This window comes from Geotrypetes seraphini, chromosome 18 (assembly GCF_902459505.1).
Source record: "Geotrypetes seraphini chromosome 18, aGeoSer1.1, whole genome shotgun sequence".
Classification (NCBI taxonomy): Eukaryota; Metazoa; Chordata; class Amphibia; order Gymnophiona; family Dermophiidae; genus Geotrypetes; species Geotrypetes seraphini.
The window spans coordinates 23,755,122-23,887,963 of NC_047101.1; the positions used below are offsets into that span (position 1 = coordinate 23,755,122).

At 44.0% G+C, this 132,842-nt stretch overlaps 1 protein-coding gene across 3 annotated transcripts; it reads right to left on the bottom strand.

Moving 5' to 3' along the window:
• Positions 1–12,305: 12,305 nt before the first annotated feature.
• Positions 12,306–92,173, bottom strand: SLC6A7 (solute carrier family 6 member 7). 3 transcript variants are annotated; one of them, XM_033927297.1, is made up of 15 exons: positions 92,007–92,083; positions 91,943–91,975; positions 78,350–78,533; positions 74,569–74,700; positions 72,643–72,877; positions 70,819–70,957; positions 68,133–68,267; positions 65,936–66,039; positions 65,110–65,234; positions 47,600–47,712; positions 44,497–44,628; positions 41,861–41,960; positions 28,932–29,032; positions 26,210–26,377; positions 12,306–14,250 (listed from the first exon to the last, which is right to left on the bottom strand). In XM_033927297.1, exons 3-15 carry the CDS (start codon positions 78,510–78,512, stop codon positions 14,044–14,046), a joined length of 1,854 nt encoding a protein of 617 aa, XP_033783188.1. In that variant the 5' UTR covers positions 78,513–78,533; positions 91,943–91,975; positions 92,007–92,083; the 3' UTR covers positions 12,306–14,043. The 3 variants fall into 3 exon arrangements, with proteins under 3 accessions (XP_033783188.1, XP_033783187.1, XP_033783189.1); XM_033927296.1 differs by having other exon boundaries at positions 91,943–92,173; XM_033927298.1 differs by lacking the exon at positions 92,007–92,083 and having other exon boundaries at positions 91,822–91,958.
• Positions 92,174–132,842: the final 40,669 nt, after the last annotated feature.

The following is a 132,842-nucleotide window of genomic DNA, read 5'->3' on the forward strand; positions in this document are numbered from 1 at the left end:
CCTAGTGTCTCCCCCCCTCACTCTCCTTCCCACCCTATGGTCTAGTGTCCCCATTGTCTATTATCTCCTTTTCCCCCCACCATGGTCCAGTTTCTCTCTCTCCCCATGGTCTATTATCTCACCCCTCTTCCCTTCTCACCCCACCATGGTCCAGCATCCCCCCCCCCCTCCTGTGGCCTAGTATCTCCCCATACCATTCCCATGGTCTAATATTTCTTCCTTTCTCACCTATCCCAGTCCAGAATCCAGTACCTCTCCATCTCTTCCTTTTCCCACCTGTGCTCCAGCCATCTTCCCCTTTTCCACACTTCATTTAAACATCAATTCCTTTTATAGGTTCTTCGGTGTGGCTATGGCAGATCGAGCAGCAAACTAGTTATGGAGACTTGGCATTCAGGTGCTTTCAAGGCCCTGCCAGTCTCCTTCCCTGCTGCTGTAGGAACAGGGTTGGTCCAGAATGCCTTGTAGAATGCCTAAATTCCAGGGCTCCGTGGCCCCTTAATGGGTCTTTTTCTGTTAAAGCTGTTGAAACAGCATTGGAAGAACTGTAATAGGGACCGACGGGTAGAGCCTGAACAATGTGAGCAGAAGAGATGACCTCATTCCCACACCTATTCCCATAGCATCTGGGGGTCCTTGGCCCCCTTCAACCTCCCCCCCCCACTACATCTATTCTCTGCAAGTTAGAGATGGGGCAGTTGGTGGGAAAATCATGGTGGGGCCAGGGCTATGTGCTTCCTCTCCATTTCAGTGCCTGTGCTTTATTCATATGCATGGATGACAAAAGTATATTTTTTAAAATTGCAAATGCCCACAAGTGAGCTGACTTGCACAGTTTTGAAACCATGCATTCTTGGCTCCTATCCTGTAACTTCTGAAAGGAGAAAAAAAATGTATACCATCAATCAACTATAAAAGGAAAATTGCAGGACTAGTAGCTGGTTACCAATACAAGCACGAATTCAATTCAAACTATACTGTCTATTATTCAAAGCAATAAATGGCACAGCCCCCAATTACCTAAACAACCGCCTGTACCAAAACGCCACCACTAGGCAAAGAAGAACTGACCCCTTTTACCTACCCTCCACTCAAAGGCACCCAGTGCAAGAAGATATTTGACAGTCTGCTGGCGACGCATGCAGCGAAACTGGACCACACTATCTCCAACCCGCTGATAACAACAAACGACTACAAATATTTTCGCAAAGAAATCAAAACCCACCTATTCAAAAAATTTATACAGATGGCTTAACCCCAAACAGACCCCCCTCAACACAACTCCCCCCCTCCTCCCCCCTTCACCAGTTCCCTTCTCTTTAGCCTCAAGCATGTCAACGGCTTCCCTAACGGTATATATACTGGATCTGCACTATTTCCTATTTGTATGGCATCTTGTAGCTCTTGAAATATACAGCTCCATTATTCTTGTAACTTCTCCTGGAAATGACCAGAATTCTCTCTGTAATTATCCTGGAAATGTCCAGTTGTCTCTTTTGTAATCCGCCCAGAACTGCAAGGTTGAGGCAGAATAGAAATCAGTAATGTAATGTAATGTAAACATAAAAATTCTGCAAAGCACGGTGCGGTATATAAACCCAAGGTTTAGTTTAGTTTAGTTTAGTTTACACTTGGCAGAATTTTATGAATGCATTGTGTGAGTATTTTCCTTTCCAAGTTTTCCAGGTTTTATATCCCGCTTATCAAAAAATGTCTAAATGACTTACAATAAAATAATTAAACTTAAATTAAAAAAAATTAAAAGTGAAAACAAGACTTGAAAAGCGGGGCAGGAATACACAAAAGGAAGGTCTTAAAGTTTATCCATTGTGCAAAACTGCCATATAAAGTTTTAACCATATGCCTCAGTGAACAAGAAAGATCGAACATCCTTGACAGAATTTTTAGAAGACACTCAAGATGTTATCCAGAATAGGTCCACCATGGTCATAACATGTATGAATGAGACAGATAAAATGTTAATAATGAAACTCTACTTTAAAAATAGACTAACCAAGTTTTGTGGAGATTTGGTTAGCATTTTTCCTGATGTATCAAGAGCTACTCAATTAAGAAGGAAAGAATTTTTGAAATTAAGAACTAGAGTATTAGCTCTTGATGCAACCTTTTATTTGAAATCCCCTTGCAAATGTCTTGTCAAAGTACAAGACATTGAATATATTTTTTGGGATCCCATTCAACTGCAACAATTTCTGTTAGCTCGTGAACAGAAGTGAGACCTTTATTATTTCCTATATAAATGATTCATTGTTTTGAGAAAATTGATAGGAAGCCAGAGTCCTATATAGTAGGGAATGATTAGGATTCATTTGAATTCAACCCATTTCTTTGTTTGCCTTAAAATTATGTTTATAAGATGCAAATGTATCTCCCCAATTTGTGGGCTTTAAAAGGATTGTTATTGTTGTTGTAGAAGTGTTGTAACTATGTATAAGAAACCTTTTTCTTTGATATCATTTGATATTGTAAATTTATTAAACCTATAAAAATAAACTAAAAAAAAAAAAAAAAAAAAAGGTTTAACGAAGTCTGAAATCTAAGATGATTAGGAAGCGCGTTCTAAAGTTCTGGCCCCTGTACAAAGAAAACAGAACCACATGTGGAGGGACATAATCAAAAGAAACGTCTAAGTCTGATTCGGATGGATGGCGTTAGATGCCCAAAGTCGGCAGTGGTACAATGTCCATTCTCGAAAAATATGTCTAGAAAAATTTTTTTTTTCTCAAAAATTGTCTATCTGGACGTCCAGGTCATTGATCGTCCAGACTGCCAGTACATCTCTCTTTATACCACATTTTCGACCCAAAATTTATCTAAGTCCCAAATGCCCAGAACAAGACCATTTGGACGTAGAAGGGGCCAGCATTGTGATAGACTGGCTAACCAGCACGGCAACAGAGTAGTGGGAAAGCTTACAGGGCCCTGCTGTGAACTTCACAAAAAGGGTGCCACCTAAACATCTCACCAGAATTCCCTTATAGGATATGGTGAGCCCCCCAAAACACCCTAAAACCCACTATACCCACCAGTAGCCCTTATGGCTGCAGGTGGCACCTATATGGCAGTAGATTAGGATTTGGGGTTTTTTTTGGGTGGGCTCACATTTTCCACCAGAGTGGCTTATGGGCCTGGGTCCTCCTGTCTATATCAGGTGCAGATGTTCTGGAAACAGGTGTGTATGTTTTTATTCTGATATTTGTGGCAGTGTGAGGGGGTCAGTGATCACTGTGGGAGTGTGCGGGGGTCTTAACCACTGCAGAGACAACGTAATCTGTTCACTTTGGATACCTTTTTGCCACTTATGTCTGCTTTTACATCATCTAACTTGCAACGTATAAGTTTCGCCCAGGAAGATTTGTGAAACATTCGATTATCCCTGCAGGACGACTAAGTCTAGGTCAGCCCACATCCCACCCAAACACCACCCTAACCATTCCTCCAAATACACCCCTTTTAGCTCTGGGTGCACAGCAGCATTCAGAGGTCTAAAAGGTCCCTGGATAAGTCCAGAAAGTTAGTTTGATGATCGGCACTTGAACAACCTGTCTTTTAGGTCATCCAAGTGCCAACTTGGGTGGTTTTTAGATTATGAGCCCCATAGTATCCCAAAAAATTTATCTAAATGTAGGAACTATTAAACAAATTTGATTAATAGATCTTAAAATTCGTGTAGGAGTATAAGACGTCAAGTATTTACTAAGATGTAAAGGAAGATCAACATAACAAATTTTGAAAACCAATAATAATATTTTGTACATTATACGACGTGATATGGGTAACCAATGTGCTGACTTTAAGAGAGGAGTAACATGGTCAAATTTCCTACAACCAGTTATTAATTTCCAAGTAATAGGAAAAGGCCCTTTGAATTTATTTTGATAAGAGTGTTATTGATGCAGATTGGGGAGGTAAGATCTTTTTTTTTAGGCACAGGGGAACAGGACACCTTTAGTTTTGTTGCTATTTAGAGCGAGCATATTTTGGCTGAGCCACAGGCTAATTTTTGATTGAGGACATGGATCTCACCTGGATCATTTGGGTTCAGAGGGTGTAGCAGTTGAATGTCATCAGCTTAAGCGTAAGTAGTGAAGCCAATAGATTGTATAAGAGTCAGCAGAAGGGCTAGAAAGAGAATGAAAAGAGTTGGTAACAGAAGGGAGCCTTGAGGGATTCCGTAGTTTTGAGATTGAGTATCAGATTGTGTATTTATTTCCCATTAGTACTTGGTAGGATCTGTTAGCAACGTAGGAGGAAAACCATTTTAATGCATTTTCCTGTAGGCTAAAGGTTTGTAGTCTCTGAAGTAATAGAGAATGATCAATGGTATCAAAGGCAGCAGTGAGATCAAGCGAAATTAAAAGAACAGATTTACAGTGATCTAGATCAGTGGTCCCCAACCCTGTCCTGGAGGACAACCAGGCCAATCAGGTTTTCAGGATAGCCCTAATGAATATGCATGGAGCATATTTGCATGTCTACACTTCCATTGTATGCAAATCTCTCTCATGCATATTCATTAGGGCTAGCCTGAAAACCCGATTGGCCTGGTGGTCCTCCAGGACAGGGTTGGGGACCACTGATCTAGATGATAGAAAATAGTTGTTGTAAGTCCAATCGGAGACAGCTCAGTTGAGTGATGGGTCGCCGTACATGAAAAAGGACATAGTACTACTCGAAAGGGTCCAGAGAAGAGCGACAAAAATGGTTAAGGGACTGGGGGAGTTACCATGCAACGAGAGGCTAGAGAAACTGGGCCTCTTCTCTCTTGAGATGAGAAGACAGAGAGGGAACATGATCAAAACATTCAAGATATTGAAGGGAATTGACTTAGAAAAAGAGAGACTGTTCACCCTCTCCAAGGTGAACACAAAGAGAGGGCACTCGCTAAAGTTAGAAGGGAAAAGATTACGTACAAACGTAAGGAAGTTCTTCTTCACCCAGAGAGTGGTAGAAATCTGGAACGCTCTTCCGGATGCTGTTATAGGGGAAATCACCCTTCAGGGACTCAAGACATGGTTGGATAAGTTCCTACTGGAACAGAACATACACAAGTAAGGCTAGACTCAAATAGGGCACTGGTCTTTCACCTAAGGGCTGCCGCGTGAGCAGACTGCTGGGCACAATGGACCACTGGTCTGACCCAGCAGCGGCAATTCATATGTTCTTATGAAACCTATTTGAAAAGGGTGTAGAGTGTTGTTTTTTTCTAAGAATGAAGAAAGCGATGAAGGGGAGGTTAGCAATTGGATGGTAATTAGTGCACTCTGTTATTGAAGAGTCAAATTGTTTGATTTTCAGGAATACAATTGCAGAACAGATATTCATTACAGCGCAGGAAGTGCTAAAGATACATCAAGATCTTTGGGATCCTTTGAGAAGGAGATTGTCACTTCTTGCAATTAAAGAGGTGGATTGGTACAACTCAGCGGAGCTGCCGGAGGTACATTGAATGAACACTAAGGGGAGAATATATACAACATGAGGGCTAGAAGGTTCGAAGAAAGATGTCATATGGGCTAGAAGGTTCAAGACGATGAACACCATTTTTGCAATACTGTTATATAATGCAAAGGGTAACATTGCAGCACATGCACAGATGTCTATGCATTGTAAGTCAAAGAGCCGATGCACAGTAGTTGTCAACAGTCCAGCTCCCCCCTCAGCTGCTCCTCTTCACGGTACCGCAAAAAATTGTGGGTCCTGTATGCTCATGGGAAAGAGAAGAAACAGACATAAAAGGGTAAATTCAACAAAGGTCAGCCAAAGTTAGACTTGGGCGTCAATCGTCAATTCTACAACAGCAACTCTGCACAGAACTGCAATTGTAGAATGCTAAACTGGTGCACTTAATTTTAGGTACGAGCACTTATATCAGTTCAAAGGCTGGTTTAATTGCTCACGTCTAACTTAAGTAACTAGGAGCCAGGACCAGCTCACTGCACTCACTTCTGTTTTAGTGCCCCTCCTGTGCTCCAGCTATGGACCCCCTTCTGTTGTGGTTCCCCCCAGCTAATTTCCCCCCCCCCACCTTCTTCTGATGCTATTGCCCTGTTACGGCGTCATAGGCCAGCTAATGTGAGTAAGGAGGGCCAGAGTCAGGAAGGAAGAGAGAAGTACTACACTTCCTTTCTACATCCTGTGATGCTGATGCTGGCCCTCCCCCTTCACAGCAGTTGGCCTATGAAGCTGCATCCTAACAGGACTGGGTAGCAGGGTCAGAGGAGGGAGGAGGAGGAGATTGTTCAAACTTCATCTAATAGCGTAACTTATAGGCCGGTGACGTCACAGCCCATGGCATTTGGCATCCTGGACCAGAGCCTCACTTGGTCCATAGGTTAAGCCGGCTCCGTTAGGAGCAAAACTACATGTTTTTTTAATATAACATGTGCGTGCAAGTCTTGGGCACACTCCTAACCTGCCCTTGGTACACCGTCAATAGCGCACAGGACAATTGTGCCCTGACAATTCCGCTCCGTCAAATGCGCACACCGACAAGTGCGCGCATGAAGGGAGTGGAATTTTTGGGGCACAATTGTAAGTGTAGTGGGGGGGGTTTCCCCCCACACACACCCTCAGAGCGCAAATGGGAAAGCATAGGGGGCGGCGCACAATTGTCCTGCGTGCAAACGTCAGGTCAGAATTGTTGGCACGCCAATGTCCTGTGCGCATTTGATGGGTCACCCCCGCCCATACTACTTTCCCACTCCAATTCCTCATAGCATAATTTTGCAAGCACATGTTATAGAATACTAAAGTCAGTTACATGCGTAATTGCTACATGATGACAATTAGCGTCAATTAACACTAATCATTGCTAGTTAGCACCAATCAGAGACGTCGGATGGTTGGGGGGAGGGGCAGGAGCTCCGCCCTAGCCCCGGTGAAACCCTACATTGCAGACGCAGCCTCTCTCCAACTCCTGACTCCCCACCCACCTCCTCCTGGCGTTGTAATTGTAAGTCTTCAGGCAGCCATGGCGCAGCATTCCTGAAGTAGAATAAAGTGCTCTGAGGGCAGGCTTGCTCATTGGCGCGGCAGTTGCCCGAAAATTTAAAATTAGAACACCAGGAAGTGGGTGGGAGGGCGGGCACCACAGAACATATGAACAGCCTTACTGGGTCAGACCAAGGGTCCATCAAGCCCAGTAGCCCTTCTCATGGTGGCCAATCCAGGTCACTAGTACCTGGCCAAAACCCAAGGTGTAGTAATATTCCATGCTACCACTACAAGGCAAGCAGTGGCTTCCCCCATGTCTTTCTCAATGACAGACTATGCGCTTTTCCTCCAGGAACTTGTCCAAACCTTTCTTAAAACCAGCTACGCTATCCGCTCTTACCACATACTCTGGCAATGCATTCCAGAGCTTAACTATTCTCCGAGTGAAAATTTTTTTTTCTCCAATTGGTTTTAAAAGTATTTCCCTGTAACTTCATCAAGTGTCCCCTAGTCTTTGTAATTTTTGACGGAGTGAAATATCGATCCACTTGTACCCGTTCTACTCCACTCAGGATTTTGTAGACTTCAATCGTATCTCCCCTCAGCCGTCTGTTTTCCAAGCTGAAGAGTCCTAACCATTTTAGTCTTTCCTCATACGAGAGGAGTTTCATCCCTTTTATCATCTTGGTCGCTCTTCTTTGAACCTTTTCTAGCATCACTATATCTCTCCTGAGATAAGGAGACCAGAATTGAACGCAATACTTCAGATGAGGTCACACCATGGAGCGATACAGGGGCAATTTGACATTCTTAGTCTTATTAACCATCCCTTTTTAAATAATTCCTAGCATCCTAGAATCCCCAATCTTTAGGGAGGCTATAGCCCCTGTGGCCTCCATGTTCCAATGCCTATGGCATTAGCTATGACCAAATAATGTAACTTGTGGACACAATTTTGTATGCTAAGCATAAATTTTGGCAAACCAGTTTATGAATTTCCCTGAAAATGCTCACTGGCGCTAACCGGTTAACCTTTTACTCCCCATTGTGTTAAAATCTCAGCATCTGGTGTTCTGCGAACTAATGTGCATCTGCGCTGAATCGTTAATATCATTATCCTGGGATTTAAATGAGGGGTGCGCTGATGTCCCTCAGAAGCTTTGTTCACAATTCGTTTGTGAGCAAAACTCGTTTTTACATCACAATATTGTGCGCTAAAGCTGACCTACCGTAACCCATAAGCAAAACCTAGTGTATTGTATTGTATTGGTTCCAGAATCTGAAATATTTTTTAAAATAAAGCTAAGTGGGCTTATGAGCTTTTCCCCCTTTTGCTTGCCCTTAATGGCCCAAACTGGCCAAGCCATGGGCCCCACATGGGAAGAACAAGGTCTGCTTGTAAATAAACAATTCTCATTCAAAAGGAAGCTTGTTTGCAATATAGCTCAATGGCAGATGCTGAGCAAATGTTTAGAGCAGGGTAGAGCAACGAGTGTCCTAGAGACCCACAATCCAGTGGGGTTTTCAAGGTTTCCACCATGACTATGCATGAGATCTGTTTGCAAACAATGGAAGCTGTAACTGGAAACCAATCTCATGCATAGTCATGGTGGAAATCTTGTAAACCCCACTGGGTTGTGGCCCTTGAGGACTATGGTTGTCCACCCCTAGGCTAGAGGGTCTCTGTTTCATCTCATCTCATCATGACCTTGTCCACCAATGAGAGGTTTGGCGATTTCAGCCATTTTGACGGTTGAGGCTTGACCACTAGCTCACCTTCCCCCATCCATATAATCATCTCAGAATCATTCGATTTTAAGCATACTTTCTAAGACATACTGTCAGGTTTGGATTTATGCATATTCTGGCCCCTAAACTGCAAGAAGGATGTAGATTTTAGCTTTAATAGTTTTCCCAACTATGACAAATAAGAAAAATAGTTAGGATTATTTTACATTGTAATTTCCATTACTTACAATTTATTTCCATTTGTTTTTAGTGAAGCATGAGGCCTCTTTAAAGCTGAGGCCCTAAGCTGTAGTTCATCCAGTTTTTGCATAAACCCAACCTCGGCTATGTTACTCTGTTACGAGCAGGATACAATTTTGCATAAAAGCCTGACCCACAGGGGAGCTAATGAATAAAGCTGTCTCTTGCCAATAAGAATAATGATATTAGGTCTTTATCACTGGAGCACTTCGGCTTCACAGCTGTTCCTAATCCTAATCCAATTCCATTTAATATATATGCTGTAGATGAAGCATATTCCTCTGTGGAGTTTCAAGAGTTCACTCAAATGGATTATACAAATTGCTCAAAGAGTAATATTTTCAGTACATTATGCAGTGTTTATTACTACTCCTTGTCACATAACCTTCTCACGTGCCTTGAGTTTGCTATTAAGCCAAATGGTTACACCAGAATCTTGCGAGCATAACATGCCAGACCTTGGAAGGTCCTGAAGAAGAGACCCCCCTCCCCTTCCTATAACTAGAGCACCATATTATTTTTGCATATGTGTTATTCACTACTTTTTCTCCTACATGGCCTTGCATCAAAATGCTAATAAACTCTTCTGCCCACCCCAAGTAAAAGTGCCAACCGCATCATTACAATGTAGGGTGCCAACATGGAATCCAAACTCATTACAGCCCTGCAAACGGAAATGGCCTGATAGCATGATAAACGTCTGGACAAATACAAACGGGAAGTGTTGGTTTCTCTGTTCAGGATAAAAGATTTAGCCAGAACACAGCGGCTACAATAAGAATGGGAAACACTGACCTTTTTATCATGGTAACTGACACCACACGCACAGAAAGGTACACAGTAGGAAAACACCTGGGTGTTACAAGAAAGTGTAGCTATAGTGAGAGAGATTACAGTAGAATTTAGGGTAACCAAAAGCCAAGATAGGATTAAAAATATGTGCTTGTGTATATGGATGGGCAAAATCATATTTTGAAGCTTGTGCTTAACCTTTGTTCTTCATGATGGTGCTATTAATAATAATAATAATTAATTTTTATATATCACCTAACCAGCGGTTCATAGCGGTTTACACAATAGGTACTCAGCATACAATCCACTCAAATCCCCCTCAAACTTTTGTGCTTCAGTTAAATAGGTTAACACATATTCTCGTTACTCTTGACAATTCCTGTTTCCTGACCTTTCAAAATACTGAAAGGCATCGATAAATTAGAGCAGGAAAATAAATTACTTACATTGTCCAACGGGACAAGGAGAAGAGGACATGGTTTGAAGCTAAGGGGGGACAAGTCTAGGACAAATGTCCGGAAGTTCTGCTTTACGCAGCGAATGGTAGACGCCTGGAATGCTCTCCCAAAGGAGGTTATTAAGGAATCCACTGTGCTAGGATTCAAAGGCAAATTAGATGCACATCTCCTTACGAGAGGCATAGAGGGATATGGGTGACTAAAACTACATCAGGTGTATACCTGACTGGGCCTCCGCGTGTGCGGATCGCCGGACTCGATGGACCATGGGTCTGATCCGGAGAAGGCAGTTCTTATGTTCTTATATGTTCTTATTTCTTATTTATTTATTTTAATTTTAGAGTTCATTCTCCCGGGTCGCACATTTCGAGATGTGTTAGCTTGGGCTACCATTAAGGGCTCCTTTTATTAAGCTGCGATAGCGGTTTTAGCACGCGCAGAATTACCGCACGTAGTGCGGGTTTAGTGCACACGGCAATTCTGCACGCACTAAAAACGCTATCGCAGCTTAGTAAAAGGAGCCCTAAGATGGGCTAATTTACTATAACTTCACTATATATATTTTTTATTTGGTGCTTATTCTCTTCAGTTCCACATTTTGGGGCATAGTTATCATTGTGAACTATCATTAAGACTTTTTTTTTTTTTTTTTTTACCACAAGCTCCTACTATTTATTACAGGTCGCATTTTATGCAATGAGACCTAGTTACTAATAACTGGGGTTAATAGTAAAAATAACAGTTCTTAACAGTAACTCACATTGATAATTCCCCCACCCCCTCATTAATTAATGAAAAAATAAATTTCATCTATTTATTTTTAGTTATTTATATACTGCCTATTAATTGTCTAAGCCAGTGTTCTTCAACCACCGGTTCATGGACCAGTGCCGGTCCACAGAAATTTCCTGCTGGTCCACAGGGCCAGCATTTGCATCAGGCCCAAAACAGTGTTCTTCAACCGCCGGTCCACGGTGCGATCGATGCGGCGTTATCTTCGAGCCAGCTCCCTCTTCCTAACTGATTCAGTGCACAAAGCCACAGGCAGTGGCTCCTACGCGTGTCCTGCGCCTGAACCGGAAGCCTTCTCTTTGACGTTGCAACGTCAGAGGGAAGGCTTCCAGAATGAGGCACGGGACGTGCAAGGTGCAATTAGTACTAGTATGGGGACGGGGTCTGGGGTGGAGATTGGGTAGAGATGGGCGGGGTCTGGACCACGACTTAGCCCAATGTTCTTCAACCGCTGGTCTATGGACCAGTGCCAGTCCACAGAAATTTCCTGCCGGTCCACAGGGCCAGCACGTGCATCAGGCCCAAAACAGTGTTCTTTAACCGCCGGTCCACAGTATGATCGATGCGGCGTTATCTTCAAGCCAGCTCCCTCTTCCTAACTGATTCAGTGCACAAAGCCACGGGCAGTGGCTCCTACGGGCATCCTGCGCCTGAACTGGAAGCCTTCTCTCTGACGTTGCAACGTCAGAGGGAAGGCTTCCAGATGAGGCACGGGACGTGCAAGGTGCAATTAGTACTATTATGGGGACGGGGTCTGGGGTGGAGATTGGGTACAGATGGGCGGGGTCTGGCCCACGACTTAGCCCAGTGTTCTTCAACCGCCGGTCCACGGACCGATGCCAGTCCACAGAATAATTTTTTTATTTCTGCCGGTCCATAGGTGTAAAAAGGTTGAAAAACACTGGTCTAAGCAGTTTACATTCAGGTACTCAGACATTTGTCCCTATCTATCCCTATCTAAAGTACCTGGGGCAACGGTACTTGCCCAGGGTCCAGAAATTGTACCACTCTAGTAGCTGTGGCTGCATGTTGTGTCGACATTTCTCTTATATACGGTTTAGATCAGCTTGTTGTATTCTGTGGAAAATTTATATGATTTCTATTCTTTGGATTATTGGTGTGTACAGCATGCTTGTATCGTGCCTCTTTAACATTTCTCTTTTTTGTACTTCTATATTTTAAATCAATAAAATCTTTGAACTGAAAAAAAAAAAAAAAGAAATTGAAATCAGTACTCTATGTAATAAAAGTGAGCCAAGTAAAAGACAATCAAGCCATTGTGACATCACTGATGAGGCCGACTCAGGCATTGGTGGAATGAGGCATTATGACATCACAATATCAGCTCTGGTTACCAGAGATTGAAACTCTTCATACTAAGGGGGAAAGTTATCAACGTGGGTTACAGTGAAGACATGTTATTTACCTATTAACTCATGCTGTTTCAGCTCAGGTCCCATTTTATGCATCGAGACCCAATTACTAGTAACTGGGGTTATCGGTAAAATAGCATATATTAACAGCAGCCCACGATGACGGCTTCCCTCCTAAGAATCACCCCTTGGAACATGTGGAAAATGAAAGATGGTGAGTTCAGGCAGAGAATGCTACACAAAACAAGTTGGGAATGAGAAGTCGGGATAGTAACACTGGGATCAAAGTGGATTAAAAATAAATAAATAAATCTTTGGGGAAAGGTTGTATAGAAAGCCCCAGAAACGTCTTTAATATGATGTCAAAATCTGTATCTGAAGCCTGAGACTCTAAGACGGGGCTTGAGTCTGATCACTTTGAAGAACCCTTCCTTAGTTCCATCATGCCTCTATTAGAGATGAGTAAGCAAACAGTAGTTCCCACAGCTAGTCTGAAGGATCTCCAGCCAGTCAGGTTTGCAGGCTAGCTGCAATGAATATTCAGGAGACAGATTTTCATACATTGTGTGCACATTTATCACGTATGCATTCTTTATGGGTGTCCAAAAAATTCTGAGTGACTGAAGGACCCCCAGCACAGGTTTGGGCAGTAGTGATCTAGAACTACCTTAAAATCCTATAGTGCACTAAATTTCAACAGCAAGGATAGAAAAATATAACTATGTCATCAACATCATTATCAGGAGCAATGCGGACAGCTCCTGTAGCCAGGTTGTTTGATTACTTCAATACTTTTCACAGTTTACGAAGGAGAACATCAGTACAGTAGAGTATATAGAGTAGAATGACAGGAAGAACAGCTATCCTGTTCTACTAACCCAATCCAAGCAGTAGCGTATTGAGGGTGATTGGCGCCCAGGGAGGGACCAGGGACGATGGCACCCTTCTCCTGCCCTCTTCTCTGACCCCCAGCACCTTCTCGACCTCCCCGCACCCCTGCTGCATGTTCCCATCTTTCCTTCCCCCGTACCTCTTTAATTTTCCAAGCATGAGCAGCATCATGAACTTGCTGCCTGTATCATGCTTCCTAGGTGCAGGACCCAGAAGTGACGTCAGAGGGGGCAGCAAGTTCATGATACTACTCTTGCTGGGAAAATGAAAGAGGTACGAGGGAAGGGGCGCACGCACATGCCAAGGGGAGTCAGGAAGGAACGGGGGCGGAGAGGAGGATGGGTGCTGGTGCCCCCACCAAGACAGCACCCGGGTGGACCACCCCCTCCCTGCCCCCTCTTTACTACACCACTGAATCCAGGAAAGTGCTTTGGAATGCATTTTGTTAAAATGTCTGAACGAGGGATCACTATTAAAAAATCAAAGTATTGCCTAAGAATATTCTATAGTATATGAATACATGGATGTGGTTGGAACAAAGAACAGGGTATTAATTAACACATCAACATTTTGCACAGATCATCCTGCCACACCACACTGCCACACAAAAAACTACCAACATTTTAAATTTTGTTTCACTGAGTTTTCTGTTGAAAGCACTAGAAATCTAGTTCCAGGTTGGAACATCAGCAGATGTACACCCCACCAAGGGGAAGAGTTCTGTCAATGGGTCCAAAAGAACACATGTGGTACTGCGCATCAAGTTCTTCCTGGTAGCCCAGAACGTGACTTCACATCAGGGACTCCTCTGCTTCAATTTCTCTGTCCACCTCAATGGCTGTATTTTCATAGCTGGTGATACCTCCATATTTTCTCATATGGACCATTAAAGGCTTTGGAGACTGGCTGCCTGCCAGCGTATTCACATACATGCCTGTTCTGTTTTCTTCTAGAGAAGGACCCCAGTCCATGGCTGGCCTACTGGCTTGCCTGATTCTCTGATCAAAATGAAACAAACAAACAAAAAATATTATGCAAGTGTCCACGGTACACATTGTCTTACCAAAGCAAAAGTAAACTTGACACCATTGAGCCTGAAGGAAAAAAATAACCAAATATAAGTCTTTCTCTGACTAACCAGAAATGGACTTGAAGCTCAATTTTGTATAGGTTGTCCAGATCCGAAAACAGATATTTGGGGGCCGAAATTCAAAGCAATTTAATCAGCCAGAATTCACTGCTGATACTCAGCGGCACTTAACCAGTTAATGCTACTGATAATGCTACTGAATATGGTCCTAAACACTGAATGACCTTCTCTTATCAATTAGAAACTTGACCTCTTTACCCGAATTAAAAAAATTCCTTAAGACACACTTGTTTACCCAGACATTTGGAAAGTCATGTTTTTTGTGTGTTTACTGTTTTATTTTTGCAATATATTTTAAGCTTTGTTAAGACTATGCACTTGATTTAACTGTAATTTACTGCTGTATTTATATTGTATTTTTTTTTTTTAAGTTCCAATAATTTTATTCGTTTTATAAACAATATCAAGTTGCAATACATTTTTTTAAATCACAGGCTGCAGCAGTATAAGCTCCGACGCTCATAGTAGCTGGCAATAAAAAAAAACCCTAACGCACCCTGATAAAAGAAGGGGTTTAAGAGGGCCGTTCACAAAATATCAGACCTTAATTTTTCTTTCGTAAACAAATAAAGATAGGGAGGCGTGGCTTGGTGCATGTATGTAGGTGACCCTAATGCGCATGCTTGAATTTTTTCCCACCTACAGAAGCCGTCAGTCACCGGCAGACCGCCAATGAGTGAGGAAGTGTAAGTGAGCGCTGTCCGATTTTTGTTTTTGACAAAATGACAAAAAAGTTGAACAACGCTACTGCATTAAATTTTGTGTAAAACTTGGCGATTCCCAAGTGGAAACGATCTGCAAGATTCAACAGGCCTTCAGGGACGAAGCCATGTGCACCACACAGGTAAAGGAGTGGTACAACCGCTTCAGAGATGGCCACACATCAGTGGAGAGTGAAGCACGTTCTGGTAGGCCCTCAACATCCAGAAATTACATTACATTACATTACATTACTGGCTTATATTCCGCCTGTACCTTTCAGTTCTAAGCGGATTACATCAGAACTATAACTGGACATTTCCAGGAAGAGAAATACAAATTACAATTAAGGCGTAAGGTCTAAAGCAATTTTGATGAGTAGAAATGAGATCGTCATTGACCCTGTGAGGACCCTGGTGATGCAGGATCGTCGAATCACCAAGGGGTACTACCAAGAGGTTCTGCATCGCCTTCATAACACGGAGACGCAAACGGCCGGACCTGTGGGCAGTGGGCAATTGGCAGCTCCATCACGATAACGCACTTGCCCATTCTTCACATTTGATACAGAGTTTCCTGGCCAAACACACCTGTGATTCCTCAGGCTCCCTACTCTCCAGACATGGCTCCATGTGACTTCTGGCTTTTGCCCAAGCTGAAAATGCCCTTGAAAGGGACCAGATTTCAGTCATGAGAAGACATCATGCATAATGCGATGGACCAGTTGTGAGCAATCCCATAAGAGGCATTCCAATGCTGCTTCCGACAGTGGCAGAACCGATGGAAGAAGTGTCTGGCAGCCCAAGGTGACTACTTTGAAGGAGATTAGTATAAGATTGTTGTATCTGAATACGAGTATATTTTTATGAATAAAGGTCTGATACTTTTTGAATGGCACGTATTTGTAATTTGTCTAAACCACTTTGACACCTTTTTAGGCCATTTTTCTTTTTATTGGAGTCTTTTGTAAAATATGTGGAGGGGCATGATAAAAAAACATCTAAGTCTCCTTTTGGCCTAAGGCCCTAAACGTTGAAAGTAGAAGCAGGGAAAATGTCCATTCTCAAAAAAAACGTCCAAAAGGAGGTTTTTTAAAAATAATGACCTGCCTCTACGTTCAGCTGTTTAAACCACCACTACATCTACACTTACCACATATAATGAACCCCAAAAAAGCCTAAGTCCCAAACGCCCAACACCAGAGCTTTTAGGTGAAGGAGGAGTTAGTCCTTTGCCTAACAGCTGGATTCTGTAACCGGTGTCTGTCAAAAAGAACACCGGTTACAGAATCCACCCCAGCCCCACTCCAGCAATGATGGTGACAGGAGAGATGGCTCATCTCCCCTGTTGCGCTAACGATCCCAAAGTGCTGTCAACCGCGGCATTTTGGATCACTATCATGGCAGGAGAGATATCCAATCTCTCCTGCCGTGATCCACCCCCCCCAAGATCGTGCAGGAGGGAGCTCAACCCCTCCTGCCCTGACGCAGCCCCACGATCGGCTGGGGCAGGAGGGAGGTCAAGCCCTCCTGCCCAGAGACCCCACCCCCACCCCGCACCCCCACTAAGATATGGGCAGGAGGGATCCCAAGCCCTCCTGCCCTGACGCAGCCCCCCAACTGCCCTCCCGAATCCCCGATTGGCCTGCCGAACACCCCCCACCCGCTGACCCAGTGAGACCCTCCCACCTCCCTTACCTTAAAAAAAAGTTGGCCAGATGGGTCCCAAGCCTGTCCATCCGTCCATCCATCCTCAGAATGGTGGGCCTTAGGGCCTGATTGGCCCAGGTGCCTCAAGGCCCGCCCACAGGAGAGGCCTTAGGTGCCTGGGCCAACCGGAATTGGCCCAGTGGCCTTAGGCCCCTCCTGCAGGTGGGGCCTTAGGCACATGGGCCCAACCCATGTTTTGATGGATTTTTGCAATGTGGATTCATGGATGTATGAGCTGAATAGGAGTTGTTTGTTTGCTTTTTTAAGGACGATGCCTGTGGCTATCTCCAAGAAAGTAAGAAGTTGTGAATTTTTCTGAGGTCTTTTTTCTCCTTAAATCTGAATGTGTTACTTGTCATCTCTAAATAATACTGTACATCTAAACCATATGATCCTCCAATACCTTCCCTAACACAGAGGTATATTTACCTAACCTCCCACACACACACAATTGCTCGCGCTTACTTGATCATTCTACTTGCAATAGACTCAATCCTTCCTACGTTGTTCTGTGCCTGGTTTCTCTCCTGCCCCCAAATTTTCTCTAACCCGTTCCTTCCCCTATTTCCAAAATCCCTAATGCAATGCCACAGACACTTGCAGTGCATCCCATCTCTTTAGCCAGCCTGGAATTATTTCAAGGCGCTCCAGTCAGCTCTCTCAGTATTTACCACCGTTACTAAGTCCACAGGTATGAAATATTCAGATGCAGGCTCTTAAAATGACATCCTACCCATATGAAAAGTTTGCTAGAAAAAAGGGGGTAATAAGATGATCAAGGAAAATATTATGCTTTGATCATTCAACGAATGATAATGATCGCTCAAAACTGCTGATCCAATATGCGCATATCATCATCTAAAAGGCTTAATATTCTTTTACTTTGGTTTTCTAAAAAAAGATCTCACTACAATACAATAAATCCATTTCTAGATCGCATAACCAGGTAGTTCAATGCAGTTTACAAAAGATTAGTAATACTTACAGGATGAAATAGTTAAAGAATTAATTGCCTATGAATTTTTCGAAAAGATGACTTTTTCACTGCTTTCTAAATTGAAGATAAGAGTAAGATGCTAGGAACAGATTCTTAAAGTCACCATCATGCAATGCAACTTGAAAAGAAAGTTTGTCGCTCATGAAATTTTTGGTACTTGCATCCACTAACCGAAGGGAAAACAAATAAAGCGTGAGTTTTGCTTGGATTTTTTCCGAGTTGAAAAGACAAATGAATCGGTCAAATATTGTGAGCTTGACCAGTAGCAACTTTATAATAGAAACAGCCCAGCTTAAATGCAATTCGCGCCTCCACTCCACTAAACATTATAAGAACATAAGAAATGCCTCTGCTGGGTCAGACCCGAGGTCCATCGTGCCCAGCAGTCCGCTCACGCGGCGGCCCAACAGGTCCAGGACCTGTGCAGTAATCTTCTATCTATACCCCTCTATCCCCATTTCCAGTAGGAATTTGTCCAATCCTTTCTTGAACCCCAGTACCGTACTCTGCCTTATAACGTCCTCTGGAAGCGCATTCCAGGTGTCCACCACACGTTGGGTAAAGAAGAACTTCCTAGCATTTGTTTTGAATCTGTCCCCTTTCAACTTTTCCGAATGCCCTCTTGTTCTCTTATTTTTTGAAAGTTCGAAGAATCTGTCCCTCTCTACTCTCTCTATGCCCTTCATGATCTTGTAAGTCTCTATCATATCCCCTCTAAGTCTCCTTTTCTCCAGTGAAAAGAGACCCAGCTTCTCCAATCTCTCAGAATATGACAGGTTTTCCATACCTATTATCAGACATGTTGCTCTCCTTTGAACCCTCTCGACTAATACCATATCCTTCTTAAGATACGGCGACCAATATTGGACGCAGTACTCCAAATGCGGGCGCACCATCGCCCGATACAACGGCAGGATAACTTCTTTCGTTCTGGCTGTAATACCCTTTTTGATTATACCAAGCATTCTATTCGCTCTCTTAGCGGCCGCTGCACACTGTGCCGACGGCTTCATTGTCATGTCCACCATTACCCCCAAGTCCCTTTCCTGGGTACTCTTATTCAATAACATCCCTCCCATTAGATGTATTCTGGGAGATGAGCGTATCATAAAATTCAAGAACGCAGATCATTGGACCTCCTATGATTTAGGAATCATTCCAAATCCGCAACCTGTGCTCCATTCTTTAATCATATATGCTCACGCCTCCCTCCCACCCTTTTAAATGAACTATAAGTGCTATCTAAACACCCATCCATCCCTTTTCTAAAGCATTCCTAGTGTATTCCTAGGATATGTTGGGGCATAGCAAATTATTTAATATGGTTTGGGGCCCGTTGACATCCTTTGTTACTTCAACATAGTTGTCTTGGTTTAAATTTTTTGTTTATTTTTATACATATCCAGGACAGGGTGGGTGGGGATATATTTCTGGTTTATTTCTTGATTAAATTGGTGGAGGGGAGGGATATTTATCTTCTGCATTGTTATTAATGAAATTTAAGTGCTTATTTTGTTATTAATGTCTGTATAATTTATGGCACTTTGTATTAGCTTTGAAAATTAATAAAGATTTAATTTAAAAAAATAAAATATTCCTAGTGTGAAAACCCTTGACAGAAACTTTAGGTATTATCTAAACATTGGTTTCTTTCATAAAATTTTACCGTTACAAAAACAAAGAAGGCAACACTTATCTTCTAGTGCAACTAGCCACAACCAGCGCTGACTTGAAATACAAACTCCCGACGCCCTCTCCAAAGACTATGGGCGTTTCAATCTAAAACAGATCTTCTTTGGGGGATATTTTGCGCTGCCTCTCTCTGCCCCCAGCACCTCTCAGGTGGTCCAATGATCTGCGTTCTTGAATTTTATGATACGCTCATCTCCCAGAATATATCTAATGTTTAGCGAGATCTTTCTTTAGAAAACCAAAGTAAAAGAATATAAAGCCTTTTAGCTGATGATATATGCATATTGGATCAGCAATTTTGAGCGATCATTATCATTCATTGAACGATTAAAGCATAATATTTTCCTTGATCATCTTATTACCCCCCTTTTTTTCTAGCAAACTAAGTCCACAGGTGGCAGTTCTTGTCAACCTGTTAAAATCCCTCCAAAAATAAGCATCTTTCTAAAGGCAAAACAGCACTGGTGTTTCGGTCCCTGCGGTCACCGTTTCCACAGCAACTTGTTAAAGATCGTGGCATGATGCTAAAAGCAATTAGATATACATTAGTAGAGCTCTTTAAATGTTTTGAACATGCTATTAAAGCAATCTACAGTTTGCTTACCCTTTCATTATCCTATAGAAATTAATGAAGCTTCCCAGATCTCATGCCACATGGCGGTTAGTGCTGGCAGCAGCTTAATTGATCAGGTGATGGGAGATTGTGTTTTGAGGAAACTTCTTAAATGCCAAACACTGCCCACCTGAGGCATACGGTGACAGGTCAAAAGCGCGTACCGACAAAGGTGCGCCGAGACAACTGAGCGCAAGGCGGAAGCCCGCGCCGAAGAAAAACAGTGTTTTAAGGGGCTCCGTCGAGGTGTGGGGGGGTAACCCCCCCCCCACTTTCATGAATACAGATCGCGCCGGCATTGTGGGGGGGTTTGGGGGGTTGTAACCCCCCACATTATACTGAAAACTTCCCTTTTTCCCTGCGCTCAGTTGTCTGGGCGCGCCTTTGTCGCCACGCGTTTTTGACTATGAACCGAGGCATACATTTGCAGAACATGACAAGGTATTCATCTGAGAGAAAAGTTTCACTTTTGGAAGTATAGCGAGATGCAGAGCCAGTGGCTTCCTTCTATTGCTTTGGGCTCTCAGCTCAGTCAGAACCAGGATTGGGATTTTGAATAACTGGGGATGTTTCCTGTGGTTTTTTTTATCCATCAGTCTGGGGACCAGGCCTCTGAAGTCCCACCCCCTCAACCTATTCAGGCGTATACAAAACAGGCCAACAATGTCCCATCCACAGAGGTGCCTACGGAAGTGACTGTAGACGCCAGTAGGATGCAATTCTCGTGCGAAGTAGGCGCCAGAAATGTAGGCCAGTAAAACCCTGGCCCACATTTCCGGCGCCTACTTTTACCCGTGGCCATGATTCCGCAACCGGCGCCGGTACATGATTGAAAACGTGACTGGTGCCCGTTTTGAAGATGCCAGCGCCGGCTGCGGAATTTGGCCCCCGATGGAATAATTACAAATATTTTTTAGCGTGAAGTTTGCGTGCTAGATTAGGAACTTATCGCAGGCTCCAAGCTCCTACTGCAGCCCATGAGGAAACTGACAAAATACATTTATCTAGGGCAACTTTCCTTTGATATGTGAGCTACCTCCACTGTATTGGCTTTGGTTTCTGATTGTGGAGCACAGTTTATAAAATATTCCTGGTCTACTAGTATTGATTATTTCTAGAGTGCTCCCGGACATATTCAGTGCTGTACAGTCACAAAGAAGACAGCCCCTGCTCAAATGATGGTCTGCGTCTCTTACTGTGCTTCCACTTCTCAATATCCCATTCTGCAGATTTTGTTTTTATTTTCTCAGGGTTACCATATTTGTTAAGTCCTACTAGTCTTACTCCTACCCCAACCCACCCACCCCCAACACAACCTCTCTCTCTCTCTCCAACTTCAACCTTCGGGCAGCTGGCGTATTAGCAACATGATCCTACTGTTGTCAGCTTGTCCCCAGAAGCCTTTGCTCTTCAGTGTCTGATCTACGCAGGAACAGGAAGTTGCTGCAGAGTGAAGGCTTCCGGGGCAGGCCGACAGCAGCAAGATTGTGTTGCTAACACGGCTGGCAGTTCGAAGTTTGAAATTGCAGTGCCAAAGGCGCTACATGGGGACAGGCTGACAGGGAAGAACCATACTCAACTCTGGGGTGGGGGCTGGACTGGAGAGACTGAGTCCAAAACCCGGACAAATTCCCTCCAGTCCAGAAAACCGTCCAGTCACCCAGCTAGGCCTCTAAAAAGAGAACATGTCCGGGTAAATCCGGATGTCTGGCAACCCTATGTTTTCTTAATGTTTTCTTAAAATTTGGCATTCCCTTTCCCCCATAACTCACTGCCACCTTTCTGCGCTTCACAGGCCTTTACCAAACCAGTGGTATGGCACTGAATCTCATTGCTACTAACTAACTAAGGGGAGAGTGTGGCACAGTGGTTAAAGCTACAGCCTCAGCACCCTGAGGTTGTGGGTTCAAACCCACGCTGCTCCTTGTCACCCTGGGCAAGTCACTTAATCCCCCCATTGCCCCGGGTACAATAGATTGTGAGCCCACCGGGACAGAGAGGGAAAACTGCTCAAGTACCTGAATGAATGCATGTAAACCATTCTGAGCTCCCCTGGGAGAACGGTATAGAAAATTGAATAAATAAATAAATGAAGTTGTCTACTTCCTGTCTGGGAGCAATTCACGCTACCTTCTCCAGCATGCAGGGCTGGCGTTAGGCCGTAGGCGTCAGAACAGGGGAGGCCACCGGGACCATGGCCTCCCCAAAACTGGTGCCCGCCTGCCCGGTTCATAGACTAAATCACGCGAAATAACGGCGCGCAGACAACTGCTGGGGTTGTGGGGGATTTTGGGGGTTGTAACCCCCCTCATTATACTTGAAGCCAAACTTTTTGCCTGTTTTTTAGGGAAAAAGTTCAGTTTTAAGTATAATGTGGGGGTTACAACCCCCCAAAACCCCAACGCCAGCACGATGTCTGTTAAGTAAAGTAGGGGGGTTCCCCACCAACACCCCCCATCGGAGCCCTTTAAAATAGTGCTTTTCTTCGGTGCGCCGTCAACCTTGCGCTCAGTTGTCTGCGCGCCGTTGTCTCGCGCGATTTAGTCCCGTCACCGCCTGCCCTCCCGACTCCCAGGATTTAAGTTAAAATGATCGGGCAGCTGCTGCCATACAGCTTCAAGGAGCAGACCTGCCCCCAGAAGTAGAATGAAGATTTCCAGGGCGGACATTCTTCTTGATGCTGCGCGGCGGCAGCCCGATCGTTTAAAATTGAAGCTGGTGCACAATTTCACTGTGGTTAGGGCAGAGTGCCTTGACCCGCCCCTTCCCCCCCAAAAAAACAAGACAGCATTTCGTTGCCCCTATGTTAGACAATGCTGATTTTCAGGGAGGAAATTTGGAGTGAGACTTTACAGCATCCCTTCCCCCCCTCCCCCCCACTCCGAGCTGTGCCTTCTTCGGCTTCAGGCAAGCTTGAGGCTGGGGTTGCCAGATTTTCTTTTCGGAAAGTCTGGACCCTTAGCCCCGCCTCCAGGCCCACCTAGGTATGCCCATCCCTGCCCTAATCCCGCCCCCACTGCCTGCTTTTGTCAGGCAGGGAGGAAGTCCGCGCGTGACATCATCATGTAGCGTCCGCACATGCGCGGGCTTCCTCCCTGCCCGACACAACTTTTCAGAACCCGGAAAAAGCGCCGGGTTTTGAAAAGCCATCCGCACCCCCCCCCCCCCCCTGAAAAGGAGGACCTATCCGGGGAAATCCGGACGCCTGATAACCCTACTTGAGGCCTCCTGTGGCATGGGAATTGTCCTGGTTGAATTTTCTAAAATCTGGCCATGGACTTCCTGCTGCAGTGCACCGTTTGGCAGTCTGGTTTTTAAGCCTCATCTAGTAGGTTATCTACAATAAATATGCATGAGGCACATTTGCATAAATTAATCTGAAAAATATGCAGCTCTGCCTTTATTTAGGCGAGTCCAAGGCCCAGGATAGAAAGCATTTTCTAATGCTAATGCATTTTCTGCATTCTGCACCTCCTCCTGTCTTATCTCCCCACCCACACTGAAAGTCACACGTCTTCATGATTCATAAAACACCTACACCAGAATTTTGCTAAAATGTGTGGCTGCTATGGAAACGGAGGCCATCCAAGAAAAGAAAAAATAAAAGCGGATTTCATAGGGAAAATAAAACGAAGGAATTTTTCTGCTCTGCATAGAGATAAAGGCCCAGATTCTCTAAACGGTGTCGTTTGGCGGCGGCTGCTGATTGTGTGTCAATCACGTGACACGCCTCTAGCAAAGGTAGGCGTTGAAAATGTAGGCTGAGGTTTACAAGGCCTATATTTCCAGCGTCTACCTTTGACGTGAATCACATCTAAGGAGGCACCTACCGGTGGCTTAACACCAATCCTGGGGTTAACCACGCCTACAGTAGCGTTAGGCGCCAGTAGGCGCCTCCAGAGGCATGATTCCGGCACCATTTTTTTAGGCGCCAATAGACGCCTGGAAATATATTTTAAAAGAAGTCTTAAATAGTGTTTCCCTCTTAACTTAAGAAAGAAGAAACCAAGCCTAGGACTACAATGAAGAGAGCAACAAAAAGAGGCACTGGAGATGTCAAAACCAACTAATGGTCACGAGTCTTTTATTCAAAGTAAAACATCTAGAAAATGTAAAAACAATCAAAGTCCCACCTAGGATCCAAGTTTCGGCGACTAAGTCGCCTTCCTCAGTAGTGACTGTCCCCTGAGGAAGGCGACTTAGTCGCCGAAACTTGGATCCTAGTTGGGATTGATTGTTTTTACATTTTCTAGATGTTTTACTTTGAATAAAAGACTCGTGACTATTAGTTGGTTTTGACATCTCCAGTGCCTCTTTTTGTTGCTCTTTTCATTGTAGTCCTAGGCTTGGTTTCTTCTTTCTTAAGTTAAGAGGGAAACACTATTTAAGAGTTCTTTTAAAATATATTTATGACGTACTGCGAACAGTGTGTATGAATGTGTCGCCGTCTCTACTTCACAAATGAAGAGCGCTTCATTTACTTTGAATAAAAGACTCGTGACCAGTAGTTGGTTTTGACATCTCCAGTGCCTCTTTTTGTTGCTCCCTCTTAACTTAAGCACAGTTTATAGAATATGGGCCAGAGTGCATACAGGTTTCAGTTTCAGGATTTAACAGTACATGGAATATTCTTTTTAGCATTGGTCATAGAGTTTCCTTCTGCTCCTTCCAAATCAAATGGAACTGACCTTCAATGAGACTATGACATAGTAAGCCTTCATTCACTACTGCCTACGGTTGCTAGATTTATTCATGCAAAAAAAAGGACATGTACCCCGCCCCAGTCTTCCCAGTCCACCCAAGCACTTCCCTGTTCCATCCCAGCCCAGCCCCATTCCACCTCCAGTCCCGCTCCCAGACAGACATTGTCTCTTCTTCACTGAGTTTGGGCCACATCTGGAGGGCCTCGATGTAGCCTCAAGCTCAGGGCCTTCCAAAACTTAGACACACTGATGGGTTTTGGAAATCTGTCCGGGCACCCAGACAGTCCTTTAAAAAGAGGACATGTCCAGGCTTTCCCAGACATCTGGTAACCCTTCTACTCCATAGTAAGTAGCCCAGTCTTCATATCCTATACCTAGCCACTAGCTGTGGCAATGGATCCCTTCTCTATTTAGGCTGCAAACGTAGTTTTGGCAGTATTCTAAATGTCAGCCAGGTTTGGGAATCAAGCTTAGGCCTCCCACATGGCAGTGTGTAGCAAAAGCACTGTCATATGGTACCAATTCTTTGGCCATGCATGCAAAGTTATTAAATATGATGGTCTAGTGATGGGTCATGGAAGAAGTGATCCTCAATCACTCCTGCCCATGTCGCCTATTTTGTCTGAAACTGAAAGAGGATCGTACATGTAATTTAGACTGAAGCCAAAACTGAAACTGAAATTTGATCAGCCTCTAGTGGGGTTTATACTGTTAAGTAAATTTGTATGTGTATACATACGAGGCCAAAGTCAGGAATAGAGAAGTGTAACTAGGGTTACCAGATTTTCCAAATGGAAAATCCGGACCCCTAGACCCGCCCCGTTTCACCCATCCCCGCCCCAGTATGCGCCAGTCCTGCCCCCAGTCACACCCTAGCCCCACCCCCACTGCCTGCTCTCATCAGGCAGCAGGGCATCCGTGCATACATGGATGTGATGCAATGATGTCACATGCACGTATGTATACCCGTGACATCATCGGGTGGCATCTGCGCATGTACGAAAGCCCTCCTGCCTGAAGGCAATTTGTTGGAAGCTTTTCAAAACCCGGACAAAGTGACGGGTTTTGAAAAGCCATCCGGACCCCTGGACATGTCCTCAAAAGTAGGACATATCCAGGGAAATCCAGTCGTTTGGTAACTCCAAATGTAACCAGCATGGAGTGGCAGCTACAGCTGTGACCACCTTGTTGGGAAGATTGGATGGCCTATATAGAACTTAACAGCCATCATTTGCTATAATAACTCATCAGAGTCTCTTGCCGTCTGGCTCTCAGATGCATATCAGAAAAGGTGTGGCGAGTGCTTGAAACAGGAAGTCCTAGAGTTTGCAATTGGCTGTCTAATCTTCAAGGCAAGGTCATTGCAATTTTCAGCAGATGATCTGGTCTCTTACCTCCCAAACTGTTCCTTCTTCCTTGAGTATAGCAAACACCATCCCCAATGGAACCATCAAGCAAGAGGCAAGGCCCATCAGGATTCCAAGAACCTCAGCCCAAAAGGGAAAGCGATAACTGCCATATTCCGAGGGCTGATACTTCACAATGCTGTATACTAACAGGGCCTACAAGAGCACAAGAAAACAGGCTCACACAGTACTCTTAATAGTGCTGTGCTGCGATGATATTTTGAGGCTTTCCGGCAACCACGACTGAACAACTCAGGTTTTGCTATGAAGACCCTCTTTTACAAAGGCGCGTTAGCCATTTTAGCGCACGCTAAATGCTAACGCGTCCATAGACTTATAATGGGTGTTAGCGTTTAGCATATGCATATATTTAGCATGTTCTAAAACGCATAGCGCACCTTAGTAAAGGAGCCCTTAGTTTGCATCTGTTACAGTACCAAATACCGTATTTTCACGCATATAACGCGCGCGTTATACACGATTTTACAAACCGTGCACAACCTTGCGCGTTATACACGTGAGCGCGCTATATAAATTTTTTTTTACATAGTTCCCACCCCGCCCGACGCCAGAGAAAGGGCGGGACCGCCGGAAGAGGAAGCAGCGTAGCGCAGGGCTCAGAGAAGGGGCGGGACCGCCGGCAGAGGAAGCAGCTGGGATCACTGGCATCCGGAAACAAAGGTAGACAGCTTCTCCATGGGGGAGGGGGGGAGGCTGTGGGGGTGCGAGCGGTTCTTCGGGTGGGAGTGCAAGCGGTCCATCGGGGTGGGAGTGCGAGCGATGGGGGTGCGAGCGGTCCTTCCGGATGATGAATCGGGCGTCGGGGGAGGGCATCAGGCTTTCAGGATGGAGACAGGACTTCAAGGGGAGACAGGCAGACCTTCAAGGGGGGACAGGACTTCAAGGGGGGACAGGCAGACCTTCAAGGGGGGACAGGCAGAGGAGAGTCGGGGCAGTGAACGGAAAGTCGGGGCGGGTGAAAGGAGAGTCGGGGCAGCCAGAGGAGAGTCGGGGCGGCATGCGCGGTATACCCGTGAGCACGGTATATATAAATTTGTGTTTCCCGCATGCTATACCCGTGTGCGCGTTTTACACGGGTGCCCGTTATCTACGTGAAAATACGGTACTTCCTCTCACTCACTACGGCTCCTCAATTCTAATAGACTTGTTCTCCCGTCCCCAGAACTGGCTCATTATAAATCCACATGATCATCGGCATATTTTTTTTATTTCTCCTTTCTTTTGGAATAATCTTCCACCTTTTATTCAGATTGAACATTCTAAAGTTTAAACCATTCCTGAAAATGTATTTTTTTTCAGGAAAGCTTTTGCCCCCCCCCCCCCACACACACACTTTTACAAAACAGCACAAGAGGTTTTTAGCACTGGCAGTCACGCTGAATGCTCTGCGCTGCTCTATATTTTGGCCAGCTCCATATCTCCAGAAACTCAATGTCGGGGCTTGGATAATGGACATGGCCTAGGAAAAACAAAAGAAAAAAACTGCAGAAGCAACGTCCAAAGCGCAGGATTCTTTATTGGAGTCAATGCAATGCAATATTCACAATCCCGGTTCTCATATCTGAAGACACGGGACCAGACACGGTCCGTGTTTCGGAGATACCCTCCTTCCTCAGGGGTCCAGTGTGTGTAGAACACGCACAGGTTGAGAACCTAGGCGTCAACAATGTGCAACAAATCAAAAACAACAATTGCAGAAGAGTCCAGTGCGGCTGTGATGCAGTGTCAGACTGTGGCGGTTCTTCGGTTCTCTCCACACCCCCTGGACCCCTGAGTAAAGAGTGTTTCTCCGAAACACAGACCTTGTCGGGTCCCGTGTCTTCAGATATGAGAACCAGGATTGTGAATATTGGATTTCATTCACTCCAATATAAGGTGACGTGCCAAAACTGCAGCGGACAATGGCACGCCGATAATCCTGCGCCTGATATCTGCGCTTAGGACAAATGCATGCCACCGCTTCTGCCGCTTTGACACCTTTACTTTTGCATTCTAAGGATGTAAGTGGGGGGAACCCTCCACTACACTTAGAAGTCCTTGTGCTCCCGTTGGGAGAGGGGACCCCCAACTACCCTGAAAACTCCTAAAGACTGAAAATGGGAAGGAGAACGAAAGTTTCAAGCACCCCCCCAATGGGAATGCAAGCTAATTGTAGTCGGGGGATTCCCCCCATACTCCTCTCAGAGCATAAAACGGAAGGCCTCAAAGCAGCGTAAGCGGCGGAATGCATTTGCGCTCAAATGTCGGCGTGGGATTGTTGGCATGCCATTGTCCTCCGCGCTTTTGACGGTGTACCCTCCAATAAAGGATCCTGCGCTTTGTACATTGCTTCTGCAGTTTTTCTTTTGTTCTTCTTTGGTTGGCTTTCCAACTGCAGACCCGTTGGAACGCTTTTGTTGTTTTGGTAATGGACATGGCCTGCCATTGAACTTCTAAGTATAATATTGATGGCAGTCAGCAAGATATTGATTGCCACCGACTGCATTTTGGATCTGGCGTGTTGTGGCTGCCTTAAATGCCCGGCTATAAATTTAACCTCTCTATGTGCACTGTGTGTAATGCTTTATGCCATGGATGAACATACATGACAAGTTGAATTTGGATGTGATCTTTACCAAAATGGAAGCCCAGAGTTTTAACTACTATGCCATCTGCACTAGTCACCGAAGAGTATCACTGGTTTACTTACCGTCATGGTAACAGGTGAAAGGAATATCCAACATGCTCTGAAGTAGATACCAGGTTTGAATCCCAGCATCATCTGAATATCTCGACAAAACCTTTTAATCCCTGGAGGAAGGGGAAAGAAAACAATACCAGAAAGAAGCCACGACAGACCTATCAATTACATTAAGAATCAGTAGGTATCATAAGGATGGCACCACAAGTGACATGGAATCTGGCCACTACAAATCACCAAAAATCCAAATACTGTAAATATAGCACCAGAAGATGCCAGAAATTACCAGAAGTGCAAGAAATCAAGCCTGCAGGCCGCAGATCAACATGGAACATGACATTTAAAAATAGCTACAACTCCTCCCTATATTGATTTCCAAAACAAGAGCTGCTTATGCATGAATGCATTTGATTATTTATTTAAACTTATTAACCACGTTAATAAAGAGACTCATCCAAGGCGATGTACAATAGCAAAATGACCAAATATAGGAATAACAAAAATAAACAAAATTTTGTGGGGATATGGTACAAATATTTCCTGATGTTTCAAGACCTACCCAGCTGAGGAGGAAAGCTTTCCTTTCATTAAAACCCAGATTAATAGTTCTTGGAGCTACTTTTTATTTGAAGTTTCCATGCAAATGCCGTTTTGCTAAAGGCACTCTTCCTCCTCTCTGCCCCCCTCCCGCTCCTCTCCATGCCTCACACGACCCTCGCCTTCCCCAGTACCTTTTTGACTTCCCCAGTGCGAGGTTGCTTCCCGCATCGGCGCTCTCTCTGACGTCACTTCTGAGATCTGCGCCTAGGAAGCCACGTCAAAGGGCGAGCCGACACCGGTGTGGGCATGCTGCTCACGCCAGAGCGGTTAAAAAGGTACGGGGAAAGGGAAGGGGGCAGCCTTTGGAGATGCCGATCCCCCATAAGAGCCTTAGAAACGCATGTTGCTTCTGAGCAACAGTGCCAACTAAAGGGTTAAATAGCTGCTTGGTTGAATTTGCAGCTTGCTCAATGCGTTGAGAGAAATATTGAATTTTGGCTGTTCTTAAGGCTTGGTGGTACAGTGCTGTGTGTTTCTGAAAGATAAGCCTGTTTTCATCTAGGCATGATCTTCATCATCTTCTTCATGCTTAAGGATCCATAGCTGAGGAGAAGCACAGGGAGCATTTGTGCACAGATCATCAGAGCTTCTTTGGAGGGGCCGTTTTTCCTAAGTGTGCATTCTAAATGTCAACCTGGTTTGACACTGACGGTTTCATACAAATGGGGATAGGGCAAGACCTCTAGGAAGTAATTGGCAATTTGTTATTACTGGCACTACAGAACCAGAAATAACATCAAAGACCAATCATGGCAGCACGTTATAAGATGGGACAGCTGCTAATGTAACTAAAGACTACTCAAAAACTGTTAATGCTAGCAGGAATGAACAAAACAGCTAGTGCCAGACTTCAAGACATAGAAACATAGAAACATAGAAGGTGACGGCAGATAAGGGCCAAGGCCCATCAAGTCTGCCCACACCAATGACCCTCCCCTACCTCCCTTTGCGAAGAGATCCCACCTTTCGATCCCATTTAGCTTTAAAATCAGGCACACTGCTGGCCTCAATCACCTGCATCGGAAGACCATTCCATCGATCCACCACCCTCTCGGTGAAGAAGTATTTCCTAGTGTCGCCATGCAATGTCCCTCCCCTGATTTTCCATGGATGCCCTCGTGTTGACGTGGGTTCCTTGAAGAAGAAGATATCCTCCCCCACCTCGATACGGCGCGTGAGGTACTTGAATGTCTCGATCATGTCCCCCCTCTCCCTGCGTTCCTCAAGGGAGTAGAGCTGGAACTAGACCGTAGACCGTGCTAGTACCAGAAAATCTCACTGAGGAAGTTGCATTACTAATGGTACTGAAATCATGAAAGATGTACTAATGGATCCAATACAATGTTGAAAGGGAAAGACATAAGAATTGCCACACTGGGACAGACCGAAGGTCCATCAAGCCTGTTTCCAATAGTGGCCAACCCAGGTCCCGAGTACCTGGCAGAAACCCAAATAGTAGCAACATTCCACAGCTCAGATTGTGATGTCATAATACCTCATCCCACCAATGCCTAAGAGACAAACTCATCAGTGATGTCACAATGGCTTGACTGTCTTATACTTGGCTAACATAACAACATAAGAATTGTCACACTGGGACAGACCGAAGGTCCATCAAGCCCAGAATCCAGTGACCAACCCAGGTCCCAAGTATCTTCTTAGTCTGCCGCGTCAACATTTCCCACGATTTAATAAAGAGACATGGGAAATATTGACGCGGCAGACTAAGGGGGAATTTCCTTGAAACAGCTTTGGTGAAACATATGATCCCCTAGCTGCGTTGCAAATAAGATGAGCATCTATTTAAAGTAGAATTAATTTAACTAAAGTATATTTCAAAGCATTTTTGAAAAATTTGAGACCGATGACGAGTTTCGTGCTAACAGTCTGTGCGATAAAATAAAAAACACACAGCAACACCGCCTGGGTGTGCGAGTGGTTGCCTTAAGGTACTGTGATATGAAGATTGTATCTGCTATCCACCTTAAGAAAGCTATTTGAAGCTTTTATTATGGAAAAAACAGGGAATAAATGAAATTTGGTAAAATACGATTGCCTGTTAAAAAGTATGTGGGAAAACAATAGAGGTTAAAGGTTACAAATGTGTATGACTGATATTGCACTCTCTGCAGGGGGGGAAGAGTGAGAGGGTTATTTATATATCGTACACATTTATATATCGTACACATTTAAAAATATATATATATATATTTTTTTTTTTTTAATGTGTAAGATACATATTTATCCCTAGCTTATGTTTGTGAATGTTGTATGAAAACATTTTGAAATATATATTCTTCAGTTTGAATATTCTAAAGTTTTTCAAAATAAAAATTATTTGAACTTAAAAAAAAAACCCAATAACAAAAAAAACTATTTGAAAACTTTAATGCTGGGAATATATTGTATGTGCAAAGATCACAAAAAGCCATAAATATATATATATAATATATAAAATGGAAAAAGTATTGGCATTACAACAAGGTTATATTAAAAAATTTAATAAAATATGGGGACCATTGACAAATTATTCTACTGATCAGATATAATAACACATGTATAGAATATATAGAAGGGGTAGGGAGGGAAAACTATTGTAATATTAATATGATATAAAATTCTGATAAAGGGTTTATTTAATTCACATTGTAAGAACAATTAATAATAATTTCAAGTGTTTTTTCATAATTGAATGTATTACATGTATTTCACTTGATGTAAGAATTTAAAAAAAGAATAAAAAATATTTATTAAAAAAAAAAAAATAAAGGTACATTCAAGTAAAAAAAATAAAAAAAAAGCCATAAAGGGATTTGAACCCCGACTTCCTAACTCACTCTAACCATTCAGAAATGAATAACCAAATTTTCAAATTAATCTGGCTTTTACCCTAGATAAGGACATTCATTGTAAATTACCCTGAAAAGCAGAACCTATGGTTATAAAATATAGGGCTCCTTTTACAAGGGTGCGTTAGGGCCTTATCGCGCAGAATAGCGCGCGCTAAATTTCCGTGTGCGCTAGCCGCTACCGCCTCCTCTTGAGCAGGCGATAGTTTTTCGAGTAGCGTGCGCTGTAGCACGCGCTAAATCTGGTGCGTGCACTAAAAATGCTAGCGAACCTTTGTAAAAGGAGCCCACAGTCTTTCCTCACTCTTCTTTTCCTCTTCAGAAACTGAATTCAACTACACTCATTAACTTCACCTAGCTCAATTTTTCCTTCCTTTTCTAGAAAAAGAGAAATCAAATGATTGTATCCTGCTGTACAGTTGATAAAAGAGCTGCTCTGGTTCCTATATCCTTGGTATTAAATTTTATTCTGCGTCCAGCGATACTATTTTTGTTCTCTCTGTGGCACCTGTTGCATAGTTTGAGGCTCACTTTAGGATTTCCCACAATGGGTAATATGAACCAGGGGCATAAAGGGTCTTCTTCCCTTTCATCCTGCTAGACCAGTCCAGATCAATGGGTTGTGTTCTCTTACCAGCAGATGGAGGTAGAGAAACTAAACTTTTCCAGTGACATCATCGGTAGACGAAATAACGGAGTTGCTGCAGCAGATTTGCAACCTATCCTTGAAAACAGGGGTAATCCCGGAGGACTGGAGGATAGCAAATGTTACACCTATCTTCAAAAAAGGATCGAGAGGCGACCCGGGGAACCTCAGACCGATGAGCTTAACCTCAGTTCCAGGGAAGATGGCCGAATCATTGATCAAGGACAGTATCAATGAGCATATAGAAAAAAATAATCTGATGAGAACAAGCCAGCATGGTTTTTGTAAAGGAAGATCATGCCAAACGAACCTACTGCACTTCTTTGAGGGAATAAGCGAACAATTGGACAAAGGTGACCCCATAGACATCGTATATCTGGACTTCCAAAAAGCCTTCGACAAGGTACCCTATGAGCGCCTACTAAGGAAACTGTGGATCCACGGGGTGGAAGGGAACGTGCACAGATGGATCAGAAATTGGCTGGGAGACAGGAAACAGAGGGTAGGAGTAAAGGGACACTACTCTGACTGGAAAGGGGTCATGAGTGGCATCCCGCAGGGGTCAGTGCTGGGACCGCTGCCGTTCAATATATTCATTAATGACCTGGAATCAGGGACGAAGTGCTAAGTTATAAAATTCGTGGACGATACAAAACTCTCCAGTAGGGTTAGAACTATTGAGGAATGTAAAGAACTACAAAGGGATCTGAACAAACTGAGTGAGTGGGCAAATAAATGGCAGATGAGCTTCAATGTAGAGAAATGTAAAGTCTTGCACATAGGGAAAGGAAACCCGATGTATAACTACACGATGGGGGGGATGGTACTGGGGGAAGGCAAACTAGAAAAGGTCTTGGGGGTTTTCGTGGATAAAACAATGAAGCCGGCGAACAGAATGTTGGGCATTATCAAAAAAGATATCACTACCAGAACGAAGGAAGTTATCCTGCCACTGTATCGGGCAATGGTGCACCCGCATCTGGAGTACTGCGTTCAATACTGGTCGCCGTACCTTAAGAAGAATATGGCGATATTCGAGAGGGTCCAGAGAAGAGCAACAAGGATGATAAAAGGCATGGAAAACCTTTCATATGCTGAAAGGCTAGAGAAGCTGGGGCTCTTTCCCCTGGGAAAGCGAAGACTTAGAGGGGACATGATAGAAACTTATAAGATCATGAAAGGTAGAGAGAAGCAGTGGCGTACTTAGGGTATGTGGCACCCAGGGCCCATCATTTTTTGACCCCCCCCCCATCTATATGAAAAATATGATTTTTAGTACCAATCTACATATCGCACCACAAGAGTGTACCTAGGAAAAGGCTGCATCTTAAACACTGCAGTGAGCACTAGAACACCAACACATACATTGTAAAACTAAACAAGCCAGATCCCGCACAGTCAATTGGTCCTGTAGTCAATGCCAACTGAAAACTATGTCTTTTTCATACACACAGAACAGAGATACACCCTCGCCCAAAATGGAATAATCACAAACTAAAAATAGAAATATGTAGACAAAAGTTAAACTGATCCGCCAAGAAACCAGACCCTGGATACAATGCAACACCACAAAAAACAGTAACACATGTCCTCTAATACAGTGCAAAATATAAAGACAGTAGATGTAAATTTGAAAAAACTGATACATAACAATCACCACTTTATAAATTAACAAATAAAAATAAAACAAATAATGAGATATAAAAAAATACAATTTTATTGGACTAATCCCCGTAAGCTCGGTCCCCATCCCCGCAAACCACCTGATTCCATCCACACAAGCCTTGAATTGTTTATATTAAAGTATAAAAAGAAACAATATTCTGTACAATTGTCAATTTATAAATCAGCGTCTTCTCCCCACTCTCTTCCCCATTTCCCTTCAGCATCCTCAGCCCACTCTCTCTCCACTTTCCTTCAGCGCACGCACATAAAAACAAGCAAGTAATTTTATATCATTTTCATTCTATTCATTCATAGAAATTAAAGTCTAGATAATGCCAGTCACATAACAAAACATGATTTTACAAAAATAATTCCCTGCAGTCAAGCCTGCAAGGATTATTAGATGTCTTTCAGCAGTTCCCCTCCCTCCCTCCCCCTTACCTTTGTGGCCAAGTCAAAATGATCTACCAACAATAAAATTTTAAAAACACAAAGCACGCTGTACGCAGAGAAAATGTTAATTATCATTTATATTCTGCGGGTTTTCAAAGAGGTCAAGGCAGATGACTTTATGCAATGTCACCTCAGTAACAACTATACAAAAATAGACAAATATTCCCCCTCCCTTTTTACTAAACTGCGATAGCGGTTTTTAGCGTAGGGAGCTGCGCTGAATGCCCCACGCTGCTCTCGACGCTCATAGGCTCCCTGCGCTAAAAAACTCTATTGCGGTTTAGTAAAAGGGGGCCATAGTGCAAAATATAGACAGCAGATATAAATTTTCAAAACGGACACATTTTGATCACTAAGTTGAAAATAAAATCATTTTTCCTACTTTTTTGTCTGGTGATTTCATGAGTCTCTGGTCCTTCTTCTAATCCTTCTTCTTTCTCTCTCCCCCTGGCTCCCCTCTTTATTTCTGCCTTTCTTTCTCTCTCCTCCTGGCCCCCCTCTTTCTTTCTGCCTTTCTTTCTCTCCCCCTTGACCCCCCTCTTTATTTCTGCCTTTCTTTCTCTCCCCTTGGTCCCCCTCTTTCTTTCTGCCTTTCTTTCTCTCTCCCCCTGGCCCTCCTCTTTCTTTCTGCCTTTCTTTCTCTCCCCCTTGACCCCCTCTTTATTTCTGCCTTTCTTTCTCTCCCCTTGGTCCCCCTCTTTATTTCTGCCTTTCTTTCTCTCCCCTTGGTCCCCCTCTTTCTTTCTGCCTTTCTTTCTCTCTCCCCCTGGCCCCCCCCTCTTTATTTTTTCCTTTCTTTCTCTCTCCCCCTAGCCTGCACAAAGCCATCGTGCCGATTTCTCCACTTCCACGATTCTTTCCCTACCCTCACCCCCAAGCCAGCAGCCGATTTCTCCCTGCTCCTTCCCCGATGTCCTGAACTTCATCGGGCAGCAGCAGCATTCACAATTCACTGATGTTGCCCGCTTCAGGCCTTCCTCTCTGTCGGGTCCTGTCTTCATGAAAACTGGAAGTAGGCAGGACCCGGCAGAGAACAAGGCCTGAAGCCGGCAACAGCAGCGAATTGTAAACGCTGCTGCTGCCCGAAGAAGGTAATGGAGCACCGAGGCAGTCCGCTTCTCCCCCCTCCCAGCCGAACCCCCGCTGACCCTCCTATCTCCCCCCCCCCCGTGAACCTTTCCGACCTTCCCAGCGAGAGCAGCAAACCTCCTTCGCGGCTTTCTCCTCCCTCTGCCGCGTTACTGATGACGTCATCAGTGATGCGGCAGAGGGAGGATAAAGCCGACGCTACTGGAGGGAGGTTTGCTGCTTTCGCTGGGAGGGTCAGAAAGGTTCACTTGGGGGGGGAGAGAGATAGGATGGTCAGCGGGGTTTCGGCTGGGAGAGGGGAGAAGCGGTCTGCCTTGGTGCTCCAAGGCCTGGCGCCATTACCTTTTTCGATAATGGCGCCGATGCTGCTTTCGCTGGGAGGGTAGGAGCGCGATAGGGACCGGGCCAGCTGTGCACCCCCCCCTAAGGCGGCACCCGGGATGGACCTCCCCCTCGCCCCCCTTGGTACGCTACTGCCCTGGGGAAACAGCATGCAACAAGATCGCGCGATGCCAGAGATCTTTGCCTGCTTCGGCTGTTTCCTCCGCCGCGGTCCCGCCCCTCCTCTGACATCAGAGGAGGGGCAGGACCGTGGCGGAGGAAACAGTCGAAGCAGGCAAAGATCTCTGGCATCGCGATCTTGCTGCAGGCTGTTTCCAGACGCGACACCCGGCGCAGGGGGGGGTAACTGGACCGGACCGGGAGCACCCCCTCAGGGCTTGGTACCCGGGGCGGACCTCCCCCCCGCCCCCCCCTTGGTACGCCACTGGAGAGAAGGTAGAGAGGGACAGATTCTTCAGACTGGCGGGGGCAACAAAAACAATAGGGCACTCAAAAAAATTGAAAGGAGACAGATTCAGAACAAATGCTATGAAATTCTTCTTCACTCAGAGAGTGGTGGACACCTGGAATATGCTTCCAGAGGAGGTGGTAGAGCAGAATATGATTTTGGGATTCAAAATGGGATTGGACGATTTCCTGAATGAAAAGGGGATTGAAGGGTATAATTAGAGGGTTACTATACAGGATATTATACGATTAGGGAATAAAATGTTTTGGGTAAAAGATCACTTACAGGTCATAGACCTGGGGGGCTGCCACAGGAGCGGACTGCTGGGCACTATGGACCTCAGGTCTGACCCAGTGGAGGCATTGCTTATGTTCTTATGAATGAGTCAACATCCTCCCCCTCTTTATGGATGGGGGGGGGGCAGCCTTCCTTAGAAAATAAAGTTGATTTAAAGAAAAAGAAAAGACAAGAGTTTTCAGAGAGTTTTTGGAGGTGCAGGTTGCCTCAGCAGGATAAGTAGTGCATACGTCAAATTCCCTTCCCATGTAGGATGAGTCAGGGAAGGAACACGGGGTGGGGGGGGGGGGAGGAAATGTCATTCCATGGCAGCATTTCAGCTCCATGCTGGGAAGGGAGACACTACAAGTAACAAGGCAGCGATTTCTTCCACTCCCTTCAGGCTTAGAAAGGTCCTTGACTGTTGACTCAGGATGTTTCCTGTTGTGACTTTCATCCCTGAGTGAGCCAGCAAAGGCAATGAACTTAGAAACAACTAAGACGATTACAGTTACTCCAGAATGCATCTATAAAACTGATCATAAATTTAAAAAAAAAAAAAATTTGACCATGAACTCCTCTTCTACGAAATGCACACTGGCTACCAATTCAACATCAAATTACATATAAAATTATACTCCTCCGTTTCAAAATTTGACAGTCAAATAAATCTACCAGCTTTCTTGGACAAACTATTAATCTCATATACTCCCTTCAGGACCTTGTGGTCCGTTGATCAAGATGTACCCACAATTCCCTCCTTAAAAATAATTAATACCAGAAAAAATGAAATTTTTTCAGTATATGCACCACAGCTTTGAAACACTTTGCCTTCATTCCTCTGCTGATTGGTTCAAATCAGTGGCGTACCAAGGGGGGGGTGGGGGAGCCATCCACCCCGGGTGCAAGGCCCGAGGGGGTGTTCAGCTGGCCACTTACAGGGGAATAGGCTGCCGCCGGGGAAAGGCTACCATTGCCCTCATCAGAAAGAAGCCGGTGACGAATTCTGCCTCCCTGCTGCTTCTCTTCCCCGAGCAGAGCAATGACGTCTGACGACGGAGAGGACGTTCTGGGCCAGCCAATCGCTGCCTGGCTGGCCCGGAACATCCTCTCCGATGTTAGAATTGACGTCGGGTAGCCAGAGTTGGTCGGCCCGCGGGAAAAGAAGGAGGGCAAATTCGGCGTCGGCCTGTTTCCGATGGCCAGTGGCAGCTTTTCCCCGGCGGTGGTGGCAGCATGGTGGTGGTAGGGGTGGTGGCATGGGGGAGGTAAGGGAGAAAGAAAGAAAGGGGGGGAGCCAGGGAGCCAGAAAGAAAGAAAGGGGGCAGGGTGAAAGAGAAAAAATGGGGCATGGGGAAAGAGAGAGAAAGACAGACATAGAGAAAGAAAGGGGGCATGGAGAGAGAGAGAAAGAAGGGGGCAGGGTGAAAGAAAGAAATGGGGCACGGAGAGAGAGAGAAAGACAGACATACAGAAAGAAAGGGGGCATGGAGAGAGAAAGAAAGAAGGGGCAGGATGAAAAAAGAAAAAGTTGGGGGAGGGAATGAAGTCTGGAGGAGAGGAAGCATACAGGAGGCTGAAAGAAGGGAAGAAATATTGAATGTACAGTCAGAAGAATAAAGTGCAACCAGAGACTGATGAAATTACCAAACAAAGGTAGGAAAAATGATTTTATTTTCAATTTAGTGATCAAAATGTGTCCGTTTTGAGAATTTATATATGCTGTCTATATTTTGCACTATGGGCCCCTTTTACTAAACTGCAATAGCAGTTTTAGCGCAGGGAGCGTCGAGAGCAGTGTGGGGAATTCAGTGCAGCTCCCTGCGCTAAAAAACGCTATCGCGGTTTAATAAAAAGGGAGGGGGTATATTTGTCTATTTTTGTATAGTTGTTACTGAGGTGACATTGCATAAAGTCATCTGCCTTGACCTCTTTGAAAACCCGCGGAATATAAATGATAATTAACATTTTCTCTGCGTACAATGTGCTTTGTGTTTTTAAATTTTTATTGTTGGTAGATCATTTTGACTTGGCCACGAAGGTAACGGGGAGGGAGGGAGGGGAGCTGCTGAAAGACATTTAGTAATCCTTGCAGGCTTGACTGCAGGGAATTATTTTTGTAAAATCATGTTTTGTTATGTGACTGGCATTATTTAGACTTTAATTTCTATGAATGAAAATGATATAAAATTACTTGCTTGTTTTTATGTGCGTGCGCTGAAGGAAAGTGGAGAGAGAGTGGGCTGAGGATGCTGAAGGGAAATGGGGAAGAGAGAGTGGGGAGAAGACGCTGATTTATAAATTGACAATTGTGCATAATATTGTTTCTTTTTATACTTTAATATAATAAGTTCAATATAAAACAATTCAAGGCTTGTGTGGATGGAATCAGGTGGTTTGTGGGGATGAGGACCGAGCTTACGGGGATTAGTCCAATAAAATGGTATTTTCATATTTCTCATTATTTGTTTTATTTGTTAATTTATAAAGTGGTGATTGTTATGTATCAGTTTTTCAAATTTACATCTACTGTCTTTATATTTTGCACAGTATTAGAGGACATGTATTACTGTTTTTGTGGTGTTGTGGTGTTGCATTGTATGCAGAGTCTGGTTTCTTGGCAGTTCAGTTTAACTTTTGTCTACATATTTCTATTTTTAGTTTGTGATTATTCCATATTGGGCAAAGATGTATCTGTCTGTGTGTATGAAAGGGACATGGCTTTCTGATAGCATCGACTGTACTGGATCAATTGACTGTGCAGGATCTGGTTTGTTTAGTTTTACAATGTATGTGTTGGTGTTCTAGTGCTCACTGCAGTGTTTAAGATGCTGACTTTTCCTAGGTACACTCTTGTTGTGCGATATGTAGATTGTTACTAAAAATCATATTTTTCATATAGATGGGAGGGGGTGCCAAAAAATGATGGGCCCCGGGTGTCACATATGCTAGGTACACCACTGGTTCAAATATGCTGTTTGTGGAGCTCTCCGTCTTCATTGGTCAATGCGGTAAGGCTGCCTTGAATGGAACGGAATCATAAAAGTGGCAGGTCGGAGAGAGTGGTGAGGGGTCTGAGGTGATGTTTGTGTTGGTTGTTATGAATAATAAATAGATATCAAAGTTTCTCAGTCCTGCCGGTTATTTTTTATTTTTTTTTTTGGCTTGTGCTTAGTTTAGAGTACACAGTTAGTTTGGTTGGAGTAGATAAGGCCTTTATGTGTAACTGAGGAAAGTTGTACTTCATGTATCGCGTTTTTTTGTTATTCACGGTTTTTCCGTATCCGCGGGTCTGTTCATCCCCCAATCACCGCGAATACGGAGGGAGAAATGTATACTTACTCCTTCGAAATCACAGGAGACTCCAGTTATTTCCTTTGCTAGCCTAATTGTATTTCCCATATAATTATTGTAGTTCTCCCCTGTCCCTTTTGTATCATGTTAGTCCTCATTTGATTTTGGTATGTTTTTAATCTGTAATATTGTATCCTTGTTTTTATAATGTGCATCGCTTAGAAGTATTAAGTGATATTATCAAATTTTAAATGAAACCTGAAACCTTCTCAGCACCTCATATCTGTGGTCACCATCACTGTAGAAGGGGACCCCCTTAAGCAGATTATCTGGGATGTCCCACCAACCAAGATGCCCAGGAAAAGGGAAGACAAATATACTATTGGGAGTGGAGGGACCAACAAGATGACACCACCCCTTAAAAAGTGGTCACATGTGGGCCCCTTGTTCATGGTATCACCTCCAGCGTCAAGTGCTACCTCTAGTCTTGCTGCCGTGGATCTGAGAAATTGAAGGTAGGCCTTACTTAACAGAACTAAGAGCTTTCTTAGAATATACACTGGAAGAAGGATAATGCCTTTGTATAGATCCATGGTGAGACCCCATCTGAAATACTGTGTACAATTCTGGAGGCCGCATTACCGCAAAGATGTGCTGAGACTTGAGTCGGTTCAGTGAATGGCCACCTGGATGGTCTCGGGACTCAAGGATCTCCCGTATGAAGAACGGCTGAATAAATTGCAGCTGTACTCACTTGAGGAACGCAGAGAAAGGGGTGACATGATCGAGACATTCAAATATCTCACGGGCTGTATTGAGGTGGAAGAGGATATCTTCTTTTTCAAGGGCCCCACAGCAACAAGAGGGCATCCGTGGAAAATCAGGGGCGGGAAACTACACGGTGACACCAAGAAATACTTCTTCACCGAAAGGGTGGTTGATCGCTGGAATAATCTTCCGCTACAGGTAATTGAGGCCAGCAGCGTGCCTGATTTTAAGACAAAATGGGATCGTCACGTGGGATCTCTTCACAGGGAAAGGTAGGGGAGGGTTATTGCGGTGGGCAGACTTGATGGGCCGTGGCCCTTATCTGCTGTCTGTTTTTATGTTTCTAATGAGGGCCACAGAATAGTCCACTGAAATGCTACAAAAAAGAAGAGCTTTTACTGTGATAGCAAACACTCAGGTACTGAAAGCAGACTATAATTTGTTCATACCATTTCTTTGTGACTCTTTATTTATCAGATAGGAAGATAGTAAGAGAAACGGTATTTACCATAGATACGTGACACTACAAGGCAAGTGGTAATTACAATCACCATGAGTCCTAATCCAGCACTGTAGTCGTCCAACAGAACCAGCCAGTACATTCCACCCTGTGGGAAAAATGGATACAGTTCAATTATTTTATTTAATATACCGCTATTATTAACAAAAAGTCAAATCAAAGCAGTTAACAATAGATAAAAATCAAAGGGAAATAATTTAAAAAAACAACAATAAAATGGAAACAGGGAAATGTATACTGTACAATTAACAATACTAGACAGAAAATGACAATCAAGGGCAGGAAAGATTTATAATATCAAGAGGTAAGAACAAATAAGGTAAAAACAGGAGGATAGGGGGAAAAAGAAAAAAAAATGGGAGAAGAAAGCAAAGGAAGAACTAAACTGAAGTGTTCAGAACTAGGGTCAAACGCCAGTTTGAAATAATAGGCTTTCAAATGTGATTTAAATGATTTAAGAGATTTTTCTGTGTTTGTGTGCTTTGAAAATGAGCCCCATAGTGGCAGCTGTCCATGAGAACACGCCCTCGCTGGTGCTGTAGTTGTGCCACCTTATGGAAGATGATGGTAACCCGCCACGCCAGAGGCTGAGTCAAAGGGGTGGGGCTCAGATTGAGAGATGGTTGAATGCCCTGGAATAGAGAGGCCGCAAGGAAAGAGGTCTCCAGGAGATATATCCTGCCCTTTTACTAAGAGTTTACAACAGCTCTTAAAATCCACTTATTCAGGTAGGCATCTGAGTCTATTAGCTGGCTCTTTCCTTGGTGTTCCCTTCCTACTTCCCCAGGCCTTTGGAAGCTCATGTTGGAGCGCTGAGTCTGTTGGATCTGCTCTTTTGTGGAGCTTTGCAATTCTCTAGCCTCCTTTTCTGATTTCCTATCTACGGTAATTTTAGAGTTCAATTCAAATGTGCTTGTGTTGTTTTTAAAATCCTATATGGTATCTTTACTCCTCTCCTTCCTATATCTTGGAACGTTTACAGATTTTCCTTTGCAAGAGGTAATCAACAATTTAAATTACATCTTCCTTCCAAGAAAGAGATAAAAGAAGTCAAGATTTTTACTCAATCTCTGATTTTTAAGCTTTCTCAACTTTGGAACGATCTTCCACTCCTTTTAAGGAGTTCCGGTTCACTTCAACTTTTTCGTAAACCTTTAAAAACCATTTTATTTGCTAGACACTGAAAATTAATTTTCCAAAGCTTATGGTTTTTATTTGTTAAGTTAATTATTGTAAACTGAGTCGAGCTTTCTTGGACTGATGTCTCAGTATATAAAGCCAAGCATTAGATTAGATTAGATAATTTGCAACTCTTTTCCTTGCTGCGTTTTCCTCTGTTATTAATATTTTGTAAATCACTATGATGGTACACACCCTGTGGCTGTATACCAAATAAAGATGAACTTGAATTTGAACTTGGTCCAGGAGTGATGGAATCCTCCCACAGTACCTGTGGGGGAAACCCAGGAAAGCATGGAATGGCCCTATTTTCAAGCTTTGCACCCGGGATTAAAGAGCAAATTCCAGATCTGCCAAGTCTCCCGCACTCCTGCCGGGCAACCATGATCTCCTGCTGAGTGGGCTCACCATCCCGCAACAGCAGGAAACACCTTCATAAAATGCCGCTATTCCTATGAAGGCGTTTATGAAGGCATTCCTTGCTGCCGAGGGATGCAGAGCAGGAAGGAAAACAACGAGTAGGGGCGGGTCTATAATTTGGCTAGTGGGACTCAGCATCGCCACCAGTAATGATAAAAAGGAGTGCTGGAGTTCCGAAGGGGACCTGAGCCCAAATAAGTTAAGAATTTTATGACCAAACATCAGATAAAACGAACGGATCAACTTCTATGTTATCCAACCCACGAATAAATAACATTTATTAGAAAAATAGGGTTATAAAAGATAATTTCTATACTATATTATTCAAAAGAAGGTAGACACTGTTGTGCAGATGAATTGTTAAACAAATTTTATAGAAATTATCCTTTACAACACCCTTTTTCTAATAAAAGAATTTTATTACTGGCATGGGTCATGTTTAGACTGGTGATCTTATTGGTAAAATATTTTATCACTAAAATTATTAACATAGAGGCAAAAGCTGGGCTTTTTTTTCAACCAGCATGAAGTACTAACACCTTCTCCCCATGCCTTTCAAGAGTGTCCTATCCACTCTATTATATTTTTCACTCAAAATCTCCCAGCTTGTTTTTTTAGATTTTTTTAAATTGCACCCAGGAAGTGACATTAGAGCAAGAGCCAACGCTGGCATGAGCAGCAGGTTGGAGTTGCTGCTTGCGCCAGGAACATTAAAGAGGTACGGGGAAGGGGCACGCGTGGCAGGAGGTGGGGGGGGGGGCTGTGAAAGAGTGGATGGGGTGGAGGGTGGGAAAGAGGATGGGGAGGGGAGCCACCACCCCGCTATGCCACTGGGTGTACCATCCATCCAGCCTCAAACCTGTGACCCTCAGAGTCAAAGGCAGCTACCGTACATACTATCCAGGCTACAAAAATGTGGTTACCCTTCCCCCTAAGGTTGGGGTTGCATGAGTACCAGCACCTTTTTAACTAGGAAAAAAAAAAAGCACTGAGCAAAACCCGCTCTGGCCCCTTTCCTTACTTACTTCTGTTGTGAGGATAAGTCCCATGAGAAAGAGAGTTATACAGGTGATGGCTGAAAAAAAAGTCTTCTTTGGTCGCAGGTAATAGGGAAACTCGTCTGTTATTGCTGTGACGATGGTCTCCATGAAGGCAAACTGCATGTAGAGAAGATGCCAGTAGATCACAAAGGCAATGCAATTTGGTGTTGTCACCAGCTACATTTTATTGGCAGATGGTATCTTGTACCACAAAAGGGCAAAAATAAATCAGCAAACAAAGGAATCTTTCACTAAAGTGTTCTAAGCTGTTAATAGGCGAATTAGGGCATGTTAACCACTATAGCACAAACTTGCTAACAGCTACTGCAGTGGCATGGCGATTCGTGCACGCTAATGCATGTATTAATTGCATATTATATTACGGAGCATGAACAAGATAGGGCATAGGCAGAGAATGGGCATGGACTACATAATATGGTGAGGGCATGGTACTTAATTAGGGTTAACAATTTGTAAAGCCCACTAAAAAAAAAACAACAAAAAACGGAGGGGTCAAAAACTAAGGCAATTACAAAAAGACCTGCTCCCGTATCTCAAAAACATTTTTTTGCGCTCTTTACCCTGGACACACAGCGCTATATACAAAGATACAACTTGAAGTTTTTTGTGTGCGCGTTCACACTCGGGTGGCAAATCAGTCTGTGGGAACCTCCATTTACTTAGGAGATTCACCGGGGGTTGTCCACAATACAAGTGCACCCCGCAACGCACTGCAGAGTCTCCCCACAAACATCATTTAACGCCAACCCAAATACTAGTCTTTAAGCCCGTTACATTAACGGGTGCTAGAATAGATGTCTGTCTGTCAGTGTTTCTTTATCTCTCTCTCCTTGGCCGCTGTCTGTATCCTTCTGTCTCCCCCTCCCCCCCAAGCAAAGCTGTCTGCCCCCAGCACCCACCTCCCCCCCCAAATGTCTCTCCATGGCCCTCTTCTGTCTTCCCACCCCAGAGCAAAGCTGTCTGTCCCCAGCACACCTCCCCCCAAAGCAGCCCCCTTTCCCTCTCCCTGTCTCTCCATGGCCCCTTCTGTCTTCCCCCCAGAGCAAAGCTGTTTGCCCCAAGCACACCCCTCCCCCTAAAGCAGCCCCCTTTCCCTCTCCCGCTGACTCTCTCTCTGGCCCCCTTTCTCTGTCTGTCTTTCTGTTCCTCTCCCTGCCCCTGAGTCTTTCTTTCTTTCTGTCTCCCTCCCTCCCGCTGTCTGTCTGTCATTTTTCCCCATTTCCCTGTGCAGCAGCATTTCCATCCCACTTCCCTATGCAGCAGCAACAGCATTTCCCTCCTATCCCCCCTTTCCTGTGCAGAAGCAGTAGCAGCATTTTTCCCCACCCCCCTTTTCCCTTCTCTTCCCTGCTCCGTTCGGCCCCTCCCCCTTCATTTCCCTGTGCAGCAGCATTTCCATCCCACTTCCCTATGCAGCAGCAACAGCATTTCCCTCCTATCCCCCCCTTTCCTGTGCAGAAGCAGTAGCAGCATTTTCCCCCACCCCCCTTTCCCTTCTCTTCCCTGCTCCGTTCGGCCCCTCCCCCTTCTTTTACTGCCCGATCTGGCCTGCTCCTGACCCTCCCACCGTCGACATACCTCGGGGCTCCAGCCGCGTAGGCAGCACTTTAAACATGCTGCTTCGCAGCCTTCTACTGCCGATTTCCTCTGCCGCGTCTGTCTCCGATGATATCATCAGAGACGCGGCAGAGGAAATTGGCAGTAGAAGGGTGCGAAGCAGCGTGTTTATAGTGCTGCCTATGCCGCTGGAGCCGGGAGGTTTGTGGAGGGTCAACGGCCGGAGCGGGGCTGCTGTCCACCACTCGGTTGCTGCCACTGGTGCTGCCTACGCCGCTGGAGCCGGGAGGTTAGAAGAGAGAGCGAGCACAGTCGCACACCTTCAGCCCCCGCATGCGCCGTGAGGTTAGAATGTTGCCACAGAAGCACACCTCACGGTGCCACACCGCATGAATTTTCGAGAGCGCATGCGCGCTCTAGCATTTTGTTATATATGAAAATTGATATATATAATATATATATTATATATACAGAGAGAGATAGATAGATAGATAGATAGATAGATAGATAGATAGATAGATAGATATAATTTAAATCCAGGTGTGACAAGTGCAAATATAAAAAGAGAGATATCAAAAATTCATATCAAACATATCAATCTCAAAGATAATAAATCACCCAATATTCAGCACTATTTAGCTGACCAGGAATGGTTCCTGGCTGGATATGAGGGGGGAGCTGAAAAGGTCTCAGCCCAACCAACAAAGTTGGGGCAGTCTCCATCACTGGCGATGCTGTGCAACATAGCTAGTCAGAACCAAGTGGCTACGTTTAGCAGTCAGATAGCCCCGCATAAATAGCAGGTCTAGCCGTGGCCACTATGACTTAGCCAGTCAGCCGATGAATATCGGCCGGGCCAGCTGTGTCAAATGCGGCTGAAAACAGAACAGAAATTCAATGCTGGTTGTCGGATATGGCCTTGGCATTTAATTTCTGGGTTTGCCATCAACCGTGGGAGCCGGGCTGCCTCCCACGGTCTGAAAATCAGCCCCAAAGTATTTCATACATCCTGTTGCCTAGGTTGGATCCTCTTTTTTGGAGCTGCAGGTGCCTAAACATAGCTTGTTAAGTGCAATATTCAGTATTTAACCGGCTATGGAGTAACATCTAAAGGCCCTCCTTTACTAAGCAGCAGTAGAAGTGTCTGATGCTGTTCATAAGAATTCTATGAGCGTCAGAGATGCATTTAGTGCTCCGGGCTGCAGTAGAAACCTCTACCGCTGCTTACTAAATGGGGAGTGGGGGTAGATAGGATTGATTTTTATGCAGTCCTATTTATGAGGTTACCTTAGCCAGTTAAGTGCTAAATTTCGGCACTTAACTGGCCAACTCTCAGATCATCCCCAAAATAGCTGTTTTTGGCCTAGGTGCTCACCGGTTATTTTCAGCAGCACTAACCAGTTATGCAACAAAGAAGCAATGCAACCAGCCAGAAGCTTTTCTGCCAAGTTAAATTGCTCTGAATATATATATCGACCCATTAGTTTTCTTAGTAGAAGGTATCTCTCACCTGACTGTCCAGCCCAAGAGTCAGAAGCATGAAGAAGAAGAGGAAAGACCAAAACGGAGAAAGAGGAAGCATGGTCATGGCCTGGGGATATACCACAAAAGCCAAACCTGGACCTAAAGAAGGTAAGAGAAAACACATAACAGTTCTAGGCCAGAGGTGTACAGCTTTGAGTTATAGACCAAGATAACCATTTTTTTTTTTTAAACAGGATTCATTTCAGGGAAGGTAACTACCGCAGCAAAATGCTATCCAAATACAGTTCATTACTTTAGCTTAGGGTTACTCATCCTAATCTTTGAGACACACCCAGGCATTCAGGTTTTCAGGATATGCACAATGAATATGCACGATCTGTGTATATGGATGGAGTTACCGGATGTCTGGAAAAACCTGGACATACCCTCTTTTTAGAGGAATGTCCGGGTGCCTGGATGATTTTCCAAAACCCGGCAGTTTGTCCGGGTTTCCTGAGCTCGAGGCCACATCTGGAGGGCCTCCAAGCAAAGCGTGGATGTGATATGATGATGTCACACGCATGCACATGTGTGTGTGATATCATCGTGTTGCATCCGAGCATGCTCGGAGGCCCTTTAGATGCAGCCCGGATACTGGAAGGAAGATAGGAGGGGGCGGGGCTGGGGTGAAATGGGCGGAGCTGGGCTGAATGGGGAGGAGCTAGAGGCAGAATGGGCCGAGGCCACGTGTTTTCTTTTCTTCAAGAAGAAATCTGGTAACTCTCTACATGGAGGCAAGCAACTTTTTCTCATGCATATTCACTGCAGATATCCTATTGTTTTGTACCATAATTGTTCCTCTTTCTATCATCAATATTGTATTTCCTTACCCATTCATTCCTTCTGTTTCTTCTGTCATTGTTTATATTGTTAGTTACTAATCTGTTTTGTTTGCTTAGTGTCTACTTGTTTTTAATAACCCCAGTTTTAATCTATAATTTGAAAGATTTGTTCATCGCTTAGAAATTTTTTTTTTTTAAGTTCAATCATTTTTATTAATATTTTAAAGTATACATACATCTAAAGCATGAATGACAGTATCTTGACAGTGATAACAAAAAGTGAACCTAGAGACCCTAACCATGCTACTGACACTAATGATTATATTGAAGGCAATGATCGCTTAGAAATTTGAGTAAGCGATTAATCAAATACACAATAAACTTGAAAAAAAACCTTGAAACCCAGTCTGGCTTGGTGCGTCCCAAAGACTGGGCTGAGAACCCATGCTTTAACTATGAAGCTGTTGGGGTAATTGTTTAAGATCGCCTAAACTAGGCACCGGCAGGTTGGCATTCAAAGTGAATAGAAAGATTTTGTGGCCAATTAAATCGCTTGTTCATGGCTAACCGTTCATTTTCAATGGCATTAAACAGGTTAGTGCCGCTACAAATGTCCAGGTAGTACCTATCTTAAAACCGGCTATTTGAGGGGAGGGGGGGGGCATTCCAGGAGAAGAGTCAGCATTTCGCAGGTTAGGTGAGGATATTCTGCAATTAACCGGGCAGAGTAACCACATAAATAGCACTGCATAAAAGTCAGCCCTATCTTTATAGCTGACAAAGTGCTTTAGCCGGCTCCTCCAGAAATTCAATGCCGAAGTGTGGATACGGCCTGGCATTGAATTTCTGGGTATAACGCAGACAGTGGTCAGCAAAATGCTGAGCACCACTGGCTGAACATCTATCCCGAGGATGATAAGTACTAAGGGGGGGGGGGGGAATTCTATAAATGATGCCAAAATCCAAATTTGATAATTGACTTTAACTGTCGTTTTAATAATGCCATTAAAACTCCAATTAAAATACATTCATTTAATTTTAATTCAAATTGTGTGCAGAATTCCGCACAGCGTCTAGCAACGCCTAAGTTGAGACACCCTCTGGTGCTTTACGACGCCTACTTGCTTAGGGGCGGAGAATAGGTGTGGTATAACTTAGGCGTCTGTGTTATGTGAAAATTAGGCCAGGAAACCCCTGGTCTAATATACCAGTGCCTACCAAGAGGATGCCTAGCAACGCCTAAGCTTGCTTAAGCGCCGCTAGGCATGATTCTGTACACCCTGCTGAGCGGCACCTAGGAATTAGGCACCATTAGACGCCGTTATAGAATCAGACCCTGAAGTGCAAATTCTATATCAGCCTTTTCATTATAGAATACTAGAGTAAGTCTGTAGTTACTCACTTAACTTTAGGTGTGAGCACTTAGGGCTATATTCACTAAGCAAACCGATCGTGTACCGATTGGTTTGCGACCACTTAACTATCAAATTTCCCTCTGGCCTGATTCACTTACCTCTCCTGCGATCCGCTTGGAATCCTTTCATGCAAATCAGGTGAAACGCATACAAATTGGACAGCGACCCGACTCACTACACCAAATTTCCAATCCGACTGGGCTGGCCGATCACCTGAAGAAGCGACTGCTGGGGACCAGTCGAAAACGTCTTTCCAACTGGAAGCCCTGCTCTCTGACCTGCAATCTCTCCTGCCTGCTCGCCCCGAATGCCGCCCTGCTCTGCCTTGATCTTCCCCTGCCGCATCGCCGTTCTCTTGCCCTTCCCCGAAGCTCTCCTGCCCAGCGAGCCCGTGGTTTTAACCCGCGGGTTTAAAGCGGGTTAAAACCACGGGCTCCATTTATCTTTTTGTGAGAGCGGCAGCTGGCAAGAGCAGGACCAGCTTTAAGGAGCCACGCGGGTTGGGGTCAATGGAGGTGGCGGCGTTTCCCCGAAGTCAAAAGTAAAAAAAGTTTTTTTAAAAAGATCGCTGCTCCTATGGTCTGCGCATGCGCGTGCCGTGCAGGCAGATGGGGGCGTTCCGCCGATCACCCTCATCTGCATGTTTAAGTTTACTGAATCAGTTGGACCTGCCGAGACTGGGCCCGATCGGGCAGGTTAGTGAATCCAGCCCTTAATGGCAACTCAATGGCAATCCATGCAATTAAGTGCTAGGCAAGTCCCCGACCTACTGATACATCTCCAAGGTCTACACTCCTCTTCCAGTTGCGCACTATTGATTATGCATGCACAGTTTATAGAATACCAAATACTGTAATAGCAGAGACGCGTGTAACCGCTAATTAGTGACAATTACCACCAAAAGCAATTATAGCCAATTATTGCTCGTTTACATCAATTATCAGCTCATTATTAAATTAAGTTACATGCATAACTGGCACTGCGCTATTATCTGCCCTTGCAACTTTTGATAAAGTATAAAAGTAGAATTAGGAGGTATTTATGTTGCAATTGCAAAATTGCATAACAATTTGTCTTCCATCAAACTATAATATTACACGTGCAACCGGTGCACTTGAAAGTCAATAGGCCTTGCTAGCAGTTTGAATTCCAGGGCTCTTTGACTACTCCACAGAAGACTCGGAGTCTGCTCTCAGGTCTTAGGTCTGTTTAGGCCAGAAGAGATCATGCAGCTAGGTCAAGGTAGTGAAGATAAATGGATGGATAGATGGATGCATGCTGCATGCATGACCTTTGCTTGCAGGAAGGACTGTGCAGATTTCTTCCTTGAGTGAGGCTTCCTTCCCAGCTTGATCGAAGCAGCAATGTTACTGGAGGAAGTGGATTTTAGACGGGCATTTTCACCTGTGGCACTTTAGAAACATTTTACATGCAGTCTCTCAGGGATTGATGGTCCTCCACTAAATTATCATTTTTTCACACTTGACAACCACTTTTGGAAAGATGGTGGGGGAGGGGAAGATACCATTCTTAGTGCTCAGTTAGAGGGGGGCGGTCCACCCCAGGCGCTATTTTGCTAAGGGCGTGGCGCCCCTCCTCCTCTCTACCTCCCTTCTCCTCTCCTTGCCACGCACCACCCCTTGCCTTCCCCGTACCGTTTTAACTTCCCTGGCGCAAGGTTGCCGTCTGAATCAGCATCGGCGCTCTCTCTGATGTCACTTCTGGGATGTGACATCAACGGGCGAGCCGACACCGACATGGGCATGCTGGTCACGCCGGAGAAGTTAAAAAGGTACGGGGAAAGGATATGGGGGCGTGTGCACGGCAGGAGGGGCGCACCTCCGCGCTGGGTACCGTGCACCCTTACTATGCCACTGACCGCACTGCCAGTTGTACCCTAGTATCTGCTGGTCAAAATGAACCAAAAGGTCATGCAGAGTCAAAAGGTATTTTGTGGATTCATGCAGGATGGGCGACTCCTTGACGTCTTGTTAGTAGCCGGAAGGTTCTAAAAGGGAAAATGCAAGAAGCCCTAAAAAACTAAAGGAAAAGGTCCACAAAGCCATCGATGCCAAATAAAGGTGGTCACCAAATGTACCAAAGTTAGTATGACGGAAAGGAATATCTAAAATCAGTGCCATTTTCCTCTTGCTACTGTATATGTCAAACTCTGAACTCCAATGGCAACAGGGAAATGTAGGATGCAATTCTATACAGTTGCACCTGGATGTAGGCGCCGCCTAGGCAAGTAGGTGCCAATGTGAACTAGGTGCCAATGTGAACTAGGTGTTATTCTATAATGTAAGCGCCTAAGTTCCATATGGGCCGATATGCAGCTGGCAGTGGACAGAATTATTTTGTCCATTTCCGGTGCTGAGACCAGAAATTCATGCTGGGCCTTGTGGAGGCTTCGGCATGGAGTTTCCTTTTATTTTAAAGCCAGCTAACACACGACTGGTTAATTTAATAGTCAGACTTAATCAGCCATAGGTTAGCGTCTCAAGACAGGATGGCAACTTACGGAGTGCTATTTACGAGGGATCTTCAAAAAGTCACCGCACTTTCATGTTTTCTCGGGAAACGCTTGGAGCAAGGTAAGAGGGCGTGTCCTAGAAAGTCACGTGACTAGTCAGTCAGGCTCACTTTGCAGGTAGTGATGTCATTTGACTTTGAGATATTTAATAGCTATGGAAGGATTTAGGGAGGAAATTTTATAATTATGTTTATAATAATAGTATAATATATTTTATATAGAATAACTGATGAAGGGTGGGTGGGTAGGGTTTATATTATTAATGGTCTATTAGATTTTATGGGTTAGATTTTAAGTGCTATATCGGAATCAATTTATGATATATTTATGTGCACTTGTTGTTTGATTTTAAAATGAATAAAGAATTGGAAAAAAAAAAAAAAAGAGAGATATTTAATAGCGCTTAAAAAAAAAATACAAAAAGTGCGGAAACGTTTTGAAGATCCCTCATTTATGCTAAAACCTGGCCAGTTAGCTCTGAGTATCAGGACGTAACTGGCCTCCGTTCCCGGATCACCCTCAGCATGCTCCCGACATAGCCAGTCGTAACTTTGGCCATTTTCAGCGAGGATGACTGGTTAAATGAAAAGGACTGGGCAGCCGCGGCCAAGCAAGTTTACCAGTCAGCAGCCATTTCCGGCCAGTTAACTCACTTTGAATATTGACCAGATATATGTGTGTGGGGGGGAGGGGGAACATGGGCAGACCATGGCCATGTCTCTCGGTATGCATGTGGTTTATAGAATACTATAAATTACACATGTCACTTGGCACACCTCGGTGCACCTTACTTTCAACCACCATTGATATGCTGTAAAAGGGTGTGCCTAAACTTGAGGGCACCAATGCCAGCTCATGCCAGTATTCTATAATCTCCCAAACTTAGCTGACTTCCAAATATCGTGACAAATCTCCCAGACAGTAATCAACACTCAACCACGTGCTTTGTTGAATGGAAATTCAGATTCCACCTTTTCAACCAGAATCGGTGGTAGTAGTACTCTTCATTATTCCATATTACTAGTGAAAATTTTTTAATTTTTAAGCTCTTATTAACTTATTTATAAAATTAAATAACTTAACTTTTAAATCCTTATCGGTTCCCCTTCCCGACGCGTTTCGAGAGTCTTTCTCAAGGTCGGGGGAACAAAGGATAAAAGTAAATTTGTTCCATTTCCTGCTGCCGCTAGTGATCAAAAGATGGAAATGGAACAAGTTTACTCTTATCCTTTGTTAATAAGTTAATAAGAGCTTAAAAATTAAAAAATTTTCACTAGTAATATGGAATAATGAAGAGTACTACTACCACTGATTCTGGTTGAAAAGGTGGAATCTGAATTTCCATTCAACAAAGCACTTGGTTGAGTGTTGAGTATTCTATAATGGAATCTTAGCGCCAAGAAGTCATTATAGAATTGGATCTACGCACGTGGCCTTGGGGCATCTAGTCCGAGGTGCTAATATACAGAATTGCTGCCTTAGTGACTGAATATGTAAGCTTTACTCATCTTGTCCACTCTTTCTATCGGTGACTGACCTCATCTTTTTTAGCATGGATGGTTTCCTGTGTTCCACCACGTGCTTTAGCCTCTTTGGTTGGTGTATTGGATGGAAAACACACTGACTGGAACTTGTTGACTGAATCCCGTGACCATCTTGAAGCATGGGAACTTTTTGGACAAAAAAATTAAAAATAGGTCATTTTTTTTTTTTTTTTTTAAACAGATCAAAAGGAGTTACTCCTTTAATGGATAAGCCCGGGATTTAACAAATGGAGCACTGCATTTTCAATCTTGTGCCTTAAACCACTAATTCACTCCTTCTTTCGTGGGTTTCTAGTCAAGGGACAGATAAAGCTAAACTTTTCTGAGTGGAAATTAGGCTGCGGAGGGTTGCCTTAATTTGAAAAGACAGCAGCACTGGAAGGCACAAGTGGCAGATGAGGACAGTATAAATTCAAAGTAAAACTAGATTTTAGATGGAAAAAAAAAAAAAAAAGGCAGATGCAACAAAAACACCGCAAAAATTTTGAATGGCAGGCTGACATGAAAACTCTGTCCTTCAGATACATCCCATTACACCTGTGCTTCTCATCCCTCTCCTTGGAGGTATACCCAGCCCTTTCAGATCTCAGGATTAACAATACATATGCATAAGTTAGACATTACCCAGCACTGAATATCCAGATGCAGCCTGTGGTTGTCAGAAGTAGAGAATGACACAGTGACAAAATTCATCACCATTCCCGTCCCCGCGGATAACCATGGGAAATAATCTCATGTCATTTTTTTGTGTCTATTTCAGCCTCAGTCCTTCTACACCAGCATTGTTTAAAGCAAAGCTTGAGGGTCAGTGGCTGTGCTTATGTGAGCCAAGGATAATGAAGCCATTGTGACATTACTGATGTGATTGGCTCTTAGGCACTGGTGGAATGAGGCATTATGACATCACAATATCTGCTCTGGATACCAGAGACTGTCATTCTGTAGTGTCTGTTTCAACCTCAGTCCTTCTACACCAGCATTCTTCAAAGTAAAGCTTGCGGATCAGTGGTTGTGGCCATTCATACTCTGATTCTTATGGGAGCCAAGGATAATGAAGCCATTGTGACATCACTGATGTGATTGGTTCTTAGGCACTGGTGGAATGAGGCATTATGACATCACAATATCTAGATACCAGAGATTGTCATTCTGTAGTGTCTGTTTCAACCTCAATCCTTCTACACCATCATTCTTCAAAGCAAAGCTTGCGGGTCAGTGGTTGTGGCCATTCATACTCTGATTCTTATGTGAGCCAAGGATAATGAAGCCATTGTGACATCACTGATGTGATTGGCTCTTAGGCACTGGTGGAATGAGGCATTATGACATCACAATATCTGCTCTGGATACCAGAGACTGTCATTCTGTAGTGTCTGTTTCAACCTCAATCCTTCTACACCAGCATTCTTCAAAGCAAAGCTTGCGGGTCAGTGGTTGTGGCCATTCATACTCTGATTCTTCCCTCTCTACTTAAAGAATGACATGAAGATGGTTTCCCGCGGATATCCGCGGGGACGGGAACGGTGATGAATTTTGTCACCGTGTCATTCTCTAGTCAGAAGCTTTAGAACCACTGACTGCCATGTACTGATTATCAGCCTCTATGCTCAAAAATTCAGGCCTCCCATTTATTCAGGAGCTTAATTTAAGAGCCGAGTTGAACTCCTAAGTCCCCCCCCTAATTTAGGGTTACCATATGGCTCTAGAAAAAGAAGGACGGATTGAGACATCCGGGTTTTGCTTCCATTGCTTTCATTGGAAGTAAAACCGAGATGTCTCAATCCATCCTCCTTTTTCTGGAGCTATATGTAGGGTTACCAGACGTCCAGATTTCCCCCAGAACATGTCCTGGCGTCCGTACAGCTTTTCAAAACCCGGCACTTAGTCCGGGTTTTGGAAAGCTTCCAGCTAGGAGCGACGTCGGTTTGGCATCTGTGCATGCACGGATGCAACACGATGACATCACACTCATGTGTGCATGCATGTGACATCGTCGTGTCGCACCAGCGCATCTGCAGAGGCCTTCCAGACAAAGGAACAGGTTGAGGTGGACGGAATTGGGCGGGGACAGGCAGAACTGTGCGGACCTGGGTGGCAGGGCCATGGGTCTGGATTTTAGTTCCGGAAAATCTGGTAACCCTAGCTATATGGTAACCCTACCCTAAATCAGCCCCATTACTACCCACTTTTTATGCTTTTAAATTTGGAAGTTTAGTGAAATTCCTAGTATAAATTTATGCAGAGCCCTAGAGAGGCCAATTCAGGAACATAACAACTCTCAAAGTTAGCGAGTATAAATCCTGTGGCTTTCAGGCCCCTATCTTCTATGCGCTAATGACATCTGTGCATATAATAGTGTGAAGCTATGTCAAAAAATGGTGTGTACATGCTAAACTAGTTTTCTCAAGGCTCAGCCCTTTGCTGCAAACCTGTATAATATGAAACTGGAGATTAGGTGTCAGTGCTAAGGGCAGAAGAGCAGCTGGAGGCCAGGAAAGGAAGTGAAAGAAGAGTTTAAAAAAGGTTAGGACAAGTTCCTGGAGGAAAAGTCCAGAGTCTACTATTGAGACAGACTTTTTGCTCTCAGATCGGTACCACAGAATGTTGCTACTCTTTGGGTTTCTGCCAGAAACTTGCGACCAGGATGGGCTACTGATGGAAGCAGGATACTGGACTAGATGGACCACTGCTCTGACCCACTATGGCTATTCATATGCTCATATGAAAGGAAATATGGCCTCAAACGTACACGCCTCATATGTCTGCCAAGGTGAGAAAGATTAGCATCAGAAACAGCTTTGGACAACTCTGCGATATCTAACCCTTGGAGGGAAGGAAGCTCAGTCTCGAGTCAGCCGGACCCTGGCATATGGCCATCCTCACTTCGAGGACTTTGTAGAGTTGGAGGAGTCATGAAATGAAAGCAGATGTTTATGGTGACGCTTCATAATGTCTGCAGTGATCTTTGGACAGATTAAGAACATAAGAAATGCCTCTGCTGGGTCAGACCCGAGGTCCATCGTGCCCAGCAGTCCGCTCACGCAGTGGCCCAACAGGTCCAGGACCTGCACAGTAATCTTCTATCTATACCCCTCTATCCCCTTTTCCAGTAGGAATTTGTCTAATCCTTTCTTGAACCCCAGTACTGTACTCTGCCCAATTACGTCCTTCAATGTATACCATCACAACAAGGTCAAGTAATCAACACCACCACACTGTGCCCCATCCCTGCGGCAACTACTTGACCCATGAACTTGCGGGAGCGCCAGTCGGTCCGGGAGTGCCTTAAGCTTTCCTGAATTAACGTACAGGCCCCTGTGACCCCCATATGGATTTTGATACTTTAATTCATCAGGGTCAATATTTCAAAGTGATTTAACAGACCATAAATAGTTCTTTGCCAAGTTAAATCACTTGATCAGGGCCAACTGGGCATATTCAGGGGTCCTTTTACTAAGGCGCACTAGTGCATCTTAGCACGCACTTCATGCTAACGCGAGTTAATGCATCCATTATATCCTATGGACGCATTGCCCTGTGTTAGCATTTAGCACGCGCTAAGACGCACTAGCGCACCTTAGTAAAAAGACCCCTCAATGGTGCATAAGAAGATAGGGCCACTGAAAATGTCTGGTTAGTACCCAATGCAAAACTGGCTATTTGGGAGGAGGGGGGAGGGCGATATTCAACTAGGGTTATCATATGGTTCTAGCAAATGGAGGACGGATTGAGACATCTGGGCTTTACTTCCTTCGAAAGCAATGAAAATGAGAGGACAGATTGCAGTGGCGCAGTAAGGGTGAGCGGTGCCCGGGGGCGCCCCTCCCCCACCGCATGCGTTCCCCCTTCCCTTTCCCCATACCTTTTTAAACTTCTCTAACGTGAGCAGCACGCCCACGTCGGCGTCTTCTTGCCCTTTGTCGTCATGTCCTAGGCGTGGGTTCCGGACGCGACACGGGCGAGAGCACCTAGGCCGACGCGGGCAGCAACCTTGCACCAGGGAAGTGAAAAAGATCTGGGAAGGCAAGGGGTGAGTGCACACGGGGGTGGGGTGGGGGGTGGAGAGGAGGAGGAGGAGTGGCCCGCCCTTAGGAAGGCTGCACCCAGGGCGGACCACTCTCCTCCCACCTCCCCCGCTACACCACCAACAAATTGAGACATCTAGGTTTTACTTTCACTGAAAGCAATGGAAGTAAAACTCGGATGTCTCAATCCATCCTCCTTTTTCTGGAGCCATATGGTAACCCTATATTCAACACTTAACCAGTCAAGGTAACTATCAATAGGACTGCATAAAAGTCAGTCCTGTCTTTATTACATGCCTATTAAGTGCTGAATATTACATTAACTGGCTTTGCTTTTGCTGGCTCTGTACAGTGTTCCCCCGCGAATTCACAGTCCGCGGTCCTGGTCATTCGCGGTATTTGCCGACCGCAAAGGGGCAGCTGGAGAGGCAGGAGAGGGCAGCTGGAGCTCCGGCGAGTAAAGGAAATCTCTTGCGGTAGGCTCCGCCCACCTCTTCCTGTACTAAAGTTGAGCTTCACCAATCAGGAGCTGCGTGTCAAAGCAGCTCCTGATTGGCGAGGCCCGACTTTAACTCTGGTGTCTAAGTAATAAGCATTCTTAATACTCTGTAAATGCATACTTTTAGAATTAGCAATCAGCAATATATACTGGATCAAGTGATTAATTATCCTTAACTCATTCCCTGATCCAGGAATTTGTGTCCCGAATCAATAATTGGCAACGTCATCATTTTTCTTTCCCCTAAATCTCTAAACCGTCGGCTGCACCAATTTCATGTTCTGTGCCCGGAGCTTGTGATCTGTTACTGGATTTGTGTTAGCCACCTACGAGTAAGGGCTTCCCAGAGTTCATTGCTTTTACCAGGCTTGCCGTGGAAAAGGCAAGATTACAGTAACATGAGCTGGGATTAAAAATAGACCTGCCAGGATCTGAAAAGCTGCACTGCTATTATAATGGAAGAACTCAGATCTCAAGACAGTGCATCTATTATTTACTCCCCTGCAACTAAAGAACGCTGAAGCAGTGCTCAAAAAATCTCTTTACTCCCTGCATGCACGATATTGTCATTACTAATACAGAGATAGGAAATGATGCGTTCAGCTTTATTTTATTTTAATCCACCTACAACCTAACACACATTGCTGTCAGTTTGCTACATGTACTTTTTGTCTGTGTGCTATGCATAGTTTCTTTTCTCCTTGCAATAACATAATAGGCCATTGGGGGTGGCAAAAAGGATCTAACCAATTGGAATCTTAGGCTACTCCCAGTGCATTCCAGAATGCACTGGGAAAGAGGCCTAAGATTCCGGTTGGCCCAGGTGCCTGAGGCCCCTCCTATGGCAGGGACCTTAAGCATCTGGGCCAATCAGGGTCATAGACTCCTCCCTAGTGCATTCCATGATGCACCGGGAAGGGGAAGGCCCACCATTCAGTGGAGGCAGACATGTTGGCCGGAGGGAGTAAGCATCCCTCTGGCCGGCCAATTAAAAAAGGTACTTGTGAGGTCCAGGTGGGCTTGGGGTGCCGGGGAATGTCTCAGGCTGGGCATTGGCCCATAGGTATCTACCTAGCCTTGCCTAATTGTTGGGCCGGCCCTGATGCTATTACTATCCGACTAAAAAGTTTGTGGTAGTCACTGCATTGACAATTGCTACAGCGTAGAAGGACTTCCTCCCATGATGCCTTGTGCCTCTTCTACTTGACCAGTTTGTACTGTATACTTCTTTCTAGCTAATTTAGAGCAGAAGAGTCTGTAAAGGCACTCAACACAGGCATGCATGCCCAGTATCTCCAGACCACAAAAGAAGACAGGAAAATATAAAAATAAATGTTTACAGTTCACCTGCAGATTTTAATACAGTATATTTAAATTGTAACACTTATATACTAATGAGCTTTCATTTTTGATACTGAGGAAACCAAAAAAACACTCGGTGGAGTGATGATGTTCCTAAATGGACTTTATTTGAAAGAGTCAAAATTCAAAAGATACACCAAAATCATCCACATAAAATAAACCCCCTGAAGAAGACTTTTTGTAGAAACGCGGACCGTGTTGGGTCCTGTATCCCTAGCGGACTAGGTCCTTTAAGGCTTTTATGTGGATAACCTATTTTTATGTGGATGAATTTATTTTTATGTTTATTTTATGTGGATGATTTTGGTGTGTTTTTGGAACTTTGACTCTTTCAAATAAAGTCCATTTAGGAACATCGTCACTCCACAGAGTTTTTTTTTTTAGTTTCCTCTGGATTTTCTTCTCTGTGGATATCTTGAGGTCAACTCCTTTTGATTTTTGATACTGAAACATACTAATTAAGCACATTAGTGTTTAATAAATGGGTGTTAGCTAATTCCCTCATTAAATATGTGTTAAGGTGGGCATCAGCTAATATCCATGCATTAAGCAGTATTTGCATGAGCATTAGCAGCCCTTCTAATTTCCCAGCAGTAATACCAACGAGCATACAAATGACCAAAGCTTAACACAATTATTTAAACTACATTAGGTATTAATACTGGATATACGAGATAAGAGGTCACCAAAAATCAACTGTATCTCGTAGTTAATATTTGAGGCTTTGGTATGCCATGTTAACTTGCATCTTATGGACCTGAAGTCTACCTCCACACAAAACCAAACCAAGAAGTTACCTAAAGGTTTCTGGAACCCTGTCCTTCTCATCCACTTCCAAGGGCAGCAGTCTGCCTCTCAGCCACCAGGAAGAGAGCTCTTTAACTCCTATTGATTCAGTCTCCATCCTCCACATGGTGATTCATAGCTCCATATCTAATTTCAAATTCCATGTACTGTAGTGCAATTTGTGTTTCGTAGTTCATTTCCCCACTTGCCAATATCACTTGGGGATCTAATTTTATTTTAATTTAGCATATAGATTCAGCTTCTACCAGGAAACTCCTGGCTGAAGACAGATTGCAATCACGGGTTATTGACAACAAATCAATATACCGGTCTTTATTCAAAATGATTTAACTGCTCAGAAATGGCCCTGACCAGTTAAATCGCTTGCTTGGGGCTAATTTTCGGGAGCAGTTAACAAGTTATCACCACTGAAAATTAGCAGAGGGGGCTAGATTCTGTAATGGATGCCAAAAAGTGAGAGATGCCTAAAGTTAGTGGCCTATAACATGTCAATCACACTTAGGCACCCATTACAGAATCGCACCTAACTTAAAACCTAGGCGAAGGGTTACCAGACATTCGGATTAACCCGGACCTACCCTCTTTTTAGGCATCCTGATGTCCGGACGGCTTTTCAAAAAAACTCGGCATTTGTCCGGGCTTAGAAAAAGCTTCCTGCTCCGGACCGCGTCGGGAGGACATCTGCACGTGCGTGGATGCAACGCGGTGATGTCATCGCATTGCACCTGCGCATATGCCCTCCCGACGCGGCTCTGAACACGAGAACAGGTTGGGGGGCATGACTGGGGTGAAGTGGGGCGTGATCGGCGGGGCTGGCCTGGGGGCGGGGCCATGGATCTGGATTTTACAGTAGTAAAATCTGGTAATCCTACTTAGGGGCCTGTAATGTAGGCCAGAGTTTTAAAGGCCTACAGTATAGGTGCCCAAGTCTTTTAGAGAATTACGCCTTGTGGCGCCTAAGTCTTTCTCCACCCCTAAACATGCCTACTTTAGTGTTAGGCGCCGATAGGCACCATGCAATAGGCGCCTATCTTTTGTAGAATCATGCCTAGAAGACAGGTGTCTGTCTCCCCACTTAAATTTATATTTTTCAATTATGAGCTTGTTAAAGCTAATTTTTTAAGCCAATTTACTAATTAAGTTAGGTGCCTATTTATGTAGGCACCGAAATTTAGGAATCTAACTTTAGGTGGCCATTCATAAAATTCCTCAGTTAGTGCCGAAATGAAAGCCAGCTATGTTGGGGGCATTCTGGGGATGGAGTCAGCTCTTGGCTGGTTAAGTGCCGATAGTCGACACTTCAGTGACTAGGGTAATTCCACAAATAGGACCGCATAAAATACAGTCCTATCTTTAAGCAACAAACAGGGACAGACTGATAGCCCCCGGAAGTTGAGGTCATGGACACTAAATACTTATCAGAAATTATTAAACTAAATGGATTCTAAGAGAGCGTGGGGCCCCCCTACTGCTGTGGGTCCTTGGGTACTGTCATACTGTCAGCCTATTCTTGACAACAACCCTAGTCAGTTCAGTGCTGAATATAGACTTAACCGGTTAGCTGGCACCACAAAAACTGAATATTCAAAGCCGAAGTCCAGACATGTCCTGGCATTGAATTTCTGGGAATAACACCAGGAGCAGTCAGAAAAATGCTCGACACTACCAGCTAAGTCATTACCCCACAGTTAACGCACAATAAAAAATAAAGAGATGGAAGGCTGAAGAGGTAAGACGCTGCTCTCCTACCATTTTGGCTTGAAGGAATCGGGAAGGAGAGGTGGACTGTCTTGATGAAGGGGAGGTCAGAAGTATGAGATCCTGGAGACTACCTCTTATTTGAGGGTTTCAGGGATCCAGAGGTCACTTCCTTTTTTGTAGGCGTTCACGGACATCGAGGCCACATGCTTGTTCTTGGAGGGATGGGTGGGAGATCCTCTGGCCCTTTCACTTTGAGTTTGTGAGTGCAGAGAAGCCTACAAGTTTGTGAGTTCAGTGTTCCTATAGCAGCCCTGTCTTTGAAATGGCCATAGTAATGCTACTGTGTTTCGTTTATCATTAGGTCAAAAGTCATAGGTCATTTTATTTGATACACCACCAATATTACTTCTGAGCTGTGCAGGAGTCCTCCTTCTACATTCCTGCCAGTAGTGGAGCTGATCCAATGTCACATTTTTGGTAGTTAGGGGCAGGCAAGTTCTCCAGACTCCAGAAGGCCTGCACCACCCACTGACAGGAATGCACCTGCACAGCTTAGAGCAGTGTTTCTCAACTCGGCCCTGGAGTACCCCTTTGCCATTCATATTTTCACGATATCCACAATAAATATGCATAAACTTGGTTTGCATACACTGCCTCCATTATATGCAAATTTCTTTCATGCATATTCATTGTGGATATCCTGAAAGCCTGACTGGCAAGGGGGTACTCCAGGACCGAGTTGAGAAACACTGACTTAGAGGAAACATGGATTGAAGGAATGAACATAAAACAAACAGCTAAACTTAGCCTCATAACAAACAAAGCAGTATAAGTATGGCGACATTAAAAAATTATAGAAAATCCTACTTTAGCCCTCCTATTACAAAACCACCCTGGTGTTTTTAGCGCAGGTTGCAGCGGTAACAGCATTCCTATGAGCGTCGGAGCTGTTACCGCTGCGGCTAGTGCTAAAAAACGTGCTACGGTTTGGTAAAAAATGGGGGAGGAGGTTAGCTTGGTATATCGGATGTACCACAAGTGTTAAAACTGACAGATAACTTTTTATTACTTATGAGTACTTATACTACCATGCACAATGCTTCATGGTGGTTTACCCTCCCTCACCCCAAGACGACAAAATGATTAAAGGAAAGAGATGAAGCCTACCTGTAGCGCGTACTACCCAATTACTTAGTAAATTTTAATTGTTAACGGGAGAACCCTCAGTCACACAGCAACCCCTGGAAAAACCAGGGACAAGCTGCCGCGGGTTTACATAGCTCAGTGCTTAAAAGCACTGCATGTATCTTCCAAAGGTCAGGGGTTCAAGTCCTGATTAAGGTAAAAAAGGACGAAGACACTGCCCACTGATACTGCTTGTTGACTACTCACGGAGAAGCTAAGTTCTTCCTGTTGGGTTTTTTTTGCTTGGTTTGATTTGGACACTAATTTTTCCTTTTTGGCCCCCAGATCAGGGGAAAGAGATGAACTTTATCTTTAGTCTTAATTGATGTGTGTTTTTTCTTATCTTGTTTTTCACACATAGCACTTTTTGTTGTGCACATTAATTATTCACACAGAGAGAGCCCGGGGATGTTTCGCAGTTAACACCTTATTGGGTGTAAACCCGCGGCAGCTTGTCCCTGGTTTTTCCAGGGGTTGCTGTGTGACTGAGGGTTCTCCCGTTAACAATTAAAATTTACTAAGTAATTGGGTAGTATGCGCTACAGGTAGGCTTCATCTCTTTCCTTTAATCATTTTGTCGTCTTGGGATGAGGGAGGGTTTTTCAGATTTGTTGTGTAATTATACCTCCACTCCTTCATAGGGTTCTATTTTTGTTCATGGTGGTTTACTGCAGTGTTTCTCAACTTGGTCCTAGAGTACCCCCTTGCCAGTCAGGTTTTCAAGACATCCACCGGGAATACGCATGAAAGGCAAGGGGGTACTCCAGGACCGAGTTGAGAAACCCTGGTTTACTGAACCAGTAGCTTAAAACTGACAACGTAAAAACAGGAACACACTTAGTACAGTACTTCCAAACTAGACAAAATATGCATAAGATAAACTCGAGTCGGAGATGAAGGCAATACGAAGACGGAGGTGATGAATAGCACGACATCAATGACTAGATCAGTGGTTCTCAAACCTCTCCTGAGGGAACCCCCAGCCAGTCCCTAATGAATATACACGAGAGAGATTTGCACATAATAGAGAAGACAGGCACTCATCCTTCAGTATGACGGTGGTTACCCGATCCTGGATTGGACGATCCAACCATGTAAGCTGCTTTATTCAATTATGTGTAATAGCTCCCGAAGATGCCTACTGGCAAAACACGGAATCGTGTCGAGCTTGATCTATGTGAATGAATTGGACACTACCTGATATTGTGAGATCAACTGGATATATGAAAACAAAGTGATTTTTCAGTATATACAACAAAGAACTAAAGTCCAAGCATACTTTTTGCTGACAGCTGCTACACCCGGTTGTATGAGTGAACATTTCATGAAATTTTTAAACAGAATATTTTCATTGGTTGAATGAACTGGGGAGGCTTTGTGTTTGTGATATTTGTGTGTAGTTAATGTGAACTATATAAATGAAGTATTTAATTAAATAATATAATAAATAATATAATAAAATGATGAAATATTTGAATTGAGTATGTAATTAGCTTTTCTTGAGTTGATGCATATTCATTGTGGATATCCTGAAAACCCGACTGGCAGGGGGTCCCCCAGGATACTGAAAACCACTGGTCTATATTCATCCCTAAAGAAAGACAGAAGTAAAGAAAGATAAGGAAAATACTTATTTCTCTAACCTGCTTTAGCAACTTGATCCACAGGAACCCCTAGTTCCTGAGACATGTACCCCAAAACAGAAAAGATGGCAAAGCCAGCCAGGATACTGGTCAGTGCATTCCCCAGCGTGACGATAAAAGTATCCCTGTGAAGAAGAGAAACAAGACTCAGGCCTGAAGTCATTTCACATCAGTTTCCCACCTGCTTTAGGCATTCATATGAGATAGAACAGGGTCCCATTTAGGTATCCTGGGTCCCAGGTCATACCATTTCCAGAGACCAGAGATGCCTATAAGGCAAAGTTATGCTAGAAAAAGAATTACATACAGGGCCACAGAGAAACAAAACTGGGCCTGGGGCAAACAATCTTAAAGGCCCTCTGCCACCCCAGGCCCCTCGCAGTACCCCCCAAACCCACTGCTGTGCACCCTACTGTACCTCCTTGCCACCCCCAGACCTCCATGGCACAACCTTTAGTCCCCATTTCCACGCACATTTGTTCCTTTCCATTTGTTTTATTAAAAAACAATAAGATGCCCACACACATAACACAAGAATAGCCTTACTGGGTCAAACCATGTTGGTGTCAGCTCTCTCTCTAACGTCACTTCCAGGTCCCATGCCTAGGAAATGACTTCAGAGGGAGAGCCAACACCAATGCGGGCAGCATGATCGTGATGCTTCTCGCACTGGGAAAATTAAAGAGATACGGGGGAAGGGGGGCGCGTGGGGGTGTTTCCCCACTCACCCTCGCTACGCCACTAGCTGAACAGAAATATGATCCATTCTCCCACTGTACGAGATTTAGTGCATCTTACTCTGTGGCTATGAAAATTAGGAGCATACCTGTAAATATTCTGATGAAAGGTATTATAAGAGGCAAAGGTAAGGAGTCCTCCAAACCCTACCCCTAGGGAGTAGAAAATCTGCAATGCTGCCTCTATCCACACCTGACAAGGAGAAAGGGAGAAAGGCGAGAGATCAGAGCGGTCACTGCATCACAAAAGACGTCAATGACATGATCAATAACTACAGACTTTGCAAAGATTTGCATTGGCCAACTTGCCTAAACTAAACCTTAGCTTTGTATACCGGGTCTTCAGCCAGAAAGGAGCTCGACTCGGTTAACAGTAACGAAAAAAAAAATACTTAAAAGTAACAAAATCAGAAAATATTAATATGACTAGTTTCCAAAGTGTTTGGCAAATAAAATAGTTTTTAAAGATTTACGAAGAAGTTGAAAAGGATCAGGACCCCTTAAAATAAGAGGAAGTTCGTTCCATAGTTGAGAAAATTTGAAAACCAAGGATTGACTGAAATTCGACTCCTTCGATTCCTTTCACTGAAGGAATGGAGAGTTTGACTTGTTGGGTGCCTCTTGCGTAGGAGACTCTATAAGCATTCCATAATAAAGGGACAAGAGGGATGAAGATAGCCGATAAAATTTTTTTTTTTTTTTTTCCAATTCTTTATTCATTTTCATATCTCATAACAAGTATACAATAATCATTCAATATTCATACAATTCACTTGTATACTTCATATAATATTAAATCTTATATTATCCCCCCTCCCCCCTTCCCTTCCACACATATCAACATTTTATTCGAATCTCACACATTATACCCTCCCAATCCCATATCATATTATTCTTCTATAAAAAAAAAAAAGTGTCTAATCATTCGAATATTCAATCAATGGCCCCCAAATTTTTTAAAACTTGTTATAAATTTCCTTTTTGCATAGCAATAATTCGTTCCATTTTATAAATATAACATATAGAATTCCACCAAAAAGTATAGTTAAGTCTTGTATAATCTTTCCAATTTCTAGTTATATTCTGAATGGCAACTCCTGTCATAATCATTAGTAATTTATTATTATTTGCTGAAATTTGACTCTTTGCTCTCATCATTGTTCCAAACAAAATTGTATCATGACATAGCAACTGGATTTTCTAGAAAATAATTAATTTGAGACCAAATTGACTTCCAGAAGGCGTTAATACAAGGACAATAAAAAATTAGATGATCCAAAGTCCTTGCTTCTAGATTACAGTGCCAACATTTATTAGATCTAGAGCTATCAAACTTTTGTAAACGTACTGGGGGTCAAAAGAGCTCTATGCAACAAAAAGAATCAAGTCTGTCTCATAGATGCTGACACTGTACATCTAATTCTCCAAGACCAAATTCGTGGCCATTGAGAAGCAGAAATTTGATGCTTAATCTCAATGCTCCAAATGTCTCTTAGACCCGTTTTTTGTTTTTTATTTGTAAAACCATATATCAATTTATACCACTTAGCGGCTTGGTGACCCAAGAAATCCGCCTGGAAACATAGATCAGATAAAATTTTAAAAGTAATACATGCACATTTAAAGTGAATCCCGAAATAGACTGGAAGCCAATGAAGGTTTAAAAGCAAAGGAGACACATGGTCAAATTTACTTTTTTCTCCATCAGGGCCTGTCCTACCAACAGGCAGCCTGGACATCTGCCCGGAGTAGCAGAATTTGGGGGAGCAGCAGTGTGATGTGGCACTGTTGATAGTCCGTGGAATGAGCAGGCCTTTGAACACCCACACTAGGGTGCACAGTCAAGGCCTGCCACTTATCCTGTCCCCTTGAGCAGCGAAAAGCACGTCCTGTAGGCAGGCAGCCGGCATGGACGACTCTCCGCCTCACCAGACACTCTGGTGTCGCGGTACACCAGAAAGCTCAGGAGGCACACAGTTTGCGATACACTGCTTTATCTATTGGACTCTAATAGGTACTTCCATTTCAAGCCTGGGTCTTTCTATCCCTATCAAGGTGCAGGAGAGAGGTGGAAGGACAAAGAAGAGTGAAATCAGTTTCCATGTGTTGTGAACTTTGCCACAGTTTCCGTGAGATTTGCATTTCTTTCCTACCTTTAACTTACCTTATTGACTGAAGAAAGAAAGTGAGCTCATTTAAATAAGACACAGGATATGAATGAATTATTAAATGCAAGTGAAAAAAAAAATGCAGAAATTAGTGAAACGTGCAATCCTGGTTTCTCACCTTGGATGTCAGAAGGTGATCGAACTGGGGTGTGAGATAGAATTTGATTCCCTTCCATGCTCCTTCCAGTGTCACTCCTCGAATCAACAGCATAACAAGAATAAGGTAGGGGAATGTCGCAGTGAAATATACAACCTATGGGAATAGCACAGGAATGGCAACGAACCTATGAGCAATGCGTAACAACACACATTAAGGAACTGCAGCTATGTTTAGTAGACGTGTAACTACGTGAATGAGGATGTATGCCAATAGTGGCTTTGGAGCACTTTGACTGGAAAAGATTGCGCTAATTACTACCATGCTATAAATAGCTGTGTTGTCTTTATTTGCTGAAATATTAATGAGCCGAGACAGTAAGAGGCTAACATGCAGGCAAAATGTGGATTGATGAAATAAAAAAAAAGCAAAGTGGAGTTCTAGATTGCTCAGAGAACATATTGTTGCGTTCAATCGCTTATATTTTTAGCAAGCCTTCCCAAGTGAAGTTAAGAGAGACAGCCAGAATCCAAATCCTTTGACCACAAAGGGCCGCTGAAAAGTTCTCAGCAAACCAACAAAGTTGGGGCAGTCTCCACTGAGGAGGGAAATTCTAGTTTCAAGTTTATTGAGATTTTGATTTAAACGCAATATCAAGTATTTTCAATGAGTATAACAATAATAATTGGGGGGGGGGGGAACAAATAAAACAGTTTAAAACCATATACATACAATTTTATCCATAATTACATTAAAGATACATAAAGAATTAGAGGGGCATAATCAAAAAAAGCGTCTAAGTCCCCTTTTGGCCTAAGTCCTTAAACGTTCAACGCAGAAGCAGGGAAAGTGTCCGTAACCAAACCAAACGTCCTTGTTTTGATTATGGCCTTCCTCTGACTAAACGTCCAATCACCACTACGTCTAAAAGTACACCCACACCACATCTACACTTTTCAGCCATAATGAAACAAAAAAACGCCTAAGCCCCAAACGTCCAACAGAAGGGCTTTTAGGCGAAGGAGGAGCCAGTCCTTCGCCTAAAAGCTGGATTCTGTAACCGGTGTCTGTCAAAAACAACACCGGTTACAGAATCCCTCCCCCCACAACCATCCGGGCAGGAGGGTGCCCAAGCTCTCCTGCCATGTCAAACCGCGACCCCCCCCCCCCCCCTCCTGACAACATCGGGACAAGAGGGAGCTCAAGCCCTCTTGACCCAGCCAACCGCGGCATCCCAGACGATATCGGGGCAAGAGGGAGCCCAAGCCCTCTTGCCCCGCCCATTAACATCGGGCCAGGAGAGAGCCCAAGCTCTCCTGGCCCCGGCGACCCCCCTACCCTCACCCCCCATTACAATACAGGCAGGAGGGATCCCAGGCCCTCCTGCCCTCGACGGAACCCCCTCCCCCCAATGATTGCCCCCCCAGAACCCCCGATCGCCCCCCCAGCTGACCCACGACCCCCCCCACCCCCCACCCCCTTCCCCGTACCTTTTGTTAAGTTGGCCGGACAGACGGGAGCCAAACCTGCCTGTCCGGCAGGCAGCCACCGGCAGCATGGGGCCAGATTGGCCCAGCCGTCCCAAAGGCCCGCCCACAGGTGGGGCCTAAGGTGCCTGGGCCAATCAGAATGGTCCAAGTAGCCATTTAGGACACTTTTTAGACGTTTTTTTTATTATTATTACCCCTTTAGAGGGTAAATTACATTTGATTTAAAATAAACAATTAAAATAGAACAATTAGGGAAGAACAATTTTTTTATGAAGACAGTCTAAGAGTAATTGTTAAGGAGAGACCTGATCTAAAAGTGAATAGGAGAATCAAAAGGATTGTCTGATCTAAGATTCATAAGCATTTTTATAAAGATAGCTTTTTAGATTACTTTTAAATTTTTCTAAGGAGGTTTCAGCGCGCAAATAGATTGAAAGTTTGTTCCAAAGCTGAGGTCCGAAAATAGAAAAGGTTGTGGTTCTTCTGGTGCCAATTACTTTCAATACCAGCGCCTAAGGGCTCCTTTTAATCAAGCCATGCTAAACTACCGGCTGCGCTAGCTGCCAATGCCTGCCTTGAGCAGGCGGTAGTTTTTAGGCCAGCGTGGGGGTTAACGCGTGATGAAGCGTCGCGTGCGTTAACCTCGCTAGCGCGGCTTCATAAAAGGAGCCCTAAGTTAATAAAGAGACGCCATTTTAAAAAGGCAAAAAAACAGGAAATTTAAAGCGCCTACTAGCACTTACAAAATCAGTGCCAGAATCGCACCTCCATAGGCTTTTTAGGTCGCCAAACACCACTGTGGGTGTGGCTAACCCTGGAAGTGGCATTAGGTGACCTAAAGCACCTACGTGGGCACGATTCACGACACAGAAATGTAGGCCCGGAAAGCCCTGACCTAATTTCCAGTGCCTATCTTTCCCAATAGTGCAATTCTATATATGGTGCCATCACATGAATAACACGCGATCGGCTGCCACTTTTTAGGTGCCCACCAATATCGGCGCCATATAGAGAATCCGGACCTTAGTCCACTGATTTTCCACTTTTTTTGTGGTCTGAAAAATACAGAACAAAAGCGGTGGAAAATCACTGGACTCCATGTATAGCCCTCGATAGAGACTACCCCAATTTTGGTGGTTGGGCTGAGAATTTTTCAGCGGCCCCTTGTAAACAATACAGGAGTGGATTCATTCGGCACTCTGGAATAATGGAATTACCTTGCCTGATGATTTGACTCCCTTGAGAATGCAGAGATATACAATAACCCAAGCGAGGAGGAGGCAGAGACACAAATTCCATCGAATTCTTCCTGGATCCCCGATTCCTGAACTGCCTTGAATGTGCAGGACATAGCGACTATGAAAAGAGAAATGGAAAGGATAATTGCCATGCAGCAAGGACATTTTAAGAAATTTCAGGCTATTTGGGAGCCATTAACAAGATACTGTAAAGACTGAAATTACTGCATAGAATAAATATTCATTTTTTTCCCTTTTGTTTATACACGTCCAGGGTGGGGGTGGGGTGGGAATATTTTATGATTTCTTTTGCTTAGGAATAATTGTTTGGTATAAGGGAGGGGGGGATATTTGATGCGAGTTAGAATTTGATGATATATTAAGTGATGTTAAAGTATGAAATTATTGTATTTTATGTTACACTTATTGTGAGTTTTAAAAATGAATAAAGATTAATTTTTTTTAAAAAGAGAAGTCAGTAAAACGAGTATAAGTTTAAGTATCTCCTACATATGTTCATCGTACTACTGCGGAGAATGTGATTTCTCAGCTTTCAGTGTGCATTCGATATTGAACAAAGCACAAATGCAACAAACCTGCAGTGAAGATGCAATGGAACAAAGCCAAGAAAAAAAAAAAAAAAAACTGCAGACGGATGTATAAGAGGCAAAGTTTATTTAAAACCAACAAACAATTTGTTGCGTACAAGCAAACCACTTGGTACAGATTATTGGACCCAACACAGTCCGTGTTTCGATCGATACATCTTCATCAGGGGTCCCATGAACTGGTGGTATCAAAGGAGATGCAACAAATTTACCTGCTCTGTATGCTGTCTCCGTAACAAAAAAGTGTGTTAGGCGCTGTAAAGTGCCTAGGGAGGCATGATTCTGGGGCCGGTTTTTTTAAGGTTCCGATAGGCACCTTGAAAGTCAGTTTGAAACAGGGAGAGCCGACGGAGGAGGGCTGCAGTCCGGCCATCGGACCAACGGTTGGCTCGGGGGCCCGTTCAAGCTGGACTTCAGTTTTGATTTTATTTTCACTTCTTTTTAGTTTATGATATATTTTTTTAATCTCACTCATTGTTTTACCACTTGTTTTGTTTTATTTTATCATTCAAATTTCATTTAAATTTCCCCAGAATTCTATTGCTTCAACGGTTCTCCCTCTGCATCTATTCTTATCTCCCCTCTTTTTAACCTTTCAAATTCCTTTAGATCATTGTAATCTTATTAGTATGTTTATTTTCTTATTTTTCTCCTCTATCTCTCTTTTCTTTCTTTATTACTCTTCTAATTGTCATTTTTCCTGGTACTTTAGTTAGATTGTGAGCCTTCGGGACAGTAAGGGAATTTCTAAGTACCTATCTTACTTATAATTTTAATGCACCAATATATTCATTGTAACCCGTTCTGGGCTCTTTTGGGAGGACGGGCTAAAAAAAAAAAAAAAAAAAAAAAAAAAAAAAAAAATAATCGAATAAATAAATAAATCTAAATGGCGTTTTTCACTTAGCTTGAACGCTTACAAGCGCCTAAAAAACCAGAGCCATTTAGAGAATCTGGGCCCCAATCTCTACCCCAACTGGTGTCAGTTAAGTACTTATTAACTTTAATAATTATACTAATTAATAATTGACTTTAATTATGGCAATTAGTTTGCAAATTCTGGCACCAGTCTTTACAATGCACCAGTAATGTGGAGCGGATGATCCTATCTCTTCCATTACCAGCACCATGATGGACGGCAGACAGATCACCTGCACACCCCACACCTGCCTCGTTCTACTGATGGACTTCTTACCTCCAGTACTCCTCACTGGGGCTAACGGTGCTGCTTATGTTGATGGGAAGGACAGAGTTCCCGGCTCGGATGATTCGATGGTCTAGGCAGAGGTCTGTGTTCCACCAGTTGCCACAGTGCTGCCAAGGCAGGTCATTGGTCAGTGAAGCGAAAAGGTAAAAGAGCACATAGGCGATAATCATATTGTAGTAGATGGCCACAAGGGAGACAATTAGGATTGTGCCCATCCCAATCCCTGACAAACAGAGAAACAAAATTCAGTGTACAGTCTGCTTGTAGTGACCAAAATTACTGCACAGCCCCCACACCAGGGCTCTCAAATGCAGTCCTTGAGGCTCACAGCCCAGCCTGGTGTTACCTGCTATAGGGTTACCAGATTTTTACTGTTGTAAAATCCGGACTCATGGCCCTGCCCCAGGCCCATCCTGTTCCGCCCCAGTCTCACCCCCCCCCCCCACCAGCCCTGCCCCCTCAACCTGTTCTCATGCTCGGATCTGCATCGGGAGGGCATCGGCGCATGCACAGATGTCACGCACTGATGTCACTGACATTGCATCCCATGCACGCACAGATGCCCTTCCAAAGTGGTCCCAAGCCAGAAGTTTTTCAAAACCCAGACAAAATGCCAGATTTTGAAAAACCATCCAGATACCTGAACATGTTCGGATTAATCGCGACGTCTGGTAACCCTAAATATAGATGAACTCTATTTGCATGCAATGGAAGCAGAGAAGGCAAGTCAATCCTATACACGCTTGTTGTAGGTTTCTGGATCTCACTTCCATCTTGTTAGGTAGAAACTGACGTTTCAGCCATCATTCTGTGGCTTTCTTCAGAGTATGTAGTTTGCGTTTGTAAATAGTGGGTCCACTGACCCGATTGGGGGCTGTCCGTTGGTCACCTATTTGAATTTTGGCGGGAAAGTCAATTTGCCACAACCTTCAGAGAACGTAAAACCCATCTTCAGGGGGAAAAAAGTCTTAAACGCACCAGAAACTTTTCCATTCTATGGGAAAAAAGACCAACTGACTGTCCCACCAAAATTCAAATTGGTGACCAGCAGATCGCCCTGTTCCCAATCAGATCAGTGGGCCCACTATTAATAAAAGCAAACTGCAGACCGCACAGCATACCCTGAAGAAAGCCGCAACATGGTTGCTAAAACGTTAGTTTATACCCGACTAGATCCTCTACATATGTATGGTGGAAATCCTGAAAACCAGGCTGAATTGTGGACCGTAAGGAATGGATTCGAGGATCCCTGCCTTACCCCTATATGCCAGTACCACGTTTTTCTGCTATTCCAAAGAAGCTAGTTATTGGCATAGTCCCCGACTTGATAGTCTGGTTGAACTAATGCACGAAGATAGAGGCACAGAAAGCAATATGGTTGCTATCAGATCACATACTAGGTGGACCACTGGAGATTAAGACAGAAAATAATGAATGATAAAGAAAATATATACCCACAGCGATATTTAGCAGAAAGTCACTGAAATCATCAGAGACATAGTGCACTGCCTCAGTTATTCCTCACTGAGATAGAGCTAAGCCTTACTGGAGTTTCCAGGCTTTAGGCATGGCATCCTGAGGAAAAGATACACTTGTTTGTTTTGAGAAGAACATTCTTTGTTCCAGGTAAAAAAAAAAAAGTCTTTTATAATCAGAAAGTTCTCTTAACAAGAATGACTTCAAGAATTATTGGAATTTTCAGTGGAATGCTCCGAGATACTCATAAACTTATCTGTCACAGTGACCGTGCCATAATTAGAAAACCTAAAATGGCCTCTCAAACACTCAGCACGAGATATTCTATTTAAGCTTGGCAAGAACAGTCTAGACTAGAGGCCGATTTTCAAGTTGACCATGAATCCATTGTTTCTCCTACACCAGTTCAAAAAGGCTAAGACCAGAGATGTGACTCACCTTTGAAAAGGGGGCTTATCTTCCAAACCGAAAGTGGTCCCAGACTGGAAAATTGGCCAAGTGAAAGCTCCATGAAGAAGATAGGGATTCCACAAATTGCCAACATGATGAAATATGGAACAAGAAAGGCTCCTGAAAAAACACAGAGGCAGAGCTGAGAAAATTAAGACAACTTAGGTTGGTGTTATGTACTGAAAATTCTCAGAATTAGATAAATTCCACTGTGGACTTCAGGACCAATCCAAATTTGAAGATTATACTTTTTTTATTATTATGTGTATGCTTTGGAAATAGATGCATGAAAAGGGTGACCAGTCCGATTTTGTGGATTTCTTAGTGGTCCCTCTAAGCAAATGGTCCCAGAAAGCAAATAGGCAAATGGTCTTCAAAAGTCAGATTGGTGGGATGGTGAGCGGACCAAACACAGACTGAAGCCACTACACACAACCACCTGAACTACCCAGTGGCTCACAAACAGTCGAACCCCAGATAGACATGTCCTGGAACAAATTTTCTATCCCCACCTGGCAACAATGCTGCAAATTCTACTTGAAATACGTCGATTCCTACTGCAGATTAGACTGTTGCCCTCCAAACATCATGAAAGCTGCCCCAGTCACCTTCAAAGCCAGATTACACAATTGGCTCTCTTCTCTTTTACTGTCAGGCACCTTCCCCGAGGAGTCAGGTCAGATCTTAATCACACCAATTGTAAAAAACCCCAAAGAATCTATCAAGCTGACATCGAATTACAGACCCATTGCGAGCATTCCCTTATTTGTCAAGCTGATGGAAGGTTTGGTAAACCAGAACTTAGTAACGTACCTGGACAAACACAACATATTACATGACAACCAATCAGATTTTCGATCCGGGTTCAACACGGAAACAGTTACTGCCTCATTGCTAGATTCCCTCCTGAATTTACTCAGCCAGAGTACAAGCGCACTAATCCTGCAGCTAGACTTGAGTAGCGCCTTCGACTTAGTCGTTCATATTATCCTAATTGACTGTCTGGAGTCTATTGGTCTCTCGGGTAATGTGTTAAAATGGTTTCGAGGTTTCTTGACTACACGTTCGTACCGAGTCTATAGCGATAATAATCTATCCGCCAGCTGGATAAACCCATGCGGAGTCCCGCAGGGCTCCCCCCTATCCCCCACTCTGTTTAACATTTACCTAGCCTCTTTGGGAAATCTGCTGCAAAGCTTAAAAGTCAAATTCTATATCTATGCTGACAACATCACCATAGTTCTTCCTCTAACAAGTCTGACTTCCGAGACCAAGAACCACCTGGCATCAACTTTAAAGCAAATTGAATCTTGGATGGCTGAATTCAAACTCAAACTCAACTCAGAAAAAACCAAATTCTTCCTGGCGAGTCCGAATGAACAGCCATATCTTTCCTATTACTGACACCATAAAAATTCTGGGAGTGACGCTGGACTGCTACCTCACTCTAGATGCTTACACTGAGTTATTGGTTAGAAAAGGCTTCTCGACATTGTGGAAACTAAGAACCAACAGAAAATACTTTGATGCAGCATCATTCCACTTACTGGTGAAATCTTCCATTTTAAGCCTGCTTGACTATTGCAACATCATTTGGGTCCTTCAAGAAAATCATCCAAAAATTCCGAATCATACAAAATTCGGCAGTTCGACTGATTTTTGGTATCAAAAAAATGGGAACATCTAATCCCCTTCTACCAAAAACTTCACTGGCTGCCCCTGGAAGCAAGAGTACTGTTCAAATTTGCCCATCTATGTTTCAAATCCATTCAAGGTTTGGCCCCCATTTATCTGGTTTCCCACTTCAACTTGGACTGTTCCACCAGGCCTACTCGCAGGGTACACATGTTTAGCCACCCAACATTAAAGGCTTGCAGATTCAAGAGATATCTGCACAGAACTCTTGCCTTCCAGGCAGGCCAAAAGAACGGTTGGCTGGGTAACATCATTAAGCATGCCTCATCCTATCTTAACTTTAGAAAACTAGTTAAAACAAACCTGTTCAACCGATTTGTAACCAAGAACTCTTAATGCCTTACCGTGTACGCTTCCTACATTTACGCGACGCCTCTACTCTGTGTCTATCACTCTGACTTACTCCCACTCAACTTGTATCCACCCTTTCCACTTGTACTTGACAATGCCACTATAATTCTTTTTCACCGATTGTCCAGCTCTTCTTGTTGTAAACCGCCTCGAACTAACATGGCTTTGGCGGTATATAAGAATAAATTATTATTATTATTGAAGCAGCAGCATCATTAGTCCCCAAGGCAGTTTTCATCCCTCCAGTGTTCTTTGTTGTATATTGAAAGTACTGCTACTAATGACTGTGGAGTCAATTCAGAGCAATTTACATGAGCTTCTGCAATGCAGTTACAATACATGAGTTTCTGTAATGGTAGTATAAAACAGACCTTGAGTGTTTCTGTGATGGTTAATACCCTCATCCTATGGATGGATGGATTATGCCACTGACTCATGACAACATGTACAGTAAGGAATCCACCCTGTGATGGTTCATAGCAGAGTACAGGAGTGGCCTGCCATTGCCTTCTACTGTGCAGTGTGTGGCTCCACTGTGTTACTGCTGTCCAACATGGAGCCCCTCAGCCTATGGCACCTGGTGGTCTCCCATCCAGGTGCTAGTCTTGGTGGTTCCTGATGGTCTCCCATCCACATGCTAGTCAGGCCTGACTCTGCTTAGCTTCTGATGGTAAGAACAGGCCTACTCAGGGCAGCCAGGCTGTAAGCTTGTCCTGTGTGTATACACACAATACTCATTTTGTGTCCTATAATTCATTCTAACACTGACTTATGTGCTTAATACCAGTATCATGTATTATATTCATCTTAGATTTACACACGTCTGATAATTCTAGTTATCTGTATTTATTTATCATATTCTCACCATTTGGTGTATATCTTTGAGTAAAGTTGTATTCTAATTACCTTGGACTGCTTCGGTCTGTTTTTGGTCTGCTCACAATCCTAGGGGTATGGTGTCCATACTATTCTGATTTCCCAAGAATCATTAAACTGGAGCACTCTTATTTTTCATAAAACACAAAGTCTGAGGTTGGTGGGACTAGCAAATAGGAATCTGTTGAAACGTTTGTTCAATGACATAGTAAATACATACAATTATCAGAAGCTCAGAGCCTGCATAATTGTCCCAGAGTGACATTTTTACCAGGTGTGCCCTAAATGTGTTCTAGTAATTTGAGTAACACTTTGTGATGCTAAGAAATGTCCCACAGTTCTGATTACTTTACTGGATTCTCTTCTGCCACTATTCCACCTCAGCTTAGTCCATAAGAAATTTTTTTAAAAAAATTTCCTCTGTTCCTAGTACCGCCAGTGTCAGAATTCAACTACATCAGAATTTCTCAAACTAGTCCTCAAGTACCTCTAGTCAGTGTGGTTTTCAGAATATACCCAATGAATATTCATGAGTTAGATTTGCATGCAGCTGAGGTGATGTACACAAAGCTAACGGCTAGGGAGTTCTCTGGGACCGGTTTGAAGAACACTGATAATCTTAAGACTGTTTCTCCAAACAGATGGTTATATGATAAGACGGCCAAATCAAACATGATGGAGCAATAGAAATTTACAACTTCCAATAAGTTTGAAAGGCCTCTTATTTAACCTGTTGGCGGCATTGGGTGTTATGACTTTCTTATATTGATAGGCTCTGAGCTTAGTGGTATAGTGAAAATCTTAGATGTGATCACAGGATGAACATCATACGACTAAAATTATGTACCTCCTCCATTGGTGTAGGCTCTGTAAGGAAACCGCCAAACATTTCCTAGCCCCACACAGTATCCAATACAAGAGAGTAGGAAATCTAGCTTTCCAGTCCAATTCCCTCTGTCTTCTGGATAGTCCATGTCCAGGTCTTCATCTCCACGGTCACTGGGACTCATCAACAAGTCTGGCGTTTGGGGCTGACAGATGTAAATGTGCAATGGTAGAGGAAACAGAAGAGAAGAAAAAGAAGCAAAGAATAGACAGTAAGAGGCAGCAGATGAAGTAAGGAAAATAGAAGAGAACAAATGGAAAAGAAGAAGTAGAAACAAAGATAAGTTTTTGCAGCAGAAGACTTAAGCAGGAAACAGGACTAAGGCTTTTATAGACTGAAGTACTCGCAAGCCTTCCCATTTCGAACAGAAAATGTGGCTGCTCATTTGTCAACCTCATACAATTAATAAATAATAATAACAGTTTATATGCCGCAGGACCTTGAAATTCTATGCGGTTTACAATGGTTAAAAGATGGTACAAATTGATTAGAATTAACAAGGTTAGAAGCTAGTTATTAACAGCGCTAGAGATCAGTTATTGTGGAGTAATAAAGAGATTCAGTTGTAGAATAAGATCTACAATGGGTTGATCCAACTTTAGATGTATGACATAATATAATTGGACAGGTGTTGACCTCATAAGTGGTTTTCTATTCAATATTAGAGTGCATCAGGACCCTAAAGGTTGGAGTAGTGAGCAGAGAACCAGAGAAGCCAGGGTTCAAGTCCCACTGCCATGTCTTGTGATCTTGGGCAAGTCACTTGGCCCTCTGTTGCCTCGTGTACAAACATGAAAGTCAATTTTATAAGCTGGCCTGCCAGTAGATCTCAAGGACTGGACTTGGGCAGCCCTGCTCTTGAGAGTGCCCTTCAATTTTTGAAAGGATGGTTCAGTTCTGACAGCCAAGGGAAGCCCATTCCAAAGTTTAAGAGCCAACAGTACTGAAACAAACGTTTCTGATGTGTTCCAGCTGAATATGATAAAGGGAAAATATGATGACCAGCCTCCTGGAAAAAAGAAGACATAAGAGATGCAAAGGAGCCCATGTCAGAAGGGAGCAGGTCTGGCAGAGAAATCAGTGGTGCAGACTCACAGCCGCTTTACACCTCTTTCTTGCTTTTATCTCTGGGAAGTGGTTTAGCAGGTAGGTAGGTAAGCTTAGGGTTACCATATCCATATGGCTCCAGAAAAAGGAGGACGGATTGAGACATCTGGGTTTTACTTCCATTGCTTTCAATAAAAGTAAAACCCAGATGTATCTTTCCATCAGTAACTTAGCGAGGGTGAGAGAGGGGCAGTGGAGCCCCTCCCACGCCCTTGTCTCTGCCACCCAGTCCCCCTCGATGCACGCGTGCCCCCTTCCCCATACCACCACTGTGAGCAACAAGAACTTTAATGTGCTCCTCGCGACCCTGTCCTCTCTCCCGCCAACAACACAAGGACGCGGTGTCAGCGGGAAAGATGATGCGGTCGCGAGGAGCACATTAAAGCTGTTGCTTGTGGCAGTGAACTAGAGGTATGGGGGAAGGGAAGGGGTGCGTGTGTGTGTGGCGAAGGAAGGAGTAAGGGCAGAGAGGCGCCCCTACCAACATGGCACCCGGGGCGGACAACCTCGCCCACCCCTCACTGCATTCCATCCTCTGTACTTCCATTGCTTTCAATGGAAGTAAAACACAGATGTTGCAATCTGTCTTCCTTCTTCTGGACAAAAAAAAAAAAAAAAAAAAGGGAACGTGAAAAATACATTAAAGCATAAACAACAGGGAGGGAAAACGTGAATGTTAATAAAAAAATAACACATCCCTCAGCCGTTCAGCAGCGAATTAGAGCCACTTTGAATTTAAGAGAAATCTCATTTATCAGATATTTACCTTTCCTTGCTGCTAATGATAATAGTGGTTCAGCTTGTCAGCGAAACGTGTCCACTTAGGAACCAAAGAACCATGTTATAGCAAAGTGTTTTTTCACAAATTAAGCCTTATTGAAGTGATTTGAAGTTAACCAATTTTTCATAATTTAAAATTTTATAAAATGGAAGATTCCCCCCTTTCCCCCCCCTCCCCCTGAATGGAAGATGACACATATTACTAGGTATTGTGATGCAATGAATGTATATCAAAGCTTCAATGTAGAATATAAATAATCATACTTCGTGCTCTGGGAGAAAGATTTGGGGCAAGAAGGGAAGTGGGGGTATAACATGTTTTGCAATGGGTCATTTGGAAAAATATTTTGAAGGACTGTTCAAAATTTGTATGAAAATATAATAATTGTGAATCTAATTGAAATGAAAATGAATATTATATTTCCTTCAATAAAATGTTATAAAATATAAAAAAGCTAAAAAGTGTGGAGGATATCAGCAATGATTGAGTGGCGAGGTAGTTGGAGGGTTTTGCCCCGTTGATTACCCCTCCATGTCTCTTAGCTAATCCTACCCTTTGTAAAGCTTTATTATAAGAAAGTTTGTTATTTTTGAGGGATGTGTTATTTTTGATTTCCTTTTTCTGGAGTCATATGATAACCCTAGGCAAGCTGCACTGCTGGACTAGGACAGTGGGGAGAATGGGTGCTGCTAGACCAGGAGGAGGGGAGCCATTCACAAAACTTTGTCCAGGAGGGCCTATAGGTGGTAAGTGCAGTTCTGGTCCTAACTTTAAACAGATAAGTTATCCGTTTAAATTTAAGATTTCATATTGTGCTCTATCAGTTTATCTTAATATGCAGCTGTGTCTTAGAATATCTTGACCCATCGATTTGGCATCAGAATGCACTGTTGATCCGTCTCTCATTAGTGTCAAACTAAAGCTTGTTTTGAGGTGAGTTTGGAAAAAGAAAGTGTTGACGGAGGCTTCAGGCCAGAGGGATGCTGGGAGAGGAAAGGAAAAAGAAAATCTCTACAACTAGGCTATTCTTCGAAGCACCAGGAGATCCTTACTCATTATGGCCCTCTACACAATAAAATGCTTCGTTAATGTAATCCCTGGAGGTTCTGTCTTTCATGTAGAGTCTTTATCTCATCAAAGAAAGAAATGAGAATTTTGTGTAATCTTTGTGATTCTCAACAAACTTCAATTGCTTTCTCAAACTTTTTCCCCCTAAGCGGAAGGTAAAATATTAAGACAAAACCCCCACAGTAGCTAAAAGCTGAATTGTTTTGAAAACTGGTTGTAGACCTGGATGTGCATATGGCTCGTTGGTGTGTGTGGCATGTCATCTTGGGCAGCATGGGTGGACCAGGAACTGCAATGCAAGGCTGAGTCATGCTGAAGTGACTTGCAGAAGGAGAGAATGGAGCAGCAAACGAAGCCATACTTTGGAGGGAGATAAAAAGCATTCATACCTCATTTCATGAAAAGGCTATTTATTTATAGATGTGCATGGTAGAGAATGACAAGGGGACATATTTTGTCCCAGACCACTTGGGACCTATCCCCATCCCGTGAGTTCTGTCCTGTCCCTACAAGCAGTGGCGTCGTAAGGGGAGGGGGGGGGGGCGGACCGCCCCGGGCGCTGGCACCTGTTTTCCTCTCTGCCCTCCCCCTACCCCACCGCTGCACATTATGTTGCTTCCCTCCCCCCCATACCTCTGTAACGTTCCTGGCACAAGCAGGAACCCCCAACCTGCTGTTGCGCCAGCTTCGGCTGTACATCTCCTGTCACTTCCTGGACCTGCGCCTAAGAAGTGATGTTAGAGGAAGAGCCAACGCTGCTGTGACAGCAGCTTGCTACTCGTGCCAGGAACGTTACACAGGTATGGGGAAAGGGACATAGTAACATGGTAGATGACGGCAGATAAAGACTCAAATAGTCCATCCAGTCTGCCCAACCTGATTCAGTTTAAATTTGAACAGTATAAAAAAAAAAAATCGGGTGAGGACATAGCTTGCAGGGATGGGATAGGGACAGGATAGGGATGAAGATAGATCCTGCAGGGACAGAGGCAAATTTATCCCCGTGTTATTCTCTAGTGCATGGTCTTTTACAATCGGACCCTGAGGAGGGGGTGAAAGGGGTTATTTTTCACCTCCTCCCCCCCCCCCAAAAAAAAAAGTAAAAATACTTATGCTGGCTGAATATTACTGGAACCAACATAAGCACTGGCTCTTCCCCAGCACCGCCCCCTGGCCCGCCTCTGACCGGCCCACTTTTGGGGGTCAGTCAGTTGATATTCAGCAGCACTGCCCAGATTATTGCTGCTGAATATCAGCATTCAGCAACCGATAGGCTCTCTGGCCTGCTTAAATCGCTCTGAATATTGACACCCCCTGGCACCTACTTTTCTTCATAGAATACTAGAGCTGGTGCAAAATACTCAATAAATATGCTTAAATTATAGTATTTTATCATTTAAATGCAAAGCTGCACCTTGCCCACACTTCCATGTATATACCCGCTTTCAAATTATGTGCAGAGTTAGCCGCCATCCTATAGAATAGCATGCAGCCAGAATATTGGCATTTGCACCCCTAAGTAACATAGTAGATGATGGCAGATAAAGACCCGAATGGTCCATCCAGTCTGCCCAACCTGATTCAATTTAAATTTATTTATTTATTTATTTTCTTCTTAGCTATTTCTGGGCATGAATCCAAAGCTTTACCCTGTACTGTGCTTGGGTTCCAACTGCCGAAATCTCTGTTAAGACTTACTCCAGCCCATCTACACCCTCCCAGCCATTGAAGCCCTCCCCTGCCCATCCTCCACCAAACGGCCATACACAGACACAGACCGTGCAAGTCTGCCCAGTAACTGGCCTAGTTCAATCTTTAATCTTATTTTCTGATTCTAAATCTTCTGTGTTCATCCCACGCTTCTTTGAACTCAGTCACAGTTTTACTCTCCACCACCTCTCTTGGGAGCGCATTCCAGGCATCCACCACCCTCTCTGTAAAGTAGAATTTCCTAACATTGCCCCTGAATCTACCACCCCTCAACCTCAAATTATGTCCTCTGGTTTTACCATTTTCCTTTCTCTGGAAAAGATTTTGTTCTACGTTAATACCCTTTAAGTATTTGAACATCTGAATCATATCTCCCCTGTCTCTCCTTTCCTCTAGGGTATACATATTCAGGGCTTCCAGTCTCTCCTCATACGCCTTCTGGCGCAAGCCTCCTATCATTTTCGTCGCCCTCCTCTGGACCGCCTCAAGTCTTCTTACGTCTTTCGCCAGATACGGTCTCCAAAACTGAACACAATACTCCAAGTGGGGCCTCACCAATGACCTGTACAGGGGCATCAACACCTTCTTCCTTCTGACTATGCCTCTCTTTATACAGCCCAGAATCCTTCTGGCAGCAGCCACTGCCTTGTCACACTGTTTTTTCGCCTTTAGATCTTCGGACACTATCACCCCAAGGTCCCTCTCCCCGTCCGTGCATATCAGCTTCTCTCCTCCCAGCATATACGGTTCCTTCCTATTATTAATCCCCAAATGCATTACTCTGCATTTCTTTGCATTGAATTTTAGTTGCCAGGCATTAGACCATTCCTCTAACTTTTGCAGTGCACATATATTGCAGTATTTTGGGCATTTGCATGCACTCTTAGGCCCGGGTTCTCTATAGGGTGCTGATATCGGTGGATGCCTAAAAAGCGGCCGATCGCGTGTCAGTCAGGTGACAGCATCCTATAGAGAATCATGTCTCCATGAAAAATAGGCACTGGAAACGTAGACCAGGGTTTTCCGACACCTATCTTTGTTGTGAATCACGCCTACGTTGGTACTTTACGGCACCTCTATTAACGTAGGTGCCGGTAGGGTGCTTACCGGCGCCTAAATTTTGGCGCCGTTTATAAAATATCCCCCCCCCCCCCGGTGCCTATATGTGGGTGCCGTCTTTATAGAGCGACTTCCTGGCTGCTGCAGTTGCGTGCAGCCAACCTACAACAATCCACACTTGACCTTATTAGAATCTCATTCGCAATACGTGACCCCAAACTTTCTCAAAAGATATGGCCGAACCACAAGAGCTCGTTAGCCCACCGTCCCCCGTCTTCATCCTTCCAGCGCTGCCACTGCTCCGTTTCTTTTGCAGCAGGCTGAGCTGCTCAGTTTCCATGGAGATCGGAAACCCTTTATACAGGCAACACAAGTGCCACAAGTTGATATGAATTGAAAAGTGACATTTATCTATTTTTATGCACCCAAATTCCAGCTCTGTGCTATAACCTACCACTCTGAATTAGAGCTGAATCTTCTTTTAATTTATAACATTTTTATTGAAGAAATCAGTAAATATACAATATAATACAATAAAATGATTATTAAATTAAAAATCATATTAATTTCCAAATATTTCATTTCTTCAAAATATATTTCCAAAATACCCATTACATCTCTCAATACCCTCCCCCTAATTCCAACCCCCTTCCCTTTTCACCTCTCCCCCCATCCTCCCCCCAAATTTAGTTTATAACATTTTAAATCTTCCCTACTATTTCAACTGAGCTTTTCCCCCTACAATGACCTTTTGAGATCACGTTGTTCCTTATCAAGCTTTGTTTGGGGAGGTTATTGCGCAATCGACCGTCCTAGGATTTAAAAGCAAACTAGATGCACATCTCCTTATGAGAGGCATAGAAGGATATGGGTGACTACAAATTATGCCAGGTGTACACCTGGGAGGGCCTCCGCGTGTGCGGATCGCCGGACTTGATGGATCGAAGGTCTGATCCGGAGATGGCGCATCTTATGTTCTTATGAGTGTTGTGACATGACACTCCTCCGATGTCCTTACCCATGTTCCCTTTGTTTCATCCTTGTTTAGATGCTATGAAGTCAATAGTCAACATTGTGCTCACCGCTGACTGCATTATTCCCAGATATTCAAAGCTGGGACCTGTGCAGATTTTGGTTTTGAATAGCCAGTTCTTTTTAAGCTGGATAAGACATAGCCACCTATGTCAATATTCATCACTTAAATGGCCATGGGTTACTGCATAAAAATAGGACAGATTTTTATGCAATAAACCTGGCCACTTAGGCCCATTCTATAAATGGTGCCCAGGGCAGGACTAACCAATAGGCCAAGTAGGCATGTGCCTAGGGCCCGAAATGGTCAGGGGGGGCCCGATGTAGGAGGGCTTCAACATTATTTTTTTCCAAACAGTGATGGGTCCCTCCAGCATTGATCGGAAATGTGGGCCCCCCCCCCCCCCACAATCGGCAGCGCAGGCCCCACCCATCGACGGAAAGTAAGACAAGCAAGCAACGCAGGTAAGAAAGGCAACGGGAACTGTAATTGTGCAAGCAGTGCTGCTTGCCTAAAGCTTCCCTCTGACGCAGCTTCCTGTTTCCGCCTGGGCGCAGGGTGGGGCAGGGGGCCCGGTGTACTTGGGTGCCTAGGGGCCCTCGACGAATTAATCCTACCCTGATGGTGCCTTAAACTAAGTGCTGCTAGGTGCCCCCTACTGGCACCTAACGTAAGTGGCAAAGCATTTAAAAAGGATTCAAAAACAAAAAATGTAGGCGCCTAGAGGGTCCTACAGAACTAGGGTTAACAGATTTTTTGTTTGGAAAATCCGGATCCCTAGACCCGCCCCTAGGCCTGCCCAGTTCCACCCATCCCTTCCCCCCAGGAGGCCCCAGTCCCACCCCAGCCCACGCTGCCTGCTCTTGTCGGGCAGGACGACATCTGCGCATGCGTGCATTCGACGTGCTGACGGCACACGCATGCGCGGATGCCCTCCTGCCCAAAGCGATGCGAAGGAAAGCTTTTCAAAACCCATACCAAGTGCCGGGTTTTGAAAAGCCGTCCGGACCCCCGGACATGTCCTCAAAAGGAGGAAATCCGGACGGCTGATAGGAAAGATAGGAAATCCTATACAAAACAGACACCTAGATCGCATCGACAGGGGTGCCTTTGAATGCCTAAGGCTGAAGTAGGCGTGGCTAATGTCAGAAACAATCTTAGGCGCTTCTGTAGACACGATTCACATTAGACAGAGTCGCTGGAACTGTTGGCTTTGAAAACCCTGGGCTACATTTCTAGCACCTATGTTTGAGGTAGCCACGATTCTATAAACGGCACCATTGCGCGATTGGCACACGATTGGCGGCCGTTTTCTAGGTGGCCGCCAGTACCAGCCCAGTTCGTAGAATCCGGTCCTTAGAGGCTGAACATCAACAGAGCCAGCTTTGAGTTGGGTGCCAACTTCCGTATTCAGTGGCCTTTAGCCAGTTAAGTGCCACCGATTATTAGCAGCGAGCCTCAATCAAGTGATTTAACCAATCGCTTTGTCGGTCCCTCGGTTTTTAGTCGTCTTGTCCCCTACAGATCTTTCCTGTCTTTTCAACCTGGTCATTTGTGCTTGCTTTAGTTAATTCCCTACGATTCCCTCTGAATTTCCAAATGTAAACTGGTTAGATTTTCTCCTTGAGGAAATTACAGCAATTATCTAGTTTTTCTACTTAATATGCTGTAAGCTGCGTATGCATCTCCCTCAGGTAAATGTTAATTCTGTACTTTTGCTGACGTGGCTGAGAGATGAGTAAACGGCACGGGGGAAAAAACCAACCAACCAACCAAAGAACATATATCCCAAAGGAAAACCAAGATGTGTCCTCTTTTTAGAAGACTGTCTGGGTGCCCGGGGGGAGGGGGGGGATTTCAAAAACCCAGCAGTTTGCCTGGGTTTTGGAAGGACCCGAGCTCGGGGCTAAATCTAGAGGACTTCCGAGCCTGCGCGGATGCAACATGACATCATCTTGTTGCATCTTTGCATACTCGGAGACCCTCCAGACATGGCCTCGAGCTCGGGGAAGAGGAGGCAAAGTTCATGTGGGGGGCGGGGCTCGGGCGGAGTGGGTTGGGGCTGGTAACCCTATATATCCCAAAGTTCTGTGTAAAATTACACTAGAGGGCTCTAATTTGCCGACTCCATATATTGGACTTTCCAGTGTCTTCACACAAGTGGACATTACTATTTTGCCACATTTTGCTCCAGTTTGTTTTCAAGATGATAAAACAGAAATGTTAACAATTAGATAGCCGACTTTTACTCTCCTCTCTTAAATTACTATATGTGCCTATATTAAGAACATAAGAATAGCCTTACTGGATCACACCAATGGTCCATCTAGCCCAGTATCCCGTCTTCGCGGAGGCCAATCCAAGTCACAAGAACCTGGCCAAAACCCAAAGAGTAGCAACATTCCATACAGAATCTCAAAGAATAGCAAGATTCCGGAATCCCAAAGAGCAACGAGATTCTAGAATCCCAAAGAGTAGCAATATTCCATGCTTCTAATCCAAGGCAAGCAGTGGCTTCTCCCATGTCTGTCTCAACAGCAGTTTATGGACGTTTCCTCCAGGAACTTGTACAAACCTTTTTTTAAACCAGCTACATTAACCGCTTAGAAACCTTTTAAACAGGTAACACACGTCCCACAAGTTGATATAAATCAAAAAGTGACATTTATATACATGTGTGCAAATCTCACAGTGCACATAATGTTGGGTGCTTCTTTGGGTCTGCTCATTGTATTTATTTATTGGGATTTATTAACTGCTTTTATGAAAGATTTACCTTATGGCTGTGATTGTGCAGAGTCAAGTCCGTATCAGTTTACCTAGTTCATACATAAATCCTCCATGTTCACAGTCCCTTACAAATATATATTTCAAAATCTAACAAACACAATTTTCCCGAGCAACCTCATCCTTCTACTTTACATAAGAACATAAGAATAGCCTTACTGAGTCAGACTAGTAGCCCATTCTCACGGTGGCCAATCCAGGTCCCTAGTATCCGGACAAAACCCATGGAGTAGTAACATTCCATGCTACCGACCCAGGGCAAGCAGTGGCTTCCCCATGTCTGTCTCAATAGCAGACTATGGACTTTTCCTCCAGGAACTTGTCCAAACCTTTCTTAAAGCCAGCTACACTATCCGCTCTTACCACAACTTCTGGCAATGCGGTCCAGAGCTTAACTATTCTCCGAGTGAAAAAACATTTCCTCCTATCGGTTTTAAAGGTATTTCCCAGTTCTGGATCTCGACATCTCTCTGCTCTGAGGTCAAAGGGGGGAGGGGACCTGTTTTTTTTTGGGGGGGAGGGGGATGCATCGCTTGTTTCAATGCCCTAGGGTCATCAGAGCCGAGACCCTGGGGGGGAACTTGGTTTGCGCCTTTCTATTTTCTGCCTGGCATTCCACTTCATGGGGGGGCCGTGGGGGAGGGGGTGCTGGTGGGGTAGGTTTGGGGGTGGCGGGAACTTGGGGTGGTTGAGTATTTTTTTGGGTAAAAATATTTGACATGATTGTGTTTGGTTGTCTTTGCTTATGCAGCCATTGCCTCTGTTTCTTCTGTGCTGGCATTTGTTGTTGCTGTGTTCATTTCTGCGTGTATTTTTTTCATGTCAATAAAAATTGTTTCTACTCTAAAAGAATTTCCCTGTAACTTCATCGAGTGTCCCCTAGTCTTTGTCATTTTTGACAGAGTACAAAAAAAACAAAAAACCCAAAAAAAAACAATCCACTTGTACCCATTCTACTCCATATTAGATAGCTTCCTTCAATTTGGGGGCATTATTAAAGGTTATATCATTTCATTTTCTTCCTCCACCATACAAAAGCAGAAGAACAGCAGTTCAGGGTGGCAGCTTCCACCATCTGTTTAATCCTGGAGTTCACAGGCTCAGCCATCAGGAAGGTTAACTCATTCATGCTTTTATAGCTGATAAAATGAAAGCTGATTCATTTTGCGATCATAATAATTACGGGGCCACAAACTGGTTAAATCACTTGGTTGGGGCTAGCTGCTAATATTCAGCAGCAATTAACTGGCTAAGTGCCACTGAATATCATAGCTAGCGCCTAAATCACAGTCAGCTATGCTGGGGGTATTCTGGGGGGCGGAATCAGCACTTGGCCACTTGCATCTGATATTCAGCCCTTAAGTGGCCAAGGTTAATGCATAAATATGACCGCATAAATGTCTGTCCTATTTTTATGTGGTAACCATTGGCCACTTAAGTGCTGAATATTGACTTAAGCGGCCATGCGTTAGCCAGCATAAAAAGTACCAGATGTTGAAAGCTGGAGCCCGCAGAGGCAAAAAGCTCAGCACCTAGAGGCTGGATATTGACCCACTGGTGTATTAAGGGGGAAGGCCAGACTATTCCAGGTGCCATCTTTGTGGGGGGCACCGGTGCCTCTCCTCCTCTCCGACCCCCTCTTTGTATGTTTCCTGGCGCAAGCAGCATCTTCCATTTGCTGTTCGCGCCAGCGTCAGCTGACTTCCGACATTACTTCCTGGTCATGGGACCAGGATGTGACATCAGAAGGGAGACAACGCCGGTGTGAGCAGCGGGTGGAAGATGCTGCTTGCGTCGGTGAACATTTTGAGAGGTACGTGAGGGGCTCAAGTGAAGGAGAAGGGGGGGGGGGGGACAGCAGTATAGAAAATTGAATAAATAAAAATTCAACACTGACTGAATCAGACTGGCTTTCAGTTAGCTTATCAAATAAAGCTAGAAGAGCCCATTCGCTGCCCTAACTTAATTCACTTATTTAGCCAGTTAGCGCTAGTGTTTCCCCAAGTTGGCCCTGGAGTAGTCCCTTGCCAGTCAGGTTTTCAGGATATCCACAATGAATACGCACGAAAGAGATTTGCATACAATAGAGGCATTTTAGCTGCTATTCAGACTGTGGGACATCACTGGTGATCTCCCACATTCCATGGTAATATCGGTCATCGCTCAAGAAAAAGATCTGGGTGTCTTTGTGGACAATACACTGAAACCTTCCACACAATGTGAGATGGAGCCCCAAAAAAGCAAACAAGATGCTAGGAATTATTAGAAAAGGGATGGTAGACAAGACTAAGAATGCTATAAGGCCCCTATATTGCTCCATGGTGCAACCTCACCTGGAGTAGTGTGTTCAATTCTGGTTTCCTTATCTCAAGAAAGATATAGCGGCACTAGAAAAGGTTCAAAGAAGAGTGACCAAGATGATAAAGGGGATGGAACTCCTCTCGTTTGAGGAAAGACTAAAAAGGTTAAGGTTCTTCATTTTGGAAAAGAGTTGGCTGAGAGGAGATATGATTAAGTCTACAAAACTGGTACAAGTGAATTGATTTTTCACTCCGTCAAAAATTACAAAGACTAGGGGACACTCGAAGTTACAGGGAAATACTTTTAAAACCAATAGGAGGAAATATTTTTTCACTCAGAGAACAGTTAAGCTCCAGAATGCGTTGCCAGAGGATGTGGTAAGAGGGGTTAATGTAGATGTTTTGGGGGTTTTTTTTTTAAAAAAAGGTTTGCACCAGTTCCTGGAGAAAACTTCCATAGTTTGTTATCGATTCAGACATGGGGGAAGTCACCGCTTGCCTTGGGACGGATAGCAAGGAATCTTGTTGCTCGTTGGGATTCCGTAATCTTGTTGCTCTTTGGAGTTCTGCCGGGTACTTGTGACCTGGATTGGCCACTGTGGAAACCGGATACTGGGCTAATTGGACCATTGGTCTGACCCAGTAAGGCTATTCTTACATTTTTAAATTTAGTGCAGGCGTCATACCTGGCCACCGGCATCAAATTTCTGGTCTGTTTTTGGCTAACCGGGACATAGCCAGCTATTCCAATATTCAGCAGCTAGTCAGCTAAGTCTCATTGGTAAAAGATATACCACTCTTTTAGGCAGTTGTCTGTGGCCACCAAATTTAGCTGGCGAGTCGCTGAATATTGGTGGTGATCGACTGTATCACACGACACAGCTAGTCACCGGCCAATCCAGAGACCGAGATATTCAGCATGAGACAGATGGCTATCCTCTGATGAATATCGGTGGATAGCTGACTATGTGCTATTTAGAGGGCTAAGAGCCGTTCCCAGACATCTAAATAGTACTGAATATCGGGCCCAATTTATGCAAATCGGTCTCATGCATATTGTGATCGGGCACGGCCAAGCTGGGCTCAGCAAGTGGCCTAACCCAGTGCACCCAAACCTCGGCCGAGCGGTTTGGGAGGTTGTTTTGGTAGCTTGGTAAGGCTCAAAATAAAAGAGTTCTAAACTTTGGGTGCAATTTATTGTTTCACCAGCATAAACCAGTGTCAAATGAATTCTCAGGTTTGTATCACCTTGTGCTTAAGTCCAGCTATTCACAAACACAATTGCAGTTTAAGCCAAAAATATGCCAAAACATAAAAGCCTTATTTCAGCAAAATGAAAGTTTTTCTTCTGCCAGGCACAACTCTCATGGGATTAGGCTTAATGCCTCAAGGGTGGCATCCTCTCCAAATAATTTTCCCTCTATGGATCAGCTTGGAAAGATCCCCTCCCCAGACCCCAACAAAATGGCTGCCTGTGGCTTGTACTTAAAGTTTCAAACAAAACTTCAATATTTCCAATAAACTTGGGCAGACTTTACTTTTCCCTCCAGCTCCCTTATTGGCAATGGCTCTCAGCCGATGTCCATACCTTCAGAGCTGGGCAAATCAGAACATTCTACTTCCATATCATATGTAATGTCATTATCCACCATTTCACTATTCTGCACAAACCCAGAATCAACCTTATCATTGGCCTCTTCATCACAAACCTCTGCCTGAGTTTGTTGCCAAGAGATGGACTGTTGCTTTCTGGTTCTCTGTGGCTGGAGTCTGCTGCTTTCTTTTTGCTGTGTGGTTCTGGCTTGTTGAAGCTGGCCCTGGAACTGTCTCTGTGTGAAAGCTAAACCCTTTTCTTTCATTGCAGGGAGCTGATTAGTCCTCCCTCCAGGTATGTTAGGGTAGCCTGCCCTCAGAGAACATCTCACCTGGCCTAAACCAGTTTGAGATTTTTTTGGGTGTGGCCAGTATTCCATTCCTGCTCTTTTCTTTCCCTGGCCCTACGCTGCTGGGAGATGTAGTCTTTCTGTCTGTTTTCCCACAACTGGCTTAGATAAGCTAAACCAGATCTGCCTGCTTTAGGTGGTTTCATTGCTGGAAGGCTTGGCTTGTAAGTATTCCTAGGGGCTGCTTTGGGACTCTCCTTGGCAGGCTTGGGAATACTTTCAAAGGTTTTTAACCTCATTTCCCTATTCTGGTAAGGCTTCCTTGCCAGGAACAGGGTCCACCCTGTGACAATATTCATTGTGGATATCCTGAAAACCTGACTGGCAAGGGGGTTCTCCAGGACCAACTTGGAAAACACCAGGTCAGTGGACCAAATATCGCCACTAACCAGTTAAGTTCTGGACCACCCTGGCGCTAACTGGACAGTACCTGGACTGTCACAGACAATATTCAGCAGCCTCTCCTACCTAGCTAAATCCTTTAGAATATTGGGTCATTAGTCAACTGGACGAGACCAAACTATCCTGGAACAGGGGAAGCCATTTGTTTAAGCTTGTGCATGCCTTTGTCAGAAGTAGGATTGATTATTATAATTCTTTGCATTCTGGACTCATGGTTGCTAGTCAAAAGAGACTTCAGCTGGTTCACACTTCAGCAGCTCGCTCGATTGTCCACAGAAGAACAGATCAAATTACTCCAGTATTGAAAGAATTGCATTGGCTGTCTGCCTCAGTTTGAATTACCTTTAAAGCAGGGGTCTCAAAGTCCCTCCTTGAGGGCCGCAATCCAGTTGGGTTTTCAGGATTCCCCAATGAATATGCATGAGATCTATGTGCATGCACTGCTTTCAGTGCATATTCGTTTGGGAAATCTTGAAAACCCGACTGGATTGCGGCCCTCAAGGAGGGACTTTGAGATCCCTGCTTTAAAGCAATGTGCTTGGCTCTTAAGCACTCTTTTTGAATGCTCTTGAATATCTCTCGGATTTACCGATCAAGCAAGATCATCAGTACTTCTCTTTAGACTCTTCGCAGCTTTCTCTACCACAGCTTCCTTTGCTTCTAATTAGGGTTACCACTCCTTTTAGAGGACATATCCGGGCATCCAGACGGCTTTTCAAAACCCGGCACTTTGTCCCGGCATAACTGGTTGGCAGCCAGAGGCAAAAGGAACAGCCTCCCCATGCCATGACAGAAGAAACCTTTCATAAAAAGTCATCTCCTGCTGCCGCGGCATGGGAAAATGACATTTCGTGTAGGTTTCCTGCCTTGGCACAGGAAAACTGCTCAACAGAAGATCATGCCTAATGCGTGGGAATTGACCCGCTAAAGCAGTGTATTGCAAACTGTGTGCCGTGGCACACCAGTGTGCCTCCTGAGATTTCTGGTGTGCCGCGACATACTGGCAAGGAGGAGAGTCATCCATACCGGCTGCCCGTGTACAGGATGTGCCTCTCGCGGCAAGAGGCCCATCCTGTAGGAAGTCAGCTGATGCAGATGACTCTCTTCCTGGCCACTGCCTCTCCTCCTCTCCCCGCACATCCTGGATCCCTCCACCGGTGGGTCACAGCCAGATAAGCCTCCGTGCATGCGCGGCCATCGACACAATGACGTTGACATCCACAAACTTCCGGCAGCCTTCTGGCCAGGGCACTGGATGTAGTGGCCGGAAAGTTTGCGAGGCGCTGCGCTAAAAGCAAAGGTCTCCTTGGCAGGTCTGAGGAAGTGAGCTTTCTGCTATTTTGGATCTTCATTGTGGAACACACTTCCTGCCACTATCAGCCATGTCTCTAACGATTTAGGCCTCCATAAATTATTGATGAGTTGGGTTTGTAACACAAACGTTTGCTAGGCTAATTGCTTTATAATTCATATTTTGAGCAGTGGTAGGGAACTCCGGTCCTCAAGAGCCGTATTCCAGTCGGGTTTTCAGGATTTCCCCAATGAATATGCATGAGATTTATTTGCATGCACTGCTTTCAATGCATATTCATTGGAGAAATCCTGAAAACCCGACTGGAATACGGCTCTCGAGGACCGGAGTTCCCTACCCCTGATTTAGAGTATTGCTAAGGCTGAGTAGCCAGTTTATATTACAATTGTTTTTAATTTTTTTTTTTTTAATTGTACACTGCTTAGTACTTTGGGCTCCTTTTACGAAGCCGCATTAGCGACTTTATCGCACGCGACTTTTTATCACCCGCTAACCCCTGCGCTAGCCGAAAAACTACCACCTGCTCAAGAGGAGGCGGTAGCAGCTAGCGCGGTCGGCAGGTTAGCGCACGCTATTACGCGCATTAAACCGCTAATGCGGCTTCGTAAAAGAAGCCCTTTGCGAGAAGCACTATATCAAGTAATACAAAGTAATACATTCACTCCAATCCAGTCTGATCCATGGCGGAGCTCCGTCATAGACATATTGCACCTTTTACAGGAATAAAGGCCCGACAAACAAAATATAAGCAATAGGGATAGGGTTGCCATTTGCAACAATATGGGAAGCGTCGATGTCATATCGCATGTCATCGCATATCATTAATAAATAAAAACAAGCAGACCCCTCCCCCTCCCCGACATTTTGTGTTTTTTCCTTTGCCAATAATAGTATGCATTCTTTCGAAAGAGTGCAAACCAAGTGCAAAGGGGGGTATACTCTTTCAAATGAGTGCGCAGTTTTTTCCCAACAGCGCACCCTTTCAAACCATTATGCATACGTGAACTATCGTGCATTGTGAATAGCACAAGCAAGCGTGCTCCGGTGCATGCAACAAAAAGGACAAACGAAAAATGCATAAAATGAACACTCTCAGAAACCAACATGTTCTGGCTGCCCGTTCCTAAAAAGCAATATCCTCTTACTAAATTAACAATTTCTCATATAAATAGTCAGAATTACAGTCATCTTGGGCCAAAAGCCTGGTTGAATTGTCCCCGTCTCCAACTTTGCTACCTATTTGTATATTTTTTGTCTTTCTTTTACCTGGATAATCTCCTCTAACTAATGACTGAAATTGTAGATTCTTATTGGTTTATAAATTACAGCTTAAGCATGTACAATGAACTTTATTGGAATAAAGAAAGACTTAGGGGAAGCCACTGCTTGCCCTGAATCGGTAGCATGGAATGTTACTACTGTTTGGGGTTCCGGAATCTTGCAATTCTTTTGGATTCTGAATGGAATGTTGCTACTCCTTGGTTTTTGGCCAAGTACTAGGGACCTGGATTGGCCACCGTGAGAACAGGCTACTGGATTTGATGGATCATTGGTCTGACCCAGTAAGGCTATTCTTATGTTCTAAAAGTGCAGACTGGATGGGCCTGCTGGCCTATTTATGCCATCATCTATGATTCAATGCTAATAGATTTCCCAAACTATTTTCTATGTTGCCTTCTCCTTAGATGGCAACTCCAGCTTTCCACTCTACTCTTCCATCCCCAGTCTACTGCTGGTAGAATGCCCTTGCTATATTAAGCCAGATAATGGCATTTCTGGTGATGAGGGCCACACCGCATTAATGTATGCATTTCATTCTATCTTTCCAGTATACTTACTCCATCATCTTTTCACATTTCATACGAGTTCCCTATGAAAGCCAATTAATCTTCCTTCTACCTCTGGAATGTGCTAGGCCTGTGGTCTCCAACCTTTTTCACGTACAGGGCCGCAGTGTGACTACGAGAAAGCTCTGAAGGCCACCAAAAGCTTTCCAAGCTTACACATACTACTAATTTTGTAAACAGCCTTGACCTGCTTGTTCCGACTGGGTATTAAACACTGAAAATTAATACTAATAACGATTCTACAGCACTTCAAGGGCGCATTTTAAAAACTCGCTTGTTTTGGATTGTCAACATATGTTGCAACTTCCATACATGAGACACCTGAGTAACGCACTTAAGGGATTGTTTGTAATTGTAGTTACTATATCAAGTGGGCAAGATTGAAATGAACGCATTTACAGGATTTGGAAGAGCATTTCAGCCAAATATTTGAGGGCCGCAATAGAGGACTTTGGGGGGTTGCATGTAGCCCATGGGGGGGGGGGGGGGCGCTCATTGAAGACCACTATACTAGGCAATCTTCTACTTTGGCTTTTACTTCTGGAACTCCCCCCTGAGCTATGGAGCTAATGAAGTTGTGGCCAATTTAAAAAACTCATCCATTCACACAAGCTTATGGCAAACTCTAGACTTACATTCCCTTTTCCTTATCTTTTCCAGTCCCTTCTCTCTTGATAATGCTGTATTTTTGTTTCATACCTTGATTTTTGCATTGTAAACTGCTTTGCTGTTCTCTTAAAGTTCAAAAAGCAATATAGCCAACAAAATTAAATTGATCTAAAGTAAACATTTCATCATTCCCTTTAAGCATAGGACGTTGCCTCATCTCTTTTTTTATTCCTGGTTATGTAACTTTCACTTTCACACCTTCTTCCTTCATATGCAGTTGTGGGGGAGGGAGGGCTCTGGAGACAGAAATGAGCAAATGTCGGATAAGGAGGGTGATGGAGATAGAATCGAGGCAGTCAGACATTTCATGCCACCTCAGATGATCTATTGCAGTGGTGGCGAACCTATGGCACATGTGCCAGAGGGGGCACTCTGAGCCCTCTCTGTGGGCACGCGCCGTTGCCCCATCACAAAGTTCGCCAGAGTTCGTTACTGGAAAGCCAGAGGCACGCAGGGCCGGGCTGCTCCCCTCCCCTTCTCCATGCGTGCCTGAGGACATTTAGCACATCGCCCGCCGCTCCTCTGTCCAGCAGCCCAATGGGAGCGCTTCCTCCCTCCCCTGTCTGGGCGGGCAGCTCACATGCGGCGTGAGGGAGCAGCACAGATGGCAACCTGTTGAGTCTGTGGCGAAGGTGATTCCCGTGGTGGGGTTGGAGAGGAGCTAGGTTGGAGGGGCATAGCTCACAACGTGGCATGGTGTTGGCACTGTGCGATAAATGAGTGGGTTTTGGCTTGCACTTTGGGCACTCGGTCTCTAAAAGGTTTGCCGTCACTGATCTATTGCTTCATCAGAGCACTTTGTAAAACCCATGACACCTCTGGGACAAGATAAAGCTCTGCCTTTGGCCATCTAGTACGACTGACCTCACTTGACGTAAGAGGAAGATGTCATGTGCCTGGGGCTTCAAAGTCTCTCCAGCTGGAGCAATGGACCTAATGATAAAAAGAGGAAACCAATGCAAGCTGGCCTCATGACCTATTAAGCAATTAAAATAAGCTCCTATTCATCAAACTAGCATCTATTCATTAAAATAGCTCTGCGTGTATATGTCAAGAACAGAAAACAAATTACATGTTTTATTTATGACATGGCTATCCGTCTCTGTCCATGACAATTCAGTTTCGCTCGGTGCCAAAGTGATTTACATTGTCCTCAGAGGTAAAGAAGATAATCACAGTGTTCTCAGAATGGTACGCGTAGAAAATTTGGTGAGCCTTTAAAGCAGGGCAACCTAAACATTTCTTTTCCTTGGTCAGCTCATTTTGAAAGCGGAACAGCGCAAAATGGGGCTTAGCCAAAGTGCTGTGTGTTAAATGTGCCAACAGGTTTTTCGATTTTGTTCCTGCAGGACCCTGCCACCCACGGTGAGTCGTTCTCTGAGGGTTTTGAAGTGCCTCTTAAAATCCTAGTCACCCCCTTACCCAGACAAAGTCTCCACACCAAAGACGATTCACCCAAAGCAGCCAGGATCTTATTAAAAATCACGCCTTGATTCCTCTTCCTTTCCATGACCCATCCTTTCCACAATCCTGACCGTGTGGTAACTTGAGCATCCTTTCCCTCCTCCATTAAGCAGCCACACGAAACCAAATCAAGGCATGCAAAAACAGCTTCTTACAAGACAGCGAGAAACAAAGGCGGTCTCCAGCCTTTGAGCCCCAAAGAGCAATAGCTAGTATTATGTTTTCTAGTAGAAAATCAGTCTAAAAATAGAGATGGTATATAATCAGTGGGTCCTATTTTTCCTACTTGACAATTAATTCTCTGTTTGCTAATTTTTGTAAAAGAGAAGGAGGGGCTTGCCACTTACCTGCTGCAAATGGTTTGCTTGGAATCTCTTCATCCTGTTGCTATGCAGTCACCCGCCAACCCCTTGCCTCTTCAATCTGGTGCTCTCACGGGCACCACAGACAGCTTCGATACCCGGGAGAAAGAGAGGACTTCAGAAGCCTGCTTTTGCTGAGAGGAAAAGACCTCTCTCTCCCTCTCTCCCTCGCTCTCCCCCTCGTTCTTGCTCCCTCTGTCTCACTGTTATGAAGGTGACTGGCACAGCTTTGTGATGAGATGTTAACATTAACCCTCTCTACAATGAGAGATGGAGGCATGGGGGGAAGGGTGGGAGAATCTTTTTGAGATGCTTCTTGGAAACTGTCTGAATGGTGGTGGTGGGGGGGGGGGGGGAGGATATTGGCATGCACACGTACAAACACACATGCACACACACACACACACACCGCAGACATATTTCACATTTCCACCCATGGCCTAAGAAGAGAATGTTGCACTTAGACAGTAGATGAATGCCATTCACTCCGCATTTAGATTCATCAGTAGAACACATCTATCTATCTATCTATCATGATGGCCACGTTTGTTGTGGTGAAATATAACAACGTTTTCAAGTTAGCAAAGTTCTGAGCTGTTCATTTTCATGCAAATCTATATTTGGAAAATACTTTTCAGGCTACATTATAGGGAGCGCATTGACCAATTCAGGGATGAAATGAGAGATATTTAAAAATATGGTCTCTGAAAACTCCTCCCACTATAATCTTATACACAGTCACAGATGGGGTGATGCACATTAATGTTTTCTATCTCTCTCTCTCTGCAATCTGTCCTTTTTTTTTTTTGCCAGTTTTTGTATTCCCCAAAGAAAAGCAAGTCCAGTTCATCGGATTAGTTGACTCCAGCATTGTTAGTAACCGTATAGCCACCGTCAGCTCCTTAATGTGTAAGACTCAAGGGTGATACAGTCACTTTTACGAAGGTGCGCTCAGCATTTTAACGCGTGCTTAGCGTGCACTAAACCAACACGTGCGCTAACCGCTAATGCATCCATAGAATAACATGCACGCGCTAGTGTTTAGCGCATGAGTGAAAAATGTAGAGATAGGACAAGTTCAGTGCCAGTGGTTTTTTTTTTTTTTTATTACATAGAGCATTTTGAACCCCTGTTTGTTTACAGAAGTTAGACAGCTCTAAGTCTAATAGATGCTGGCACTGTCATCTCGAAGCAGGGACATTAGATCATCTTCTATTCTATTGTCCTTTAATACTTAATTTTTGGAAATCTATATGGAACCAAGTGAATAATCTATTGGAAAATCCAATGGCATTGTCCTATGATACTATTTTATTTGGTACTTCTATGAGAGTTAAGAGTCAAATTTCATGTAATAATAATAAACTTTTACTCATTATGATGGGAGTTGCCATAAAGCATATTACGAACAATTGGAAAAATTGGGATCGACTAAGCTCTAGTTTTTGGTGGAATTCTTTGTGTCACATTTTCAAAATGGAACGTGTTCTAGCCATACAGCAGAGGCATCTAAAGAAATTTAGGGATGTTTGGGAGCCATTAGAAAAATACTGTAAAGAGTGAATAATACTTTTTTTGATTGTACACATCCAGGGAGGGGGGAGGATGGGATATTTTCTGGGCTAATATGTTGAAAGAAATGGTGGGAAGGAGGGGTTGGGTATTTTGTAATGAAGGCATACTGTAAGAATATTAAGTGATGTTAAAGGTAAAATGAATGTATATTGTATCACACTTATTGAAAGTTTTAAAATGAATAAAGATTAAAAAAAAAAAAAATTCTCAAAAGTATTGCAGTTTTGGCAACAGACTTCAATGAAGGAGTTCCCAACAAATATTGCGACTCCGACCCAAAAGATCAGGAGGTCGTGTATGTAGAAACCAAAGCACTAATTGCCTTTGGCAGAACGTCTTGAATGGCTTCAAACTCTAGTGCCAGGATCTTGAACGGAATTCTCCAAGGCACTGGAAGCCAGTGTAAACTTGGCCAACGATAGAGTTGCATGCTCATAGCAGGAAATACCACCAATTACTGGTTGTTAATGTCGGCTGGCACCTAATTAGGCAATTAACTTCTGCAGGTAAGTAGAACTAAGTAAACCGATCATGTACCGATCGGTTTGCGACCCCTTTGTGACCCGATTTTACTCCGGCCTGATTCGCTTACCTCTCTGTCGAACATCACCTGATCCGTGCATGCAAATGAGGGGAACAACATGCAATCTAGGCAGGGATACGATTCACTAACCAAAACCGATCACAAACAAGCGACTGCTGAGGACCAGTCGCTCAAGCCCTTTCCGACTGCCCTGCTCTCTGCCCTTTCAGCCCCGATCTCCTGCTGCCCCGATCTCCTGCCTGCCCCGATTATGCTAGTTTGCTACTTTATGCTGAGGTATGGAATAATTCAACTCTGTCTTCCATCATCTGATTAAATGAAAAGCAGCTATCTTTGCTTCCAGTTCTGTCCATTTGGTTAGTCCGTTATTGCTGCTTTTAACAATTTTATTTTTTACTTTATTTGCTGCTATAAGCGTTGTTTTATCTATTCCTTTTTTCTTATTTTCACTCGTTGACAGAAACTCCTGCTGCCCCGATCTCCTCTGCCTGACCCGAACTCCTGCCTGTCCCGATCCCCGCAGTGCAAGCCCATGATTTTAACCCACGGGCTTAAAGCAGGTTAAAACCACGGGCTCCAAAAAATATTTTTTAAAAAATTCTCTGCCAGGCCTGGAGGGCTTGCGCATGCGCAGACCATCTACAGTTGGTCAGCGCATGCATTGGGATTGCTATAGAGCAATCCGGGCAGGCAGTTAGGGGCGTTATTCCGATCACCCTCAATTGCATGAGGGCGATTCGTTAATAAGCTCCCTGGACACGGATCGGATCGGATTGGATCCATGCCCTTAGTGGATCTAGCTCTAAGTGCAAACAATTTGCATACAAGATTATAGAATGAGGGAGTTTGTCTCCACCACCTCTCTCAGGAGGGTATTCCAGGCATCTACCAACCTTTCTTTCAAAAAATACTGTATTTTCTGGTATATCTGAGGTTGTGCATATAGAAAAATGTTTTCCCTTTAAATGGACTTTTTCAGTTCATTTCACACATTTGTGTTACTTAAAAGTTTGAATGCACATTAGAACTTTTTAAAGTTTACTACAGATGCTATAAACATTATTTCAGAGATTGATATGCATTAAATGAATTTTAAGATAAAGAAAAGAAATTCACCAAAAAGGTCCACAGTCGAAGGAGAATAACCAAAAGACAAAACAGCACTGTGGAGACGATGATCTTGATAAACAGTTTTTTTGTGAGAAAGTCTTAGCATGTAAAAACGATGCGTACACCTGAAAATTCCAAATTGTACACAGTATCAGTTCTGTGGTATGGACCCAACATGGTCCGTGTTTCGGTACAAGACAACCTTCTTCTGGTTAAACCACAAGATGTAAAATTGGTAAAATGCATCCAAAATACTGTGTGATGAAAGTTGGGCCTATCCTTGGTGCCTCCCATTTTGAGGGTAGGTTTATAACAGGTCACCCATGTTGAAAGTCCAGTTAGGTCCCAAGGCCCCAATGTTCAACATGATTTAAAAGGCAAAAGAGACCCTCGCCTGTCCGAGAACAAAATGAGCATTTTCAGCAGCATTTATTCTGGCTTTTACTAAATAGCGCTAGAGGTTTTTAGCGCGGGCAGGCAAGGTAAATGCTCCGATGCTCATAGAATTCTTGACAGCCCGCACTAAGGGCTCCTTTTACGAAGGTGCACCGGATTAGCGCACGCTAGCCAAAAATCTACCGCCTGCTCAAAAGGAGGTGGTAGCGGCTAGTGCATGCGGCAATTTAGCACAAGCTATTCCGCGCGTTAAGGCCCTAGCGCGCCTTTGTAAAAGGAGCCCTAAAAATCTCTGGTGCCATTTAGTAAAAGGAGCCCTAAATAATATAGGCCCTGATTCTATAGGTACCTAAAGTTAGTCTTCTAGATCAGCACACCTAGTCGATCTAGGTGCCTAACTGAATTTTCTTAATTGGCTTAATTGGTACTGATAGTTGAAAGTGCCATTAAAAACAATTAAAAATGATTACAAAAGCAATTCGTTAACTGGTAGACTTCTAACTCGGTAGGCGTCTACACCAAGCCATCTACTAGCAAGTGGGCATGGTTAGGCGCAATTTGGGGTGGACTAAGGGCTTGGTTTGACTTAGGTGCCCTCATTTAGGTCAAGAAAACCCTGGCCTAAATGGGAGTGTGTCTAAGGTTTTAACATCTACCAGTACCTAAGACCTAGCAGATGACTGGCAAGTACGTACAATGGCATCTAGGAGTTAGGAACTATTTATAGAATCAAGCCCATAGTGCATAGAATAATATCAGTTACGTGTCTAACTGACAACAGTTAGGCGCAAGCATTTACACCAGCCTTTGAGCTAGTGTAAGAACTCGCACCTTAAGTTAGACATGTAACTATGGACTTACATTAGTATTCTATAATGGCAATTATGCACATAATTATAGCTATTGAATTCGTACTTAGTATGGATCATTCCAGGCTTAACTGTCTATTGGAAAAATAATTGGTATATAGACTCCAAAAATGACAGGACTGAAGATGTCATTACATTTTCCTTAAACAAAAGAACATAAGAATAGCCTTACTGGGTCAGACCAATGGTCCCTCAAACCCAGTAGCCCATTCTCACAGTGGCCAATCCAGGTCCCTAGTACCTGACCAAAACCCAAATAGTAGCAACATTCCATGCTTGCCATACAATGAGAGGCTAGAGAAACTGGGCCTCTTCTCCCTTGAAAAGAGGAGACTGAGAGGGGACATGATCGAAACATTCAAGATATTGAAGGGAATTGACTTAGTAGAGAAAGAGAGATTGTTCACCCTCTCCAAGATGAAGAGAACGAGAGGGCACTCTCTAAAGTTAAAAGGAGATATATTTTGTACAAATGTAAGGAAGTTCTTCTTTACCCAGAGAGTGGTAGAAATCTGGAACGCTCTTCCAGAGGCTGTCATAAGGGAAAGCACCCTTCAGGGATTCAAGAAAAGGTTAGATAAGTTCCTGCTGAACCAGAACATACGCAAGTAAGGCTAGATTCAAGTAGGGCATTGGTCTTTGACCTAAGGGCTGCCGCGTGAGCTTCCAGAGCTTAACTTTTCTCTGAGTAAAAAAATATGTCCCCTATTGGATTTAAAAATATTTCCTTGTAACTTCATTGAGTGTAACTTTACAGGATTTTCCAATTTGATCTCAAATTTTAATATGATTAGACCCACAACATAGAAATTGACTAGATTTTAAACAGAGATTCTACTTTTTCTAAGGTGCTCCTCCAATCATGCTGCAGCTGTCCTGTCTTTTAAAGCAAGAGCACTGGCTCTCTGAGATTTAAGTCTAGCCCCACCCCAAAAAAAAAAAAAAAAAAAGTTGAAGAAACCACACTGTATTAGGATGAACCAGGATTGCGTAAAAAATTAGAAATAATATTTTTTATTAAAAAGTGAAAAAGTCAATTGAGGGGGTGGAGTAGGCAACACAGTCCGTGTTTCGGCAAACCCTACCTTCCTCAGGAGTCCATGTGTTCTCACTGCGTCTCACTAATGTGTTTGCGCCAAAGAGCACCACAGAGTTGATGCATACAAGAGTGCATCTGGAAAATCATCCGTAATCAGCAAGGACACATGGACTCCTGAGGAAGGCAGGATTTGCTGGACCGCATTGAGTCCTATTGTAAATCATCCTACATTGTTTGGCTACTCCACCCCTGCAATTGACTCTCACTTTTTAATAAAAATATGTTTTATAATTTTTTTTAATGCAATCCTGATGTCATCTTAATACTGAAGGGGTAGGGAACTCCGGTCCTCGAGAGCCGTATTCCAGTCGGGTTTTCAGGATTTCCCCAATGAATAAGCATGATATCTATTTGCATGCACTGCTTTCAATGCATATTCATTGGGGAAATCCTGAAATACGTCAGGTTTTCAGGATTTCCCCAATGAATATGGATGAGATCTATGTGCATGCACTGCTTTCAATGCATATTCATTGGGGAAATCCTGAAAACCCGACTGGAATACGGCTCTCGAGGACCGGAGTGCCCTATCCCTGCATTATTGGTTGGGGGAAGGGGCAAGGGACTAGTACAGGGGTAGGGAACTCCAGTTCTCGAGAGCCGTATTCCAGTCGGGTTTTCAGGATTTCCCCAATGAATATGCATTGAAAGCAGTGCATGCACATAGATCTCATCCATATTCATTGGGGAAATCCTGAAAACCTGACTGGAATACGGCTCTCGAGGACCGGAGTTCCCTACCCCTGTAATACTGTGTGGTTTCTTCCATCTTTTTTTGTCTGGACTGTTTACATGCAGCTGTTTTTGACCCCTTTGCTTTTCTGTTCTCTGAGATTTAAACCAGCCTGAAGCATCTCTGGCAGGTAGAAAGATATTGGTAATATCCTGAGTGCCTTACAGGAAATTGGAAATACCAATTCTAGATAATCATTTCTCTCTTTTTCTGTCTCTTTTCACTTCCCTTTACCATTTCTTTCTTACTTTTTCTCCCTCTCATCCTCTTTTTGTTTTTCTAATGTCTCACTCTGTGTCCTCAGATAAATGATTTACATAAATTCTCCAAATAAAGAAGTGACAAACAATATGTTCCTAACACTCTTGGTAAAGCTCTTGCAGCTTGCTGACAGCTGATGTCTCTGCTCCCTCTCCTGGTTGAGCTCTGGTATTAGACTTATGAATACACTTCAAGAAGCGCGTCTCGGAAGTATCTCACACTCCAGAAAATGAGGTATCCTGAAATGCATTTGCTCTGATTTTAAACAATTAATAGGAACGCTATTTATTCTCTAGCCAGAGAAGTGCTATGAAAACAGCATACTTTGATTTATGGTACTGGTACAAATATTTCAAACAACCCAGGTAGTCCTGCCGCTGTATAGAGCAATGGTGCGCCCACATCTGGAGTACTGCGTCCAATACTGTTCGCCACACCTTAAGAAGGATATGGTGATGCTCAAGAGGGTCCAGAGAAGAGCAACAAAAATTATTAAGGGCATGGAAAACCCTGGAGAAGAAGGAGCTCTTTACCGTGGAATAGCGGAGACTTAGAGGGGACATAATAGAGACCTATTAAATCATGAAAGGTATAGAGAAGGTGGAGAGGGACAGATTCTTTAGGCTAGCGGGGACATCCAAAACAAGAGGGCACTCAGAAAAACTGAAAGGAGACAGATTCAAGACGAATGCTAGGAAGTACTTCTTCACTCAGAGGGTGGTGGACACCTGGAATGCGCTTCCAGGAGAGGTGATAGGACAGAGTACAATAATGGGTTTCAAAAAGGGCCTGGATGACTTCTTGAAGGAGAAAGGGATTACAGGGTATAGATAGAGGGGTACTATACAGGGTGCTTCAGGATTAGGGCATAAACAATTCAGGTGGTGGGAACTTACAGGTCAAGACCTGGAGGGCCGCCGCGGGAGCGGGCTGCTGGGCACGATGGACCCCTGGTCTGACCCGGCAGAGGCAATACTTATGTTCTTAGATGCAGGTAGGGCTGTATCAAGATATACCGACACCCAATGTCTTTCACCCGCTAGTGACCCCCCATCCCTCCATGCCACTGCTGAGGAGAAGGTGGGCTCGGATAAAATTTTACACCCTGTGCAGCTGCACTGCTCATCAGGATGCAGTAACGAATGAGAACACTGATTCTCGAAGGTGGCATACCTGGATTGGTGGCCACTCAGGGCAGAGCACCCCCTCTTTCAGGCAGTGGGGAGGAGGGGTGCATAGAGCACTTGTGGGGCTGCAGTCTGCATGCATGTAGCCATCAGCCCAGCTGGTTCCATGTCCTGGAACAGGGAATTGACTTTAGAGAGGGGCAAAGGCTGGCAGAGAAAGCCACACTTACAAGCCGCAGCCCTATGACCACTCTACGCACCCCCCCCCCCTTTACTGTGTGCATCCAGAGCATGCCCTTCTCTTGGTATGCTAAAGCTTCTCGAGCCCATCCTTGAGTCCTTCCTTCCTCCCCAGCGCTTTGGTTTTGAGGATATCAACAAAGAACATGCAAGAGACCGATTTGCATGCAGTGGGAGAAGTGCCTGCATAACACTCTCCTTTGTATTCATTGTGGACAGGGCCGGATTTTCCTATAGGCTAACTAGGCTTCAGCCTAGGGCCTCAAGATCAAGAGGGGCCTACATTCAAATTGTTATCAAAATTAAAATTACACTATTCTAAAAACAGTGAACACTAAAACACTGAACCGAAAATAAGGAGAAATTCTACGCTTCGGGATCGGAACCGGCTCCGGCCGCAACGGGGCGCCGACTCGGCTTCTCCCTTTCTTTTTCTCGCCCTGGGAGGAGGATCGGGGAGGGAAAGAAGTCAGTCTGGAAACAGCTGGGCAAAGCCCAGCCCCACGGGGAGAGAGGCAAAACGTGGATTCGTCAGGACAGGGCGGCCCAGACTGGCATGGGGGGGGGGTCAGTGGAAGGGGGATGGGAGGCAGGCAGGCTAGCATCGGAGGGGGGGTGGGGGGGGTTAATGGAAGGCAGGCAGGCAGGATGGCATGGGGGGGTGTTCAATGGAAGGGGGATGGGAGGCAGGCGGGCATCGGAGGGGGGTGAGGTGAGGAAGGACGCACTGGGGGCACTATGGACATAGGAAGGGGCAACGTTGTGTGTTATGTTTGATTAGTTATTGTTACAAGTACTATATATGGTGCTGAGAATAAATGTCCAAATAAGTGTTCTCGACGTTTTTTTATTTATTATCCGTGTCACATTTTTTATTAAGGTTAGTACCAATAACAACATGTTTCATTTAACATATTGATATATATCACAGTAATGATGTATTTTATTATCTCTCATGTAATTTACAGACTTAAAAATGGGAGGTGAAAGGGCCTCATAAGTGGAATAGCCTAGGGCCTCTTTTCATCTAAATCCGGCCCTGATTGTGGATACTGTGAAATGCAGACTAAGGGATATTTCAGGAAAGGCTTGAGAAGCACGACCTCAGAGGCCTCCGACAAACCGCTGGAATAGAAGTCAAAAATCCACCAGCTACAATTTCTGTTTATATTTGTTCATTATGCAGTACCTTTTATTACTTTGTCTATTATTCAAAGTAAAAAAACGGTACTGCACCCACCCACCTAAACAATCGCCTAAACCGGAACCTCTCACCCAGACAAAGGAGAACCCAGTCCCCATTTTCCTACCCCCCATTCAAAGGAACTCAGCGCAAAAAGATGGATGACTACCTACTAGCAACGCAGGCAGCAAAACTAGACCCCTTCATCTCCAACCTGTTGACAGCAACAAGCGACTTCAAATCATTTCGAAAAGAAATCAGAACCATGCTATTCAAAAAGTTTATCCAGATATCTTTACTCCCCCCCCTCATATCCTTCCCCCTCCCCTGTAAAATCCCCCCTCAATTCTCCACTCCTCCTATAATTTCCCCCCTAAGACTCGACTATGTAACCAGCCCCCTTTACTGTAATTACCCTGTAAATGTCCAGTTTTCTTCTGATGTAATCCCTAACTTTCTACTTATCTTGTAATTTCTCCCCAAGACTCAATTATGTAACCAGCTCCCTAAATTGTAATTTTCCTGGAAATGTCCAGTTATCTTCTGATGTAACCCACCTAGAACTGCAAGGTACAGGCGGAATAGAAGTCAGTAATGTAATGTAATGTAAAACATCTAGTACATCACGGGGATCAATGCACAATTAAGAACATAAGAATCGCCATACTGGGACAGACTGAAGGTCCATCAAGTCCAGTATCTTGTTTCCAACAGTGGCCAACCCAGGTCACAAGTACCTGGCAAGATCCCAAAAAGTGTAACAGATTTTATGCTGCTTATCCTAAGAATAAACAGTGGATTTCCTCAAGCTATCTTAATAATGGTTTATGGACTTCTATTGTAGAAAATTGGGTCATTAGGGCACAGACAGGGGGTGAGTAAGCAGAGTGGGTAGACTTGTTGGGCTGTAGCCCTTTTCTGCCGTCATCTTCTATGTTTCTATGTTTCTATGAAATCATCCAAATCTTTATTAAACCCTGCTAGGTTAGCTGCTTTCACCATGTTGTCCAGCAACGAATTTCAGAATTTAATTACACATTGAGTGAAGAAATATTTTCTCAGGTTTGTTTTAATGGCGTAGTGGTTAGAGCAGTACAAAAGGAAGTGGGGACGGACAATGAAGAACACTGATGTAAAACCAACTTGTTTATTTCATAAAAGGACACAAGCAGAAGCAATGGACCCGACACAGCACTGTTTCGGCGTCTGAGGAACGCCTGCATCAGGGGTCACTAAACATAAAAACATAACACAACATATTAAAAGACATCATATAAAAATTAAAAAATTTTAAAAAAAATTTTCCTAAGCCATACAAGGAAATGAATGCCAGAGGCCAATCAAGTAAATAAATAAATACATATAAATATAATGAATGATACATATATCAAAGATATATATATATGTGACAAACAAAACATATGATAATGTTTATGCAAATACCTAAAAATGGAACCAAACCTGTGGCGTATATGTTCACAGATGACAGGTCTGGGATAAAACCAAAGCTGTGTAGTAAAAATATGGAAATAGGATCATCAAAATACCATATTTCATCAGGAGAAAAACTCTAAAAACTACAGCATAGCATAATATTTACATTAGACAATAAAAGAGCGCAAAACATGTAGTTGTGTGAACAAACTTCAAAAGCTATTTGATTGAAGCTAGCAACCATACAGGATGTTAATGCAGAAAATCTCGAGTGTAACATTTCATGCATTGTAAAACCTGAACTGAAGAAAGAGGAAGGTGAGTATAAAGAGAGTTATGAAAAGCAACAGGTAAGGAGAAAAAGTAAAAAAGAAAAGCAGAAAGAGGAAGTGGTTAGAGCTACAGCCTCAGCACCTTAAGGTTGTGGGTTCAAACCCCATGCTGCTCCTTGTGACCCTGATAAGTCACTTAATCCTCCACTGTCCCAGGTACATTAGATAGATTGTGATAACAGATAAGGAAAAGACTTGAAGTACCTGTACGTAAACTGCTTTGAGTGTGGTTGAAAAGCTACAAAAAAGTGGCCTAAATGGAAGTGTCCAAGTCATAATTGAGATGTCCTGTTCATAACATAAAAAAATAATAAAAGTCCATCTCACAGTTATTTTCAAAAGAAAAATCTTAAGGATTTCCTGCTTAAAAATGTGAGAAGAATGTTCTTGCTCAACCCCCCTCCCCTCCACCCCACACAAAAATAAAATGAACAGCCATTTTGCAAAATGAAACATCCAGTTCCAATGATAAAATCACTGATAAGATGCTTTATTTAAATGGTCAAAATCATTCTATAGCAGCGGTCTCAAACATGCGGCCTGCGATCAGTCCTCTCCACTTCACAAGTTTTCCGATTGTGGAGAGGACAGTCACGTACAGACCGTGACTGCAGCTCGCCTAAAGCAGAAGTCCCTAATCTGCTTCTCTTCCCTTCTCATTGCCCTCCCTCAAGCCACCGCAATTGGGCAACAGGCCAGCGGCGAGATCTTAGCTCTCCCTGCTTATCTTCCCCAGCTCAGAGCCGACCAATTCTCGCCACCCGACGTCAATTCTAACGTCGGGGAGGAAGTTCTGGGCCAGCCAATCGCTGCCTGGCTGGCCCGGAACTTCCTCTCCAACATTAGAATTGATGTCGGGTGGCGAGAATTGGTCAGCTGGGGAAGATAAGCAGGGAGAGCTAAGACCTTGGCGCTGGCCTGTTCCCCGATTGTGGTGGCTTGGGGAAGGGCAGGGAGAAATAAAGAAAGAAAGAAGGGAGATAGAACACAGACAGAAAGGGGCATGGAGAGAGAAAGACAGAAAGAAAGGGGCATGGAGAAAGAAATAAAGAAAGAAAGGGGGCACAGAGAGAGAGAGAAAGAAGGGGGCAGGGTGAAAGAAATAAAAAGTTGGGGGAGACAGATGCCAGACCAGGGGAAAGGAAGGAAGGAAGGAGGGAGGGAGAGAAAGGAAAGAAAGAGATGTCAGACCATGGAAATAAGGACGGAAGAAGAGAGAGATAGAAGGGAAGGTAAGACATGGAAACGTAGATTTTGAAAAGAAAACAGAAAGTGAAGACAGAGAGAAAAACAAAGGACAAGAAGGCCCTGGAAACATAGTTAAAAGCACAGAAAAATAAAGTCTCCAGCCAACAAAGGTAGGGAAAATGATTTTATTTTCAATATAGTGATTGAAATGTGTCAGTTTTGAGAAAGGAAAGATATTACACTTTAAATGTGAGGGCTGCAGAAAAAAATAGTTAATGATAATTTTGCATAAGGTAAAACTCTTTATAGTTTATAAATCTTTCCTCATGCAAAGTTGTCATTTCTTTAATAAGACATTAACTATTTTTTCTGCGGCCCTCCAAGTACCTACAAATCCAAAATGTGGCCCCACTAAGGGTTTGAATTTGAGACCACTGTTCTATAGCTACCACGATAAGAATATTAGGTGTTACACTAGAACGTTTGTTATCATTTAATGTTCATTCCGACCTTCTGGTTAAAAAATGTTTTTCAGTTCTATGGAAGCTACATTCCATCAAAACATATTTTGACTCAATGTCTTTTAGGATACTGGTTCAGTCATCAATCTTGTCTACATTGGATTATTGTAATATTATTCACTTGCGGCCTCTTTTACAAAGCCACGCTAGCAGCTGCTCTGCGCTAACGGCCCCGAAGCCCATAGAGAATTAAAGGGCTTCGGGGCTGTTTCCGCGCGGCTTTGTAAATGTAGCCGTTAGGTTCTTATAAAAAAAAAGACCCTTAGGAGGCTAGAATCGTACAGAATACAGCAGTTCGCCTGATTTTGGGCCTTAAAAAACATGATCACGTAAGCCCTTATTATCTCAAGCTTCATTGGTTACCATTTGAGGCTAGAATTCTGTTCAAATTTGGTTGTATCTGTTTTAAAGTTTTATTTGGATTGTCTTCCCACTTTGAATTCTATAATTCAAGCAAGAATGCACGGAGATCCTGCTGGTGTTTGTTCCCTTCAGCAAAAGCATGCTGTAACAAGAGATTTGTAGGGAAAACCTTGGCATTTCAGGCAGCACAATGAATTCCTATTGGAATGCTCTTATCCCTCTAACTCAATCTTATTATTTATTTCGAAAACTTTTTAAAACTTACTTGTTTGAAAAATTTGTGACTTAATTGTATTTTCTATCTCGTAAGAAATATTTGAGTATAATCCATATTTATCTAATCTAATCTTCTGCAGAGCAGAAAGGACTACAGGGTGAAACTGAAAGAAGCCAAGAGAGAGATACGTTTAGCGAAGGCACAGGCGGAAGAACAAATGGCTAAAAATGTAAAAAAGGGAGATAAAAATTTTTTCAGATATATTAGTGAAAGGAGGAAGATAAAAAATGGAATTGCTAGGCTAAAAGATGCTGGGAACAAATATGTGGAGAGTGATGAGGAGAAAGCAAATGTGCTAAACAAATACTTCTGTTCTGTGTTCACAGAAGAAAATCCTGGAGAAGGACCGAGATTGTCCGGCAAAGTTACACGAGAAAATGGAGTAGATTCTGCGCCGTTCACGGAGGAGGGTGTTTATGAGCAACTTGAAAAACTGAAGGTGGACAAAGCGATGGGACCAGACGGGATCCATCCCAGGATACTAAGGGAACTCAGAGAGGTTCTGGCGAGTCCTATTAAAGACTTGTTCAACAAATCTCTGGAGACGGGAGTGATTCCTGGGGATTGGAGGAGAGCGGATGTGGTCCCTATTCATAAAAGTGGTCACAGGGATGAAGCAGGAAACTACAGGCCGGTGAGCCTCACTTCAGTTGTTGGAAAAATAATGGAAGTGTTGCTGAAAGAAAGGATAGTGTATTTCCTTGAATCTAATGGGTTACAGGATCCGAGGCAACATGGCTTTACAAAAGGTAAATCGTGCCAAACGAACCTGATTGAATTTTTTGATTGGGTGACCAGAGAGCTGGATCAAGGACATATGCTAGATGTAATTTACTTGGATTTCAGCAAAGCCTTTGATACAGTTCCTCATAGGAGGCTGTTGAACAAACTTGAAGGGCTGAAGTTAGGACCCAAAGTGGTGAACTGGGTCAGAAACTGGCTATCGGACAGACGCCAGAGGGTGGTGGTTAATGGAAGTCGCTCGAAGGAAGGAAAGGTGACTAGTGGAGTCCCTCAGGGTTCGGTGCTGGGGCCAATCCTGTTCAATATGTATGTAAGTGACATTGCTGAAGGGCTAGAAGGAAAAGTGTGCCTTTTTGCAGATGATACCAAGATTTGTAACAGAGTAGACACCGAAGAGGGAGTGGAAAATATGAAAAAGGATCTGCAAAAGTTAGAGGAATGGTCTAATGCCTGGCAACTAAAATTCAATGCAAAGAAATGCAGAGTAATGCATTTGGGGATTAATAATAGGAAGGAACCGTATATGCTGGGAGGAGAGAAGCTGATATGCACGGACGGAGAGAGGGACCTTGGGGTGATAGTGTCCGAAGATCTAAAGGCGAAAAAACAGTGTGATAAGGCAGTGGCTGCTGCCAGAAGGATTCTGGGCTGTATAAAGAGAGGCGTAGTCAGTAGAAGGAAGAAGGTGTTGATGCCCCTGTACAGGTCATTGGTGAGGCCCCACTTGGAGTATTGTGTTCAGTTTTGGAGACCGTATCTGGCGAAAGACGTAAGAAGACTTGAGGCGGTCCAGAGGAGGGCGACGAAAATGATAGGAGGCTTGCGCCAGAAGACGTATGAGGAGAGACTGGAAGACCTGAATATGTATACCCTAGAGGAAAGGAGAGACAGGGGAGATATGATTCAGACGTTCAAATACTTAAAGGGTATTAACGTAGAACAAAATCTTTTCCAGAGAAAGGAAAATGGTAAAACCAGAGGACATAATTTGAGGTTGAGGGGTGGTAGATTCAGGGGCAATGTTAGGAAATTCTACTTTACGGAGAGGGTGGTGGATGCCTGGAATGCGCTCCCGAGAGAGGTGGTGGAGAGTAAAACTGTGACTGAGTTCAAAGAAGCGTGGGATGAACACAGAGGATTTAGAATCAGAAAATAATATTAAATATTGAACTAGGCCAGTAACTGGGCAGACTTGCACGGTCTGTGTCTGTGTATGGCCGTTTGGTGGAGGATGGGCTGGGGAGGGCTTCAATGGCTGGGAGGGTGTAGATGGGCTGGAGTGGGTCTTGACGGAGATTTTGGCAGTTGGAACTCAGGCACAGTACCGGGTAGAGCTTTGGATTCTCGCCCAGAAATAGCTAAGAAGGAAAAAAAAAAAAAAATTTAAATTGAATCAGGTTGGGCAGACTGGATGGACCATTCGGGTCTTTATCTGCCGTCATCTACTATGTTACTATGTTACTATGTTACTATGTTACTATGTTTTTCTCTTTGTGTGTCGCTCATACCTATACAGGCTCAAGGCTCAATGTATCTTTAGTCTCTTTTTATGTCGAACCGCCTTTGAGACAAATTAATTTTGATTCTGATTTTGAATTAATTGTCATCTGTATTTTTAGGAGAGACCTTTTGACGATTACTGTAATTCGCTTAATGTCCAGCTTTTTCTTATTGTAAACTGCCTCGAACTGAGGGTTTGGCAGTATATAAGAATACAATGATGATTATTATTATTATATGGATGCCAAAAAAGCCATCACAAAACCATCTGTACGACCTCATTTGTACAAATCTGGCCTCGCCGATCTCCCTGCAGAGCAATGGTCAGTGCAATGGACTTTAAAGAGCAGATCCTATCCTGTTCTTCCGCAGATAATTGCTAAAACTTGCATAATACTTCCACATATACTCGCTAAAACTAGCAAATGCTAATAAATGAACCGCACACTTAATGAACCGTAAAACATCATGTTATAACAAAAAGCTTTCACAAATAAAAGCGTTTCCAATTGCTTCTTAAACGACATTTTTTCTCTGCATAATCTTAAGCATCCTTGCAGGTCTAAATCCCACCTTAATTCCTTTATAAGTTATTGTGAGCCCTCCAGGAACAGATAAAAACCTAATGTGCCTAAAGGCAAATCATTATAATAGTCCTCACGCTTGCAGGTGTCTTATAATACAGTAGGACGTCTGTGGTCTAGGAGGGCTCGCATGTTGGTATAAAAAATAAAAGAATTAAATGGGACTTAACATCTGGGTCCATTTGTACAAAGTCCACAGCACTGACCCCCAGGCTACTCCTTACTAGGGTTGCCAGATTTTCCAATTAGAAAATCTGGATCCTCTAAACCCGCCTCCCAAGCCTACCCAGTCCCACCCATTCCTACCCTGTAATGCCCTAACCCCATCCCCAGTCCCGCCCTAGCTCTGCCCCCACTACCTGCTCTTATTGGGCATTGTGTAGCATCTGCGCAAGCGTGGACTTCCTCCCTGGTTTTGACGAGTTTTAAAAAGCCGTCCGGACCCCCGGACTTGTTCTCAAAAGGAGGACATAAGAACCTAAGAATTGCCGCTGCTGGGTCAGACCAGGAGCTGCGTGTCAATGCAGCTCTTGATTGGTGTAGCCCGACTTTACTACAGGAAGAGGTGGTCGGAGCAGACTGCGAGTGATTTCCAGCTTCCCTCTCCTGCCTCTCCAGCTGCCCTCTCCTGTCTCCCCTGCCTAAAAACCGCATTTGTGGTTTTTCAAAATTCATGGGGGATCCTGGAATGGAACCCCCATGAATTTCGGGTGGGGGGAGTATTGTATTTAGCTGTGTTTGTGCGTAACTCAGCGTAGTAAAAGGAGTGTACATATGCAGGATTTTGAGATGAGTTGGCAGTCAGTGGCATAGAAAGGGGAATGCGGTCTGCTCCAGGTGCAGTCTTCCTAAGGGCACGGCACCCCTCCTCCTCTCCCCCTCCCCCCCCCCCGCTCTTCTCCTTGCCACATGCACGTGCCCCTTGCTTTCCTCCGTATCTTTTTTACTTCCCTGGCAAGAGATTGCTGCCCGCGTCAGCATCGGCACTCTCTCTGATGTCACTTACGGGACCTGCGCTTAGGAAGTGATGTCAAAGGGGCAAGTGGACGCTGACGTGGGCATGCTGCTCACACTGGAGAAGTTAAAAAAGTACGGGAAAAGGGAAGGGGGTGCACAAGAGGCAGTGGGGGGAGGGTGCAGGGAAGAGGGAGGGGGTAACTAGCCCCGCACTGGTTGGGGGTAATTAGCCCCTTCTAAGATCCATCACTATTACAACTGGCTCATAAAAGGAGGAAGATGAGGGAGTTCAAATTATTTATTAGTTTGAAAATTTATATACAGTGTTCCTCCGGTCATTTGTGGTTAGTGATTCATGGTCCCAGTCATTCGCGGTATTTTCCGACCGTGAACCACCGACCAGGAGAGGACAGCTGGAGAGGCAGGAGAGAGCAGCCGGAGCACCGGCGAGTGAAGGAAATCACTCACTGTATGCTTCCTGCACTAAAGTCGGGCCTTACCTATCAGAAGCTGCTTTGACACACAGCTCCTGATTGGTGAGGCCCGACTTTAGTGCAGGAAGAGGCGGTCGGAGCATACCGCGAGTGATTTCCTTTACTCGCCGGTGCTCCGGCTGCTCTCTCCTGCCTCTCCCGCTACCCTCTCCAGTCTCCCCCACGAAAAACTGTATTTACGTTTTTTTCAAGATTCGCGGGGGTTCCTGGAACGGAACCCCCACGAATATCGGGGGAGTACTGTACCGCATAAAAATTATGCGGTTTACAAAATTCCATGCATACATATTAAAAATACTAAAACATGTTTCGACAGAACAGACACAATAAAAAACATTAACTAACAGTGTCATTATTAAAACCTTCTTTCAAATTCGTCGAACAAGATGGAAAGACAAAACCCATACAAACATTTACAGGCCTTCAGCAGCAAATAGCGTTAGCACATGAAGGCATTAACAAATCATTGTGTTTTTCAACATTTTCTTAAAATTCAGTCTCCCATCACAGAATCGCAGAATACCAGGCAACGCATTCCAAAGCTTGGCACCTGCTACAGACAGCTATTTTGCCCCAATTTTAACATGAGAGATTAACATCTTACCCTCCAAATTCAACTTCATACCATTTTCAGATCTCAAACATTCCTCTCCCTACAGGTTACTTCACTGGAAACTGCAGATGTGTCTGATTGTATATGGAAGCCCAAAGGAATAGGGGTGGAGGTAGGGATTGGGAAGCTTCTAGGCCAGAGGTTCCCAAACCTGTCCTGGGGGACACCCAGCCCAGCGTTGCAACTGTGTGCTCATGTTCCTGCAGGGTGTGTCCGCGAGGAGATTCTGAGAAATTGAATTGCATGAGTATTGCTGTCCCTCCCTCCCTCCAGTTCAATCACCCATCCATTAAACCAGTGGTCTCAAACATGCGGCCCGGGGGCCACATGCGGCCCGCTAGGTCCTATTTTGAGGCCCTTGGTATGTGTGATCATAATCACAAAAGTAAAATATAACAGTTTCTTGATCATATGTCTCTTTAACTATAAATTACAATATTATTATTAAGACTTAGCCAAAAGGAAAGATTTATAAACTATAAAGAGTTTTACCTCATGCAAAATTGTCATTTCTTTAATAAGACAGTAACTATTTTTTCTGAGGCCCTCCAAGTACCTACAAATCCAAAATGTGGCCCTGCAAAGGGTTTGAGTTTGAGACCACTGGATTAAACCTAGCTAAAATGAGCTTTCGTTTCCACAGCACATCAGCTCATACAATTATGCACTATGGTTTCATTTTCTTGGCCTAGAACGGTGGTTCCCAAACCTGTCCCCCAGGACCCCCAGCCAGTCAGGTTTTCAAGATATCCCTAATGAATATGCATGAGAGAGATTTGCATATAATGGAAGTGACAGGTATGCAAATCTTTCTCATGCATATTCATTAGGGATATCTTGAAAACCTGACTGGCTGGGGGTCCCCCAGGACAGGTTTGGGAACCACTGTTCTGGGCCAAGAAAATGAAACCATAGTGCATAATTGTATGAGCTGACGTGCTGTGGAAACGAAAGCTCATTTTAGCTAGGTTTAATGGATGGGTGATTAAGCTGGAGGGAGGGAGGGACAGTAATACTCATGTAATTCAATTTCTCAGAATCTCCTCGCGGACACACCCTGCAGGAACATGAGCACACAGTTGCAACGCGATGGACTTTTGCCCTTCCGAGCTTTCTGTGTAAACAGCCAAAACGCTGATATTGTATCAGTTGGAATTCTATCCTGTCCCTATCACAGAGCAACCACAGACGCTCTTTCCTATCACATGCACCCTGGTCTTTGACACATGACAATCATTCATTGCTTCAACTGAATCACATGTGCAGATCACTTCAGCCTAAATTATGCTTAAGTGTCTTCGGACCATAAGAGGTGTACAGTTCTTCATCAGTCCGTGCTTTTCTATACTTTGCAAAATCTTGACTTATATATATTTATTAATAACTCGTTGTAAGAATTGTTTTAACTTAGGGCAGGGATCTCAAAGTCCCTCCTTGAGGGCCGCAATCCAGTCGGGTTTTCAGGATTTCCCCAATGAATATGCATGAGATCTATGTGCATGCACCGCTTTCAATGCATATTCATTGGGGAAATCCTGAAAACCCGACTGGATTGCGGCCCTCAAGGAGGGACTTTGAGATCCCTGACTTAGGGAGTCTGTCATAGGGGGAAACACCCTGCAGGGATTCAAGACAAAGTTAGACAAGTTCCTGCTGAACAAGAACGTACGCTGATAGGGCTAGTCTCAGTTAGGGCGCTGGTCTTTGACCAGAGGGCCGCCATGTGAATGGACTGCTGGGCATGATGGACAACTAGTCTGACCCAGCAGCGACAATTCTTATGTTCTTAACTAATTTTTAAGAGCACTTATCTTTGAAGACGCATCGGGGGTACTGGCAGCCGACACAAGTTCATGTTTTGCCCTAAACGGGCTGTTTCAAGACAAATCCCCCTATAAAAATATAAAATATATTGATAGATATCCCCAAAATTAGCAGATGCATTCATCAACACTGGTATGTATTACAATTACATTTGTGATTTCGAGAACATCCAGTGATAGCGTATACGAGAGGTTGGGAGCTGATAAACAAAAAAGGTTACATTATAGAGAACAATTTGGGATGTTTAAATTGAAAATAGTGGAAACCTACGGGTTAAATAAAGAAATTGAGTAGATGATGCTAATCTGAGCCTGAGTAAGATCACTGGGAAATAATTTCATGTGACCGTGACATTGAGAAAGCTTTTTAAAAAGCGCTGCAGTCATATTTAAACCTAAGTATTATGAAAGCAGGTCAATAGAGGTACCACAGAGGTATGTGCTGAATAAATTATTAAATAGTCAAGTAAAATTTTGGAGATTTCTATCAATATATTTTAAAATTTTATAGCTGGATTTGCCTTGAAACAGCCCGTTTAGGGCAAAACATGAATTTGTGTCGGCTGCCAGTACCCCCAATGCGTCTTTAAAGATAAGTGCTCTTAAAAATGAGTTACCATTAGTTAAAATTTTTTTACAATAAGTTATTAATAAACTAGTGTTTAAGCCCGTTACATTAATGGGTGCTAGAATATATGTCTATCTGTCTGTCTTTCTTTCTGTGTCTCTCCCTGCCCCTGTCTCTCTCTTCCTTTCTTTCTTTCTCCCTCCCGCTGTCTGTCCTTCTTTCTTTCTGTCTCTCTCCCTGCCCACTGTCTTTCTGTGTGTCTGTCTTTCATTCTAATGTGCTGCCTGCCTGTCTTTCTGTCTCTCCATAGCCCCCTTATGTCTCCCCTCCCCAAAGCAAACCAAGATTGCGCCCAGGCCCCCTTTCCCTCTCCACTTCCCTGTGCAGCAGCAGCAGCATTTCTCTCCCACCCTTCCCTGTGCAGCAGCAGCATTTCCCCCCCCCCACACACACACTTCCCTGTGCAGCAGCAGCATTTTCCACCCTTCCCTGTGCAGAAGCAGCATTTCCCATCCTTCCCTGTGCAGCAGCAGCATTTCCCGGCTTTCCCTGTGCAGAAGCAGCATTTCCCCCCTCCACACACACACTTCCCTGTGCAGAAGCAGCATTTCCCACCCTTCCCTGTGCAGAATCAGCATTTCCCCCACACACACACACACTTCCCTGTGCAGCAGCAGCATTTCCCATCCTTCCCTGTGCAGAAGCAGCATTTCCCGGCCTTCCCTGTGCAGAAGCAGCATTTCCCACCCTTCCCTGTGCAGCAGCAGCATTTCCCATCCTTCCCTGTGCAGAAGCAGCATTTCCCCCCCCCACACACACACTTCCCTGTGCAGCAGCAGCATTTCCCGCAGCCTCCTTCCCAGCCGCCGCGTTTAAATTCACAGAAAAGCGCTGCGCCGCGCTACCACTGTCTTCAGCGTCTTCTATCCACTGCGGCCAATCCTAGCGGAAACAGGAAGTAGTCGGAGAGGTTGGGCCGCAGTGGACAGAAGACGGCGAGGCCAGCGGTAGCGCGGTGTAGCCCTTGTCTATGAATTTAAACGCGGCGGCTGGGAAGGGGGCTGCGGGAAGGTTTTGGCGGTGAGTGAGTCGGCGAGAAGGTTTTGGCTGTGAGTGAGGGCGGGCGGGGGGATTCGCCAGCTGTGCTGTGGCGCATGCGCCTCAAGCCGCCGCCACGGACGACACAGCACATGTCAGGTCCCCACATCCTCCTAAGTGCGCATGCGCGCTTAGAGGATTTTTATTACAGATATATATGTCAAGTTTTTGCAAAATATAGAAAAGCATGGACTAATGAAGAACTGAAGTCCACACACTAAGTTGTGTTGAGCTGTATACTTTCAATATACCTCTTATGGTCCGAAGACATTTAAGCATAATTAAGGCGGAAGTGATATGCACATGTGATTCAGTTGAAATATTGGAGAGAGTGCATATAATTAGAGAAATAGATGAATCTAGGTGCTTCAAATACTAATCATTCATTACTGCCAGAGGCAACTTGGTCTATCAAGCAGTGAAAAAAAATAAGAGGAATGACCAGAGGTGGACTGAGAGTGTTCTGAGCCCTCGGACAATATGGGCCATGGAGCCCTAACAACTTATTAAAAGAATTAACCTAGATGGAAGCTAGAGGAGATTGGACCCCCCCCCCCCCCCTACTGCTGTGGGTCCTCGGGAATTGCCCTATTGTTCCAATGGTAAGTCTGCCCCTGGTAATGACCACAGTAGGACTGATCTTAAAGATCATAGGATGGGCAGAAAGGAATTTCATTTCAGGATCAATATTCAGTCAGCGGCAGTGAGCGTATTTTTATCCTTCACTGATGCTCTTCCTGGATATTCAATGCTGGGCCATATCTGAGAATCAGCACTTTACTAGATTTATGCGGCTGGCTCTTTTATGTGGTTAAATGTGATATTCATCACATAAGCAGCACTTTATAAAGATAAGACTAGTTTATATGCAGTCCAATTTAATATAAGATCATAAGAGTTGGCGTACTGGGACAAGCCCAATATCCTGTTTCCAACATTGGTCATGGGTTTCCAACTCAGGTCCCAAGTACTTGGCAGAAACCCAAATAGTAGCAACATTCCAGAGCTCAGACTGTGATGTCATAATGCTTCATTCCACCAGTGCCTATGAGCCATCTGCATCAGTGATGTCACAATGCCTTGATTGTCCTATACTTGGCTCACATAAGAACATAAGAATTGCCATACTGAGACAGACTGAAGGTCCATCAAACCCAGTATCCTGTTTCCAACAGTGGCCAACCCAGGTCTCAAGTACCTACCCAGATCCCAAAGAGTAAAACAGATTTTATGCTGCTTATCCTAGGAATAAGCAGTGAATTTCCCCCAAGCCATTTCAATAATAGCCTATAGCCTTTTCTTTTAGGAAATTATCCAAACCTTTTTTAAACCCCGCTAAGCTAACTGATTTCACCATATTCTCCAGAAATAAATTCCAGAGTTTAATTACACGTTGTGTGGAAAAAATATTTTCTCTAGTATATTTTAAATTTACTACTTAGTAGTAAACATAGGCAGTTATGTGCTGAATATCAATACAAGGGTAGAATTGTCAACACCACCCCTGGACTTCCCACAAATTAGCCAGCTTTGAGTTTAGTGGTGATTTAACCAATCAGCATCCTTGTCTAGCTAGTTAAATTGCTTTGTATATCAACCCTTCCATTTTCAGGTTTATCCTAAGGATCATCCCTGCTAGTGAAGAGCAGGGAGAGACTTCTCTCCCCCTCAGTACATGAAACTTCAGTCTGGATGCAGTGTTTAAATTTATACTCGGATAATTTGTGCCAGGCAATAACGGGATACCAGTACTTGGTATAATTACATTACATTACATTACATTAATGACTTCTATTCCGCCCATACCTTGCAGTTCTAGGCGGATTACAAAAGAGGCTAACTGGACATTTCCAGGAAAAATACAATATAGGCATTTTGGATTTCAAAAAAAAGAAAAAGATAACTGGACATTTCAATGGGAATTAAATTTAGGGAATTGGTTACATTTCCAGTAGATTTGTAATTTAAGGAGTTATTTACATGGTTGAGTAATTGAAGATGAAGAAATTGCAGAATAAGAAGAGACTTTGAGGGGAGAATTACAATGGAGGGGGGAGATAATGGGTGGAATTAAGAGAGCTGTATAAATTTTTTGAAGAGCAGGGTTTTGATTTCTTTTCGGAATGATTTAAAGTCATTCGTTGTTGTCAGTAAGTTGGAGATGGTGTGGTCAAGTTTCGCTGCTTGTGTTGCTAGTAGGTTGTCAATCATCTTCTATGTGACTTCCAGATGCTATGTTAGTACCAAAATTAGTGACGGACTGGGATAACAGCTATTTTGTTCTGTCTGGACCACCTCGGCACTAGCTGGATGGGACTGAGATAGTTAGACATGATTTTTAGTGCAGCAGGATTATCCGGATAATCTACTGAAAATCACTGACTGGCCCAGTAGAGTTAAGATGGAATGCCCATGATCCACCCTCACTTGACCCTGGCACCATCCACATGGGAGGTAATTCTATAAACTGCTGCTTAGATGGCCGAGCAAATTGCGTTCATTATGGGCGGGGCTCAGTAAATGGTGTCCGAAACTGCCACTGAAAAAAATTGGCGTTGAATAGTATTCTATAATGAACGTTCCAGGATGGGTGTCCTTTATAGAACAGCGCACAGCACACTATTCTATAACATGGCACCAGTGGCTTAGCGAGGGTAGGAGGTGCCCGGGGAAGTGGCACACCCCCGCACTCTTGTCTATGCCCCCCCCCCCGCTTCTTCCACGCCATCCCCTTGTACCTTCCTCTCTGCCCCTGATCCTTCCATGCCAACCCCCTGCCCCCTCCTCCTGTGACACACTCCTTGCTCCTTCCGCACCCACCCGCCACACTTGCACCCTCCCTTCCTACCCCGTACCTCTTTAAATATTCGCCAGCATGACCAGCTTCTCCAGCCAGCTGCTCACACTGGCTTTCCATCTGACATCACTTCCTGGCCCTGTGACCCGGAAGTGATTTCAGAGGGGGGCCAGGCCAGCGCGAGCAGCAGGCTACAGTAGTTGCTCGTGATGGTGAAGATTTTAAAGAGGTACCGGGGTGGGGAAGGGAGGGCGTAAGCATGGCATGGGGGCAGAGAGGTGCCAGCGCCCCTATCAAGATGGTGCCCGGGCCGGTCCGCCCCCCCACCCCTCTTACTATACCACTGCATGGCTCACATTTTAAAGGAATGCCCCGTCCCGCCCATGTCCGTCCCATCCTTACATCCTTTTGCAGATCCACACAGAAACATTTAAGCACCATTCCATAAATGGATGCATAAGTGTGTTATCTCACAGATCTGCAGTTTCTACCCCGTTTCTACCAGAACACTGTTTGTGCCAGTTTTGGCATGGAAGTAACACCTAGTGTTTGGCACCACATACACAATTCCCCTGCATAGGCACTATTAATTGGCAATTATGTATAAGGTAGCACCTAATTGCTTTAGCTGCAGGGGATGTATACATGAGTGGAGCACGAGTAGATCATGGTCTTGTCTTCAAGTGGCACATAAACCATAGAATACTATCAGTTACCCAGTTCACTTGACGCAAGCAGGAGCATCCATTTACACTTGCCATCGACATGGCATAAAGAGTAATGGCTAAACATAGGTGCTATAATATTCAAAAAGCCTCAAAAAATCCAGAGGAGGTTAGATTAAAGTATTCTTAGAAAAACCTGCTCTTAGATTCCCAAATCTCACACAGTACAATCAATAAGCACTTGTTATTATTTTGGTGAAAAATCAGTTTTTGGGGAAACTTCTTAATTAGTCATAGAGCAGTGGTCTCAAACTCAAACCCTTTGCAGGGCCACATTTTGGATTTGTAGGTACTTGGAGGGCCTCAGAAAAAATAGAAATGACAATTTTGCATGAGGTATAACTCTTTATAGTTTATAAATCTTTCCTTTTGGCTGCCTTAAAAATAATATTGTCATTATAGCTAAAGAGACATAGGATCAAGAAACTGTTTTATTTTACTTTTGTGATTATGATAAACATACCGAGGGCCTCAAAATAGTACCTGGCGGGCCGCGAGTCTGAGACCACTGTCTTAGAGTCTCCACCGGGGTTTATCCCACAAAACTGTATGTGAAACCCAAAAACATCACATATCTTCACCGTCAAGTGTATATCTTATAGATAACTAAAGTGCTGTGTGAGAAGAAAACTTTGATATGTAATGTAATGTAATTTATTTCTTATATACCGCTACATCCGTTAGGTTCTAAGCGGTTTTCAGAAAATATACATTAAAATTATAAGTAAGAAAGGTACTTAGAAGTTCCCTAACTGTCCCGAAGGCTCACAATCTAACTAAAGTACCTAGAGAGTAATAAAGTGCAAAGTAAGGAAAGAGAAAAAATGAAAAAATAATCAATCTAACAAAACTGTGTGCTTTGAAAGATAGAAGAGAAGAGAGAAAGGAATAGATGCAGAAGGAGGAACCGTTGAAAAAAAGAATTCTGGAGAAATTTAAATGATAGAATATGCTCTTATTCACTGTGAAATGTACCTTTTGAATTTGTATTTCTTATGTTTTGTATTTGCTTTTTCGAAACCCAATAAAAATTTTTGGACAAAAAAAAAATATATATATAAAATATTGCTTATACCCTACTTAAAATGAACCTTAGAAAATCAACAATAATTGCAAGATCCAAGTAAGGGGAAAAATGCTTATGTGGGGAAGCACGCAGCTGCTTGTCTCTCTTGAAAGGGGCGCTGCGGCCATTTGCCCTACAGAGTACCCCGTTTTCACCAAAATAATAACAAGTGCTTATCATTAAACAAATTGTGATGTGCTTGTTTCACCGTTGATTGTACTGTGTGAGATTTGGGAATCTAAGAGCAGGTTTTTCTAAGAGTAAACACAGGTGCTCCCATACCAATTATACTAGAATTCTATAATATCATCTTGGTGCACAGATGCCATTATCAAACTGGTACCCAGCATTCAGCTTCAGTATGCTTAAATGGAGGCGTCGGTTTATGCAACCAGGGTGGTCTGTAAAAATTTTTCAGCAGCACCGTGTGAATGATTGGTTTTGAATATCAGGCTGCCTGCTGTCAGTACAGGTGCAGAAACACCACACGCGCACACACTAACCCCCCCCAAAAAAAACAAACAAACATTCCACTACCCCCCTAGAGCTACGATGGGCTCTTGCACTTCAGTCGAGCATCAAGCACACCATCTCTCTTTAGATAGCTCTAGTCTGCATGTTTCCATGTCTATATCCCTGTGCCAGCTGTTCTCAACGATGTCGCAGAATATTTTCTGTTTATTGCTGCCGGAGTCGCTTGTCTGTTAACGGCTGTAAACAAAGGTGGGAACTGCTGCGAGGCACCAGTCAGAGGCTGAACAATTTATGAGCAACTGGCCTTGTTCTTTGCCCCCCTCTCCATCTTGCCCCCTCCCTCTTTTCTGGAGGATCATTAGGAGCTTCCATCAGGCAAGGAGAAGTATACGGGGGATTTAGTTTTAAAATATGTGGGCATTACAGATTACAGATCAACAAAGCTTAGCTGACCTTTCTAAGAAAGAGCTGGAATGTGTCAGAAACTAGATAACTGCGCACCTTTCACCCTCAGGATTTCGCCCAGCTTAGGACATTGCAGTGAGTCCAATATCTTCTGACTTCTAAGAAGTTATTGTATGAGCTTTAGGGTGGTAATGATGGTTGTACTTTAATTTACGATGGAAAGTCACTCAAGGGTTCATTGTTACATTATTCCGTGGGAAGAAGTCATCAGTCTACCATCAATTCAATCTACCCTCATCTGGAAATTGTTTGGGGTTAGGGTTAAAAAGATTTCCTTACATACACAACAAAAGAATAAAAGAAAATTCAGTATAGGATCCCCTAGAAATTAGGATTTGTAGCTACCGGTAATCAAAAACATTCATTAGCCTTTAAAAGGAAAATAATGGCCAACCAATCCATCAAATACACAAACAGAGACCAAATATAGGAGCCATTTTATTAATAAACGCTAAACCCTTACGATTATTGAACCTTGAACCTATTTAGGCATAGAGCGACTCACAAATTGTACATTAGATTAGATAAATTTGATAAATTCTACGGATTGCACCTAAAAAATTGAAGCCGAAAAAAAATCCACCTGAGCGCTATTCTATAAATGAAGCCTAAAGTTAGATGTGGTTTATAAACTAGCACTTATGCCCAGAAGTCACAATTAACTTAAATCAGGCCCATTTGCACCAGTAGAAACATGGTGGCAAAACCTCTCACCTAAAGTTAGGCATGGATTTCCCGTATTCGATAATTGCATGCATAACTTTGAGAAGTGCCCCCAATCCACCTCATTTTTATGACCCCCCCTTTTGGTGCCACGTGTAAGGTTAGGCGCAGATTCCATGTCTAGATTTACACACATAAATTTAAATTAAAACCAATTAGGGCTTTGTTAAGAAGCCAATTATCAGTGCTAATTGGCTTGTTATTCAATTGCGTTGCATGCATAAATTAGGAATACACCCAAATTTGTGTGCGCAACTCAAAGCACCATTTATAGGGTTTGGGTGTTAACATGCAAATTAGCCCATGTTAACTGCTACCACACAGATATAGTAACTGCTTTGGTGTAATTCTACAAGTTAGGCTCCGTTAACACCATTTATAGAATCAGGCCCTTTATCTCGGGAAGGGGTAAAACGCGGACCTCAAAGACCTTACGGACCTCGCGGATCTGAACTGCACGTCACATCCTTAAAAATCCGAGGTCCGTGCATTGACAAGTCCGCCTTCGCTTTCCCTGCAGCTCAGCTCAGGCCCCCCGGCTCCCTCGCGGACCTCACGGATCTGAACTGCACGTCACATCCTTAAAAATCCGAGGTCCGTGCATTGACAAGTCCGCCTTCGCTTTCCCTGCAGCTCAGCTCAGGCCCCCGGCTCCCTCGCGGACCTCACGGATCTGAACTGCACGTCACATCCTTAAAAATCCGAGGTCCGTGCATTGACAAGTTCGCCTTCGCTTTCCCTGCAGCTCAGCTCAGGCCCCCGGCTCCCTCGCGGACCTCACGGATCTGAACTGCACGTCACATCCTTAAAAATCCGAGGTCCGTGCATTGACAAGTTCGCCTTCGCTTTCCCTGCAGCTCAGCTCAGGCCCCCGGCTCCCTCGCGGACCTCACGGATCTGAACTGCACGTCACATCCTTAAAAATCTGAGGTCCGCGCCACTTTTGAGGTCCCTGCCACTTTTAGTCTCTGGCTCTAACATAGCTCTATGACAATTTAACTCTGACGGATCCTAGCATAGGGAGGGAAAAGCATTAGGATCTGTCAGAGTTAAATTGTCATAGAGCTCTGTCAGAGCCAGAGACTAAAAGTGGCAGGGACCTCAAAAGTGGCGCGGACCTCGGATTTATAAGGATGTGACGTGCAGTTCAGATCCGTGAGGTCCGCGAGGGAGCCGGGGGCCTGAGCTGAGCTGCAGGGAAAGCGAAGGCGGACTTGTCAATGCATGGACCTCGGATTTTTAAGGACGTGCGGTTTTAGATCCGCGAGGTCCGTATGGTCCGAGAGGTTCGCGTTTTACCCCTTCCCCTTTATCTCTTCCATTTGATCTTCCCAACTTCCAAAGCCTGATGGTTTGCTGGGCAGCAACCCTTCCCTGACCATTCAGCTTGGCCACAACTCTGTCGTAATCATCTTTAATGTTAGCAAATAATGGGGCCCTTATACAAAACTGAAGTAAGTACTAACGCATTCTTGCCACAACAAAAAAATGGCTTATAATGGGGCACTATGTGCTAATCTATGAAGGTTGATTCATAAGTCATGGCAACTATTCTTTTCTCTCAAAAATACGTCAAATATATACATTTGGAAGTGTGTGACATGTACTTCTTAACATTGCCACAAGATGAGAGATAAGTGCGGAGGTCTCTAGTAGGGGAGAAGCAAAAAACATAACATTTGAAATCATCGGGAGGGACGGGGTGGGAATGTATTATTACTTTAAATGAGAGTGAGTTATTGGAAGGATAATTGCATTTATATTATTGATTAAGTAAAGGGGGTGGGGGGAAAAGATTACTTTCGAATATTTGTAAGTTTAAAGTGCATTTCTTGATTTGTTATACGTTCAGTTTCACATGTATTGCACTGTTACTACTTGAAAATCAATAAAGATTTATTAAAAAAAAAAAAAAGAAGAAGAAATACATGTCACACTTTCATATGCATACAGTATATTAGATTTCCAATACTGGCACATTTTTGAGTGAAAAAAAAAAATAGTTGCCATGATTTATGAATGAACCCCGGGGCAGGATTAACCAATAAGCCAAGTAGGCACGTGCCTAGGGCCTGAAATGGTCAGGGGGGCCCGATGAAGGAAGACATCAACATTGTTTTTTCCAAACGGTGATGGGCCCCTCCAGCATTGATCAGCAACACGGGCCCCCCGATCGGCAATGCAGGCCCCACCCCGATCGGCAACACAGCCCCCCCCCCCATCGACGGAAAGTAAGACAAGCAAGCAATGCGGGTAAGAAAGGCAACGGGAACTGTAATTGTGTATGCCCAAAGCTTCCCTCTGACGCAGCTTCCTGTTTCCGCCTGGGCGCATGGTGGGATGGGGCGGGGCAGGGAGGCCCAGTGTACGTGTGTGCCTAGGGGTCCTCTACGAATTAATCCTGCCCTGATGAACCTCATCTAAATGGCACTCAACTCGGAATACTGTTTATAGAATAGCGATCAGCACTCATTTTGTCCTGTGCACAAATTTGGGTACCATTTACTGAATTTAGTCCTGACTGAGTGATCTCTCCTTCTTTCTTGACTAAAGATAAGTTATACTCGCATTTTATCTACATTCAACGCCTGGGATATTGATCCCTTTCGGAGTCATAAACTAACGTGTCATGAAAACAATGATTGGATTAAGCACACACGTATGTTTGATGTATATTTTTATTTTTAAAGATGCTTCAAAAAAGGTTTACGTCTATATACATAATTATCAGCCTGTGGTTAGAGCAAAGATGACCATCAAAGCACATTTTCAGATAAAAGGATATAGGGGGGGGGGGTTTAAAGTGAAAATTCTGGGAAAGATCTTCTTCTTCTTGTTACCGAGGGTTTTGTAAGTTACAAGAGCAATCTGTGGGGTCCTTTTACTAAGGCGCGCTAATTGATTCAGTGGGCGCTGATTTAGCACGCACTAATTGAATTAGCGTGCACTAAATGCTAAGGCGCCCCGATAATATAATGGGCGTCTTAGCATTTAGTGCGTCCTAATCTTTAGTGCGCGCTAAACAGCACACCTTAGTAAAAAGACCCCTGCTTTAGGGACCTGCCTGGAAGTAAAACCCTGCGTGTAAGACCATCAGATATCCAGACTTTTGTTTGTTCCGTTTTTAAGCCATTAGACAGTACGATACATACTGTTATGGATTCCCGGAGATTAGATTATTGATAAGATGTCATGAGGAGATTTTGCTTGGAAAGTTGAGTACTGACAGTGCAATGAAGCAGAGAACTCAGATGGCCCCTTCCTGTACACCAGTCAAAGGCAGATACGTTGTCTCCTTGTCTAGCGTCTTCCTTTTCAAAAGGAATGCTATGATTCTTGTGGATCACCCAGAAGAACATGCAGAAAACGTGAAGGGAGTTGTTAATGTAAAATCAGATTTATCTTAACAAATGGCAAAGGCCTTCATAAAATTGCTGTATCTTTCCAAAGCAGGTGCAAACTGATGCCATCATGACATCACATGATATCATGATGCCGTTAGGATGACAACACAAGGAAATTGTGATGTCATTAGTAAACTATGGGGTTCTTGTACTAAAGTGTTTTAGGCGCATATCCCCGGATTCTATATATGGTGTTCAAAATTGCATGTGCAAATTTGGACATGTGCCCAAATTGTGTCTGCAATTTGAGTAGCAAGCCAATTAGCACCAATAATTGGGTACTAACAGTGGTGTAGTGAGGGTAGGAGGTGCTTGGGGGGGGTGGCACCCACCTGTGCCTTCATCACTGCCCCCTGTTCCTTCCATGCCAACCCCCTTGCACCCTCCTCTCCGCCTCCTGCTCCGTCTGCGCCCCCACGCCATATGAGCTCCCTCCCTTCCCACCCCGTACCTCTTTAAATCTTTGCCAGCGCGAGCAGCTTCTCTGTACTGCTGCTCACGCTGGCGTTGGCTTTCCCTCTGACATCACTTCCTGGCCCCACAACCCAGAAGTGATTTCAGAGGGAGCCAGGCCTGGCTAGAGTAGTTGCTCACACTGGCAAAAATTTTGAAGAGGTACGGGGCTGGGGAAGTGAGGGCATAGGGGGCGGAGAGGTGCTGACGCCCATACCGAGAAGGCGCCTGGGGAAGTCCACCTCCCTGCCTCCCCCTTACTATGCCACTGGGTACTAACAATCAATTACTGCTGCTAATTGGCAAGAATTTGGATTTGCGTGTGTATCTCGCTCAGTGCTACTCTATAAAGCATGCAACTGGAAAGGGGTGTGGCCATGGGAGGGGCATGGGCGGATCGGGGGCGTTCACTAAAGATGCACGCGGCATTATAGAATTTAGGGGATCCACACCTAATTTGCGCAAAGATGGGTAGAGATCCAAAAGCTACATGCTAGTGTATAAATGGCACCCAGCTCGGAGTGCCATCTATAGAATAGTGTTGAGTGGGCATTTTTGGGGCACCCAAGTTTGGGCCCATTTACTGAATCTAGTCCATCACGAGTAGGGTTGCCAGATTTTCCAATCGGAAAATCCAGACCCCTAGATCCGCCTCCAGGCCGGCCAGTTCCGTCCATCCCCACCCTGTAATGCCATAATCCCCCCCCCCCAGTCCCACGCTAGCCCAGCCTCCCCCCCCCCCCCCCCCCCCCCCGCCTGCAATGGTTGAGCAGGAAGTCTGCACTTGTGCGGACTTCCTCCCTGCCCGATGCAATTGCCATTTACAGCCGATTGTGTCAACTGTACACCACATGAAAAGGATTGGGGGCAGGGGTATAAGGGCAAAGGGTCATGGGTTTGATGCACCACCTTCCCGCAGTACAACCAAAGTGGTTTACATTTTGTTTTATTAGATGCAGGCACTTTATGTGATCGTGCCCTCCGCATTCTGCTCTTCTGCTCTCAGGTATATGGGAAGCGTTTGCTTTATTATTGTTTGAAGTCAGGGAAATCTCGTGTTTGTGAGTTAATCAGAAGGTGGGTGGTTTTAAAAAAAAAAAAATTAATGCATCAGTTTAAATAATTTTTATTGCTACAACAATGGTATCTCTATGATAAAATTGCCTCTGTAAAAATGAAAGAAAGCATCGTGCTAACCTTTTGACCGCAACACCATGTTGGAAAGAAACTCATTTTCACATGAAAAGAGCTTTGGAAACTGAGAGATGTGCTGTGACCTTTTACATTACATTACGGATTTCTATTCCGCCTATACCTTGCAGTTCAAGGCGGATTGCAAAAGATTTGACTGGACATTTTCCAGTGAAGATACAAATTTTTTTATTATTTTTTTTTTTTTAGGGGAGTAGCTGGATAGAATTCTAGGGGAACTTACGGGTTGGATAGTAAACTGACAGTGCCGAACTGTGTGATATTAGCAAATGGAATACAGTTAGAGTAGGTAAGATTACAATCTATTTTAGGGGTCTGTTTACTTGGAAGGTGTTGAGGTGGGATATTTGGGGGAGAATTCTCTGGAGGTAGGTGAAGAGGGGTTAAGATATTTGGATGAATTTTTTGAAAAGCAGGGTTTTACTGCCGAGTGAGGTGATTCACTAGATCGATAGTTACGATTATCTTTCTTTGCTATACCACCTTTCCTCTGTGAATATCATCCTCCATCTCGCATCTATTCTCTCCAAGATGAGAGATGGAGGAGTAACAGAGATTATAGGATCTCATTTTATGCAATGTGCTAAAATAATCCAATGGGGTAAAAAAAACCAACAACCTACCCAATAATTTTACAGTAGCCCACATTGATAAAATCCCCTTACATGAGCTACAAGCTTCAGGATTATTCATCTTTATGCAAAGATTCCTCTAGGAGTTCAAAGAGATGAAGCGGCCATGGTGAATCGTCCTAGGTCCCCAGTAGGCGCCTAACTTAGGCACAGGTATTTAGGTAAAGAAAACCCTGGCATAAATAGTGTGTGTCTAAAGTTAGGATACCTACCAATGCCTAAGCCTACTTAGACAGCGCTAAGCCTGATTCTATAAACACGCCTAACTTTTCTATAATTGTGCTTAGCATTGCACTAGGTGGCATATAATTTTTAGGCACCCTATGTAGAATCAGGCCCTTTAGGCCTTTGAGCATTTACACCTGCCAAATGCAAATAACGGTATTCCATAACGTCAGGGAATGGCCTCGACACACTCATGCTCTTCCCTTAGCCACGCCCCCAAATAACGGTATTCCATAACGTCAGGGAATGGCCTTGACACACTCATGCTCTTCCCTTAGCCACGCCCCCAAATAACGGTATTCCATAACGTCAGGGAATGGCCTTGACACACTCATGCTCTTCCCTTAGCCACGCCTCCAAATAATGATATTCCATAACGTCAGGGAATGGCCTTGACACACTCATGCTCTTCCCTTAGCCATGTCCCCAAATAACAGTATTCCATAATGTCAGGGAATGGCATTGACACACTCATGCTCATCCCTTAGCCACGCCCCCTTAGAGTTGAACGATATGAAAACTAGGCGTGCATTTTATAAAAAAGGGTGTAAGGCAGATCCACAAATAACTCCTAATTACTGCCAATTAAGTGCTTGTTAAGGCCAATAATGGATTGTTATGGCCTAATTAGCTTGTGCATGAATCTATGATCCAGACCCAAAATTGAGTGGCCGATACAGAACCCGGGGTATATGCTTACAATTGTTGCTAAATTCAATGAAAAGCTTGTTGTGAGAAACCCAAGGCTGGATCATGATTACGTAGTTTGGTTTGTCCCACTGCTAATGGTGAGCATTGGGA

Excerpts from the sequence above, each read along its gene's own strand:
- SLC6A7 (XM_033927296.1), bottom strand. The coding sequence starts at position 92,092 with ATGAAAGAAAAGGGTTTAGCTTTCACACAGAGACAGTTCCAGGGCCAG. Across the intron at positions 74,701-78,349 it reads AGCCTACACCAATGGAGGAG|GAGCCTTTCTTGTTCCATAT; the intron begins GTACATAATTTT and ends GTGTTTTTTCAG. Across the intron at positions 44,629-47,599 it reads CTCTTGGGCTGGACAGTCAG|TTTGCCTTCATGGAGACCAT; the intron begins GTGAGAGATACC and ends CTCTACATGCAG.